Below are 144,179 nucleotides of genomic sequence, written 5' to 3'. Positions count from 1 at the left end.
GGGATGGTTGGAGGGGAAGTGAGGGAAAATGTTATTTCGTGAGTAAGTTTTGTATTCTGTGTTTTGTACAGCAGCTGAGGCTGGCGCTGTCACCTGGTGAGTAATAAAGGAGATGCCAGCTCCCATCTGAGCTCATTTTGTATTCTCACTTTCAGGGAGTTCATTCACCTCAGTAGCTCTTTGCAGCTCTTCCTCATCGCACACGCTGAGCGTGGGCTCTCCGTCCCAGAAAAGGAGACGCCTTTCCAGCAAATGGGGTGGCAAAGCCAAGCCCAGAGGAGAAGCGTTTGGCCACGGTGTTTATTCTGGGACCTGCCCTCTCAAGTGCCCATACAGGTCACTCCCTGCTTGGCAAACCTTCATCCAGGGACAACCTCATGCACAGGAGGCAGTGGGGAAAGATAATCTTTACCCATGCCAACTCTAAGCTCTCGTTTGCCAGAGAAAGCAGCTATTTGCCCTCTCAGGCAATAAACGGCAATTAATTTTTTTGATGCTCATCAGCAGTCAACTACTTTCTCTGTAGGCAAGAGCCAGCCCCAGTTTTTAACGTTTCTCACCGTTGTATACGAATCAGCAATCCCACCCAGCGCTCGTCCAGCTTCAACAAGTGCTGCTTGGATCAGGTGGCGCGGTGAGCTGCAACCAACGCCATTTGGCTCCGCTCGTTTTGGCATGACAGGGTCCTGTGGGCAAGGTCCCCGCCGCTAGTACATATTCTCATTTTAAAAAATTAAAATAAGTGTAACGGCATGCAAACTGCAAAGCTTCCCACGGAGGCACTGCCAGCGCTCCTCAAGGCCAAATTGGGCAGAGGAGCGAGGACCCTCCCTGCAGCAGCAAAAGCACCGAGGCAGCCAGGGGGGATGAGGTGGATTTTCCAGAAAAATAACAGGTGAAAATGGAGACTTGTAAAAAGAAAAAAAAAAAAAAAAAAAGAGAACAGAAGTAAGACCGAGAATAAACTATAGAAGGGAAGCTGTATGGCTGTAAGAAGGCTTAAACTGAAATCTTGTCTCACTAATGCCATTGTCTTGTCACTAATGCCATCCTCTTGCTGACTTCAGGTCTTCAGCTGCATCATCCTCCAACAAACTCTTGCACAGCTAACTGCTGGGAATAATCCCATCCCAGTCAAATGAAGCTATTAATCTTAGTAAGAGCTATCACCTAAATGAGTATTTCAGGATTAGGGCCCTGGCGCATGGAGCTTTCCAGGCAGCAGCTTCCATAAAACCATTCAGCATCCAAAAAGACCTAGGTGAACCATCTAAGCAATGATAAAACCAACAAACAACAACCCACTGGATTTGTGCTTCGTTGCACAACGCCAGAGCTGGAGCCAGCCCTTACCCCTGCTCAGCCTCCAGCCCCACGGCGGACCCTGGCCTCGGGGACCCCCAGCCATACCCAGGGATTAATTTATGGAGCTTTTGAACAGTGCCTTTATCACCGAACACCTCGGCTGGGCTTTTTATTTAAATGTGTTAATTACTTGTGCGTTGAAATTGCAGCACAGCCACAAGCACATCTTGGGTTGATTTCTGCCGCGGTGATGTTCGCAGCCCTCGTTTAGCAGGCTTACCTGTGAGCTGCACTTGTCCTGCAAATTCAGGGAGTAATGTGAACCTCAGCAAAAAGAGGTTGGAAGAGGGTTTCTGGTTATTCAGAAAGTACTTGTAAAGGATTTTAAGAGTATTGTGTATCTGTATTTTGAGGAGAATGATCAAGATCCCAGATAATCAGAATGAAACCGATATTAATAAAAAGAGGTCAAATTACACCAACCAGAACACCGAGCCTGGACTCTTTAAATAAATGCAAAATACAAATACAGAGATCATTCACAGAGAGGGGTAGCAGAGTGAGGAATTGAAGTGTGCCTTGGGTGCTCACATGTGTGTTTGTGCCCAGCAGAAAATGCACTTAATCAAGGATGCTGTCTCACACGATGAGCAACAATCCATGATTTTCATAATGGTAAAAGGATAAAGTCTTCCCTGGATGAAGCTTGAAGCAACTGTGCAGCCTCAGAGACAACAAGCAGGTGAATCGGGGTTTGCCACAGGGCTGAATAATGAAGACGTTTAGCAATTAACTTGGGCAACTGCATCATCCACATTTCTTTTTCATGTGACAAAACTAGACTCAGAAGAGTGAAGAAATGTAAACAGAGTAATTTCTCCTACATCAGCTGTAGTTTTCTGACTTTGTCAGCTGTGATGTAGGTCCCCCAAAACCTCCCTGCAGAGTTCACCTAGCTTGTTCCAGCATCACACCATTACCCCCAACAGCCAGAGGCACGAGTGCGCAGGGGACACCAGCAGCAAGGAAGGGTGAAGGAAGCAGGTGGGGAGCATTACCGCTGGGGGGACCAGCCTTCACCTCCCCATGCTGCTGCCCCAGCTCCAGCCCACGCCACAGCCGCTCTCCTCCTCTCCTCCACACCGTCCCGACCTGCCAGGCTTATGCGTCTCGTCTCCAGCGTTTAAAGGTGGAAAAAGCTCCTTCCTTCACTGCCTGATGAGCTCTGGCCTCCTTCGCTTATGCTCCCACCACGTAAACGCTGGCTGGGTGGCTGCCTGGTAGCCTGGGGAAGCACAGGTTTGCTATTAAAGGCACCGGAGTGGCAGGCTGTATTCTTTTCGTTTCCTTCTCCTTCCTTCCGTCCAGGCTATTTTTAAAGTTTGGGAAAGGATTCAAGTTGAATGAGAAAAAAACCCAACCACTTCTAGGCATATTTATACAGTAAGTAGTCTTTTTTTTTTTTTTTTTTTTTTTTGCCTACTGGTTTATTTTTGCACGTCCTGCATTTTCATCGTGGGATCTTTTTGCTTGTTTTGAGGGTTTGTTTTACTGTGTTTTCTTTCTTTCAAAGGAAACCAATGAAAAAAATCATCATTGTAGTGGCCAGTAGTTGTCAGGTGAGATACGAGATAAAACTAGAAGCAATGATACACCTTTTTGGAACAGGTACAGAAACAGAAACGCTGCTCATTTTAGCTGCTGCACATTTGTGGCGTGCTGTGGTTTCGCAGGCAGCACGCAGACCCAAGAGCCTGTATTTTTGGTAGGTAATTGTAGATCATACTCTAAGGCTCTGCCTTCCCATCCAGAGCTGCTAAATGGAGCTGACAGTGTTTCTGTGCCACAGGCTGGGTTCATTAGTGAATAGGCAAGGTGTGCTTGGGGTAAGGACTAAAATTCCCACTCTGGTTTCTTGTGTCTGTCCCTCCTACAGCGTTCAGTGCACAAACTTGCTGTCCTGGGAGCCTTGCTGATGAGTAAGTGTCCTGCTCTGGCTATAAAGCCCATCCGACAGCGAGCAGCTACACCACTGCAACCCCCGGGAGAGGCCAGAGGATGGCCCGGGCCATCCTGATTCAGATTTATTTCAACAAACCAGTCAGTCATCCCTCTTTCTGAATTCACCACTCCCTGCAGCGGCTGCACGGGACATGGTTAGCCCATCGCTTGGAAGGTGCCCCTGGCCACCGCGGCGTGCCTGGCTCCTGCCCACCCCAGTGCACCCTCAAGGCCTGTCTGTGATGAACGTTACACATATTTGCAGGCAACAAATACCTGCTGTGACAAAAAATACAAAACGAGGGAAATAAAATTGCATAGGTTGTTGTTTCAGCTTGGGATAATGACTCCACCGGCATCAGTGGGCTGACACACTGCTTAGATTAATGTCGCTTTCAAGAACATGGCTTGATTTTTCCTTTAAACATTTGTCTTTACGAACAAGCCCCTCACCTTAGCACCGAATAATTGACTCCGTCTTGAAGATACTAGAGCTTGTCACAACGCTTTAAATATTGGCTGGCTGCAGCTCTCGCGTAGCCAAGGGAAGCAGCTGAGGAGTCGGCAGCGTTTCACCTCCCCGTACCACGGTGGTGTTGGGTATGCTGGACCAGATGGCCTGCCAGCGCGGTAAGCAGCTCTTCACCGTGATCCCAGACCTGGCTGCCCAGGCTTCCCAAAAAATGTTAAAGCTCAAGGGTTTCCTCCAGCTCTGCCTAGGGAGAAGAGAAATGGGGAGCACCATGTGCCATCCACACCTCCTGCCACGCCAAGACATACTGGTCTTCATTGCTTTCTTCCTTTCTAAAACTTTTTAATATTTTAATGAATAATTTAATTAATAATTTAAATGCACCTTAAGTTCACTGGTAAAAGTGGCCAAGCGCAATCACTGTATAACAAAGTCATATGCTCACTTTCAACCACACACCAACCATCCTCCCACACAGGAGAGAACCCGCACCAACAAAATCATCTTGGCTGCAAACTACCTTATCACTTTCTCAAAAGAGATATTTTTCAGCATTATTTAGAGCACAGAAAGGAAAAAAGGGAGGAAACTGTTTAAAGTCAGCGACACAAAGGTAAGATATGTTCAGATAAACATAAACGTGACGGCAGAATTTTCTTTGGTCTTCTTTCTATCAAATCTAAAAAATTATTTTTAATTGATTCTTGAAGCACTTTTTGAAGTTCAATAAATGCTTCAGAAATCAGTTGGGAGTCCACAAATGTTAATAGTATTTAGCTCATTTCAATAAAAATGGCCTCATTAACATGCCAGCTGCTAAAACGTGTGATACCAACTGTGTCCTTCTGCCAGCCTGCAGGGAACCATTCCTACTTACTACTCAGTTTTGCTTTAAAAGAGACCATTTAGAAAACATACCCATTTTACTATATGCATGTATTCAGATAATAATTACTTCACCACTGCCCTACCCCCAAAAATGGCTCTAAAAGTCCCCAGCAGCCTTTCCAACGAGGTGAGCTCAGGCTGGCTTTCCTTGTGGATTTTTTTTTTCCCTGCAGGCAAGTGAAATCTCATTCACTTTCCCATCCATCAGCTCAGAAAGAGCCAGGTGAGCACCGCACCTGTCTGAGGCAAGAAGTTTTTCATTATGGCTCTGCTACCTGGAAATAAATAGTCTTTGCTCAGCTCTGGCGCTGTCAAGCCACGACCAGTGGCCGCAGCTCCCTTGTCTGCGTGCAAGCACCCACACTTCAGCTCCAGAACTTGAGCATCGTGTTGCAGCTAGCATGAAAACGAGTGCCCGCTGCCTTCACCCAGCTACGTGAACTAGGGATGCCCCACATTTTGGCTTGATAAGCAGCTTCTTAATTAGTATTTGTGTGTAGCGGTTAGCTTTCTGAGATCTTTGGAAGAAAGCCATTAGAAGCTTTCAGGACTGGGGTGGTGCCTGGGATTGAATGCGGACAACATCCAACCCAGGCTCGGAGCAGGTATAATTATTTGGAAGCTCATTTTGCAACTTTTAATTTGCCACTTTGAGCTCCTTAAGCCAGTGGCTGCTGCTGCCCTCCTGGACAGACCTTGCACAGAGAGGACTCCAGGCAAAGCCGCAGCACTTTAGGAGCACTGTTAAGAGTAGCAAGAAGAACAAAGTGCCAAATTAAACTGTGTCATTAGGTCACGAGGTAAGTGGTGCTATATAAGTATTTCCAGAGAAAACATGAGACTTTCTTGGATAAAGTACTGATTAAGCCAATGAGATTGGCAACATCCAACTGAGAAGGGTCCCCTACAGGTGGTCACACCAAAGATTTCCACATCTAATGTATATCTCCAGCATAAGGTCTTGTGAGACCCCACCTGAAGTACTGCATCCAGCTCTGGAGTCTCCAGCGTAAGAAGGACATGGACCTATTGGAGTGGGTCCAGAGGAGGGCCACCAAGATGATCAGAGGGCTGGAGCACCTCTCCTATAAGGACAGGCTGAGAGAGTTGGGGTTGTTCAGCCTGGAGAAGAGAAGGCTCCAGAGAGACCTTATTGTAGCCTTCCAGGACCTAAAGGGGGCCTGCAGGAAAGATGGGAAGGGATTTTTTACAAGGGCATGTAGTGTTAGGACAGGGGTGAATGGCTTCAAACTGGAAGAGGGTAGCTTTAGAATTGATATTAGGAAGAAATTTTTTGCTATGAGGGTAGTGAGGCACTGGAACAGGTTGCCCAGAGAAGCTGTGGAAGCTCCATCTCTGGAGGTGTTCAAGGCCAGGCTGGATGGAGCTTTGGGCAACCTGGTCTGGTGGGAGTACCCCTACTCATGGCAGGGGGGTTGGAACTCGATGATCTTCAAGGTCCCTTCCAACCTAAACCATTCTACGATTCTATAAGGTTGTGTTATTAATTCAAGATCCCAATGTATATCTCTGCTCAAGAAAAACAACACACTCCGGCCTTTAAGAGTCAGGTTTTGATACTGGGATTATGCCAATGCCTCTTCCTTGGTGCTTCCATTTGTGACCGTGCATCCAGCTGGCGCCGTACCTGCTGAGCAAGCTGTTCCCGCAGTTAAACGAAGCTGGATGTGCCAAGTAATAATCACTTTACCCAAAGCAGCCTGGATAGCAATACACATGCCAGCCTGTCTGCAAAGCCCTGTCCCCTCTCTGCCGCAGACCAAAGTAGCACGGGACTGGCTATGCCACAAGTGTCACCCAGCACACGCAAGCCCAGAGGAGACACCAGCAGCCACCCTGAGGAACCCCTTGTTTTCGAGCATCCCGATACCTTACAGTGACAAATCTATCCCATAAGAGTCAGCGTAGAGGTTGTGAAGCCCTTCTCGTGCTCAGGTACGCCTTTGGTGGGGCATCACAGAGGGAATTCAGTCCCGTATGGCTGAAGAGCCACTGTGCAGGCCACAACCCTAAGAAGCAGACCAGAGCCTGCAAAAGGCAGCGGAATGATAAGCAAAATTAAGCAGCGACCAGCAGCCACTCCTACACATGGGTGCCCAGAAGCTGGTCCCATGACCCCTCATCATCCTGCAGCTCCCACCCTGGATGCTGGCACAGCAGGATGCAGCTCAGGCACTTCAGCACAAGGATCTGAGCCCGCGTTAAGGATGGAGGTGGATTTAAACTAAGCTGCAAGTCACCAAATGGGCTGATGTGTCTCTACAGTTCGTGCTGCAATAAAAAAAGAGGCAAAACTGAGTGCAGGACTGGGTGAGTGTTTGAACCAGTGCAACCCGTTTGACTGTCTCCTGAGCTCCTTGTGCAGGTGGAGATAGTATTGAATGCCTGCCTTCATCCCCTTTTCCACCTACTCCTTTCCAGGTCTCGGCTAGGACCGTTAAAAAGGTGTTCCCTGACATTGCTTTTCCACTGCTCGCATTAGCGCCCTGCTGGGTTAGAGGCAGGAGAAAAGCCTCCCGCCCCAGCACCCTCAGACCCACCATAGCTCGAGATGCTGGCAAACAGCAGAGAGACATCCCACCCATTATCCCAGATGTGCCCTGGCCTCTGTGAAACCTTGCCAGGAAAAGACAAAGTCGGTGCTTTGGCTCAGTGCATCCCCAAAATTTCAGGCAAAGATACAGCACCGTACGGCACAGCGGGGGGCTGGAAAAGGAAACATACGGGTCCTGCAACTGCAGCAAGTACGAGACCAGCAAATCCCATCTGTGATTCTGCGATTTTGGCCAGAGGTCCCTGACCACTTGGTGCCTTTGAGCACAAAGCTGTGACTGCTGTTTCCTCCCGTGCTGGAGGAAACCTCACGCTTCTGCGGCAGGTGGGGACACGCTGGGTGGCTCATGGCACCCCACTGGCTGCCACTGCTCTGGGCAGCCTGTGCAGTGAAAATGGTGGGTTTGGGGGGAGGTTTCAGCCCCTCCCATGGTGCTCAGTGCTTCCAAAATTACTCCACTGCCTTTCAGTAATCAGAAAGCCTCGGGCAGCTCAAGTTCATGTATAAAGCATAATTAAATAAAAAGTGGACCAGACCACAAGCTGGGAAGGCCAGAGTTTGGCTAAACAGGCTAGAAATACCCAGAATTCACTGTGAGATGCCAAGCCCAAAGCCTGGCCCACAACCCTCCAAGGCCACCCAAGAAATCAGAATAAATCCACGGGGACTAATTGCACAGGGTTATTGCAAAGGTTAAAATACAAATGACTTCAGAAAGCGCTTAAACATGTTCATGAAAGGCCAGCCTGCCTGAAACCATGAGGCGTAATTGCCTCCATGATGTCCTTGAGGAAATCTTTGATGGCCAGACCGCAGCCACACATCCATGTGCCGGCTGGCAAAGACTGGTACCTCTACAGTAACGCTTGCCAGCGGATGCGCATCAAGCCAGGGGAGAGGACACCAGCGAGGTCCATCTGCCCCCAGCTGCCCCGAGCAGAGGGGAGAGGTGCTGGCCAGGAGGCCACAGTGGTATATGCAGTGCATCAGTGCTGTCAACTACACAGCCCAACTGGGAAACTCAGCCCATGAGGACAACTTCCCAGAGCTACAAGCGTTTTACTCAGCAACTAAATATATCCTTGTTAGGTCTTTGCTTACCAGGCTCTGGTCAAAGGTGTCTCAATTTTCAAATTTCTCAGCTAAACTTGTTTTAAAGTACAACTATGTTTTTTTTTCCACCATTAAAGACTGACCCGAAGGTACACGCAGCAGGTTAGTCTTCTCCAGACCTACCCATTCACAGCCTTTTCCCTACGTAGCATCGCTCCCAGGCCTGTCCATGGGGCAGGCACCCAGCCACCAACCAGCTGGCCTTCAGGGGGTGAAGGTGCCCTGGCCCCCTGCTTCCCCTCTCTCCTCCCGCTTTTATTTCGGGTCACCCGTATTTCACTGGAGAGGTCAGAGTGTGGCAGCACAGCCGCGGCTGAGGCCCTTCCCGGAGGGAGGAAAGTAGCATGCAGAGCTTTTGAAGCGACGATAAGAGAGAACGCCGCAATTAGGGATTTGCAGTTTCCCCGGTGAATTTGCATTTTAAATTACTTTTTTGGTGTAATTGTGTTTCATCTTGCTCTTCACTCTGACTTCTTTAACTTTTATTATTATTATTTCCTAAGGACGGCTTGAAACGCTGTGTAAGACTACAATTAAAAAAAAAAAGAAAGAACAATTTCATATCAACATGATTTTTTCTTAAAATATTCCTTTGAGATTAACCATTAGGAAAAAATAAGAAAAGAAGTCGGCTAGGACAAGGGATAGGGGAAGAAGGTGTTGCCAACAGGGATTCTACCCTGAGGAGGGAGCTGTGGTTTCTGGCTCAAGTCCCCAGGTTCTGTGCGGAGGGGCTGTAGCGGGGGCTCATCCCCCACCACATCCTGGCCAAGCAGATACCTTGACCCTTCCACAGCAGGGAAATCCAAATTACCATCCCCTTCGCCCTGGGGTTCACGCCTTGGCCCCGACTGCTAAATCCAATTATCTCCGGGTCCCGTTAAGCAAAGATACCTTGACAGCTCTGCTGTCAGGATAGATTAACCCACGGCCAGATCGACCCCCAGGTCCTCTGCCCCCTCCCCTCCCCTCCCCGCTGCTGCCGGTTGCATCAAAAGTCAAACAGCACTGTTGTGGCAGATCTGTTGCACCTACATTTCTCATCCCCCCCCCCCAAACAGCCTCTCACCACTCACCAAATACTCAACACTGCCCTCGAAACGGGAGCGGGGGGCTCAGTCCCCGATGGGGTGGCGGAGATGCTGAGCGCCCGCAGCTGGCTGCGGCAGACAGCCCGCACCATGGGAAAGATAAGAGCAATAAGAAAATACCCCCAGCTGTCTCCACGCACCCAGAAAAAAAAGCACATCTAGATCTCTCCAGCGTTCTTTGAAGGGGAAAGAAAAGCCAGTCAAAGAAAAATGCATTTCAATGTATAATAAAACAACGCCGCTACCGTTGTCAGGCACCTGACTGGAGACGTGAAGGTTAGATCAGCCTATGTTATTTTTAATGCTGTCAAACACTGTTTGAACACAAAGTACAGCTTGCATTACCGCCACGTTCCCCACCTGCAAGGCTGCCCTGCAGCTTGAAAGGACCCCCAGCACGTAATGGGCTCATTTTTTTTGTAATTGCAGAATTTGAGTCAAGAAAATGATGGGGACTTTGTATTTGAATGTCACCTCTGATATGTCATGTTAATTTTCCTCTTTTAATACCCTCATCTGGATGCTAATGCCAGATGATTATGTTGGTATATGAAATGAATGCAAGCAGGTCCGAGTAAAAGGGCACCAATTCATACCCCAGCAGGACAGTGGTCTGCTGGTTTATTGACATACCGGTCCTGATTTTGATCTGAGTTAAGCCAATATAAATTAAAACTCCCTGGAAAAAAAAAAAAAAAAAAACCAAAAAAAAAAAAACAACAATTGGTGGCTGGAGGCCAGAGGCCCATGGCTGGTATTAACCTGCACATTGCCTCTGAAAGCGGTGCTTCTGCAGAGGTGGACCCTGGCTGGACGTGTCTGTCCCAGCCAGAGCCCACCAAGGCCATATAGGACACCCCGGGGCCTGCTGTCGAGGCAGTGCTGTGTGCTGCTTTCAGCCTAGTTTGCAGGGGGGGGTTGTAAACTAGCTTAGCTGGTTTTTAGACACTCTGTTCCTGGAAGAGGAGAAAGAAAGATGGGATATCTCCCCCCCCCATCCAGCACATGCAGCATTTCCTGTATCTAGATTTTGCTACTACAACAAACCTTCTGGGGTTTGGGTTTTGTCTTATTTTGGTTTGCTGGGTGTTTGTTTTGGGTTTTTTTGGTGCGTGTGACCTGTTTTTTTTTTTTAAGTCGTTTAAGGCAGGAAAAAGAAACAACTCCATAAATCAGTGCTTTGTTTTACTGCACCGGCTTAAGACAATATCCTTAGGATATTATTAATTAATGATCCAACCCTTACAGCTTCTCCACAGTAGGATAGAAGTTGGCAGAAGAGAGAAGCTCCAGATGGAGGAAATCTTCTGCATCAGATGAGGCTTTATGAGTGACAAGCCCCTGCCACTTGCATTTAAGGCCACAGACATAAGCCGCTTGTTATGTTACAAATCAGCTAAAAATACCCTAAATGCAAACCTCTTTCTTTTTAACACCACCTGTTGCATCAGAGGCACTCAGAGTCTTACGCACCGATTTAGGTGTAGAAAGCTTTTTTTTTTTTTTTTTTTTTAATTGAAAGAAACAGTTTACAGTGGTGAAAAATAAGGGAGGAAAGGATGAACTGCAGGCACAGCCCAGCTTCAAACGCATCCTGGTAGAAGTTTGTGGAATAAAAAGTTACACAGTACTAGCAGAGTGGCTGCAAGCTAGTGCTGGGTGAAATTTTAAACCGATTCACTCGCCCCCCTTTTTTTTTTTCCTCTGCAAAAACTGTAATTTATCCTCTATTCTAAACCCATTTGAGAACACAGCTCGTGTGGGTTTGATGCCAAGTGCATAGCAATAATAATACTACTAATCCAGAAGCCATAGGCAAGACTGCAGAGCTTTTTACAAAGGCCCCAACTGATGGGCAGGACACCTCCAAGCCAGGTCAGCAATCCACCATCGTACAAGACGTACCTGCCAAGCCCCCTCCCCACACCACTTTGGCCCAGCTTCAGCACCGCGGGGACACACAGGACTCGCCCCGCTACCTTTGAGTTATTGAAGCACTTCGGACCGTCCCCGTGTAAGAGGGTGCTGAGTGAGCCAGGATCTCAACTTAAGCGTTCGGATCTAGGTTTCGCATGCACTGACCCCTCATTGTTGAGTCAAACCCAAAACCCCCGCTCACATCTCCTGTTCCCAGCTCTCACCATCCCGGTTTAGTTAGGCTACAGTAACCGCTTAAACCCTCTCCTCAAAGTTACATGATCTTCTCTGTTATTGGAGTGGCCTTTTTTTAACTGATGAAGATTAAGCATTTCGTTTTGCCTTTTAAAATCCGTGCTTTGTATAGTCTCATGGTTTTAAAATGCCTGGTAGGATTAAACTGAGAGACTTTTCTCTGTTGGGTCCACTAAATCTTCTGCAATCTGAATCTGTGGTTTTTCGATAAGACAAGAGGATACGACATAAAAATCACTGGAGTTTGTTATTTTTAAACAGCCCCCCCCATCTTCACAAAGAAAAGGATAATTTGAACTTTAGATATTAAACACTGATCTCGCTTGAGTCTCCTTCTGTTCCAGATAGTGACGTTACACTTGCTGTCTAATTAAGGAAGAGATAGATTATGCGATAGATTTATCTTCTACCTTGGAAACTACCATAGGCATTATTATAATAGCATTGTCTATATCCTGCAGGATCCAAAAGTGCTTAACCAGATACAGAAATCCTGTTTCCATTGCACATGTACAACAGCAGTGGCATCTGGAACACCTCCAGGCTAAAAATAAATAAATAAATGAATAAAATCAATAAAATCAATCCAGGATTCAACCTAGTGTGTATCTGTGCTAGATATAAAGTACATGTGAGAGGTCCTTGTTCTTGTGAGCTTTCAGTGTATTTCATAGGTTTAAAGATATACATGTACAGAAGGAACAATAGCAGCCCACCCCCCTGAAGGAAAGAAAAACCAACTTACTTTGCTGGAGAGGGATTTAGATGATGTAGGTGCTTAAGTCCACTGCCAGGTCCTGAAGTTCCTCCTTCAGATGTTGTGGAAGCTCTGTATGCATCTCTTTAAAAAACACATAGTTCCTCAAGAGCCTTCATCTCTTCTTCTGGAGAAACAGGAGTACTTTGGCTGTGGTGTCCTGTTGGTGTCCTACATGCACCAAAACCCAAGTGGGGTAACAAAAATAGTAGCAGCTAAATGCTCATGTGCCCTAAGGTGCTGGATGAGGTTATCTCATGAGTCAAGGAGAAGCCAGTGGTGGCAGCTGCTGTGCCAAGGAGAGGGCTCAGGATGGGTTTCCCACTAACCTCATCCTCTCTCATCCTTCAGGCCATGACACAGCTGCAAAAACACACCACCTTTGCCTGCTGCTTTACAAAGTCTGCGCTCCTGTCCCACTTCCAAAGATCATTTCAGAGACTCCTCAGGGCAACAACTGGAGAACCTGGCACCTCCAGAGCAAGAGACCCCTGTGACACCAGGACAGCCCAGAGAGAGTGAGCCCTCCCTCTCCAGGGCACAGCCAGGCTGCCTTCAGGGGGGGCTGAGAGGGCTCTCCAAGGGAGGAGCAATCCCTAAAAACTGCCGGCTGCACCTGGGAGGTGGGTGCTCAACGGGTGTCTGTCGTAAGGAAGAGGGAGAACCTAAATGTAGCACTTAATCCTCTTAACTCAGGGGAACGTGGCAGAGAAGAAGGTTTTTAGCAGAGCATGTAAATCACGGCGATTTGCAATTGTAGCTCGCTTTATCGAATCGTGTGCTAAAATCAGTAATTCTTCCAGGCCAGGAGGAAGATTATCATCTGGTGTAAATTGTCATACTTACAAAATAGCACATTAATTGCTGTGATAATTTACACCAGCTGAGAATCTCCCCCGGGGACTGTGTTTATTACTCAGCTTTGTGTCTCAAACAATAGAGGTCTCTATCAGGGATGTGGGCCTGTGGTACTTTCATCATACCCATAATAATGGAAAGCAATATAAACCTTCTGTCTTTCCATTTCGGATAACCAATGTATCAACTGAATTGGACTTAATTGCACAACAGTGGAAGTGGAGCCTGGAAACACTGATGGAAATCACCTGCGGGGGTTTTCTTCCTCTCCCTCCCCACCTCCCCCCCCAGTTACCTTTTACCAAATGATCTTCTGTCTATTTATAACACTGTGGAAAACACAGCTTTTTTACTCACATTTCAGTGCACAAATAGCCAAGCTACGTTCTGTCCTTTACAAAACCAATTTTAAAAGGCATTGCAGGGAGCAGATGAGGAGGGTGCTTTGGGGGTTAAACCGCTCAGCGCTTGAATTTACCCAACTAAATAGTGAAAACATTTTTGGCTCACTTCCTCGAAATATGACCTGTCAGTTGTGTTCAACTTGATAAGGTCTTTAAAAGCTAAAAGCAGTTGAGTGGGTAGGGCTGGCAACACCCTGCAAAGTTGCTTTGGTTTTCTTTCAAAAGCTGAGCCCTGCAAAATGTACTTTAGTAATGCTGTAAACATTAAAAGAAAACTGGAACCCACACAACCAACCTACAGCGATACCCCAAGAAAAAGGCTGGAGGGGGGGGAGGGGGTCCTGGGGTGCCTCTCCATGCATCTTCCCACCCTGGGTCCCACATTTGGGCTCGCTGCTGCCCGGGGCAGGGCCAAGGGCCGAGGAGAGATGGTCCCAGGGCTGGCAGTTCCCACAGACCCCTTTTGTCTCCCAGGCACCCACACAGGGGCTGCCCCGTGCTTTTGGTCACCCGTGGTCCAACTGGTGTGGCTGCGGCCAGTCCCTATCCCGACCCCATGAGCAAGGGAATAAGGTGTCATGCCTGCTGCTGGTGAGCTGTGCTGTGTTTCGTCCTGGTTGACTGGGTTGTGTGTAGGCACGCTGTATAGGGACGAACCAAAGCAGCAAAAACCCAGAACAAGCTGGTTATTAACAGCGTGCTCACCCAAGCAGCCCATTTCTCTCCCCAAATGCACAATGACGGTCCCAGCACTTCAGCCTCCCCTCTCTCCAGCCGCCTTTGCCCCTGTGGAGCCCGGGGAGGGAGCGGGAGCAGAGGCCGCAGCGTGGGGACCAGCCCCGGGAGCAGCAGCCTCGCAGCATCCAGCGATGGCAAAACTGCCGGCAGGTGGGACCGGCTTTTCGGTTTTTCACAGGGCAGGAGGGTGCAAAGGGCTGGCACAAGAGCCCATTTGGGGCAGGTCGCCCCACTGGGCAGAGTCCCTACACATAACGTATGGGAAGGGTGGGTAAGAGAGCTGCTCGGTGGTGGCATTAGCTGGCAGTGGGCTCAGGCCTCTCTGATGAGCTGCCCCTTGGAGGAAGCTGGAAGAAGAAACAGCTCATCAGTTCTGACTCCTGAAGGCACCTCATAAACGACCGTAGGCGATTTCTGTAACCAGTCCACCTGCAGCCAATCTGGAGAGCACTGGAAGCTTTGCGGGAGTTCTTTCTTTTGCTGCGTGGCCCCTTTTTCCTTGTCCTAATGCAAACAGGCTCTTAAATGATCTAAACAGCAGCTTGGAAATGTTTAGAGCCCAACGTATTCCCATCAGAGCTGTCACCGCTTGCCAGGCAGCTGTGGGGAGCGGGGAGGGGGGCCAGGTGGGGCCTCCGGAGGGTGGTCAGCGCCTCTGGCTTTTAAAGATCTCCAGCTTTTCTGGAGTGATGGAGATGCCTTCCCTCCAACACGTGCAGGCTGGGCCTAGGCATCTGCAGGCTGGCAACCAGCCTCCTCTGGAGGAGGCTGTTTTGTCTGTCTCGTGCATTCCCATTTGTGCAACGCTCCTGGATATCAGGAGCGAAAGCTCTGCCTAGCCAAGGGGTATTATTCAGCTTGAGCACGATATTTGGACAGAGTCCTAACCCAGCCCAGCACTGTTACCCATCTGAACTCTGATGTCCGTACTTGGAAACAAAACACACCTCTGTTGCATGAAATTTGAAAAAAAAAATGGAGGATGTTTGAGGCATGCTATAAAACACCTTATACCAAGTCAATTTCCTTCCAAATTCAGAAAGATAGTAGCAGCCATAATTTGTCTCACCCTCAGTTCCCTTCACGAACACAGTCAAAAGCCTTCCCCACAGCCTGCAGCTTTTGGGAGACTCACTCATGTGCCATGCCGGGCTGAGGGAGGGGACCTTGTGGGGTGGCATGGGGCATGAGGTGTTCACACACTGATACACCAGTGCCACCGGGGCATTGCCATCCCCTTCCCGCTGGCCCTGTCACAAGTTGCAGGGGCACAAGGTTGACCAGGTTTCCATGGAGGTGTCATTTGTATAGGTGGTGTCTTTTTGTTGAAGGTGGTGGCCAGGGTGGGTCGATACCTGGTGGTAAGATGCTTCTAGCCAAGCCATTTTTTGGAGGGTGTCCATACATCTTGCTTGCAGCCCTTGGCCCTGTGTAAAACTCCCCTACAGACCCAGCCCACAAAATGCTACCTCCAAAACTACCTGCACTCTGCCAGAGCTTGTGCTCGTGGTGGTATATACTTGGGTATGTATATATAGGTTTTAGGGACATGCTTTAGTGGTGGTTTTGGCAGCATAAGGTTGATGGTTGGACTTGATGATCTTAAAGGTCCCTTCCAACCTAGACCCTTCTATGATTCCATGATTCTGTGTTGGCAGGGGAAAGCTATAGGGAGAAGGCATGTGATCACAGCAATAACCTCAGCGTTTACCCCAATCATGCTTCCAAGGACCAAAGTCAGGACCAACACTGCCGAAATAGCCAAGGGCTAATGCAGTCGGTGAGATCCTCCCCTGCTTTTTACTCTATGGACAGCCCAGGCGCTGTTCACCATTCCCATCTCTGTCAAAAAAAAATGTCTCACTTGGAAAACTCACCGCAAGGGAACTTTCAAGGCCAACAAATTAGCCAGGTTCCATAAGTGGGTAGTCTTCTCCAGAGACAACTGCCCCAGAATGGCCGCTGTAAACTCGCTTTTGAAATGGGAGTGATTATTCATGGGAAGCATCACGCCATATTCACCCACTTGCTATAGAGCAAGCCTTTGGGTAAATTCTGATCTCATTCATGTGACGGTGATTTGTCACCTTGCACTGCAGGTGACAAGGACTAAACCAGCCCATACCTTTATTTTCAGTGAGAATTCAGTATTTTTTAAGAGTTTCACTCATTGTTTCCAATGCAGCTCAGCCTGACAAGAAAACTGAAAATACTGGTGACGTTTCAAAGTTTAAAACTTTTAATTTTCAACAGCGTCTGCATCAGCTGGTGCGATCAACAAGCTGCTTGGCAATCGATCCCCCCTGGTAAATGGGCTGGGTTATTCAGAAATAACTCTAGGGAGCGTGAGAGAGGGGAAAACGGTAAGGTGCGAGATAGGCATCGCTCCCGGGAGCCACGCTGTGCGGTAGCGACAGCACTTCATCAAGCGGTGCGCCTGTTTGAGATCCCCTGCCTCCCACGCACCAGCACAGACACTTCTAGTCAATCCTGGTGACAAGAATGTGCGGTTTCATCTCTTTTTCCTCTGGTGCACCGCCACCAGCCCCTGTGGCACTTTGCTGTTAGAAACGGCGGATCCTGCATCCCACCAGAGTGGGTACCACCAAAAGAGAGAGAGCTAAGGCCGATGAGCGATGCAAAGGGCAGTAAAAGCCTTGCCACCTCCCCTGCCCGCTTTCAGCCGAGCGCAGGGCTGTGGGAAAAGCCATTTCCTCAGGTTTGTACATGTCTATTAACTAGTAACCTGTTGCTCTCAGCAAATTGTTGGTCTTGGGCTTTTTTCTCCCGGTTGTTGAAGCGCGAAGGTGATTCCCCGTGAAAACATGTGATTTTTACTCTCAACTTGTTGGTTCAGGTTTGCGGTCCCGGTACCGCCTTAGCAAAAAGCTAGGAGGGGAGGAGAGAGGCAGCTATTATGCTGCTGAGGCCTTTGATCTGCTCTATTATGTTTTACAAGGCTTTGGAGCCGGACAAAAGTTAGGCGCCTGTGCCTCTCCTCCACCGCTGCCTTGGGAGAGAACGAAGCAGCAAACGCAGCTGGATGAGCCCCCCCCCCCCCCCCCCAAGCCTAAGGGCATCCTTTGGCCTCCTCAATTTTTTGGGATGCATCTCGGTCAGCCCAGGGACGCGTGGTGGGAATTAGCTCTGGGAGGGCAGGGCAGATGATAACTCTGCTCCATCCTGACCAGGCGGCATTGTCGGCAGCACACCCTCACCCCCTCTGCAGAGGAGGTTTTCGGGGGCTGCGAGGGAAGGGAGAGCAGGACCAGTCAGCAGGGCTGACAACAAGCCTCCCTCTGACTGGCCATGTCTTTGCTTTTAAAGGGTTTGTGTAGGTGGGCTTTGCCACCGTGTGGGTTGTCTTGAAACTTGGTTAACAGGCAGCGTCTGACCTCTCCCAAACGCAGTCCGTTGCTTGCGTGGTATTGATGACACACTTCGATACAAACTGAAGTTGTTCAGTTGGGTATTTTTGACACCTGGCAAGGTTTCCCTCTGTGCATATTCCTACAATACAGAGCTCTTTAAGAAAACCTATTTTCTATTTAGCAAAAGACTTAAAATACTTTGAAGACACTGTGTGCCAGGAAAAGGAAAAGGAAAAGGAAAAGGAAAAGGAAACAAGGAAACAAGGAAAAGGAAAAAAGGAAAAGGAAAAGGAAAAGGAAAAGGAAAAGGAAAAGGAAAAGGAAAAGGAAAAGGAAAAGGAAAAGGAAACAAGGAAAAGGAAAAAAGGAAAAGGAAAAGGAAAAGGAAAAGGAAAAGGAAAAGGAAAAGGAAAAGGAAAAGGAAAAGGAAAAGGAAAAGGAAAAGGAAAAGGAAACAAGGAAACAAGGAAACAAGGAAAAGGAAAAAAGGAAAAGGAAAAGGAAAAGGAAAAGGAAAAGGAAAAGGAAAAGGAAAAGGAAAAGGAAAAGGAAAAGGAAAAGGGGAGAAGAGAAGAGAAGAGAAGAGAAGAGAAGAGAGAAGAGAAGAGAAGAGAAGAGAAGAGAAGAGAAGAGAAGAGAAGAGAGAAAAGAAAAGAAAAGAAAAGAAAAGAAAAGAAAAGAAAAGAAAAGAAAAGAAAAGAAAAGAAAAGAAAAGAAAAGAAAAGAAAAGAAAAGAAAAGAAAAGAAAAGAAAAGAAAAGAAAAGAAAAGAAAAGAAAAGGAAAGGAAAGGAAAGGAAAGGAAAGGAAAGGAAAGGAAAGGAAAGGAAAGGAAAGGAAAGGAAAGAAAAGAAAAGAAAAGAAAAGAAAAGAAAAGAAAAGAAAAGAAAAGAAAAGAAAAGAAAAGAAAAGAAAAGAAAAGAAAAGAAAAGAAAAGAAAAGAAAAGAGAAGAAAAGAAAAGAGAAGAAAAGAAAAGAAAAGAAAAGAAAAGAAAAGAAAAGAAAAGAAAAGAAAAGAAAAGAAAAGAAAAGAAAAGAAAAGAAAAGAAAAGAAAAGAAAAGAAAAGAAAAGAAAAGAAAAGAAAAGAAAAGAAAAGAAAAGAAAAGAAAAGAAAAGAAAAGAGTCTTCAAAATAGCCCTGGCTACTGGGAGAGCTATTTGTGCACTTATAAAACACAACCTCCTTTGGGCCAGGAGAAACAATATGGTGAGCACGTTTCAGCAAAGAGGTCAGAGTCTGTGACTCTTTTCTTCCCTTTTGTTTAAAACATGTACAAAGCGGCTGCTATTTTTTTTAGGTGTCGGTTGTGGCGTGCTCAGCCCACGGGCTTGTTTCAGAGCTGCAGAGGATCCCACCGGGGCCCGGGGCAGCCGCAGCTCCGCACCTCTGCGAGCTGGAGCCGCAACGACCGTCCCCAAAACACGCAGCACCGCGTGTTGGAGGCTGCTCCTGAAAGCAGGGGGCTAAAGGGATGAGGTTCTCCATTGCAGACAGCAATAAAGTAACTTGCAACAAGCTTGGGATGTGTTACAGTGGCCTCACCCTGAAAAAAACCCCACCCTTATACTCTTTTGTACAGCAAAGACAAGGCAATCCCTCTCTGCTCCAGAGACATTTACACAGAGAAAACTCAATCTCTAGCATAACAGGTTTGCGGAGTTTCAGAGAGTTTCGTAGCATGCATACATACCACAGCTACAGTTATGTTATAAACACCTGGAAAAGCAGATTAGATCAGTCTGATAAAATGCATAAACAATACCCCAGGTTAATTTTAGTGCAGTTAAAATTTCCTGCAGCAGTCCATTAATGGGGATGTTGGTGACATTTTACTGTACAGCGTGTCTTGCAGTAACTCCCAGTGACCCTTGCCGCCCCCTCTCATACCAGTCCTTGTAGTGCCAGCAAGTTTGCATCGAACCATCGAGTCCCATGCATTGAATCCCATAAAATAACAAGGAGAGCATCTGAAAAAGTCCTGAACTCTCTATTATTTGACAGTCTTACATTAACATTAATGAGGATGATTCTCCCTCAGACTGCAAAACAAACCAATAAACTGTGAAGTTCAATTATTAGCAGGGGCAATGCAAGTCCTACAACCAATAAAAATCATGAAAATCATTCAATCAGATTGAATAATTAATAATAATAATAATAAGAAGAAGAAGCCCTTTTTGCCATTATGGGTATGAGTCCTTCCTCATCAGAAAGTCTTACTGATCTTCAGAAATGGAGAACATCCTGTGGCTCTACCTGCTCTGGCAGATTTCTCTGGCAGGGAAGTCCTGGGCACGTCCCTAAGCTGCCCGTCCCTGAAAAGGCAGTGTGGACACCTGCCTGCGGTGAGCCACGCTCCCCATGCACCATGGTGGCTTGACGAGAGGTCCCCACCTCGTCTGCACCTCTGACCCAAGGACACACAGAAGGGATATTTGGTGCCTCCTGAAGACATGGGCAGAGGTGAGGAATAAAGCCGCAAAGCCAGAAATTCAGAAGACCACGTTACATTCATCCCCTCAGGATCACAGATGCAGATTTTGTTGCAGGAGAGAGGCGGGGTGTGTGCAGAGTTTGGCCACCCCTTTCTTTCTCATCCCAGAGAAAAGCAGAGCGGCGCCCAGATCCCATCAGCACCAGCTCATCACCCCTTCCATGCCCAGTGCCTGGCTCAACCCTGCCGGTGTCCCATTGGAAAACTCACTTCTATTCCAGGGTTACCCCTGAGGTGACCTATTTGTCCTCACCTTATTTAATAATATTTAATAGTTTAATAATAACATTTAATAATAAGGTGAAGAGGTGAAGGGTGTATTCTCCAGTTGAAGGGTACTGATGTTGAAAGCCTTGCCATACATCCCAGGAAGGAAAGCTGAACTCTGCCCGTTTTCCATCTGAATTGCGTCCACCAGAGCCAACTCTGCTGCGCCGGAGGCAGGGATGAGAGGTACAGCTTCGTTGCTTCTGCTCAGTGTCAGTGAAAAGAAAAGCCTCACATAAAAAAAGAACATTTCCCCGTGTACAAATAAAGACTTGGCTGAAGTCTCTCGTAAGATACATCTGTGGTAAGTCTCTCCAGTGGATATAGCAATTTGTTAAACATTTCCATCTGCTGAGGAATCTAGCCATCGATTTGTCCTTGTAAATTCCTAAGTGACATTGGTTTTCCAACATTGAAAAAAGGGAAACAGTATTTATGGGAATATCCAAACGCATAAGACAGACATGCACACACGCACACAGACAAAAAGTGTGGCATGTAACGCAAAGGCTTGCTCTTGCCAATTAGTACAAGGATTTTAGGAGCACTCACAAACTCTTCATGAAAATGGCCTTTTAGGCAGGGTGACATCACCCAGATGTTTTTAATTACAATACCTCTGGAACTAATTTCTCTGCTTATCTGTTACTGCCCTCAAGCACTGGTTCCTGTTGATTAAATCTGCCTCAGTAACAGAGTACAACTTTGCTTCTGGATACAAAATGGCTGGAGATCTTCAGTTTCCTGGTGGCTGGGTGTTAAGGCTTCGCTATGTTTTCACATAAGCTAACACAAATAAGGGAGGTCAGATCCATAGCATGCTACCTCCTCTGCCTTGTCATGGGTTCAGAGCGCGTTTCTGTCCCTCTCTCTTCTCAAAAGTAGCCCTATGTAAGTGTCTGCGTGTCCCCGCAGGTCAGAAGCCGGTGGCCATGGTTTCCAGCGGTGACCAGGACCTACAGCTTCGTGTTGAAGAGTGAGATCATCACCTTTGAACACAAAGTCCTGTGTCCTGAGCGGTGGAAATAGTTCATCCCACAAGTGCAAGCCCTTCTCCCTTCAACAGGTGGAAAACTCACAGGCATACATCAGATTTCATAGCTTGAGACCAGGTGTTGTTCCACTCAAGTCGCTGAAGGCTTCACCGTTGAACTTAGCAGGGCTCCTTCCCTTCTGTTTTAGGCTTTGGCGGGAAGGGCTGGGGAACATGCCCTGCCATGCATGATGTTCGATGCATCAAGTAACTGCGACTGTGCTTTCAAAAGGGAGGTTTGCGGCAACCAGCTTGCCGACGTCCATGCTCGTTTGGTGTGGGAGATGTCATGACCTGCAGGGACATCCTCCGGTGCCAACTGTGGGCAGGTCCCTGAGCCCCCGGGGCTTGTCTTCCAGCTGCAGCCAAGGGCTTCGCGCACGTGGCAGACTTTTCCAAGATCGTGCCTGCTAGGAGAGGCCCTTCTCGTGATGGGCAGCAAAACATTTCCACGGTGCGGAAAATGATCGTTTCTCCAGGCGGAGGGTTGCTGTGCTCAGAGGGAGGGGGAGGGAGGGCTTATGGCCCAAGGCCCCGGCTCTGAGCCGGGCGAAAGCGGCCGTATCAACGCAGTCTGATAAGAAAGCAAAAGCACCATGAGCAACTAGCAACCTAGGGATGCAGCAGCAGCCTCTGTGCAGTGGTTTTTCTTCTAAACCATCAGTGATTATCTTAGTTTCAGAGCACTTCAAAAAGCCCGTATGAGCGTGGAGCAGGGTTTGGGCTTATTAAGTGTCATTTATTTTTTTGTAAATCTCTGGGAGGGCATCACATCAAAGCCTGATCTTGAGAGGTATTTACAGTCATTGATTTTCACTGGCTTCAGTGGAGAGGTGCTTATTGCGTACAGCTTGGAAGCAGTTTCTCTGAGCCACCTTAAGGAAGCCATAGAGAAGAAATGTCTCTCCTGTCCACAGGTGCACCCCCCGTTTGACACCCCCTTTCAATACCTAACATGGGGGCTGGGTTAGTCTGCATCTCTGTTTCATCCCAAGAAATCCCTTTCCACGGTAATGTTATTAGCTTTTATGGACTCCTCTTTACATATTTAAAGTGACTGTAGTTCCACTAATGACTATAATTGTTCCAGACACCCATTAATTTTGATTTATTAACTTATTCAATTTCCCGTATTGTAGTCTTGCCCACTCTATAAGTAATTTACTGTTTTAATATTGTGGGTCAATACAAATCTTATAATCTGTAAGTTGTTTAATTAATAACAATTAACACCTCCCATCAAGAGCTCATTTTCCTGCATGAACACTGTTAATGTGATTTTTCAGAATAAATCTACTTGTTCCCTCCCCCGAACTGTCTAGTCAACTTGTTTCACCATCAAAGATAATTTAAGCAGCCACAGTAGCTTGCCGTCTTCCCTGATTTTATAAAGTATCCTGTCATATTTGCTTTTCTTAAACCCTTGGCCCTTCAGCTGAGTAATATCATGGGAGCCTGGCTTTCAATATAGTAAAAAAGTGCTGATACAGCATATGAGTGTAGGAAAAGCCTTTGCAAGCATAAACAGCAGTCTCAAAAAACAGAAGGTAAATAAGAACTAAAAAGAAAAATGTGTATATATATTCCTTTCACGCTTACGATTTTAAGCTGACTTCTGTTTTTACTGCGCCTAACGTTATTTTTTAATATTGGCCATCGGCATTACTGCAGTATTTAACAAGGAATGCACCAATATAACAGTATTTAAGCCCTTCTCATAAAGACCTCTGCAACTCCTCTATGGAGTAGCCACTTAGTCTTTCATGTCAGCACAGCAATAAATAACATCAATTAATATTTAAGTTAGTTAATATCTGCTTGCAAACCAAATCCTCATCTTCTTCTAGCTTTTTTTTTTCCAGAAATAACCTAAATCTCACTTCTGAAGTTAAACCAAAATTAACCCCCACCCAAAAAAACCCGCATAAATATGCAGCGACTTGCCCAGTGACATAGCAAAGGCAACGTGCTGCTACATCAACAGGTGGGGATTGTTCATGCTCATTTTAACATGGGAGCTAAGTGGGAATGGAAAGGAACTATCAGGCAGCGTGTTGAAAATGGGAAAGGTACTCATCTGCACGGTGGCTGGCCAAACCTGGCAGCACATCTCCTGGGTGCCGAAAGCTTACAGAGGTTTGAAAAAGGATTGAACAAACTCTGACAAGAGAAATTCCTCCAGCACCGTTACGTGACAGCTTTAGCCGGGGAAGCTCTTGCTGGGAAACCCCACTATACCTCCGCTTGCCCCTGGGTGCCCACTGAATCATTGCTGATGACTTCAGAAAAGCACATCCGTTGTTATGCCTCCACCCACTGCTGGGTGTAATTCTCACCAGCAGGTCTCCTGTGTGGTTTTTAAACCCAGAAGTGAATCAAGGGTCCTGCTGGAAGGTACGTCCTACCCCAGTGGCTCAAAAAAGCACTGCTAGCACAAAAAAAAAACAAACAAACAAAAAACCAGCAACAATGGAAGCAAAATAAAAGACAAAATATATGTACAGCAAATTTATAACCATGATTGTAACCAAAGCAATTGTTTCGCATCTCACTTCCTACCAGTATTTCACTATGAAGAAGATATCTGCTAGATGTAACTAGCTTAAGCCACTCACAAACCACACATCACTTTTGTTGCCACGTTAGCGTAAACCCGGACTTTCCACGTGGTCAACAGCAACGCATATGGGGCAGCACACGCAGCACCTATTACACTCTCAGTACCTCCCGAACCAGCCCGGGAAATGTGGTTAACCCTACACGTGGTATGGCAACGCTAGCAGTGACATAGCAAATGAAACTACACGAATAAATGAAGACCAATATTCCTATTTTTACACAGATAAGAAACTGATGCAAAGAGAGGTGAAGGAAGAGCTCGAGCCCTACAGAGGAACCCCTTGACAGACCTGAGCCAGCTCCTCCATCCATCCTTCCTCCCCGTGCTCCCCTGCGTGGGACGGTCCCTGCTCTGTGTGGTTTCACCACATCCTTGCCTTTCCTCCCCTGAAACCATCTCTGCTGCCATTCCCAGTTTGCTCTTTCCCAATGGAATGGGAGGCAAGGGAGCAATTAATACAAATACTCAAGGTTTCAGAAAAATACCAGACACAGGATTTAACGTTAACTGCTCTCAGGAAGCTTTAACACTGTCAAAAAGATGTTTACCCCAAGATAGCTGGAAAAGGTGCTACAATGCGATCCTTGGCAGTTGCTTTATCTTAATCTTCCATGTTAAAAATTAAAGACTGTATTAATACAATGTCAGACTTACTTAATAGTACTCTTTTATCAAGTTGATATGATGGTAGCTAATTATTAAATGAGTTAATGTATGTCTTGTTATTTAATCTACCATGACTGATAATGAACTGTGTCAAATACTTATTAGACACTCGTTCCTTCTACACCTAGCTGACACTAACATGGCCCCACAATTAAACATCAGTGCTCCCTCACTGCCAGGCACAATCACACTGTCAAGCATGATCCCAGCAGCTATTCCTTGCTCCTAAGTGGGAGACTGTCATGCTTTAAACCCCACCATGCAGATGCTCGATCACCCACCCTTCCCCCCACAAGGGAGGAGGGGGAGAAAAGGAGGGGAAAGGAAAAAAACCTCATGGGTAGAGATAAAGGCAGTTTAACAGAATAATATCAGAACAGGAAAAATAACACTAATAATAACAATAATAATAATACCACCAGACACTCTGACCGCCCAGTGAATTGGTGCCATCCTGAGCAGTGATCATGGATTTCCGCCCCCCGGCTAACCCCCATTTATATACTAAGCATGACATCTATAGTATGGAATTGGCCGTTCCATAGTTCTGTCTACTCTTGTATGGGAAGCTGAAAAAAAGTCCTTGAATAATGTAAACATCACTTAGCAACAACTAAAACAAATAGTTAATATTGACGTTCCTTTCACAGCAATCACTAGAAAGAGAAATTAAGAGAAATTAACTGTTTCCCAGCTTAAACCAGGACAGAGATGTATCACCCTCCATTTGTTTCGTCCCCGAAACTGTCCAAGAAAGAAGAAAACCTGGAAAAGTCTGATGTGAAGTGGTCAAATTGGGTTAAGTATGCCCAGAGGGAGCCAAAACCACTAGTGAAAGGCCAGTGTCAAAACTGACAATGAGTGAAATTGCCCTCGTTGGGTTGGAGATTTCTGCTATGCCTTGTTCTTGAGGAGACTTTGAGGCCACATCCAGGCTAGTTAAGGGCTGATGGCAAAGGGCACAGGCTCACGGGCACACAAGCTAAGATCTCCTCCCCACCAGGCAGCACAGCCACCTCCTGCCCAGGTGCCATCACGGGGAGCAGAGGTTGCACCAGGGAAACTCATCACAGTTCAACAATGTCTGGGAGCGGTGCCACTTGACTATATGGTGCACATATCCTTGTCACACTGCGGTGACCATCTTTCACAGACCCCCTGCTCTCAGCCAGCATGGAGTGCCCTCAGGAGCAACTGTCTCTGCTCCTGTCCCCACCTCCCAGCAGCTGAGAAACTTCCTCTTGGCTAATCCTTCATTGTCCAACCATGACAATGGCAACAAATGCAGCAATACCGACCTTCCTTCATCCAGTTCAACATCAGCTTTTTCATTAAGGTGGTAGCAGTAACCCAAACACAGCTGAGATACTTAAGAAACTCTAGGGCTTGCCCTAGAAACTTCATTGAAACACCCTTGATGCTCCATTGCAAGAAGCAGAGCTACAACCAATTCAGACATGGCTTTTGGTCACAGCACTACCAAGACTGAGGTTTTCTTCTACCGCAAGAGGTCTTGCATTGCCAAAGGGTGACCACCCCTTGTCAAGGGGTAGACACCACAAGGCCACCCAGAACTGCTCAGAGCAAGCAAATTTCTTGGGCCACACTCTCATTGCCTCTCTGCACCACCATTCAGTCCAGCATCAGCACCCAAAAAAAAAAAAGTTAAACCACCCACCAACCATCATCTTCAACCAGACTGACTGGCCGCCCCTTTGGGGGTTGCCATCAGGGACAAACTGAGCCTGAAGGTAGGAACGGTGAATGCTGTTGTTCTGGACCAAGGTTACTGCTCGTGGGCCAGAAAGAGAGGATAAAAGGAGGAAGAGCAAGTTGAAAAGCTCAGTGTATCTGGTTTGCTTTAGGCCTTCTCAAATAGCTGCTCTCTCACCACTAAAAGGACAATTTCCAGTCAAGCTGACAAGCAGCCTGCTATTGTGCTCACTTTGCACGTCAAAAAAATATATTCTTCCCTAGCAGAAACCTCTGAAATTTCTCACAATCACCTAGAAACACCAATAGGGTGGGGACATTTGGAACGTTTTCTGAACAACTGCGTGGGCCATACTGCTGGCTTACCAACCTGCCCCATGATTTTGACTTTATTTCAGGGGTCTGAAGCTGGGATATCAAACGCTTGACTTCATCACTTAGTTATGGAGCTGGCTTCGGCTCGCGTCCACTTTCAAACATCCTGGCCAGGGGAATGTTCCTGTGAGCGGCCTGAAAGTCCTGGTTGCGTGTTAGCTTGCTAAGCGCATGGGGTGGATGGGGTTTAGTGAGGCATCTGCGTCTCTGTTTACACCTCTGGAAAACGTCCCAGTGGGCTTTCGTAGGAATCTGAAAGCTGGGAAAATGAAGAGTTGGAGTTATTCGCACACTATTCTCACTTCTCTGGAGAAGTTTGCATAGAACCTAGCAGAGTTAGGACAAATCTTGGCCAGCACTGTTGGCCCCTACCTTGTAATAAGGCCTTGAAAGATGCTAGGGAATTCTGAAGTTCTTTTTACTGGGGAAAATCAAGAATGAAGCAACGGGGTATTTTATTTTATTTGCTGGCTTACTTGGGGGAAAGGGCAGAAGTCAGAAAGTATAATATTAAAAACCAATCATAACTTCAGTTCATACAAAGGCTCAAGAACGGGTTTAGTCCTAAAAATGGAAGAAAGTTGTTTGTTTGCTCATCAAGAAGTCAATTGAAAATAAATTAAAATACAGCCTGTATAAGAACAGCTTCCCACCTGCTTGTGAACGCCTAAGGGAAATTACCTGAAAATGCAGAAATTGTTATATAGATCAAACAAAAGCACTTATCTATAATTACTGGACTTATCTGTTTGTCTCAGACTAGCAGCAACAGCTCCCTTTGTTAAGAATAAATTTGGAGCTGTGATTTGTATTGTCTCCTTCTATCTCTTCCACCAAGATCGCTCAGGAAGGATTCAGTTTATAAAAGAAAATGGTTTCCTCAACTTTACTAAATAAAGGCAGATTGAAGAGATTTGGCCAGGTAAATGAGGGAGGGAAGCAGAGCAAGACAAATAGCCAAAAGCTCTTTAGAGAAGATTTTTTTTCCTTTTAATAACTTTACAGCTGGACCCGCTAGTGTCTCGAAGACTTTGGAAGGTCTCCTGGGAAACTCCTCGTGTTTCAGCTATGTCCTGGCTCTCATCCGACCTATTCAATAAATAATTATTAAAGTCTTAAGCATTCGCAGAAGAAACTTCCTGTTGCTAAGACTGCATGGGCTCCTGCCAACTTGACAAGCTAACGCTGCACTGATGATACCAGCATCAAAGCCAAAGGATAATTATCCGGTTTATGCGACGCCGAAGGAAGTGGGTGCCCCTGCTAGTTTGTAATCATTTGCCATTGGCCAGTGGCCATAAGGACTTGTCTTCATCGTACGCCCTCAAGTTCACAGCTTTCTTCTGGGAAAAGCTGTGCCTGTGCAGCTCCCACTCAAGGATGAAAGTGGTTAATCATGCTCTGCTAACTGTATTAGAGTTAAGGAGACAATTTTAAAGTATGCAGAAGAAATCTGTCTGCTACCTCCTAGGTATGCCCAAAAATGCATCTTGAAACAGACCAGGACGGACAGCGTACAACATCAACATCCAGACAACCCGTTTGTGCTGTACACAGTTAGAGACCCTTCTTCCATGAGTGGTTGCACCTCCAACTGCGAGCACACACGACCCTACAGCTGCCGAGAGAAGACAAGTTGCTCCTGCCTGAGTCACTGCAGTGTTGCTGGATCCCCAGCGTCAACACGCATCGAGGTTCCAGGTGAGAACATCTATTAGATGCCTGTGCCCCAACTCCTGCGCCCAGCGGCCACCCCCACCCCATCTGCCTGTACCTCCATCCCTGCCCCGCAGACTTAGCAGCCAGCAGGACATCAGGCACAGCCCTTGTGCCGCGGCCAGGGCAGGAGCCGTTTGCCCTGTCTTTATATTGCATTTACAGATGTTGCAATGAGGTTCTCACGTGCAAACGGGCAGCTCGGAGAATGGAGCATGGGGCTGGAGCATGGGGGACAGCCGGGTCCGAGAGGGATGGGGATGTTGGAGGGATGGGGTGGGACTGGCCCAGGGCGGTAAACCGCACAGGCGTAGGGATCAGAGCTGCTCCCGGTACCTTCTAAGCCATGACACTGTCATTTCAGAGAGGATGGAATTGCTAGAGGAATTACTTAGTTAATCATCAGGGGACAGATCCATTATACAAAAAAAAAGAAAAGCTCTATCCGCGGGGCTCCCAAAAAATCAATTACTGGAAATGGTCTGCTGTGGCTCCCTGAAACCACTGTTGGCTTAACTGATTATTTCTCACTTAATACAAATCACACACTCCCCTCACACTTTCATTCACCCGCTTCCTGGAGGTCGACCTGATGCCTGTGCCTGGGTAACATATTCAATGAATCCCAAATCAGTGTTGCTGCCGTCTTTCAGAGATGAGAATTTAGCTGTTACATATTTCCGAGGACTTGATTATGCCTTTAGGTGCAGCGCTGAGCTTGTCCTCCAGCCCCCTGTGCAAGAGCAGCTCTTGGGAAACGCTCAGACCATTATCCATTTCCAAGGACAGCTCCTCCGTCTTTCTTCCTTTTTCCCCAAAGGTGATAGAAAGTCTGGACTGAGGTGCGTCAGCGGCAAACTGTGGTGCTCTTCCTTGGAGAAAGGTCCAAGCTCTGCTCATCTTCCTCCCACTTGCCCACTTGAAAGCAGATAAACACACGTGTCTTGGCACTGCAAGTCTTCAAACAAGAGTTAGGATGAATTTCTGAATCAAATACAGTTTCAGGATAAAATTAGATTTTCCACTGGGCAATTTTTTTTGCAAACATTTGGCAAGCTTGTTTTTTCATTAAAACATCTAAAATCAGAATCCTTGGATGAGGAGGAGGGAGAAAGTGAGAAATTTTGGCTGTAAAGTTCTATATTTTAAATCTCTCTCGCGGGAACTGAAACTTGTTTCTCCAGTGCCATTGCCTCCCCCATCTCAGGCTCCCTGGGCAAACTTATTTCTCCATTTTCCATGATTGACTGTCCCACACGTCCCACCACTAACTCTGGAGGTGCCCCTGCTTAGCAATGCGACGCCGTATGCCCGATGCACGACAGAGTGTGGAGACCATGGAGGTGAACCTCACAGGTTGGTTTGAGGAGCCCCAGAGTTTTCCAGGACACAGTCGCCGTCTCCCCCCACCACCACCAGCGGCAAACCCTGCCTCGGCTGCTGAGGAGGAGCATTTCATCACACACTATGGCTGGGGAGCCAATAGGGAAAAAGCCATATGGGAAGAAAACCTGGATCCTGATAGCTCTGGAGACTTTCTAAGCAAGTGTTTTTATATTTGCAAGGAAACCAGCTTCTGTCTGCACGCAGCTGTAATGGTTATTCAGGCCAAGTGGTGGCAGATGTAAAAGCCATCAGTTTGCCTCTGCACTCTCCCATCCCACGGGTTTTGGTCGCTCACCCGCCAGCCTTCTCACCTTGCTTTCTCCAGCCTCACTGCAGACCATGAGGACACACAAAACACTGCACACCATGAGGACAATTAGCAAAATTTAGCCCTTTCTGTGTTTTTCTAAGAGACTAAATTCACAGGCCAGGTGTATTTGTACAGCCAGAGTGCAGTAGGCTGGGGGACGTCAGTATTTTCCCCTTTGAAGGCGAGTGATACTGAAACTAGCCTCTTTTTCTTAATTAATCTATTTTTTTTCTAGCTTTGTTTTTTTTAATATGCAGCAGGGAGTATTTTAGGAAATGTTTTCACTGCTTTTTTCTTTCTATAGTAACCCTTTTTAAAATGCTGAGTATATGCTTGCTCAGATAAATGTGTATCTGAACACACAAGCGATTATCCTATTTTCATATAATTAATTTTTTTCGAGTTTCCACCTGCATTTCCTGCTCATTTGACCATGTAATAATTAATTAGCATTAATTATCTTAGATTGCACCTTCTCTGTCTACACACACATTCAATTAGAAAGGCAGGCTTTTTACAGTCCTCTTGTTTTCAGAGGGGACATCCACAAGCAGTGAAAACATATCCGCAGCAAGGACGTGTTTTGCACCTGCTGGAGTATTCTGAGAAACTATTACTATTTTTCAAGAAACGCTAAAGTCAAAATCTAAGCCACAAACAAAGCACATGGTCTCTACCGCATCCACGCTGGGGGCTAGACTTTCCCCCCCTCTCACTCTCCACCTCCATTCCCTCCACCTGCAGGGATATTTCCTTCCTGGAAGAAAGCATATATCCTAGATATTTCCTTCCTCTGGATATATCTCTACCTTCAAATTCCTCTCGCTCTCTGGACCAATCTTGTGGCTCTTTGATGTTCACCTGCCCATCTCCTATCATGTCCAGCTGGTGCTTGCAAACACCCAGTTTAAAGCACTCATGCCCCCCACCCTCGTTATCTCCAGCAGCTCTTTCTAACCACCTCATGGGCCAACCAGTACAGCAGAGGACCAATGTCTAACTAGCTTTATTGCTGGCAGCTGAAAGGGTTCCACCTCAGTGCTCCTAAAAGCTGAGTGCTTTGTCCCTCTGGGTGGGTGTTTTGGTTTCCTTCAAGGGGTATGTGCCTGCTCACTCCAGGGAGAGGCATTTGGGGAGGCTTTTGCTAGCGCGAGACATTTTCAGCCAAACCATCTCACCATCTTCCGCCAAGTCCTGCAGGAGTGAGACTGGAGGATGCTGTGGTAATCACTGCCCTCCTAAAGTATTAGGGATGAGATGGCAAGGAAAACTGTCACTGGTGGATAGCTAATGCTATCCGGATGCCACATTAACCCAACCATAAATAAATAAGAAAGCAAAGACTGCAAAAAGCCGAGACAGTGGTGCTCAGCAGGGAGGGAGGGAAGTGGTGGCACAATTTTCCTAGAAGACCGACCACAGAAGATAGTGCCCCTGGGACTGAAGCTTTTGAAGCACTGGCACCAGGAGATGAATCATCTGGGCACTGAAAAAAAAAATACACAAAAAAACCCATCTAACCTGAGACTGTGCAGATGAGCATTGTACTGATGCTGGAGATGAATCATCTGCCACCTGTGCTGACTCAGAGAAGTGGCAGCCACGTGTCACGGGAAGCAGCTGGTGCCAACAGCAGCGCTGCTGAGCACCTGTGCCCGTGGATGGGAGAAGACCACCCTAAACGCCCCAGGGAAGGAGCTGAGGACAGCAGGGGATGTAGCCCACTTCATCTCTGCATGACCAAATCAGGCCCTGCTCACTGATAAACGTTTTGGGTGCACATGCTGTATACATGCATATATGTGTGTATATATATCTATATGTATATATAGGTTTGTGTGACTGCCTATATAGTCATATGTATACCCACAGAAAGCATGCATGATTTGGCAGCTATTGGCACTGAGTGCCATTTGTGACTTCTGAGAAATTGAACGTCTTTAAGGCACATGTCACAACCCTCTTCTCACCCAGAGGAGGAAGAGGGGGTTCCCCTTGGGGCAGGCAAGTGGCTTTACTCTGCTCTCCAAGCTCGGGTGAAGATCTGGTGGCTATCAGCAGAATTACAGGACTAGTGGTCGTTAACTACCTGTGGTGGCAACGGGATACTCACCCTGGAAATAATTTTCCTTCAGGAAATATTTTTTCTCCAGTAAAATTAACATCTTTACCAAAAAAAAAGGGTACTGCAAAATGACCCAAAGCTATGTGTCATCATCAGTGGGCCCCAAGCGAAGGTCTACCCCCACCCCATGCCCATGCCACCCCCTCTCCATCCCACATCTTCCCTGGAGGGCTTGGTCCAGCTGCCCTCCCCTGCCCCATCTCCATACGGGGGATTCATTTCCTCGGCAACATTTTGTGGTGTTCCGGAGGTCTTGCTTCCTCAGTGGAGAGCCGGCAGTGAGATAAAGCCCCTTCCCTCCAGGAGGCAGGCCCCTTTCTGTGGCAGGAGCCATTTCCTCCTCGAACAGATGCTGTGGGGAACAAACCCGGTCTCAGGTGTGAAGCCCCCACACCTGCCCACACAGCTGGAGGCTCAGCTGTGGTGGAGAGGGCACCGCCACCACCCCTCTTCCCCCAGCAAAAGCAGGACACAATGGGAAAGGAGCTGGGAGAGAGGTGAAGGTGCCGCCATTTCAGTCTGGTCCCTTGCAGGGCATGGGAAGGAAGCCCAGGGGGCAAGGAAAGGGAAACACTGAGGGGGGCTCCAGGTGGCAAACATACATATACACATAAGTGTATGTACATCTATATATATACATCATTCTTGCTTGAGCTGCCATCAGGTTCCCCATTGCCAAGGCCCCGAATGGACAACCCTTTCCTCCTGAATGCTCCATCACCTCCTTCTCCTCCCAAAAGAGCTGCTGCAGGGAGGACAAGCAGTCACCGCTGTCACCGGCGGTGTCCTTGAGGAACGGGGTGCAAAACTGGAGAGGCAGGGGCAAGGAAAAGGAGCCCCTCCCTGGAACACAGCCCCGGGCTTACACCTCTCCTGCTGGCACTGGGACAGAATCACAGAATGGTCAGGGTTGGAAGGGACCTCTGGAGATCACCTAGTCCAACCCCCCTGCCAGAGCAGGGTCACCTACAGCAGGTTGCACAGGACGGTGTCCAGGCGGGTTTTGAATGTCTCCAGAGTGGGAGACTCCACCACCTCTCTGGGCAGCCTGTTCCAGTGCTCTGCCACCCTCAAAGTAAAGAAGTCCCTCCTCATGTTTAGATGGAACTTCCTATGCTCAAGTTTGTGCCCATTACCTCTTGTTCTGTCACTGGGCACCACTGAAAAAAGACTGTTCCCATCTACCTGGCACCCTCCCAGCGTGCCACAGTCCTGACAGCAAAGGGGGGTTTGCTGCCTCTTTCCCAGGTGGTGTTGTTCTTTGCTGTTTTCCTGGCGGAAAGTCATCTAACTTCTGCAGATTTTCCTTTTCCTTTCCAGTTTCCCCTCCTTATGCTGCAAATAACAACCTTCCTAAAAATAGCAGGCATTTCTTCCTCGACGTCACTGATGGCTCAGATTCTTGGTATGAGAGCACATGGGGCAGGGGATGCCCGCGTCTCCTGCCAGCTTCTGCTTTGGGCTAAAGCAACATAGCCCCATCCACGTGAAGATGGGGGGGGTGAGGGGTGTCTCTGCTGCTTCCAGGGAGCACTGGCCTCCCTGTCCCCTGCCACCCTGCCTGATTTTTCTCGAGCTGAAAGATCAAACCTACTTCTCACATTTCTGTGTAACAGGGAGATGAAGAGGCTTACCCCACAGGAGATTTGTGGGTGGACTGAGGAAGAGCATGTTGAGGCTGTATTTTGAAGTCACAGAATCACACAGAATCACAGAATTATCAGAGTTGGAAGGGACCTCTAGAGATCATCTAGTCCAACTCTCCTGCTAAAGCAGGATTGCCTAGAGCACATTTCTCAGGACTGCATCCAGGCGGGTCTTGAAAATCTCCAGGGAAGGGGACTCCACAACCTCCCTGGGCAGCCTGTTCCAGTGCTCTGTCACCCGAACCGTAAAGAACTGTTTCCGTGTATTTGAACGGAACTTCCTGTGTTCTAATTTGTGCCCATTGCCCCTCGTCCTGTCACTTGGAACCAATGAAAAGAGCCTGGCTCCATCCTTCTTCAACCCACCCTTTAGATACTTGTATGCCATAATCAGGTCTCCCCTCAGCCTTCTCTTCTCCAGGCTAAAGAGTCCCAGCTCTCTCAGCCTTTCCTCATAAGGCAGATGCTCCAAGCCCTTAATCATCTTAGTTGCCCTTCGCTGGACTCGCTCCAGCAGTTCCCTGTCCCTCTTGAACTGGGGAGCCCAAAACTGGACACAGTATTCCAGTTGTGGCCTCACCAGTGCCGAGTAGAGGGGGAGAATGACCTCCCTCGACCTACTGGCCACACTCTTCCCTATGCAGCCCAGGATTCCATTGGCCTTTTTGGCGACAAGGGCACATTGCTGGGCCATGGATAATTTACTGTCTACCACAACCCCCAGATCCTTCTCCTCCAAGCTATCTCCCAGCAGGTAAGCCCCTAACCTGTACTGGTGCCTAGCATTCTTCCTCCCCAGGTGCAGGACCTTGCACTTGGTTTTGTTGAACCTCATTAGGTTCTTCTCTGCCCAGCTCTCCAGCCTGTCCAGGTCACGCTGGATGGCAGCACAGCCCTCTGTGTCATCAGCCTGGTGTCCATCAGCCTGGTGTCCATCAGCCCTCTGTGTCATCAGCCTGGTGTCCATCAGCTGGTCCTGATTTTGCTCCTGGAGCATCTCAGAGCATGTACCAAAGCACCCTTCAGTTCTCCTAGGCTTCCTGCACCTGCCTGAGGATTTGCAGTGGGTGTCTCCCTGGGAGTACAGCCATTAGGCAAGCCTGGCCTTCCTTTGTTCTTTCAGCCTCCCTTGAGACCATTTTAGAGCAGATGAGATTAAACCAAATTACCCCCAAATTACCCAGCAGTCCTCCATCGCACCACACACGCGGGACGAGCCCTCAGGCCACATCCATCCCCGGTGCACAGAGCTGAAAGAGCAAGGGAGGATAGTTTTCACGTGTTTGTGGGAAGCTGGCCGAAGGATGTGCCACCACCCAGGGGTGTATCTGCCTCTGGTGGCTTCCCAGGCCCCCCTCCCCCAAAGAAAAGTCTTCCACTGAAGAAACTGCTCGCCAAAGCATCCCTCAAGTCCTAGAGCAGGAGTTAGGCGCATCCAATGGCTCTCCTTGGCTGGGGATGTGTGCGGCCTCTCTCAGGAGGCAGTCAATAGGATTACTGTGGTTCATTACAGACAAAGTAGGGTTGTCAGGTTTCATTTGCTTATATAAATTTTGTTATGTAAAGTAACACCAAGGAGCTAAACTTTGCTGGGCAAATTATTTTCCTTGCACTAGGTTAACAATTTGTATACAGATAGTTATGCCAGGATTTGCACACTGGCAAGATATTTTCAGAGGAGATCGTTACAGTTCACCACCTCACGGAGCCATAATCAAAAATCAGAAAATATTCCCTCAGGACAAGGTTTTCCAAAACCCAGGGGGCCAGAACCCAGGCAGATGGCGTTTGCATGAAGGTGGCTCACGTCTGCAGATCCTTCCTGCAAAGCAGACCTGGGGATACAAAAGCTGGCCTCGGGGCTGGCATCCCAGTCAAATCCTATAGGAAACCTCCTGACATCTTCATAGCTGTGCAAATGAGAGAGAGAGGGAGACTTACACACAAGCATCAGGGGGCGAGTTTATGGCCATGCGCATTTTAAAACCTTTTAAACTGCATTGACTAGTTAAACGGCATAAATGAATTAAGGCTTAATGCTAGCGCGGGGTGCATCGGTAGCTGGCATCCTCGGCGGCGTTTCACACCTGTGGATGCCAAAAAGGCAGGTGCCAAGCAGCGGCAGCGGCAGCCAGCAGCTTCGCATCTCGGGCGGCCGGGGAAGGTTTGCAAAGGGAAATCTTCCATGAGGCTGAACGGCGGCTCCAGGGACCCGCGCTGCCAGGCATCCTCGGCAAACAGCGTTTCGTCTGGGCTGCCCTCACAAGCTCGAAGGGATAAGGAGGAGGGTGGGAGGCTCAGGAGGTGCCCTGTCTCCTCAGTTAGTGACTCACGGCAACACTGGGATGTGTCATCAAGGTCCAGGGTTGCACAAAGGGCTGTAGGAGGGGCTGGCGGGAAGAGGGGGCTCTCCCCGCTCCCCCCTGTTTTGTGTCGAGAGGAAGAGAGAGTTTGAGGAGGAACAACCTCCCTGTTCATGTTAGAACAACACCTTCTCTTCACCTCTCTTTCCCCAGAAAGGTTAAGTTTATCCTTGTGCCTGACCCAAATTCCAGCTCTACGAGAGCGAGCTCCCCCATCATGCTGCCCCCTTGGGCCAGGAAACCCCCCAAAAAAGGCTTGTGCCTCCCTGGGCTGCAGGAATGATGGCATCATCATCTTCATGCCCCAATAAGGGACAGGGACAGAGGATGAGGAGGCAGGTGAGAGCAGTAGGCTAGTGTCCCCCACACAACAAGGCTCACCCTCCTTCCTGGCTGCCCTTGCTGTGGGCTATACCAGCCCAAAATCAGGCTGCTGGTGCTCAGCCCCACGGGACATCAAGCCCTTCCTCAAGCTGCCCTTTGAGAACCATGACGTTCTCGTCAGAGCAGGAGAAAAAGCTGGAAAAAGAAAAAAAAAAAGCTGGAAAAAGAAAAAAAGATCTCCAGCCCAAGTTCTCTCAGACTTTTCTAAATAAGAATTTAAACGGCTGCCAGCCTATCTGCAGATAGCAGAAAGCAGATTGCAAGTGTAACAGGATGCAATCAAGTCAGACGATTCCAGGGAGAACACCAGAAGGCTTAATATTAGGACTACTGGCATTCGCATCCTTTGCTAATGACTTAACGATTGTTTGCGCTGATTTGTGTTGGCTTCGATAAGCAGAGAGCAACACTCTGTCTAGAACTGAGAGACAACATCGGGGTTTTTACTGACTATCTGATGGCTGTTTTCTCATAAATATATATTTCCAACACCTTAATGTTAAATAAACATGTTCAGGATATGACACCACCCCACCCTCCCAAAAAAAAGTCAAGTCGCCAGATTGCACACTCAAAGGATGGGTATTTTATAGGCAATTTCCTACTGAGCAGCATTATCTTGGGAGACAAAACACACCTGCAGGACTCAGTAGGATTTAGTGCCATTGAAATCCAGCAAAAAGCACCGAAAGGAGAGAAGAGGTTTCTGCTGTGCAGGGCTACCTCTCTCTGCGGGGAAATCCCTCTCTAAATTCCTCCTCTTGCAACAGCAAGCTGCGCTGCCCTCTTAAATTAGGCGGGTTAGAGCCCAGGCAGGCTGGGCCATGCTGTCGCTCTCCAAGATTTCTCCTCTGACTTCAAAAAGCCCGTGTATTTAAATTAAAAGCATCCGTGTTTGGGATGTGAGTTTTGCTGCTCGCTGAGCTGCGCCGGTCTGCACCCGTCCTTCCTCAGGACGCCCGCCCTGAAGGATGCTCTGCCCTTACGGCTCATCCTTTACCAGCGCAGAGGCACTGCAGAAAGAGGTCCCCAACACTCACCTCGGGAGAAGCAGCACCAAACAGAGGAGGCACGTTGGGGATGGCCACCCCGTGTGTGTACACTCCCAGCCACACGTATGAGACTAATTAGCGTGCACGAGGTAAGTAGTGACAGCTCAGCGCCTATTGTTTGGCGCCTAACAGCAGGAAGAGTGTCAACACTTTTTTTTCTGGGACTCGGAAATAGATGTTAATTGTTAATTCCCATTTAGCGCTTCCCTTGGGATGAGGCCTGGCATACTGCAAGTATATTTTCAAAATACACTGGCAGAAGGGAAGTCCAAAAGTTAAGTGGGGAAAAGTGGAAAAAAAAATTAAAAAAAAAAAAAAAAAGAAACACCAAACCAGCAACCTGGAAAACAATACAGCAAGCAATAAATCTATTGGGAAGGACATCCCCAGCCCCTCGGGAGCCTGCAGCATCCTGCCCAGGCCACCTGGTTTGCTTCTCCTCCCTTCACTGGGCGGTAGTGCCAACAGCATCCCATTTGCCCGACGCTCAGGCCAGCCAAAATTTGGGACCCCTTAAAATAGGGCTGGGTTTGGAGCATGGGGAAAAGGAGATGGATGCAGGCCCCTCACTTCCCCAACTGCCCTGGGGTGTGTGCCTTAAAAAGCAGCTTTCCACGCAGGGCTGCAACCTGTGGATGCTGCTACGGCCATGGTGATGGGGCTGCCAACCAGCTCCCCCCAAAAAGAAAAGGCTGTTGCTTTTCTGTGGGGCCAGAGGGTAGATGGAAAAGGTAACTGGGAAAGGGAGCAGGGGATGGGAGGCAGGGAGGACTGGAGAAAGACAAGGCCAGGATAAGCCCTTCACCCAGCAGGTTTCATTAAACCTCACCCTTGATACTCAGGTCAGCGTGCCTGGGCCACCCCAGGACCAACCCTGATCCTCCCGTGATCCTCACTGACCCCAAGAGCCAAGGTTTTGGAGTCACCTGGTTTCCCAGCATCTTCTTCTTTGAAGGAGGACCCAGAAAGCTGCAGGTCAAGGTGCTGGTTTTGGAGAAACTTCAAGTGATTGCTACCTGCTCAAAATCACGGATGGTTCAAAGAACGCAAAAGTTATCAAGAAAGCAAAAAATAACTTTTTTTAAAACCAATCTCACAGGCCTTTGCTGACCAGATCATGGGGGTTTTGTATTTTTTTTTAATGCCCAACAGTGCACTTTTGCACATTCACCCATTGCAATGCATCACGCCCAGGAGGAAAAAAGACCCTCTTTGACATACAAAACCCCTCCAGAGCAGACACATCACATCCCAGGTAGCCATCGGGCTCTCTCTGCCGCAGACAGCCCTGCCAGGGACACGCACAACGTCAGCCTTTGGAGCACCTGACTATCCATGGAGAGGATGGGGAAGCCCCTGGAGTGGGAAAACACTTCTTCCAGGCCCACAGGGATGAGGAGACTGCCGATGCTTCCCTTCAATTGTCTGCAGAGATTAAAGAGAAGCAAACCCTGCTTGTGCAGCCTCCCACGGTGGCCCACCCCTCACTCCGGCAGGCAAATGTTTGCCGTTTGGCTTTCTCTCCAGTACCACCTTGTAACCCAAGCCGGCACTGTCAGCTGTAGGGTATCAGCTGGGAGCTGGGGCTGCATCCCCGAGGGCATCACCCTCCCTGCCCACCCCTCGGCACTTCGCCAACAGGCAGCTCACACCGTACCTACGAAATGAAAACATGCCAGGGAAGTGAGACAGGAGGTAATGAGGGAATTGGTTAAAAAACGCAAACTCCTTGCAGCTGTTGGATCAAGAGGACGTGCACAAGAGGTCTCTGCGCTCCTGTGTTGCTCTTCTCCACTCCTCCCCACCCATGGATGCCACTGTGGATATGCAAGAGCCAAAAAGGTTTGGAGACATCATTAAAGCAGGCTGTCCCCTCCAGACACCAGGTGATGCACATCAGGTACAGCGATGGCATGAGCAAGCTTCAGACAGGGAATTTTACCTCTCCATTGCTGTTGATTTGCATGTAGCAAAACCATGGAGTTGGGAGAAAAATATCAACAAATTTAAATAGACTGAAATGCAGCAAACATCAGTTCTAGATGATGTTCAGCTCCAAGATCAGATGCTGCTCTCTTCGCCTCCGCAAAGCTTGTCCTCAGTGAGACTCAAAGACTCTGACCTCTACTGAAGCCCCCATTGACAAGACACAAGTTGTTGCTCAAGAGCTTTGCCAGAGAAGATCAGTATGAAAAAGCCAGGAGGTTATGGAGGATGTGATGAATGGTATCTCCTGGGAAAACACTGCTTTTGAAATGCAAGAGGAACGAAAGAGAAATTAAGATCTTGTTTTACAATGTGGGAAGTGTGGGTCTCACCTAAGTTTGGAGCGAAGGGGTACTACGTTCATCAACTGCAAACTTTTAAGCTAAGCTGACTTTCCTGAGAGCATTTATGCATACATATGTATATGCACATATCCTGTCACTAATCTAATGTAGACACATATGTACATACAAGGTGTCTACCTTTGCTTGAGAGAGGTGTCTTTGCCTTCGGTGCAGCTGACCTGGTGAAATCTCCCAGCAGATGCCCGGGGCTGCTACGAGCACTGGCCTCAGCAAACGTCAGCTCTGTTGCCCGTTCATTCCCTCTAATGCAATTAGAACAGATTAACATGGGTGACTAGATGTGAAAGACAGATGCACCTCACCATCTCAGTCCCACCCGCGTTTATTAATTTGAGTCCTGCCCTTTTCATAAACTTGTTGCTCTCTTGACCTCCCTCAGATGGAGCACTCTTGCTTTTTTTATTGCTTGAAAATTAAGAAGAGCTCTGGCAGGGAGAGACAGCCAGCTGAAACAGTCAAGGCCACAGGAGGCCGGCGGCAAAAGCCCACAAAGTTTCTTTTACCAAGCAAGACATGGGTGGGAGCTTCATGGGCTTGCTAGCGAGCTAGCAGCCGCCTTTCTTGACTCCTTCAGCAATCCCTGCTTTCAAAAGCCCTGGAAGGACTGTGCAATTAATACCATTACAATTCTTTTGCGTGGGGCATCTTGCACTTTGCCTCTTCGTTCTCGAACACCAGACGAACTCCAGAGACCTCCAGCGACAGGGCAGACATCTTCAGGTTAACGGCTCCCGTCATGCTTTAATCACAGTAACAGCACAAATGATATAAAATCGTGATCGATGGACTAGATTGGACCACACGACCATCTCGCCTGACCTCTCATACAGCACAGCCTTCAGGTAACCGGCTAAAGCGCTGCAACGTGTCTTTTAGACAAACCCTTGATGGCTTTGGTTCCCCTGCTAAATTGTTCCACAGTTTAGGAAAAAAATGCCACTTACTCTTAAAAACGAGAACCTTTCAGACTGAATTTGTCTACCTTTAGCCCCTGTCCACTGTGTTTTGTTTTGTCTTTGTCTGCCCGATTAAAGAACTTGCAGCTACCGAGAACGTCTCCCTTTGTAGATCTTTGAGGACAGCGATCCGAACCTTGCCTTTCTTAAAATAAATAGCTTGAACTCTTGTACATCTCTCAGAGGAAGACAAGTTCTTCTGACCTCAGAAAAAAGGTCAGGAGCTGATGGCAAGCTGGCAGGTCCTCTCCAAACCGTTTCCATCCCATCAGCATCATCTGGGTGTGTTCCTCCCGCCCCCAAATGGGTATAGCCTTACAGTAATTACTCTGAATGCCCCTGCTTCCCTATGTATTTCCCATCAGAGTTTTATTTTCTTAATTTGACTTCACATTTACATATTTTTATCATATTTAAGTCATTTAAAATACTTCTGAGGCTGGGCTTTTTTGGACTATAAATCAAAGAACATTTTCCATCCAAGCCACTCCTCAGTTTATAACTAGCCATATTTTTTTAACACATATTTTAATATTCCAGGTTCAGTCAACTCCCTAGCACCCCAGAAAAAAGTAATGTAAATCGTGCCCCCTACTTCAGCTGTGACGATGTGGTCTGTAACTCTATGAGGGCGGGTAGGCCAGCAAATGGCACATCTCCACTACTTACCTTACTCTCAGCACCCAGATTTTATTTTCTGTACGTTCTCCAACTGGCGTGCTGTTGTGAGACTGACAGCTCTTCCTGAGACTCTTAAAAACATTCGTAATTTTCACAGCGTGATGGAAACGTGGGTCTGAGAAGGACCGCAGGTGGTTTCCTGGTCCAGCCTTGGCCTGCGTGGCTCTGCCCTGCTGAGCCTCTGGTGCAGTACCTCCTGTAGGCAACTTATTTCAGTGCAGAACTGTCTTTACAGACATAAATTATTGCCTTGGCATAATAGCAGTGAATGTGCCTTGCTGCCAGTTAACCCAGGCTTTACTCGCTTTATTTCCGGTGGATGCGAAGGGCAGTCAATGCTCAGCGTTTTAGCAGAATCTAACACAGAGCAGATGACTTACCGCGTCCTCATGTCTGACAAAATCCAGATTCAGCAGTCCCAAACCTTTCTGCCTGGGGCAGAGCCTCGCTCTATAAGCTCTCACTCCTGCCCACCATCTCTGAAATGCCTCCTCCAATGTATTACTGAAGGTGCGGCTCTCCAGCAGGCTGCATCTCTCCACCTGACGCTTCACCAACCTGTGAACGACAGAGGACACCTCCCCACGACAAATTTCACCACGGGGCACAGTTTTCCTTCGGGCAGCACCATCCGGCTGCTGGCTGCAGAGCAGCACCCCCCAGTGCCTTTGGAACCTCTTCTGCTGTACGTCCCTGGTGCCCCCAGGCACATCGAGCGTGTGCCCCTCTCAGGGACTGTCCCCCCATGGGCAGGGGGTAGGTGAAGTCCTTCCTTGCCAGTGGGTGACTGCTTAGTGGCTGCTTATGCAGTACCTTCCCAAAAGCTCCTTTCTGATCCAGCAGGCTGTAACAACCCTCTTCTTGACACCCTCCTCTTTTCCCTCTTTATCCATCTCCAAACTCATTTGATAATTCTTCCTCTTGCTTCCTCCCAAACGCCAGATGATGAACAGCCTTTCTCGATATTTGTTGCAAAATTTAACCCCTGTTTCCTCTGCTTAGTTTTCCTAAATCAGCCATGCCTTTCCCTACCTTTCTTTTGAAGCTGTGATCTGTCCCCCAGAGCCTCTGCGGTGCCTATTAAATCCTGGTTTGCTTCTGTGCTGAGCCTCCAAATACTTCCTGTTTATTGTCTGTACTTCTGGCATGATTTCTGAAGGAATTAAAAACAAATCTGTTTATCTTCGCTAAATCCCTCTGCTGATAAGGGTATTAGTGGTCTTATTTACAAACGAAAAAGCAAGGCGAAGTGGGACTGGAAGTAAAAACCTCAAAAGCAGGTCCCTAATTTGAGACGCCCTAAAAGTATCCAGCAGTTGAATTTTCTGAAAATGCCAAAGAACTATGCTCTAAAACTCGTGCCCCTTAAGCTGCTTCAGTTTAGGGACCTCTGGTTGGTGGCACCCCCACTTCCTTGCCACTGCAGAAAACTGAGGATGCTGTCATGCAGGCAGGGACCTCATCCACAGCTTTTCCTGGATGGAAATAAAATAAGTACTTTGTAAGTACATCGCAGACTCTGTGACAATCAGTCTGCAGCCACAGACCATCTCCTTCTCTCACAACAATCACTTTTTAATTCATCTTCTAATTTTTCAGAGACGGAATTAGCAAGGCAGAGATTGTCCCAGCAGCTACAATTAGTTTTTTTTTTTTTACTTTTTGCCATCTTCATAAAAACCATTTTTTTCCTTGCCTCTCAACACCCCATTAAGGGAAGGAGAAGACGGGGCAGGTTGTCACTGCTGAGCAGCACCGCAGCTATTTTTCATTTTGACAGCCAGTGGCGTATTACATTGGAAGCACCGGCTGCGTGGAAAGGTGCACAATGCCAGCTGAAAGCTGACCACTGGCCACGGTTTGGTTGCCAGCCCCCAGCCCTGCCCCGAGGCACCGGCTGATGGCAGTGACCAAAAGCGAGTCCCACCTGCGGCCGCATCGCCCCGCCACCTGCCAAAAAGGGGGCGCAGGATGGTACCTTATGCCCAGGGAGAAAGGCTGGCAAGAGCGAAAGCTGCTCCAATGAGCTGTGAAAGGCAGCCAGCTTTTCCTCACTGTCCAACCCTCCTGAAAGAACACAGAATTTGGGGGTTTTTTTTAAGTTGCTTGGGGTCGCGAGGGCTTCTGCTGGTGCCTCGAAGCTGCAGAGCCCTGCCAGCCTATTCCTCTTGTATTTCAAATCTCCAGACAAAAACGTACCTTTTAATACATATAATGTGGTGAGTGCGTGTCTGATGTATGCCTGCATCTTTCAGTAAAGCTTTTCTACAGCTTTTTGAAGAAGGGAAGAAGGAAGACCGTATGTAACATCTCCACATTCACCTGGAAAAAAAAAAAAAAAAAAAAAAAGGACCAAACGCACAGCTCCTTCCCCAAGCTGCAAAACCCCAGGCTCTTGCCAGGTCATGTCTGATCCCAGACCTTTTACCCCCGAGGAGCTACAGTGCAGACTCCCTGCCTAAAACAGTAGCGGGCATGCAAGAAAAAAATCAAAGCAAGCTGACAGCTCAGCTAGGGCCACAGACTAACTGCTCTGCCAGAGAAGGGAATCAAAAGAGACAAAGACAGCTATAACATTTCTCTTCTTTATACGTTGCTTCTAGATTAGAAAACCTTCGCTAACGAGACCACAGGTACACAAGCATTTGCATCACTTTTGAACACCTTTTAGCTGCTTAAATGCACGCTGCGAAGCAGTTAGCCTTGCACGTAGCTTTTATTTATAGGGCAACATTGATTTAAGCAGAATTTAACTCACTATAATTGTGCCCGCGCTAAGGGTATGATCAAAAGTGATACAGTCACTTCTGCTCTGAGGCTGAGAGCTTCCAAATCACGGGGGCAGCCCCATGATTAGGTTTGGGCTTCTCATCCGGATGTGCAGGGAGAAGGGAAACCAACAAGCCAAGTCCCACCAGGCTTTTTAAAAAGGCAAACGATGATTAAAAATTCAAAGGTAAAGCTTGTTATGAGTCGCCTGACCATGCAACCCCTGCCTTTTCCACCTCCTGCCCGGGCACACAGCTGAGGCTCCTGCCGAGCACCGGCATTTGCCGTACTGCAGCCCAGGTCCCTGTGTGTCCCACAGTTTAGTTGTTTCATCAGCCCCTGATGGTTTTCCCTCAGCACTTTTGCCTTTGCGGGACTTTCTCAGGAGCCAACTTTCATACCTGCCAGGAAATCACAGGCTGCACTGCAAAAAAAGTGGCAAACCTCCTCGGCTTGTCCAAGTCAGCAGCAAGACCTTTTCCTGTCTACTGGTGAGATGAACTGTAGAAAATGACCAGATTCCTGAAATCTAAAGTTGTATGTTTAATCTATATATTGGAAAAATTCTAAGTAAAAGTGACTAGTACTGATTCTCTGAGACTCTCGCGAGCCACACCAGTGGATGTCAAGCTCACCCGAAGCCTGGTGAGCCCTGGTGCCTAACTGCAGACACGGGGAGCCTGTCTTCAGACACCTAATTTGAAAATGTGGTTGCAGGAAGTAAGTGCTTGATCACTCCTTCATCTTCTACCCCAGTTTTTGAGGAAGCTGGAGTTGGTTTGCAAGGAGAAGAGACACCAAGCACCTCCCAGAGACCAGCACCTGTAGGAATTTAGCCCTCCATCATTCTCCTTCAATTCATAGTCGACCAAAAGTCACATCCAGGGATAGAGGACAGAGCAGCTGCTGGAAACAAACCACTGTTCAAACTGAGACATCTTTTGGCAGAGCCGAGGAGAAGGCAGGGCCCGGGAGCAACATTGTGTTGGCTGGAGCCAACGCTACCAATGTCCTTATCGGAAACAGAAGCACCGAAGCCTCCCGCACCCATCTCCACTTCGCACAGGCTCTGCCTGCACAGCTACCGAGGGCTCATTTGCAAGGGATCCTCCTCCATTACTGCCACCAGCAGAGACCAGGGAGAGCACATAGGAGACTCCATGGCCTCGTCTGCCTGCCTGCTCCCATAACACCGCTGTGGAGCCGCAGGGCGAGAGCTGCCGGCAAGCACGGTGATGCCGGGTAGTGCAGCAGACCCTGCGGGCAGTACACGAGGATGCACACCAGGATGCTGACCGCAAAGCTGTGGAGGGCTTTGGGCGTGAGGAGAAAACCAAACATCAGTAGAGAAGGTGGGGAAAAATTTTGGTAAAGGGGTTTGGCAGCTCTAGGCTGCCTCTTCTGCTCAGTCCGCCCAAGCTTTTAGCTATTCACGCGGCAGTAAAATGCTCACAGCTCGGGAGTTATCACAGGATTTTAATTCCTCTAACAATCAGAGAATCGCTGGATACAGCTACCAAATGTTGCTCTAGCCCAGAAAGGCAGTGAGAGACGCATGCCATTACGTACAGAGCCCGACACCGGTGGGCTGGTGGCGCTGGGCAGGAGCACTCCTCATCTCACGTCATTGCTTTAACGACACCATGGAGGATTAACGGTGCAGCTCTGCACTGGCACAGCTTTCCTCCCCAGAGCGGGATTGATGGTGACGGTGGGGTTTTGAGACTCCTGATGGCTGCGTAATGGACTTGACAGAAATGCAGCATAGCTCACCACGCTTTGCTACGGCGGGCATTTGTGTGTGGGAGAGCATTCAGCTGGGGCGAGCAAGACTGATGGAGCAAGGCTGGCCAGCCCCTCTGCTCCTGGAGGCAGATATTTTGGGGAAGGGCTCCCCCACACTCTGCTTTGTCCCCCTGTGTATGCTGGTCTGTGGTACCAGGTTGATTTATTTGCTTTCTCAGCTTTGCTGCCCTCCCAAAAGTCCTGCAGTCTGGGAGCGGAGACCCCCGAGGGATGCTGGAAGGCTGCGGCATGGGATGAGCAGAGCAGGGAGAGTTGAATTTGGTCCCAAATGTCACCAACTTAGTTAGATCCAGGATCTATACCCACTGCTGAGAGCCCTTTCTTTATGGGTCGACTTTTGGACTTTTTTTGGAAGATTATTCCCAGAAGCCAACAAACTTAGGAGAAACCAGAGACCAACTCCATCCCTCATCTCACACCTTCTCCTATGAGTCCATGAGAAGAGTCTCTGCTTCCCTTGCATGATAGATTTGGGATTTTACCACCACAGCCATGGAAAAGCAAGCCCGGGGCCCCAAAAGAGCAAGCTGTACCTTCAGACCCACGGAGGATCCTACCACTTCACCTCTCCTTAAGCCTCTCTTACTCCTGCTCCAGACTAGAGACTTCCTTGCCCCAGGGCAAGTGTCCCGGCCACGGTGCTGGGGCCAGGCGCTGCCCAGCAGGTGCCTGAAGTGCCCAGATTCAGGCTTTCCAGCCACAAATGCCCGAGCCACAAACATCCGAGCAACCACAAGGCTACAGGCACCTTCAGAGCCGTAAACATTGCAGAGAGGAATAAAGACATCTACAACCGTCAGCAAAAAGCCAAGAGCTGAAAAGTTGAACCATCTGCAGCACGGCTCCATCACTGAGCAACGCGTGCCTCCCACCAGCAGAACGACGGTTCTGGGCAGATAATATGTTGCAGCTTCCATGTCATCCCAGCAGGCATCCCAGCCACTGGGCACCTTGCTCCCCAAACTTCACAACAAGCTACCGCAATTCCTCTGCACCATGTCATCTGCGTCGCCCTGGAAAAGCCCCCTCCTGCCCAGGGAAGGAACACCAAGAAATGACAAACAGTGACCTTTGATGATTTGGGGTTAAAAATAAAGCAGCGTCCTGTTGTGTTGGAGTGCTGGGCCACCTCCAAGCCCCACCGGCAGGGCCAACCCCATGCTGCCCACCAGCATGGCTGCAGTCCCTGTATCAGTCTGGTCCCTCAGCTCTGAGGCTGGGCTCTCAGGCAGAAGGACAAACGGCTGTCTCGGGACCTGAAAAAGCCCCGTTGAAAGTATAAACCAAAGCAAAATGATGGCTTGCCGAACTGGTCCCGTTGCCCTTCCCACCATCAGTGTAACATCTTGTCCCTGTAGGGCTTCCGGTGAATGCCGCTGTGATCCAGGCATGGCCCCATGAGAAATCAACGTCCCTTGGTGGAAGACAGAGATAAATGTCTACGTGGAGAAAGGACATAGGAGATTTTCTGTCGGCCTATCGTGTCGCAGTTGCCAGTCCTCCGGACTGCCAGGGTTTGCTCAAGGAGGTGAAACGGGCTATCTCGCAAATTTGTTTTCCCTGACCTCATGTAGCTGTTCACACTTTATCACAGGGGAGGAGAAAACATGAATAAAAGAACACGAAGAGCCGCAGTCTCAGTAGAAACAATTTCATTATGGCTCTGAACCCGGTTTTGCACCAAAATTTTAAGTCAGAGTTGAATTTGGCCCAGCAAGCTATGGGAAGGGGGTAGTTAGTATAAACCCTGTTATTCTTCAATGCAGGGTAAAGGGTGAAAAATGTTTCTTGCAGGGATTTGAGGCGGCCAGGTTCATTATATTCCTTGAGATAGTCAGAGTCAGGTTTGCTCGTCGGAGCTTTAGAATTAGGAGGAGACTTTGGCTGCGGCTCGTCGGCTGCCCCGACGTCGGTCACGGGGGGCGAGCTTTCCCTTTAGCGGAGGGGTGAGGCCCACACTCTTTTAAACCATCGATCTAATTGTGTGCACTTCACACATTGTACACACAAATGCCCTCATCGCCAAGCGACGGGATGCTTTCCACTTGACGCTTAGCCCGTGACATCTTTGCCTCGCTGCAGCGCCAGCTGGGGGGACCAAGAAACACAGCTCCGGCCACCACCTGTGGTGACTCCACCCCTCCTCCCAGCGAGATCCGGGGTCCGGCAGTCGCACCCCGTGACGACGAGGCCTCCGGACGTTGTGGCTATTAACAGTTAGCTTGAAGCAGATTATTCTGTTCCCAGCAGATCTCGGAAAGGAGCAAAAGCTGTTCCTGACAAGGATGGCAGCGGACACACGTAATCTGGAGAGGTTTTTTTTTTTGGTAGGATTCATGATGTGTTTAATCAGATGATAATCACTTGAAATATCCTTTTTTCTCTCTCTTTTTTTTTTTTTTTAAATTTTCATTGCTTACAGATGCAAAGACCAACCGGGAAGGAAACGGTGTGGCTGGGATAGCCCTGGAAACAGCTCCAAAGTACCGCTTGAGCTAAGTGCGTTTCAGCACATTTCCAAGGAAGCTGCGTATCTGTTCTTTACAACACATACCTCCGTTGAAAAACGCTCGCAACTTCAGGCTGGGACCAGTATATTTGAGAGGTAAAAGGCTTTTTTCCCCCCCAACTCTTTAAGGATGGGGCTGTGGAGGGGTTAAGTCACTCATTGCTATGGTCAAGGTCAGGCATTTTTTTCTCCCCGTTTGATAAGCAGAGACACGGCAACGCAGAACGGGTCAACTTTTCTCATTCAACAAATACGTCGAAGCCGACGGAGCTATTCCAGGGGAGAAATCAGATCCACATCCCTCGCGTTAGGCTGCTGCTACCGAGAAACGTTGCATTGTAGCGCACGCGGCATTTGTCGGAGGCACGTGTAATGGAAAGCAGTCCGATTTGGAAGCCAAAAGATCCTGCGGTTTGTCAAAATGTGGCAGGGCTAGGGGAGGGCAGAGGGTCAATTAGGAGGCTTGTAGGTCAAGACAGCTGAGCACAACCCAGGGAGCAGCGGAGGCTCCGGTAAAACGTTCCTTGAGCTGCGGGAGGGAAGACAGCAGTGCTGGTTCAGCGGGACCGCTCCGGGGTTTATCGAGCCTGGTGATTACAACAGGCTGTCATTAGGGCAGCGCAGTCTTTTTATTAAAAAAAAAAAAAAAAAAAAAAAAAAAGAGAGAGAGAGATAAAGAAAAGAATAAAAGGCTAGAGAAACGAACCACACCCATGGCAGGAAGCATGCTTCCTCGCACATTCTCTCTCGCGCACGCTTCTCTCACATTCGTGTGTGCAGGTCAGATACGCATGAGCCGTCTCTTTCTTATCTGCAGCACAGGAGCACAGTCAGAACAGTCAGAAACAAAAAGAATCCCAACTCAGGGTAAAACTCCTGCTTTTGGTTTTGGGGTTGCTTTTCCTCCCCCCCCCCCTTTCTTTTTATCATTTTCCCCACCCAGTTAGGCAGGTTGGCCGCCGCTTGCTTGTGCAAAGGGACGAGAAGTCTGTGCCCCCCCTTAAACTGGGAGCCGTTGTGGCTGCCAAACCCAGCTGCCTGCTTTTTTCCATCCACGAAGGGGGGAACGGGCACGGGAGGGACCTGAGCCATGCAAAGGAGTGTCACCTCGCCCAGCGCAATGCAAATACCGGAGAAAAGCACAGAGAGAGGCCCGGCCTAACCCTGTCGACGCCGGGCCCTGGTTAAGCAGAAGACGACGGATGGTGCAGACGATGGAGGTGTCTCTACAGGTGCCGTAAGAGCCGCTCGGGGAGGAAGCAGGCAGCGCTTTGCACCGGCTACGGGGCAGAGTCTGCTCGGTGCCGGTAACGTCAGCTGGATGTGCCACACCAGGGGGAAAAGCAACCTCAGGCTTCCATAAATACGCAGACTTAAAAAGAGTTTGAAACGCTCATTAAAGCCTGCTGGACACCAAGGAAGCGCTGTGAAAGCCCAACAAATCTGGTAAACTGAGACAGACCTTGACCGTTCTCTGCATCATTTACTCTTCCAAAAAAAAGAGGCAGAGGCTGAGCCTGTTTGCACAGGTTCGGGCTGCACGAGATGCTGATAAAGTCAGTTCTGCGGAAGCAAATACAAAGCCTTTGTCTAGAAAAGCCCTGTATTTTCCTACGGGACAGGGCTAACCGGGCCAGCAGCTTTCCGAGGGCTGGGGAGAGCGAGCTGCCCGGCACGGGTACGGGAGCGACACTCTGCCGGCAGCGCAGAGAGATTTCAGCGAGTTGTAAGGGCAACCTTTCATCTCCAGTCTGCTCCTGAAACGTTTCACAGAAATTAAAGCAAAACCAAAACCCAGAGAACAACCTGCGATGTGAAAAACAAATTACTCAGCGATGACCTGAACTTCCTAGAAATCACCCCGATCTGCATCAAGCGCACCGGATTTGGCATCTTGCTGAAGCCCTTTCTCCCCAGCCCGCTTTCCCCGGGCGGGGAGGGGACCGCTGGGCATTCCGCTGCTTCTCCCGGGCACCGCTGATGAGCAGCGCAGCGCCCGTGGACCCCCTCCGGCCACCCGCGGGGTGAAGGACACATCCACGGGTGGGAGAAGGGTCTGTCCGGGAAGCTAACGCTCTCCTAAAATCCACCCCCCTCCCCCCCCACACCACACACACACGGCCCCGCAACACCTCCCGGGCAGGCCGGAGTAGTTTGGGTAGCGGGGACGGCACCGTGGAGGGGAGGCCACCGGCTCGGTCCGGCGACCGGGACTGCGGGGCGGCGTTTCGGCGGTGCGAAACCCCATCGCCGGTTTCGCGTATACTCTTACTTCTGTTCCCCGCAGCCGCCCGGCTGGAGGGGCTCCGGCTCCCCGGGAGGAGGGCGGCGTGGGGCGGCCAACGGAGGGGACGGCAGCGGCAACTAGTCGTCCGCTGGCCAGGGCTGGCAACGGGGGAGGCACCGAACCCCGCTCCCGGGGCTACGGAGACCGGCAGCCAGACCGACCTCCTCCTGCCGCCCCAAAACTGCTTCTCCCGCGGCGGGCAACAAGACCGGAGCTTTGGGGAGGAGGGTGGGATGGGTGTGTAACGGGCCCCCGCCGGCCAGGGGCGGGCGAGCCGCGGGGCTGCGGGGCGAGCGGGCAGGGGGAGGCGGGCGCTCGCCCGGCGGGGTGTCCAGCTGGCCCGGCGCCGAGCGAGCCCCGCTGCCAGCCGCGGCACAGCACGCGGGCCCGGGGCTTCCTTTTGGGGAAACGTGGGGAGATTTTGGCACTGATTTTTTTTTTTTAATTCTTTTTTTTTTTTTTTTTTTTTGGCTTTTCTTTTTACGTTGCCAAGCGGCTACCGCGCGGCGTTATTGGTCGCCCAAGCCCCCCTAAGCCGCAGCCGGCGGAGCGCAGCCCGGGGAAGAAGTGGCGGCCACTGCGGGGGGGGCGACGGGGGTGCCCCGGGGTGGCGGGGACTGCCGCTGGCGGGGGGGGGGGGGGGCGGGACACGGACGGACGGACGGACACGGGGGGACACCCCGCGGTGCCCCACGGCCCCACCAGCACCCGCGCAGCGCGGGGCGCAAAACGGTGCCGCAACGAGAAAAAGCGGGGGGCGGGTTTGGGGGGGCGGAGAGGAGGAAAAAAAGGGGGGGGGGAACCCCCAAAAGGCCAAAAAGCGGCAGTTGCCGGGAAAAAACAGCCCCAGGCGGGACCGCGGCCTCGCGGTCGGGGACGGGGGCGCCCCCGCACGCGCTGCCCTGGGGGGGGGGGGGGGGGGGGACGCGCGGCGCCGCGCCGCGTGGAGGCGGGGGGGGAGCTGCCGGGTGGTGGGGGTTGTGCCGCGCGCGCGGGGCGGTGCGGCGCGCGGGGCGGGCGCCGACGTCAGGGCGCCGCGTGCATATTGATGCGGGGGCCCGGCCGCTTTCGTCAAGGAGCAGAAGGAAGCAAGATGGCGGCCCTGTAGGAGCGGGGAGCGCGGCGCCCGGCTGTGCGTGCTGGATGTCGGCAAGGCTGAGGGACGCGGCAGAGGTCAGAGCGGGCCCCCCGCGCCGGCCGCCTTCCCCGCTAACCCCCCGGGGGTGTCGGGGGTGTCGCGCCGCGCCCCTGGGTGTCGGCGGGGGGGTGGGCGCCGCCGCGGCTCCCCCAACATGGCTGACTGACAGAGGCGGCGGGGGGCGCCGCGGGCCCCCGCCGCCCCCTCCCCGCGGGGCCGGCCCCCAACTTTGCCTCGCTGCCCCTCCCCGCGCCTTTGTCTGCGCAGCGGCGGGGGGGGGGGACGGGGACGGCGGCTGGAGGCTCCCCGCCGCCTTTGAGCCCCCGCCGGCCGGCCGGTGGCTCCCCGCCGCGGGGCTGCCCCGCTCGCCCTCTCCGCCGCGTCTGCGGGCGGCGCTGCGCCCCTGCGGGGACCGGCACTGCCACCCCCGGGCTTCCCGGGCCGCCGCCGCGGAGCGCGGCCGGGGGGCTGGGGCGGCGGCGGGGCCCCGGCTTTGTGCCGCTCCCCGTCCCCGGCGGACACAAAGGCGGGCGCAGTCCCGGTGAATGGGGGAGAGAGGGGCGGCTTGCGGAGTTTGGGGAGTGCCGGGGGTGTGGGGGGGAAGCGAAACCCGGTCCTGGGGGGCGAGGGAGAAGCGTGTGCGGGTGTGTGTGTGGGGGGTCGTTGCGAGGCCTTCCCTTTTCTGTGCAATCTACACGCGCGTTTTGTCCGCGTTGCTAAATCGTGCCGTCGGGGCCACTTGCACAATGTGGCCACGGAAAGGAGAGAAAGGGGGGGGGGGGGAGGATTACTTTCTCGTGCATGTTCCCCTAAAATAACGCTTTCGGCGAGGTCAGGCTTGTTCCCCGCCAGATGACAGACAAGAGCAACAACCTTACCACATTTGTGAGTCGGACGCGCGGCACTGTGTGCTCGCATCGTGGCATTTATTGGCGTTAAATCACCCCCTTAGACACCAGCAGTCGTTTTCGTGCTCTTAGTTAAAAGGAGGCTTTTCGGCTCGCGGTTTGAATCTTGGAAATTTAGCAGACCCTTTTCTGCTAAGTAATTTTCCTTTTCAGAGGGTGAGGTGAAGGGAGAAGTGATGTGGTCTAGCGTGCTTCCATTGAAATGTTGCAACCAAAGATCTCATCACAAGATTTGTTTTCCATGATGAGTGGCATGCAAATGTGCAGGCTTTGAGCAGTCATCAGCAGCTCTGAATATCAGTTCAGCACAATTTTTATTCTTTTCTTCCTTTTCCTTTCCTTTTTTTTTTTTTTCTTTTGAATGTGAAGTTTAGGAGTTTCAGAGATGAGAAGATACTGTCCCTAGTGAAAGCAGGTCAGTGGGTGTTGTTTGTCAGCTAATGAGGCCATTCTATTTGCATGTTAATGGCAGGTTGACTTACTGCAGCAGGGGGTGAGTGAAGTAACCTGTATATTCACTTGTGTATCTGCATGTGTATTCCACTACGGCACTTTCTCTGGAGGTTGTAAAGTGCAAAACAGGACGTGGTTGCCGAAGATATTCAACAGGGAGATGTTAATGGTGGAGTAATGTATAAACTCGAGTTAGAGGGGGATCTGACTGAAAAAAAGGTGGCAAAAACAACACCGTGGTACATGCAGTGTCCTTTTAAGAGAGACCCTTGGCATGGCAGGATGACTGTAGATTGTAAATCATTCTTTCCCTTATCTTTTGGGAGTTAGACAAATTTGCTTAAGTGGTGTGTGATGAACGTATAGGCTCCTTTGGCCAGTAGCCATGGAAAATGAGCATGTTTCTTTGAGCCCTTAGGGCTGCTTGCCCCTCAGCTAACATTACATTTCCAAAACTTCTTTCATTCTTGGTGAAGTTTTTGTTTGTGTGTTGTTTTTTTTTTTTTCCCTGGTCACCTCACAGTTAATTTCTTGCACCCCTCCAAATAAAGGTAAGCCTCTGCAGTTTCTATATAGATTACCACCTGTGTATCGTTGATAAAGGTCCATGACTAGCAATGGCCAGGTAACAGTTTTTAATAGACTCTTATAAAGAAACACTACTTCTTTCAGCTCTTTCTCTCTCAAACACGTGGCACTTTGGTTTCTGCTGTCCTTTGACACTTTGGTTCTCAGTTGCTAAATATCTGATATTTTTTTCAAAAGACTCAAATAAAACTGAATACAAACACTGATACTATTTTGCTGCATCTGTGTTAAAATAGTTTTGTGTATTTCTTTTCCTGCTCCCAAACTATATTCTTTCTATTATATTTAAGTTCATTGTGTCTTGAAAACATTGGTAAATCTAACAAGTCGAGAACTTTTGGTCTGCCAGATCTGCTGCTGCTAATGCTTTGAAATGATGTACACATCTTGGTTTTTATCCTGCAGGGGAAAAAAAAAACAAAAACAAAACAATTTGGAACCAATGTAAATAAATCAGTGTTGGGCAATATTTTGTCTCTCTTCCTCAGTGTCACAGAAAGTGTAGTGTGAACCCTGCCGGTGAAGTCAGAAAACATTTAAATCTAGCAACCAGGGTGTAGGGAAGAAGGAAAAAAAAGGGAGGGCAAAGACCTGGAAAAATCACAGTGCTTTGGTGGTGGGACTAAACTGCTGTTTACGTGAAATGAAGAACTCTGAAATCATCTTTCAGTGGAAATAGTTCTTTCATTTTGGGAAGCAACATCAAAAAACTTTGTGAATGCATCCAGGGGACCTCAGAAAGTGGTTTTGTATTGCCCATTTCAGAACTAATTATTAACAAATCTTCAAAAGAAGAGAAGGTTGAATGGGAGACACTGAGGCTCCCAAATTTGCCAAACTATCACTGTTCGTAGTAAGACTTTTAATGAGGGTTTTGGCATTGTGCTGAGCCCTGGCTTTTAGCCAGGGAGACTGGTATTGTTTTGATATAGTACGCATGGTCCTAGACTTTGGCATGTCAACATTGTTTAAAGAACAAGAAACGTGTGCCTGCTGAGGAGTTATTATGACGGACAGATTTCCAAGGTCTCTTGTTGGCACCAGTGCTGTATTGGGTAACAAAAATAGGAGGTTGTAAATGTTTTGGTTTCTGTGTGTGGAATTGGAAGACCCTGTAGTTGCTGCTGGAATGGGGACTTCAGCTGCCAGAGTTGGAAGGGACCGTTCCCTCTTGCCCCAAGCACTTCAGATGCTGCTGGGACTCTGTCTCCCATACGGTTCATTTAAATACTAGCAACAGCCAGACAGCCCTAAAGAAAAATAAAACCAAAAAACCTCACCATGTTTTGGAATAAATCTGCTGCTCGGGTGTTGAAAAACATGAAGTTTGGGTTGGACTAGTAGTATTGCTGCCCCTGTTTGAGATTGCAGGGAATGCTTCACTTCCGAGTTACTTGCATGGGCAGTAGAGTGGTTTTCTCAGTGTGTGCCTAAGCAGTGACTTTAAATCCCTGGCTCTGTTTTGTTCCAAGTGGAAGATGTGTCTGTTTCTACAGGAGCCAAATAAGGTCCTTTTTCAAAAATTGTCCCTTTTTCAAGGTGGAATTTCAGATGAGCTGTCAAAGCTGTCTTGTCACAGCAAGCGACCCTTCTACCTCTCTCGCCTGACTGCCACACAGTAGCTCTAACTGTGGTAGCAGCATCTGTAAGCCAGCTTCACAATTGGAGCCTGAAAGTGGTGGAACAAAGTTGCCAAGTTTCAAGTAGAGTTGGTGGTTATCTTGGAAACTGTGCTGGAGAACACAACCACAAATGATTTTGCCAAATAATATACAGTATTTATTTAGTCCAGCTCTCTGATTGCTGTTAAGGCAGTCAGCCAGTAGCAGTAAGTGTTGTGACATCATTTTGAAAGGCAATGTGCTGGTTCTGAAATGGAGTGGGATGTAGTATGAATCATTATTAAAAAAAAAAAAAAAAAAGCCGTAGTCTGAACAGAGATAAAGCATATGACTGCATCATGGCTGAAAGCCAAAAAGGGAATTATATGAATCAATCACACTTGTAGCATTATTCCAATCCCATACTCCATAAATCTGTGAATACCTTCTTACTCATGCAATGAGATTCTGCAGGAAAAATATCCTTTTGAACACTGAACAAGGAACTAGTAACAAGTTGCCATAGTTCCAGTTGTTACACTTTCAGATCGTCTCTGCTCACATGTTCAATTTGCATAGCTCGTCCCCGTATCCTAGATAATGAAATGTTACAAATGGGAAGTACCATGAGTAGTCATCTTCAGTCACCCGGTGAAAAGAAGTCACTTCTGCCTTCCCTTAGGGTAGAGAAGTCTCTCTTTTTAAAAAAAAAAAAAAAAAAAAAAAAAAAATCACCCATTTCCCCAAGGAATTGCTCAGTGGGTGGAGGCAGAGATGGTGGGGTTAAGGAATAAAATTCTGAACCTCCAGCATCAGCTGGACTAATCCCAAGGACAGCTGATGACTGACCCGAAAAGGTTGTTTGGATTAAAATACTAGGAATGTGTCTCATATTACGTAGCAGGGAGTAACGTAAGGAAGGTAGAGAAAAACAAAGTTTGAGAAATAGGAAGAACAGCTAACTAATTTCACTCACGTATCTCGTGCTGTTCTTGAAATGAAGAAAAATAAAAAATGCCCTGCCTTATAAGAGGACCAGAAAGAGTGCTCTACTAGTTTTTCATAGTAAAGGATTTTAAGTTGTTATGCTTTGAAAAACACTTTAACAATCAAAGGCCGTAAAAATTTAGATTCCTGTTTAATCTTTGCAAGCAGGCCTGTTCTTCTCTGTCAAACACCTTCCAGAAAGCTGAATCATCTTAGCAACCTGAACAAAATTCAGGCTGTCCTTCAAAAACAAAGTTTTCTCTGGAGGTGTGGATTCTAAGTTGGAGCATTGTTGCCTTGTAGCATACATATGGCGAGAAACCCCACTAGGATTATTCATACAAATAAATAACGGCTTGCAGTATTGAGGCTTCAGTTTGACCTAATTCTTGGTGCGTGTGGATTTTTCCTCTTATTAAAAAGAAGAAGAAAAAAAGGCAGCATTTCTTTTGCAGTGTACAAAGGAATAGACTTGTTCTATGCTCAAGTTCAGCAAGGAAGGAAAATTCAGCATTTTAATTCTAATCAAATACAGCATGTCTTTTAAGATGGTTTCGAAGAAGAGAGCAGCTGAGTGGTTAGATAACTAAGATAAACAGAAATAGCTAAATAACCAAGTACCCCTTGGAAGTGTCTTCCATGGGTACAGGGCAGTAGCTTCGGCTATTAATTACTATGGTGCAATTTAGACAACATGAAATGTCTTTGTGTGTTCTACAGTATTATTTCGAACCTCAGATATATTCCACGTGGGTTTCCAGCCTATGAATATTGGTTTCAACAGGTGTATGCCTAAGGGAGGAGAAACTTCCAGGCTTAAGTTGAATTTTTTGCAGAGATATCAAGAGGATGATGACTGCATTCTTTACATGAGCTACCCTATCCTTAAACTTACATTTCAATGACTAAAATTTAAACAACTTCTCTGCTTAATCTCCTTTCTAATAATGCATAAACAGTCCAAGCTTTGTCTTCCAGTGTCCTGGCGTGAGCTGCTCTAAGTCACATCGTGTTGGAAAAGGATTTGGCTCCATTGCAGTAATACCCTGGCTTACCAAGTGGGTAGATGTTTAGGTCAGGAGGATGACTCTCCATGCGGTTGCACGCACGTGGTTAAGTGTTTACAAACAGCGTCCCAGCATCCTCGGCAGCTGCCTTGACGCAGCGAGCAAGGACAGAGTTCTAGGAATGTCCCCGGTCCTCACTGGTGGTGGAGCGGGGGGAAAGAAATAAAAAATGCGGAGTTTAAGAAAACATATCGTAGTTTGGGTTTTGGCTGAACTTTCTGCATCTGTGTTGCATTCTAGGTCGTTGGTTCCTTTGTCAGATGCCGCTGTTTTTTTCCCCCTACTCGAGTGCAATCTGGGCTATGTTGATGCATTTGCCTGGAACGGACTGACTCTGAGTACAAGATGAGGGTTAAGGGAATTGTTGCAAAGGTTTCAAATGATTTCCCTGCCCCCTCTCCCCTTTTAAAAATTTTATAAGGAATTCAATCCCCAAAAGCTTTCATGACAAAAACAGCTCTTTGCAATACAAGTATCCCGCTGTAAATGGTTATATGTTTTTTTTCCTTAATTAGGCATGACTCACTGCCTGTTAGCATACTAGAACAATTTCTTTTCTAAAGAACAAAAAAGAAATCGTGAATCCTGCTAACTTTTATAAGTAAAATCAAATAGCTGAAAGTCTTTATTACTTAATGAGACATGTTGACACAAAGAGGCGTTGCTGTTACAAAAGCTAATACACCGCAAGGCAAGTTTTGGATCTCCATTAGACGTAAGAAGCTCGGTGGAGATTTCAGCATTTATTCAACCAAAAGAATAATGCCACCAATCTGTTGTTTTAATAAAAAAAAAAAAAAAGGAGGGGGGAGAAGTGGTGGTAACTATTGGGGTTGTCTTGCCAAGGTGATTTTGTGAATCACAGATGAAAACACATCTTGGCTGGTCAGAAGCACCCAACTGACAATGTGTTTCACGCCCTCCCCTGTGGACCTAAACCAAAGCTGTCAGACAGGTTTTGGTCTCCAGAGACAGCCTATGCTATGCGTGCATTGTGGGACCTTATTAGCAGAGGTTCTGCTCCTCATCCAGAAACATTACTTTCCAGTCCCACATGCATTTTTCAGACTTTCTCATGCAGTTTTGTAGCAAGCACATCACTTGCTTTACAAAATGAATACCAAGAACTGGTTTTTCCATGTAGGGAGGAAGCACTTGGTAAAAGTGTCTTCCGTATTCTGAATTTGTCATGACAAGTCATGGTATTCACTCTCATAAAACAGAGTAGGAAGGCCAGTCTGCAGATCTTGTTAAATACATGACTTTTGCTATTAGTTGTATGTTCACATTGGTTGCTTCCATTTTGTGTTAATGTTGATGACAATCACTGTATCTTTGTTAGAACACTCTGGTGGTTTCTTTCTCTCCTGTCCTCATTTGCTAGATAGAATCATTTCAGTTGCATCCAGAACCTGCTTCTGTTTCATTAAGTTCTTCACCTCCTGTCATTTCTTTTCTGACTTTTTTGGCCCACAGTTCCCATTGCTCTTGCAGCAGCTGGGTAGCAGAGAGCAGCAAGCAAGAGTAAAGAATATATAAGAGAATCTGTGAAAAAGGTATTTCTGAGTTTGCACTGACTGTTTGTTCCTTCTCTTGCCACTTTTAGTGCTGTTAGAGAGATCAAAGGGTGAATGTTAACCCTAGGCCTGATGCTGTTAGGAGAGTTTTGCCCTCAACTTCAGTGTCCTTTAATAACTTTCCATATTCATTCCTTAGCATGAGAAACAACAACTGTTCATGCAGCACTCACCCCCATTTCATGCCCCTGATACTTTTTTTTACATCTTTGTTTAATTTGTTTGTTCTTTCAGTGCCACTTCACTTATGTTTGAAGTCACATACTTTGAAGTTATACAATTTTTATACTTGCCAAAGGACACAAAACTCTTTCAGCTCTTATGTAAGCAAAAAGGAGAAAAGAATGATTGCATATTTCCTCTTGCGTGTAAGTAGCATTACTGTCCTGCTGATGGTAAAATGAGGAAAATGAATTGTTGCAGTAAAGCAGGAGTTGCTTCCCTTCCCCCAAAGTTACTAAAGTTCACAGAAGTGAGGTATTTCCTTGAAGTGCATGTATAGCTTAATAAAAGGAATGCAATTTATCTCTGAAAGAGCACATATGAAAGCTGGAAAACACATTGGACTTGCCTCTCCCTGGGATTTGGAGAAGTGGGGTTACATGTGTGTGTATGTATTACAGACCTTAACATACTTTCTTTTCAAATGATCAACTTTTTGTTCCCACTGCACTCCTTTGCTTGCTTGTCTGATTTCAAGTTTGTCTGCCCAAAAAGGTCTGAAGTATTACTAAAATGACAGTAGTAAAAAATCAAAAACATGAAAGCTGAGCAAAACTGAAAAGCATTAGATTTAACACTAATTTAACTCATATACCAGTAGACATTTTGGGGAAAGAAAACCTATTCTCGTGAGTCTCCATTCCACACGCAGTCAGTTTGCAAGTGTACACATCACATACCCAGGAGCAAATGAAAATATTGACCAAATAGGGAAAAGCCCTCTTGATATTTATAAACATGAAAAATGCATAAACAGGAAAAATACAGCATTTGTTCTCTGTTGTTTCTATGGTGCTCTCCATGCTTTCCACAGAACACTTACTCTCTTTAATAAAGCTTGTACCTGTACTTTTCTGCTTCCCTGTAATCCTTAATGCAGAGTAGGTAATGCTTTTGTAGGTGTGAAAAAGTAGTAGTAAGAACAAGAATTGTGCCTGACAAGTGAGAGACCAGGTAGGAAAACACAGATTTCTATGTATTTTTCCCCTGTGCCTGTGTTGTGCAGTTGACAATACCTTAAGTATAGGTGGCTTCCCCCCCCCGCCCCAGTGCTGTCAGCTGGCTTGTGATCCTGCAAACTGATGGCAGCCCTTGCCATTTTCACAAAGCCTTATTCATTTTCCTTGACCTCACAGAGCTGTAACAGTCTGCCTATCTGAAGATACTTGCAGGAGTGAGGCACCTAGTCAGTCGCGTACTTTGTAGCAACTGAAAAAAAGAACAGTAGTTTTGGGGGTATTGTTTCTTCTTTGAGGGCGGAGGGAGAGGAAACGGAGGGAAAGACTTAGAGGCAGATATAGAAGCTAAAAACTAATTTTTACTTTAAAAAAAAAAACTTTTTGAAGCAGTTGTAAGTTAATGTGTTTTTTTTGCTATAAAATATAAAATTTAGCTGTTGGATTGGAAAGACGTTTTGCCTCTGAAAGACTGAGTCTGTAACTAGCTACTGAATAGCTGTGTTTTCTTGAAGCAACTGCTACTAGCTGGTTGGAGATATTTTGTTGAACAAGCTGGAGCATGAGTCTAATTCAGGATGGCAACTCTGATGCTTCTAAATATAAGGAGAGTGGATAGAGTGAAATTAATTATTCCAAGTTAGGAGGCACCTCATATCCCAGCCACAAAACAGAATCCCACTGTGCTTGGGGCTGTACAAATATTAGCCATTTTGGTTCTGTTTTGCTATTTCATTCAGTAAAGGAGACAGAAAAGGGGTCTGGCAGTGCACTAGGGGCCAGAGTGTTAGTAACTCTTGTTTATAATGCAAAGCAGAGGCAGGCAGCTCCCTTCCAGAAAACTAAATATTTGCAGTAAATAAAGCAAAGCTGCTATTGCTACCTGCTCTGTGTGTGTGTGTGTGTTAAGAGGAGCTCCTAACCAGCATTGCTGCAGTCTTTTCCCTAGGGTGCTAATATTAATGAGCAGGCAAAACACACGAAGATTAAGAGGAAGGGTACAAAACTAATAAGCAACAACTGAGAGCCAAGGCACACACAGATCATGCAACGTGGTACAAACCCTGCCGGAGCCATTCATTTCAGTGCGCTGCTTTTTTTTTTTTTTTTTTTCTTTAAACCCTAAAAGACATACAGGAAAGCTGTGGTATAGCTGGGAACTGAACCCATATCTCCTAAGCACCAGTGCTTTACCCATGATACCCTCCTTCCTGCTCATTCAGAGGTTTACAGATAGTTTTCTCTGCTTACTCAGATAACAGAAGTATCAATTTTAAGAAACAGAAACTAGACTCAGAAACAAGTAGCTTTTCACTTTTTTTCAGGAGTTGGTTTTCAGTAGCGTTTTCTGTTGATTGACAACACGTTCTTTTTTTGCTGCACATGTCTTTGGACCTTTAAACCAGCAGTGCTCATCCAAAACAACACAGCAAATTAAATACTGTTGTTTACCTCCTCAGTGAAGGGGGTGGCTTTTTGCGTGCTTGCTTTGACTGCAGCACTGTTGAAACCCTCCCCTCCAAGTGAGAAAGGGTGTTATCCCAGTTTTACTGGCACTGCAGATGTCTCCTTGCACCTCCAAACAAATAAGCAAAATCTCACAAGGAACTAATAATAATTAAAAATAGTGTGTTGTGTCAGTTAATTGCAGTGTGTGAAACCAAGTTGTGTAATGTCATTTCAATAAATAGGTACTCCAATAACTCCCATTAACCTTTAATACCTGTGATCCTCCTATTCATTGAGGCAAGATTTCCCACAGTCTGCAAACTGTTCCTGTACATCAGCTCCAACCTACTGCACAACTCCCATTTTGATCTATTTTATCAATTAAAGGTTTGTCAGGGTTCACGAACCCTCACACTGAAGTCATACATGATAGCAGAGCTGGAAAGGGAAAAAAAAAAAAAAAAACAAAACCAAAAACCCAAACACGTACCAAAACCAACTTTTACTTGTCTTTAACTCTCTGCTGGAGACAGGATGCACAAACCCATGCAGGTGACACAACCTTAACAGCATTCATAGCTTTCTATGCAACAGTCACCTGTGTCTCCTAGATCTGAATCGGAAACAGTAAATTTTAATGTTGTCTCTCTCTGGTCTTTTGGAGTTCCTTTTGCTATGGGTAGTCACAGCTCAGCCTGCCTGGTTCGGTATGTAGTGCATTTAACTGGGAGCCTACCCTAAGTAACTTCAGCATGTTCACAGACTCGTGATACAATCCATGATGAAATGCATTTGGAAATAAAATCCAATGGGTAATTTAGCTCATGCAGCATCTCTGGATGCTGACAGAGGCAGTTGACCATGAAGGACAGATGGATTTTTCCCTGCCATGTTTAGAGATCCGATAGCACTGCAAACTACTTGGGGGGGGGGGAGGTGGAGGGGGAGCATTCGGAGGTGCCTCCTCGCTTCCCCCAGTTGCTCCGCTCCCCACGGTGGTTTGGAGGTTCAGCCAGCCGAGCCCCCACGTGGCTCGTGTGCACGTGGCCACGCTGTTTACAAACACCCTCCCAGGCATCCCCGAGGCGCCACGTAACTGGCGAGAGGGTGCCACGCTGCAGGGACGAGCTCGCTTCGCAACAGCCCCTGTGGCTGCTCATAGCGATCATGGCCAAAGGCAGGGCTGCGATGGGCTGGTGGAGTCTGCTAGCTTGTTGGGGTTTGATCACTTTACATTTAAGCAATATTCAGGCCAGGGGTTTAGAGCAAGGTCGTCTATGGTGAGTCAAAAATAGAAACTTTATTGCTTGATAGAGTAGTAGCGCTGGAGAGCGCTAGCTACGCATACACACAACAGCGAGGAAGGTACTTTTCTGCTTTCCAGAGATGCTATTAGGGAATTGGGTAACATTTACAGTAGGGCAGGATTTCAGAAAGCCTGTGGAAATGAACAGGGACATTTTTTTATTATTTCCCACTAACAAACTGGGGACTGCTTTTTGTCCAGGTTTAAGAGACGGGTGTCAACGAAATGTCAGTAGTTTGGAGCAGCTAGTGTTCGAAACCACAGTCGCCTTATCACTTGAAGAAGACTGCCTTGGTTTTGTGTTGTTTTAGCAGGCCATTGGCATACAGCAAGAAAGAGATTTGAACAGCTGGTGCTGCTGCATTAAATGGCCTCCCATAGCTGAGGCACAAAAAGACAAAGCATGCTTCTTTCCAGCCGCTCAGCTAAAATTGTATTGACTGACTTTTTGCTGCTCTCCCCACGAGTTCAGAGTTCAAGGACTCATATATCTACTGTACCTTGAGTACAGATAACAAGATATAACTGCACAGAGTTAAGCTCGTGTTCTTCAAAGACGAGCATTTTTCTGTACTTGTTCCCCTGTTTTGTTTCGGGGTGTGCACTATTTATTTTTCTCCTTTTGTTTTTCACGCTCCCTCCCGGCGCCCCCTCCCGCTTACCCTCTGCTGGGCACACACCCTCTTCCAGCCGCCTCTCTGGCTTGCGGGGCCCAGAAGTGCAGACTCAGCAGGGACTGGTAACACTTTAACTCTTTGTCCTATTCTCAGCTCTCCCAGCAAAGGTCAAAGCAAATGAGACTTACAGCTGCACTTGAAACAGGGCCTGTATAGGAGGGACGGCGACCACGGACTGCTTCCCCCCTCCCACTGTAGGCTTTGGGTGGCTGTATCAGCTAATTTTGCATTAAGAGGAAATGAAAGACTTGTGACTTTTGTTTGTACTGGCCATATCTAGCTCCATGCAACCTCTACTGATAAACGTAAATAATTTAGGAGTTACTTCCTCAAATGGCTGAAACGTGGTCTTAATTTCACCAGTGCAAAGCCAGTAAAAAGCTATTACAGACACGAAGTCTCGGTTATCTGTCTTTGAAGTCATTTTGGAAACTTTGGCAACGTGCCCTTATACAATTCTTTTTCCTAATAGCCATAGTTTTGCATTGTGTTGTGGGACCACACTGGCTCCAATTTCAGTGACTTAGAGCAGAAATGAGTTTTATTTTTCTTGAGAACAATTCAGCACTGCCATTTATTTACAGCTGAGAGAAAGAACCTGCCTGGACACCATCAACATCAGCCTACGTCCACGTGTGCCACGGACAGGAAAAAGGTTCCCATTTCCCCTTCAAATAACCCGCCGCAGCATTTCACGGGGCTGTGAGGGGTGTGCGCGCACCAGCAAGAGAGTTGGCGCTAGTTGGCTTAGCGACGTTGACGCTGGCGCCAAGGTTTACCTCTCCACTCGGCGCTCCAGGTCATGCTGGTGTCTCGCCACGTGCTTACGCGCACATGGCAGCAGTGTTTACAAACATGACCCCAGAACTCTTACGGGCAGTTATGAAAGAGCCAGTGAATGCCGCATCCCGCGCGCAAGGATGACCTAGATCACCAGCTCTGGGAGTGAATAGCGAGGCGCTCGTACCGAATGCAGGCTCTGAGAGCACATCAGACGTTCGAGGCAGATGATTTTGCTCCCAAACTGTTTTGAAATATCATTGCCACCATGAGAGAGTTTTCCACCGTAAACTAAAAATAGCTACTATTAACTAGCAGGAGTGGCGGGTAAGTGATTCAGCAACTCGGGGATAGAAGTGACTGTGTTCTTCAGCACCGTAAGTCTGTTTCTGTGTTGAACTGACTCAGAAAGTACATATAATTTTCAAAGCAGGAAGGAACTGCAAAGCTGGCTTACTTTGGCTAAAAGAAAAGAACACTGCGTGATCGTGTGGTTCCCGACTGACGGTTCCTTTTTCATTCTTTTATTAACACTTGCACTTGAGTACTAATGAATACTTTGTAGTCAGGTTGGGACCATCCATTTAGGAAAAAGATGCCTTAGTTGTTTTAAATGACCCACCTCCGTCTACAAAATACGAATACCACTGTACGGCTGACTTGCTTTTTGACACGGGCCTTAAGAAGAAAATGCATAGCTGAAACATCCCTTTAGCAAACCAGGCATTGTATGCTCAACTGTCAGGTGTCCACATTCTATCGTGATATATATTTTTTGAAAATGACTTTTGGATGCAGTAGATGTCTACTTTAAAAAAACAAAAGGGTCCCTTCCTTACCCTTGAAGTTCTTCAAAGAAGTTTGTATCGTACACCAAATTACTCTAAAGCAGTTTCCTTCCTAGAAGTTAGCAGTTTATTGTAAAATGGAAGTACGTGGTCAGGAGATTAGTTTTTGACAGATTCTAGCGTTCTTGAAGTTTTCTCAGAAACACATGGTATGTGGAGGAAGACAGGCTACATAACTGTGACTCGTTGCCAAAGACAAACAGAATTTTATTGAAAAAGCTGCTAAACTAGCAAAAATAACTCAATGTGTATTAATAAATCACTTCCAGTTTTTACTTTTGGAGTCAAAGAATTTAATCCCAGTTTTGCAAAAGATTACTAAATGGTGAAGGATTTTTTTTTTCCCTCCCAAATGGAAAGAGTGACCTTTCAGAAGCAGACGAGATGGTAGAAAGATGGTAGTTCTATTTTATATGAGTCACTATGGTACATCTCAGTGTTTGTAAATATCATAATGACAAAGCCCTTAGGAAAGATACACTACGAGCTTCTCCATGCCTCTTCTCCAAGGCAATTGAATCCCATCACTGAATAAAACTTTTAAGTATAAAACTAGTCCATAGCCTTCACCTTTTCCAACATGGAGCTCTGCATTAGAGTTGTTAAAGCTCCTGCAGAGTTTTTTTTTACTGTGTAAACAAAATAAAACAAGAGAGGCCAACACGTGTCCACTCTGGCCTGGTCACTAACTCATTTCATGTGGTCAGATAGCTCTAACCTGAGCACGTGAAGTGCTTTGTTGGTCAGCCCCTGAGCTATTGCTGGTTTTGTCCAGTCTCCTAGCTGATTTTTAGTGTTACATTTGGAACACGAGCAAATGTGCTTGTGTCAGTTATTGATGTCTTTTCACTGCTAAATTGTCATTACAATGTTCACTACACTGTATGTAATAGACCTAGGAATAAGAATGGAAGTACTGAAAATAGGTCACTGCTGTGTTCCTATATTAAGAGTTCTTTGTGGCAGCTCTCCTGCCTGAGGACAGCAAGTGCACCTTACTGTGAAACTGTACAAGTATGGGTAGACTCAGAGAAAGGAGAACTAGAGCCTTACTATAAAATCTTCTCTAAATGTGTATAGCTTTTTTCCTGGGTTGATCATTGTACATATTCTAGGGTCTTTCTCCAGAAACCCTGAAGCATTTTTTAAAAAAATGTTCTGAATCAGAAGGTACTGAGGTCTACAAGGACTGGTTTATTAGTACTTATGATGTCTGTGGGCTTTACCAGTATATTTAACTTAACCCGTGTAAGATCTATACAAACAAATGATGTCTGGTGCATCTTTGACTCAGAGAATCATCTTACTGTTACCATTTATGATATTTTCTTACATTATACAAAGAGCTTCTTTTAGTTGCCCAATGAAGAGAATATAAAGAAAGAAATGCTGCTTATGACGAAGATTATTCAATGCTTTTAGTTGGGGGCAGGATGGAAGCGAATAGTGTAAGATTACCATTGTGTGCTACAGGGTGAATACCACCATTGTGTCAGTTTAGATGAGTATCTCAAAATAAATACAGACTCTGTCATGGGTTTGTCCTCTAGGTAAAAAAGTAATGGAAATCTTGTTTAACAAGTTCAGCGAAAGGCACACCTAAAGTTTAATTATGTCTTCAGAGGCATGGGTGCAATTCTTACCGAAGAGTTTTACCCAACTACCAGAGAACAGACTTGGGACTTCTGATTTTTCTTATACTTAGAACATATGCTGATCAATAATCATGTCAGTGCATAGTCTGGGGAAAAGAATCCCTTGGCATAATAAACGACTGTCCCCAGTCATAGCTTTCTCCATGTATGTGTGTGTGAGAGCAAGAGGTTATTCACCAATTCATAATTTTCTGTCAATCCCCTTCTGCCTCCTGCCCCCTCCAAAAGCCAATGTACAAAAAATGCAGGGGGAGATGGGCAAGAGATGTAACTGTGCCTGTAGTATTTATCTGAGGGATTTTTCATTGATGTCTCTTGGAGCTGGGAATATTGCATGGGATCTGAATTGCACTACCAAAATTTGCAGCACTGAATGAGGCAGCGGGAATAGTCCCTGGCCCAGGAGGTAGACAGACAGGGACCACATTGTTCCGCTGTCTCTCTTACTCATTGCTTTCTCAGCAGAACACGGTTCCTTAGCAGACCAACTGCTCATTCTTTTTGTTCACAGAGGAGAAAACATACAGGACACCTGCTGGACAATACATTTACATTAACAACTGCCCACAGCACTCAAAGGCAAGGTGGGAACGTGCAACAGGCCTGCAGAATATCTGCTCAGCACAAACCACAGGCAGAAAATGCTTCTCATCACCCTACTTAAAAACAAACCAAGTCCTGTTAATTCGAGAGTCACAAGAACTACAATGTGAGGCAAAAGAGAACAAAAACAATGACAGGAACAAGGAGTATTTTAGATTTTTACAGTACTGGGTAATGTATGGGGAAAAAATGCCCAGAGATGTTCCTAAGGAAAGCAAGAAAATCCCACGTTACAGAGTAAGTTTAAAAAAACAAGTTTGCTGAGCCATGGCAGCAATGGCTCTTCATGTTCACAGCATTAAACCAGTGAGGTGCTGATGTTTCTTCCCACATCTTTCAGTACTACAAGAAATGCTACCGTGCTTTGCCTATCAGCCTGCCTTTGGCCGGGGCCAACCCCCAAAGCTTCAAAATATGATGAAACCCGCAGTTCTAGAAGCCAAATTATACATCAACAAAAGAGAACAGCCTTTATTATGTACCAGACAAACAGCAGAAGCCCTGATTTATGAATTCAATAGAGATACACCAGATGCAGCAAAATTAGGCCTTCTCTTCTACTCATGTTCCACTATCCTGGCAGCTTTTTTTTTTTAAATAATTTTTCCTTGTCATAGGTCCACGAGCATGGATGTCTCAAGCATGGCAAATATCATGAAACTCCATGTAAAAGAATGTTGTGCTCTGGTGTAAAGTTTTGATATGGAAAACCAGGGTTTGTTTAATTTTGGGGGAAGAGTGGTCAGTATCTTCCCTTTGTGAGCCACTTATGGCCTGTGCAAATTTGCTTGCACCCTCATCCAGGAAAATTTTCCCCAGGATATACTAGATGGAGTTTCCCTGTACCAGTGCACAGCAGTGAGAAAGACAAAGTTGTTCCTAGAAGTTGTATGAAATAGCCATGGAGGAGACAATTTAATCCATCTTCTTCTCCTAAGCCAGATAAATCATAACTGTTGCGTTCAAATACTTGGATAATCTGCTCTAGAAGACCTCTGCTAGTGGAGATTCTGCATTCTTCCAAGCCGTCTCATTTTGATCAACTGTTTTATTTTTGGACAGATAGAGCATTCCAGCTGAGGCCTTTCCAAGGCTGAGAAGGAAGGTAACTTATTGCCTGACAAAGCCACACAAACAGGACTATAGCCTGTGCAAAAATTGCCCTTTTTCTCAAAAGAATTGCCATCACCTGTTCAGCTTGATATACACTGTAACTCCAGGAACTGCTGTTCCTCATTCAGTGATTGTGCTTATGACTGTTCCCACCTCGTGAGACATTGTCCTTGGGTTTCCAATACGAGAAACCCCAGAAGAACTTCAGAAAAAAAGCTAGTGTGTGAAAACAGAGGTTGGTGCCATCAAGGAGGAGGAAATGCACACTGGTGGAATCTTAAAATAAGTAATTACGCATTTTTGTGAGGGTCTGGTGATCCACTAGACTGTGAAGGACTGTGTCTGTGTTATCTGGGCACTCTGCTGCTATTCCATGCATAATGCAAAGAGTTCTCCCCTGCAGAAGAAGGTCTGGACAATATCATAAACACCTCAGTGTAGGCACTTGCTCAATGTGGCAGTAAAGAAAAGTGGGAAAAACAGATGCAATACAGTACTTAACCTTAGTAGTATGTACAGTTTTGTTAAGCTGTAGTGGATGGAGATAGAAGCGTGCTTCAAGGAACCCAAAACACTAGAAAAGATACCTCTTGAGCTACAGCACCAGAGATGCGTGGTTTTGCCATGGGAAGATCTAAATTCTCCTCCTCTTGTTCCAGTGAAATTTTCAGATGAAATTTGTAAATTATGAGCATTCCCATATAGGCTGACTCCAAATACAATAGCCTGTGCTGGGTCAGGACCTCAAAACAGGCAGCACAGAAAGAGGGAGCAGGAAGTAGAGCACAGTGAAAATAACGTTGGAGGGTGAGCTAGATACCATATGTTAAAGGCAGAGGAGGGCTCTCAGGAGCTTTACCTTCAGCTCTCCAGCACAGTTTGAAGAGAGTATGTGATGTACTAGCCAACATATTTCAAATTGCTGAAAGGAAACAAATATGACTGGGTGTGCTTAATCTAAGGACCTTGCTGTCACAACCTGTTGCTGATGCAGGTTCTTGTGTAAGTAGCAGGCATTTCTGTGAATTAGGACAATGTCTAGGCTCCTGCTCCTTGGGATACAATCTATACGTGGTTTTAAATTTCACGGTTTTGGCTGTAAACTGGAGGTTGGCTGAATGCATTACTGAGTGTTTATACCTTTCTCTGAGGCATCTGCCCTTTAGCAGACCATGATAAAAACAGGTAGTTGTTTGCTCCAGCGTGGTACTTCTCAGCTGCTGCTGGCTGTTTCCCTGTGTGCTCCCTCCTCTAAAGACTTTGCAATAGTACATCTGAGGGTACTGCTACTGAAACAGGGGTAAGAAAACCTGTTATCAGGAGGAACAGACACAAAGTGACCACCTACCCCAAGAAGCCATTTTCTTCATTTGTTTGGTTTTGCAACACACAGAAAGTTGTAGTTTATGCCACCAGCAGCTAGCATGGTCACTTAAACAGTTCTTTCTAAAGTAGTGGCACGAACTGTTAAGTTATCTAAAAAGAGCAAACCAGTGTTGGGGTTTTTTTTTAAGATTAGATTGAAGGAACAGGAAAAAGCGCTCTCCTGTAGTTCTCTCCTTTTGTTTCTAGTTTTAATATTTAATGAACATGTGATATTGTTTTAAGCAAGTCCTGATGGTCTTGTGAAGTTAATATTTAAAGCAGATGGCTGCAGTGCTTTAATAAGATGGTTACTATAGAAACACAGCACTGTGGAAGCAATATTTTCTGTAATGCACAGTCTCCTCACTAAACATTTTAAAGATTCTTGATCTACATGTAGCAGGCCTGAAGAGGACTGACCAAGAAATGGAGAAGAAAGATAGTATGCCTGTGTGAAGTACTTACTTCAGCTGGGGTCCACTTAAACCTAACTGGATAGCTGACATTTTTGTGGCTTGCTAAAGAGCTGCTTGAAATGACATGAAACATGAGAAGAGAGATAAGCAAAAATACTGATGCAGGAGACAGATCATTTCAGTTATCTTTTTTTTTTGGAAGGTGAGTTGGACTCAAACATTAATACAAACAAATTTAAAAGCACAAAACACCAACAAACAGTTAGCTAATAAACCCAAATATTTACTTTGCAATCTTCAGGCTTTTTGTTTACTTCATCCTTGCATATCTAACGTTGCCTATCAACACACTTGTAGCAGCCTAATGCATGGGGAAGGACACATCGTGTACTCTCAGGGATTTGTTTTTTTTTTATTACTGCTTCTAGTTTTCTTTATTCTGCCAAAACCGTTGTAACCTGAAAGTACCTAAATTCCTCTACGTGTGTCAAATAATTTTACAGGCTATGACACAGACTTTAGAAATCTTTTAAAAATGTTAATTATATATATTAATATGAGTTTGCAATAAATCAGGATATTCAGAGGGGTAAATGGCAGTCTTTTTGGAAGGGTTACTGGTTCTCCTGTGCAGAACCGGGCAGGAAAGTGCTGCCTCATCTGCCTGTGTCTCTCCCTCCAGGGAATTAAGAAGTAGTTTTCAGCAGTCACAGAAGATGTGTACATGGAGATACTGGTTGTAGAACCGTAGAAACTATAAAGCAAAGAAAGTTTCAAAGCAACAGTAACCTGATGTAAAGATAGCATTTATGAGAAATATCCATCCTTTCATAGAATCTTGCAGTATAGCTAGCAACAGTGCTGACCTGGACTAGGTTCAGAGGGAACTGGAGACAACCTGGGCTTTTTCTTTGCTTCGTCCTTTCTCTTGTTTCTTTCTGCTGTCCTAAACTCAGCAGGTGTTTGTGCTTGCATGTTTTTGCTTCCCTTCGCACTTTAAAACACTTAAGCTGGACAGGCCCAGTTGCAGGGTTTGCTTCTTTTATGAAGATGAACACATCGTCATTTAAATAAAAAGAAAGAAGGGAAAAAAGCTGTGAGAAACACTCAACTAATAGGGTTTTCCTCTACCCCTAGACTTTGTTTCATTGTTTCCTGTTTCTGTATGGTCATATCTGATTCCTCTACAGGCTTTTTCTATGACTTAAAACTTTCAGAGGAAGAAAACCACATATGATCCAAAACACCTCCCACCTTTCTGCTTTGTCACTATGGTCCTCACCACTACCATCCTCTACGCACCAAAGTACATCTTGCCTATTTTGCACTGTCCTTTAGTTTCTTTCCTTGGAAACATTCAAATACCACACCTCATCTCACTCGTAAGGCTTAGCCTGCCTCATTCTTGGCTGTATTTTTCTCTCTCTCGCCCCTGTGAAGTACTACCGTGAGCAGCACTGCCCACAGCTTTGCAAGTTCAGCAAGTCTCAAAGTCAGAGGTATTCCCTGCCCTGCTTTACATATTGTCTGCTTTGGTTTAGATGTATATATAGCGCAACAGTAGAGCTATAGACAAATACTCTGAAACCAGTATCAAGCCCCTACTCTTGAAGCTCACTGTTTTACGTAATTTTTCAGTACAGCTTTCATACTCCGTGGATGAGGAAGCTCACCCTCAGACTTACTCCACATGCACTTACACGTACACTGGACACACAGCACACAAAAACAGACATAGTATCTCTGTCTCTATTTTCATAAAAGGAATATTTTTAGGCATGACAGATATTATGAAGGAACTCTGCCCAGCTGCACTCAGGATGGATGGGGCAGGCTATTTTAGGTTATTACATAGCAGTTCTTAAAAAAGAAAGCTTTTGTAGCATGCAGGCGAAAGCTTAGGAGGGAAATCTGTCCCCAGGACACCAGCAAAAGGAGCCGTCGGGGAATGGGTAATCCTGTGGTCTGTATGTGGATTTAGCCCTGGACCCACTTGGTGGCTTCAGGAGGACTTGCTTGATGCGTGAGCACCTGTTTCCAGTCCTAGCCTTTTGGCTGCTGCTCCGTGTGGGATTGTAGTCCCTGCACGGAAAAGCTTTTTTCCCTTTTCCCTTTCATTAGCTATAGACCTGAAGATGAGTGCTTTTCCACAGTGATGATTAGTTAATCTCACAAATAATGTCACTGACTGCAGTGAGATCACATGTGGTTTTAACTGCATCCACGTAAGAAACTCACATTATAGCCTTTTGGGAAGAAACAGATAACAGTGCGGGCAATGAAAAGCGCGTTATATATCCTTGCTGCATCTAACAGGAGGCCCCTAGCTCAGCTGAGGCCTTGAAGACATTGGTGTGGTACATAAATATTTTTTTCTGTATAATATCTTAATTATCTGTAAGTGCAAATACTCGGTAGAGGTGCAAAACTCAGGACCCCACCAAGTGAGACACTGTAAAGTTGAGAAAATCCTTGCAGCCTAGAGCTTAAAATACTGCTTTTAGGGTCGAATACAAGAGTCAGAAGAGGCAGAGAGCTCTCTGTAGGCAGACAACAATGGGAAAAAAAAACAAACCCAGGCTTAGCATGGCTTGCAATAGTAACATTTTGCCACAGTTGTCTGTGGTGTAGTGGCTTATCGTTCACACAAGCAGAAGCAGCAAAAAAGTCTGGTGATCACAACCTCTGGGAGTACTGCTGTTGTGATTATCTCATAGTACTATCTGTGCTAGTCCTAAAGAGCTGGAAATCTTTTACGTTGATGCAGTTGTAATTAAATGTGATCCCACTGCAGTCAGTGGAGCTATTTGTGGAATTAACTAATCACCGGTATGAGTAAGGGGCTCATAAGTCAGCCAGTAGTTACTGTGGGGAAACCTCTGTGGGTTAAAATGAAAGCTGTTGAGAAATGTTGATATTTAAATGGCAGATACGGTAGCTCAAGAATGTGGGGAATAAGAAACTCTTGTTTCTAAAATTTCCTGGCATGTGACAGTTTTGATAAAGGGATTACTCTAAACAAAATTTTCAGTCTCAAGTATGTTCATAGCTTTAATTAGACCAAGCGTAGATGGAACTTTACAGTCTGCTTAACCTTCTATTTAAATCTCTCCGATATGTTCCCTTTGCACACCTGTTTGAAATAAAGTGTGAGTGGAAAGAACAACCTCGTGGTGCTCTTTCAGTCTTTCATTGTACAAGATAGGTGGCTGTGTCTGGGTAAGTTGTCTTAGTTACTTAGTATCTAGACTGATTTTTTTACTAGACAACTGGGGTCTGTGTGTGGAGAATGCTTGTTAGGGGGTGCACCAGGAAACTGCAAGTCAGGGGCTACAGGAGGATCCTGTAACCTAAGTAGCATGAAGACTCTCCACTAGCTGAGTCTCTTAAGTTGCAACAGTAATATGCAACTAATATATAATCCTGTCCCAGTTCTGTCTGTAAATTATATTTTCTTGAATAAAAATATACTGTTCACTCTTCTAAAACCACAAATTTGAATGTTTCAAGTGAAGGAGGTCACTTCTGAGAGGCGGGACCTGCCCTTGTAGGTGAAAGTGTGAATATCAAGTTTTTAAATGCAATTCCACATTAATTTTGCAATACATTGTGTTTGCTGAAGCGGGTCTTACATTTGTTTAATCTTGAAAAAGCTATAAGTATGCGGGCTGAAGATCCTTACTACAAAATAAAAATTCACCATTGTGTGGTAAAATTAAAGGCCTAAAGTGGCAGCTGACAGATTATGGCATAGCAAGGATTACGCAGCTGTACCCACCACACCTACCAGCCTGACCAAGGAGACCACAACCCGCGAGCTAGGTTCTAAATTACAGGCATTGCATGTGTGCTGGCAGTCTTTTTATACATAAATTCTGAAAAGACCTTCTCACAAGAAGGTGTAACCACATGAGAAGACTCTCAATTTATTGGAAAAAAGAAAAAAAGCAAGCTCCTTAAACACCCCTGCTGCACCCCCATAAAAATGATGCTTTTTCGAACTTAATCCTAAACCCACTGAAGTGACTGAAACAAATCCAATTTTGAGTGATCTTGGGATCAAATCATTAAGTTTGATTAAGCAAATGCTGCCCAAGTATAAGAATATGAAGAACTGCATTGACTTTTCATTAGAAAGTTCCCATTAAAATCCCACCTGAATTGTGTCTGTAATGAGAGAGGTAAGCCCACCAACCTTTGGGATCAAAGTTTCTGACCATTTATGTTTTAGCAGCAAGCTTGCATGGATGTTGAGTATTCTCTTCTCTCTGCCTGCTGACTTCCCTTCTCCCTCCCCCTTTATTTACTCTGTTCTTTTCCTATCAGTACGTGCCACTGTACTGTACATTGTGCAGTTACATTACCATTTATCTGATGGAGCTGAAAGCCTAGATCTTTCTCTGTAAGTTTTGTGAGCCAAACTTTAAAAGCTTCTCCCTCTCTTCCCCCTCCCAGATCCCTTCAGGGAAGAAGCAATATGAACAAGAATATGCACAGATCTCTCAAGAATACAAATTATGTTCTGAACAGAAAGTTGGCTCATGCATGTCAATTACTTGTTATAAAGAATAAAACGTTCACCTATAGTTAACCTTTAGAGGGAATGGAAAAAATAAAGTTACTGCTTGCTATATGCTGTTTACTAAAGTAGCAACTGGCAGGATGAACTACAGAGGGAAAAAGAAAAAGTTGCTGTAGAGGATTCTGGGAGAGTAATTTTGAGCTAGCGGAGAGAGAGAAAGTCTCACAGCAAAAGACAAAATTGATTTGTTGCCAGGGTGTGCAACATGGGAAGAAGAGACATGCTCAGCAGTGGTGCTTAATTGTCCTTTTTATACTCTCTGCACTGTCTGTAGTCAGGCAAAACAAAAAAAAAAGTGCCCAGTCCTGAGTAAACTAATGCAAACGCAGAGGAGTTTTGGCCTGCCTGATCCAATGGCCCCGCTTAAAGCTCATTGCATACATGTGTTAATAAAACACTTGTGGTTTCAGTCACTAGGAGATGTGCCACGGATTATGTACTTCTTCGGAGAAAGCTTGTTTCTGGTGGTATCTATTAGTACGTGCCTTTTCAAAATGCTTTTGCTTTTTCATTGAAGAGGATCCCTCCCCTTGTATTAATGCAAGTAGCGATTGAGGCTTGCTTTATTTATTTATGTATTGTGCATTTTTTATCTCTATTGCGGGTTCTCAAAGCACTAATATCTTCAGAAGAAGATTGCATTGGCCTGTAGTGGCACAATTGTAAATCTGCCACTCTCATTAGATAGGATTAGCATACTCCATGACTTGCTAATGTAAACATCGGGAAAAGCAATAATTAGGAGGGCAGGGGGAATAGAAATTGCCTGGCCAGTAGTAGAAGCATCAGAGCTGTTGGACAAGGTGGTGAAACATGCTGCCAAGAGAAATTTGATAAACCTTTTTTGTGAAGATGCATAAATACAATTAGAGTAGCTAAGTTTGAAACTTCTTTGGCCCAATGTTCGTGAGAAAGCAAACCTCACTCAGTTCTCCCCTTGACTTGAACCCATATCACTCCCGCAGTGCCAGGGAGAACAGACTCACACCCTTTGCACTGAAGTGTCGTGCTGTAGACCTCTTCATACATGGCAAGGCCCAAAAAATCCACTACAGTGGATTAGTGGATAAAATAAAATTCTTAGGGCATGCTATATACTACAAGGAATAATGTGGGGATTTTTATTATTTATATATTTAAGAATAGAAATATTGTTTGCTTGGGATCTCTCTGGTGTCTGTGTACATGTATAAAGTCTGGCTTGGTAACAGAAGCTGAAGGCTTCTCTGTTCACATTTCAGACTCAAGTGAGAAGTTGACATGTGAGGTTATTTAGTAGTCTAGATCCTGATCTGCTGATGCGTGCCTCAAAAGGCACGAGGAGTAGTTCGGTTCCACACTTGCTCCAGACACTCACATTCCTAAGAGAGAGAGGCTGATGCATAACTGTAATATTACCCATGGTGACGGTCAGATGATGGGGATGTGGCTGGGATTGCTCAGGTCTTTATATTACTCTTGACTTCTGGTCACCTTCTTGGGGGTGAAAGCAGAGCACTTGGGTCAGTCACCCAGCTAGACCACTGGGATATCAAGGGGTGCAGGAATTGCAATAAGCCGTTCCTGTTTTGTTTGGGGTGGAAGGTGTTAAACAAGGGTATTTCCTTCTTCGGGAAATGGGTACTTGCAATAGAAAGTTATTTTTAGTCACTCTCTGCTCCAGGAGTTGATACATAGAGCCCTGACCTGTCTGCTGATAACACATTACCTCATTTGCAGCTCCACTGTTGACGTGCGCTCCACTATGTCCTTGCTTGAACCTGGCAGGCACCATGTGGTACAGTTGTCATGGCACTGTTTGAAGGATTAAACTGCAACAACGAAGTTGCTACCTGTTCAAACCAACACAGAAACCCCAAACAAACTCTCAGCACCAAAGTATCTTAGCAGTAACGCATGAGGGGACAGGCTTACATCTATGTTATACCAGAGATATCTGAAACGGTACCATTTCACAGCACCGTAGGTAACACAGTCTTATTGTGCTAGTGCCATTGTTCAAACCTTGAGCCAAAACTCAACCAGTTTGGCTCTGCTGAAATCAGTGGAGCTACCCCCGATCTACAGCAGTGCAACACCTGCCCTTGTCTGCTCCGTTTCTTGCAAAATTAACAGATTTTTTTGGCCAAAGCAAACAGGGCATCTTCGGCAAGTGTTCAGTCTCTTTAGAAAGCTGGTCACAAACAGCCAACAACTACCCAAGAGGCTGCCTTCCTCGTCTTGGCCGGGTTTTCACTGCTCCCAGAACAGCACCACATCCATCTGGACATCCAGACGAGTCGCTCCCTTCAGAGGCGGCCCGGTTGCCTTTCCATGAATTGGCGCGGGGATGGCGTGGCGGCGTGCCGATCGGCTGGAAGCCTTCCGCCGGGAGTATGCACGTCACCTCTGTGGCACGCTCGACATCCCTTGGCCTGAGGCCCATGGCCTGCAATCCTGAGTCAATGCTCAAACTACGTTTCTCACCCAGCTGACAGTGTAGTGACCTTACTCCGTGACACAGATTTGGTTCCACGGGTCACAGGAAAGATATCGTATAAGCCATTTAATCGTTTTGAATGGGATGTTCATAGCTGCTATTGCGAACTAGCTAGATGGGTAAATTCATCCTCACATGTATTTTTGCCTGTGTAGCCACGAGAGACCTTTCTCTCATCGTGTCCATCATTATTACCATTTGGCTACACCACGCTAGCTTTAGAAGTAGGCAAGAACAACAACCTTCATTTGCAGAAAGCCAAACTTCACAGTTTTGTTAGTGGTATGGCTTTAAAAGGAAGAAAACAGAAAGTCTTATTTCTTTATCGTCTCCTTTCTTGGCTATATAAACTTTGTTTCACCTCTGGCTTACTCTGTTCGCTTTGTACAAGCTGAAAAGCATCACTGCTTTATTTCAAAACTTGCTTTCGTAAGCTTTTTCTTCCACTGTATCCAGAACCTCTTTTTTCATATCTAGCCTTCCCCATTTCACATTCTCACTCATCTATTCTTGCCCTTCTTTAAGATCCTTCCTTTTATCTCACTGCTTTTTTTCCCATACCCAAAGAAGGCCAGACATCTGATTTCTGTAATCTAACCAAGGTCTGCATCTGTATCTGGATACATACAGCACTCTCCTTGCTTAATTCTTTGCAGTGTGCTTGCTCCCAAAGCACCTATGCATTTTCTGCTCGTGTGACTACCCTGCTTCCTTTCACATCCTCCAGACTTCTCTCTTCAGTTCCCACCACCAAACTTTGCAACTAACTTCAACTGTTTCTGAAACAGTTCCCTTCCTAAATTAAAAATTAGGAAGGGACTTCCTATAATACACTCCCAGTTTCCAGTCCTTTTTGGTTCTGAGGCTCTCCAGCCTTTCACATGTGAAATTATTCTCTGGGAAAACTTGTTGACTGGCGCAAAATTCCTACCCTGCAGTTGCATGACTTAACATGCATTAAAACAAAACAGGATTTTTCTAAACTGCACCACCTCTCTGCCCTGCCCCTTTCTGAAGCATGGCTCTGGGTGCACTGTCAAACACTTCCGATTTGCTTTCTCCAAAACATCAGTTACCAAGTTTCTCTCTATAGAGGACAAGAAAACTATCAATCCAAAGTACCGTCCTCTAGCCAGTCCCAAATTGCAGTAAGTCTATTGCTTGAAACAGGCTTGCTTGGTTTTACCTCTTACCTTCTCACCTCTCTCTGTGAACCCAAACACTGAGTGTCTTCCATGAATCTGTTCCAATTGCCTCCAGAGGAGCTCCTCACGTAATCTCCGCTGACCTTGCAGGGTCAGGAGTCAGCTACTGTCCAGGCTTGTTTAAAAATTACCCTTCTCTCTTGTCTCCTCTCTACTTCCAGTTCTTACAGATAGTGTTCCCTGGTGTCCTCTGACTTGTGGTTAAAGTGGTATGTCTGACAGCTTTCTGCTCTTTGGTTTGAACAGATTTCCCTTACCCATTAATACCAGCAACCATTCTGCTCGTTACCATAAGCTACTGCCGTCATACGTCCCTCTTGTGACTAGAAAACTATATATTATAGTTTCCCAGCAAAATGAATAATATGTGATGATACTGTGCATATGCGCCTGTCCATCCCCCCACAAAGAGAGTCTGAGACAACTGGCTGGTTTCAGCCATGTGTGATAGATTTAGTGCTCCAACTGTTGTGAAGATCAGAAGCTGGGTAAAGGAGAAAAACCCTGTAAACATCCCGAGTGAGGGAACAACAAATGCATAACTTCACATGTTATTAAATGCCAGAGCACCCTCATGAGAGGGAGCCCTTATATGTGTTCCAGCCACGGGAAAAGCATCTGCTGAAACTCACAGTCACCCAAGAAGAGCAAACCCATGGGACTCTCAGGCTTCCTGAGGCTTGCTGCCTCAGAACTACCTGCTTGGAAAGCATGATATGGGTCCCAAATCAGGAATAGTTCCTACTCCAGTCAGAACCATTTAGCATTTGAATTTCAGCTCAGGAGTAACAAATACTAGTTCACAGCATTGTGTTCTTAAACCTCAAAATACAAGTAACAGGACTGAAACCCCTTGTGTAATTGCACAGCCTGGAAATACATTATATGTTAGGTTAGTGTTCGGGTCTAAAAAGCTCTGTACATAATTCGGGATAACAATAGGTATGTACCAATTCTGCAGGAATCATCAGCCTGTTGGGGTCGTTGATCTCTCAACAACTCTCATGTCATAGCACTTCTACTTCTCCATCAATGAGGTTTTGTGTAACCCGCTCACTGCAGAATAACCAACTCCAGTGGGACGGAGGTAGAGCTTTACAAGATCCTAAAAAAGGTATTTATTTAGTAGAAACTGCAAGACAAACTAGGAGGTTTTGAGGAAGTCTCAGACTACATAGTAATCATACAGAAATAACTACCATAAAAGGCAAGAAAAAATTATTTTAGATAATGTTAAAGTGATTTAGAATAACCTATGCAAGGCTGGAGGGGAGAAGGAAAGCACATGGCTGAAAACACTCGGGAATATTCTGGCTTGCACACAGCGTCACGCTCACTAATACAGTTACTCACATTTCTATATATAGCTCTGTGTATCCCAGAGATCGTCAAGGTGTTCTGTATAGTTTATATAAATAAAAACCCAACATGTAGAGATCACTCCTTTCACTCCCTGCCCTCTCCTTACTCTGAACAAAACTGTAGTTAACTATTTCGGAGGAAGACAGATTTTTGCACCTGTAAATCAAGCTACTTTGTCTTTCTGTGTTGAGGGTTTGGTACTAACATAAGGGGAAAGTGGTTTTATATATGGAAATATGAGCCGTACTGCCTGCAGCATTTGGCTTTTCCTTGTAACTGAGTTAATTTACCTGCTTAGCAAGGGGGGTCCAGTGTCACAGCTCAAGGTGGAATTGCTACTGCACTTTTCTTTTTTTGCATAACACTTTGACCTCAGCTTCATAAGGCTGATTCTGGCAACTGTCCGCATATTGACAGGTTCTCGTGGAGGTCAGTGGCAGTTCCACAAATTATGTATGGGACTGCTGATTGAATGCCAGAGACAGACGTTTCAGGGAGCTGGCTACCACAAGACCAGCAGTACACAGCAGAGCTCAGGTACCTTGCAGGAGAGTTGCATTCACGAGCATCTGATCTGAGTGTAGTGTGGTCACCAAACCCGCATACCTGACTTCTGGTAAGACAGGCCCTCAGGACCGTCTCTCCAGAGGCATTTAGATGTCTAGAGACTCAGATAGGTAATTCTGTAATTCCCATGAAGTTTCTAATTATGTTAAGTACAAAAATGATTTTATAAATCCCCAGGAGGTGTCCATGTGCGTGTCTATGTGCTTAAACATCATTGCACGTTTTGGCCCATCTTTTGCTCATTTCCTCAGTCTCGTACTCAAGTTTTCTTAAGGTTTCCCAAGCAATTGCTTGGGAAAAAAGTCCACCAGCCACCTGCAGGGTGGGCCCCGTGCCACACCGTCGTCCCTTCCAAGCCTTGGCAGGAATAAACACGGCTTCCCCTCTGAGCATTGCGGGTGCTCGACCGGCAGCCTGGCTGCACACGGAGAGGAGAGGAGAGCTGCTTCCTCAGCATGTTCCTATCGGGCAGCTGGCTCGCACCCAGCGAGGAGGGCTGCCTCCAAAGCACGTGGATGCACATGCAGCTTTTTCCAGCACAGCAAAGCTGTTCCTCTCCAAGTCTAGAGATCAAGGTCCTCACAAGGAGCCAACTATCTTCTCCCTTGGGGATTTGTCCGCTCTGCCTACAGGAAAACTCTCATGTGCTTCAAAGTTTCACAGCAATTATTCCCAAGCTTAGACAACAATGAACACACATGCAGCAGAGCAACAGTGAAAGCAGTTCCTCAGCATTTCATGTACGCACAGAGCTTGTGTTAGTCACGTACAACAGCTAGATAAAAATCCGGCCTGTTGCTTCACAATCTCCGATCAATGTGGAAATCATTCTGTTGCCCACTTTGCAGCAGTCACCTCACCACTGCATTCTTCTCCTGCATTTGCTGGTTTTCCCCATTACGCAACCCAGTTAGCTATTTTTCCTGAATTAAAGTTACTCCAATTCCTTGCATGTTTCCGTGATTACACCATGATTAGCTATGATGTAATTAAGAGCTCTGCCCATTTGGCATCATGTGTGCTTTCTGGAGTAACAGCATTCTGCACTCCTTGGTGCCTTCTGGTTTCCAAGCAAGGCCGTGGGAGGACAGACGCTCAACTGAGCAGCAGAACCTGAAGGGTTTCCTCACCAAGACCTAACCTTCCTGGCTTCACAGAAAATCTGTTTATTCTCAGATCGAATACCCGAAGTGCTTCGGGGACAACAGAAACAGAACTCTTACGCTTAAGCATATATCCTCCTTTTTCATGATAATTAAAAGTTGCCTGGAACAAGCCCGCCTTTCCCCATACGCCCCCTCTTGCACAACTTCCTCCTGGTTTGCACCTTCCCAACAATGCAGGCAGCCATCAGGGTGTGGGGGAAGAAAGGGAGAACCACTCTGGGTATTTTCTGCAGACAAAACTGTTCCTGAAGTGCTCTTTCCTTAGCGTGTTCGTTATTGTTGTCCATAAAATAATGAAAGGAAAAACGTGCCTATGTTAACTTGTCGAGGGAAGGAAGCAGGGCAAGAAGCTTGTTTTTAATTAGTCATTTTGCGAACATTTGTGCAAGGACGGAGTCTGCTGCCAAACAGCATCTCAATTAGCGTGTCCCTGTGGGCAGACCTTGCTTGGGCTGATCTGTGGCTTACAAAGGTGGCGGAGGGAGAAGATGCGGAAAGGATTTCTTTGCTTTTTTTTATTCCCCCCTTTTTGTGTTGCTAGGAGAGGAGACTGGTACAGTGGGGTGGTGTCTAACTGGGACCAGTGACCCAGTTCAACAAACCTGGCTTGTGGGATTGGAGTGGGGCTGCACAGAAGAGCAGGCTGGAGCAAGAAGCTGTTTCTAGTGCTTTGTTAGGGAAGAGAGGTGAAACGTGAAGCAGTAAGACAAGGACAAGGAAGGATCTGAGAAAGTACAAGGACACTGAGCAAAGACATGCAAACCCAGCCAGCAGTTTGTGTCACTGACCGGTATTTCTTTGCAAATACCACTGTATTTATCGAGTTCTCCAAACTTGGAGGGGATATTGGGGAGGGTGGAGAATTGAAAGAGAGGAATATTTTGTGCTTCAGAAAAAGTTCATGAAGAATATTTTTTCCTGGTGAAAACAAGGTGTGCATCCAGGCTTCAGAAAACACAGGATATTTTACCACACAGGATATTTTAAAGATTTTGGCGTTTTTGTCACACAGCAAAACAGTGTTTTGCATTGCTGAAACTCCCTGAGGAGTGCAGTAGCATTTCTCAGTATGTTAATTGTCAGATAATGCAGCCAGTAGCTTCTGCTCAGGAGAGGGGGGTGGCAGTGAAGAGATTAAAATGATGATTCAATCAGGAGACTCAGAAATCTGCCTAGTGACAACTTTTTTTCTTTTTTTCAAGACTCAGGCTCTGTGGCATAGTTACAAAGGAGGAGTCTTAATTAAAATTAGCAGGCAGATGAAGCACTTGAATGGGCATCTTTCAATTCTTTTCCCATTCAGCTCACAGTAAACCCTCTTCTCCTTTTCTGTCTTTTTTCACAACAGCTTAAGTTTGCTTCAACAGTTTCGCTTGTCCATTTTCTTTCCATCACAAAAAAAATCCAACCTTAAATTATACTCTCTCTAGAATGCGATGCAAATAACTTGCATTTCTATGATTCCTTTCAGCCAGGAGCAATTTAAGAGGCAGTTCTGCTTTTTATCAGCCTGCAAGTTAGTCTGTATATCACTCACTATCCCCCGTTACAGCTTGTGAAACAGGCACAGAAATTAACTTAAGGTCTGCATCATGATTAGCTTTTGCTGGGCATCCATAACAGAAGTTACATGTGGTTTATTTGCAAGTTTATCAGATCAGAACAGAAATGTTGTTCAGCTCTGGCTCCAGCTGCTTCTGTTTCTGACACCTGTTGACAGTTAGGGATAAAATTTCCTGCACTAGGAAAGGCAAGCAAAAACTCAAACTGTGCAGATCATAAAGCTAAAATAAGCCCTTGAGGACTTATATATATATATATATATAAATATGCACGATTCTACTGCTAGTGGCAAAAATAATGTCATACTACATGAGTTCAGATATAGGTGTTATAAATGAGGGTAATCAACAATTTAATTTGCACCCTCTGTTTCATTACCCATTAATCATGCAGGAGAGCAGGCAAAGCGCCATTGCCTGCTTTCAACAGAGAAATGAAATGGGTTTGGGTTTTCTAATTTACGGTGTCACTTCCTTAAACCAAATTGTCCTAACAGAGCAGATACTCAAGAGTACGTGCTGTCTTTGCTAAGTGACAACATTTAAAGGAGACAGTGGTGAGTATCATTTTATGATTATCATCATCACATGGTTAAACAGCACAAAACCAGGTAACTTGGCGTTTAAATTTGTTACATTCATGGATTTTGGAACAGCTTTCAGCTCAGCAACTTGTTATGTGTGTACTTTGCCAGGCAGAGCAAGCCAGCTTGCTTCATTTCTTGCTAGGGTTTGGAATTAAAATGTAGATTCAAAGCAGATGGGGATGTTTCTGCAGCAGCTGAATAGAAATACACAGAAACTGAGAAAACTCCCTCCTGCCCTCCCCCCCCCCCCCAAAAAAAAAGTCAGCTATCATCTCATTCTGACAAAGGCCTATTCTTCTGCAGACCACATAAAATTATCTGTCTGGTGAAGATCTGAATTTATGTTCTATCGGGGCTTTTTGTGAAGTGCTGGTGAGCCCTTCAGCCAGCAGCAGCCGCATTGCTCATAATGCCGCTATTACAGAGGAGCAGGCGACCTCTGTTCAGGAACTCCTTGAACGCTTGTTTTACATACAAAGAGAGGGGAAAACAAAACAACAAGAACCAAAATCAGTGAAACAGAAAATGACTTCCTAGATGGCCACTGCCTCATCGGCATTCAAACTAACCTGTTCTGTATTAGAGCAGCACAACAAAGCTGTCCTCCTGGATTAGAGGTTAGTAAGTACAGACAGCTGGTCTCCCCCTGGATCTCTCCCCCACACTGACCTTGCACAGGGAATCCCTCCCTCCCTCCTTTATCCTTAGATAAACTCCCATCGTCCCTGAAACTGGAATAACTGTGCCATCTCACAGTCACATTGCTTCTGCATCTGTCACGCATCATTGTGAACCACCTTTGTTTTCAGCAGGGAGTTTCAAGTCATTACCTGCCTAAAACAGGATTTATTCAATGCATTAGTGACTCTGAGGGTTTTCTTAGCCCAGGCACAGGAAGATTTCCTGTATTTGCATTTTTCTTTTCTTCTCTATTAAATAAACATTTCATCAGATGGTGATAAAAAAAAAATAAACGCAAACCCAAACCTCATCCCATCCTTTCTTTCTCTAAAAAAACAGGATTTTTAAATCTGAATGCTGGTCTCTGCCATTCCACCTTTGGTGGGTGCATTTTCTTTCTACAAACTTTGGATCCCCCCCATCTCTTTTTCTCACAATCTTTTCAGTGTAATTGATCTCAACTGTGATACTATGTATTTTCTCCTTCCCTGGGCAAAACATCTTCCCCCAAGCAGTTTCTGTCTGTTCTTTAAATACTAACTTACCTTTTAGGAAAACACAACTGCCTCCCCCTGTGGTACTGTCCTTATCTCCTCCATGCACAGCAAGAACAAGAATTTCTACTTGAGAAAACACCCATAAGATCAAGGAGAGAAAAGGTCAACTGTGACAAGGATTATGCATTTCTATAACTCCTTTTTCTCCTAATCTAGAAAGACTCCTATTTTATGTCTGAACTACAGAACTAGAGTTTACCCTTGCAAAAACAGTAATCTTGCTACACTACTTGTATCACCTACTACAAGGTGAAGATACGGCTCTTCATTACGACACAGGTTTGTTTCTCTGGATTGCTAAAATGCCATTTAAAGCTAAGAAATAATCCCTTTCTCTCACCCCTAAAGGTAGTCAAGAAACATCTTAGGTCTGTTTTAAAATTGGAAAGAATAAAAGAAAAAGGAACGTAGAACATTTTCTGTAGGACAAAAAATATAATCATGACATTTGCCTAAATTTTCTTCCTTCCTCAGCTACTCTCTAATACAACTAATGTTGAAATGAAAGCAATAAAACCAACCAACTGTGAGGGCTGTGGAACTGAGGAAAGAAAGAGATTTCTGCCCATCCGTTACTGATTCAGTTTCCCGCTGAATGTCTTACAAGCATTTTGCAATTCTGCTTGTAAGACAGACACTGACCATGGACCTAAGTCATAAGGGATATGAAAGTACATACCTTTCTGGGTATGGGGTTTCTTTTAGGAATATCCTTCTTGCCTAAGACCTTGCAGTGTCATTTTGACTTCCCTGGGCTTTGATTCAAATGCTCAGATGCTAAATTTCCGTGAGCAGAAATGCAGCTACACAGATGAGTGGGGTTTTGGAATACACATTCCAGGAGCAACATTGTACAGGGCAGGAAACTCTAATGCAACTACTTTGTGCATTTTAAAATTACCAAAGATTTTAAGTGAAGAAACAGTTTCTCGTTTCTTATCTGTGGTGACTTTAACTAAGCTTTGTGTCATGACTAAAAGTGAGAGAATTGTGCAAGTCTTCCCAGCAGATGATCTATTTGACAGCATAACTTTGTCAAACGCACTTTCTAACTGTAATAGCGAAAGAGAAAGCTGATGATCTTTGCTCTTTGGAGGTGTCATGTACTTAATATTATCCATCTTCTTTTCTTCATTCAGATATTATAAATCTATTTTTTTTCCCTTTGAGAAGATGACAAATACAGAAACTAGACTTCAAAAATAAAGTGGTTGGGTTTGGTTTTTTTTTTTTTTTAAAAAGGCTCACAGAAGAGTTTCCCTTCGAGCAAAAAAACCAAAGAATGCAAATAAACATTGTCAAGCAATGAAAGACTCAGTATTACAAAAGAAGAGCACTGTGGGAGTTACTGGGGCATGACCAACATAAAAAATACCACCACTGACTACTTTTCCTGTTATTGAAAGTAGCACCTCTAAGTTACTAGAATCTCTAATGTTTCTGTGCAAAATCTAGTCTCTGGTCTGGTCAATGCCAGTCTTCCTGTCTATTGCAATGGATGCAAAAGTTTATGGTCCTCTTTTCCATGTATAGTAAGTGTAAATAAAAGCATAAATAAAGTAACAAATCACTCTGCACTTATTTAAGTAGTTATACCTAAACCTAAATGATGATATGGCCACAAATGAGTGCAAAAGTTAACAACAGATGTTATGGCTGCTCCTCTTTTCAGCCTGCTAAATCTCAAGTCAACAAAGTTCATTTGAAAGTATAGCTATTTCTTTCAAAAAGTCTATGAATAGTTCTTCCCTGAACTTCTGGTCAGAAAAAAACACCCTATATCCTGTACTATGTGCTCTACACTTTGTCATGCCACATGCCAAGCTGTGCATGGCGTGTGCCCTGTGGCCACCATTTTACAGACACGTGAGCTGTGATTTGAGCAGGCAGATCCACAGCCTGCCACTTGTCACGTTAGGTCTTAAGTCTCCTAAGTATTCAAACGAAGAACTGTGTGTAGATACAGACACAGTGCCTACCAGGTGCCAAAAGGCAAGCCAAAGGTGGGAATAGCATTTTGTAAGCTGCATTGCTCATGGATGGAAAAGGTGCTGAAGATTCCCACATCAGTCTGGGTTGCGGTGGCAGTCTGGCCACCCTGAATCCTTCAAGGAGAGTTACTGTTCAGCGTAACATGTGCACCAATTACTGTCTTCATGTCTGTGTGTGTGAAATGCACTGCTCACTGCAGGGAGTAGGAGGGCTCCCCAGAGACAGATAGCCTTAAAGAAGTGGCTTCGTAAATCCTACAGTTGGCATCCCGGGTCAGAGGAGCACGTCTCCTGGTACCAGGCTAGACTGGAGGAGAGGATTTCAGTGGAAGTCGGCAGGATCAGGGAAACACACAGAGTTGCTGAGCACTGGGAGATACAGAGGGTTATGTGGGCAAGTTCTTATAAAGACTGATTTGAATCAAAGATTTTTCAGTTACTTGGAAACTAGTGCCATAGTTGCAAAGCAAGAGCTTAAACTCTCAATTAAGAAGGAAGGCTTTTCTCACCAGCCATATCTGGAGGAATTAGCTTAATTCTCCTGCCTTTTTGGGCTCTTGAATCACTATTACAATTCTGAACAACGGACAGTGAACACAGAAGATAAAATGCTGCAGTCATTTCAGCCAGAATTCCATTACAGTCCTCCTCTGAGTCCTTTGCACACACAGGTATTCTGTATGTATCCTTTTGCTGTTTTTTTTAAACAAGAGCTTTTTATAACCAATAAAAATAGCAATAACTTTTAGTTCCACAGTCAGTGCAAACTATGCAGTAAGTTCCTAGCTGACCTGAGTGAGTGGAAAGCCTTCTGTAATAAACACCCAATGAAGGTCACTGTCTGCCAATCCCTGGGAACAGGCTAACCCCAGTGTGTGCTGCAGGAGCATCCCAGCAAGGGGAGACTCGAAGATGAGGTCAATTGGCAATCCTCAGTAATTTCACCTCCAAAAACTACTGTCAGTGTTTGTACTCATCGAGTCTTTAGCCTTAGTCTCTAGTTGCTGCGCTGCTTTCCTCCTACTTCAACTTCCTGCAGCTCTGTGGAGCACATTCCCCCATCCCCGTCCACTTCCTCTCGTTAACCTTGTCATGGAAAATCTCTCTCAAAACCTCTCTCTCTCTTCCTTGCTGCTATCTGAAGTACCCAATCTTTCCTCCAACACAAATACAATCTGAGACAACAAACAGAGGGAGAGTTATTACTGCTGACTGCATATTTTAATCTTTTGTAGCAATTTCCTTTGTAATCCTGATTGAGCTTTTCAGTATTCGGTAGATGCAGGCTCTCCCCAATGGGGCTCTTGTAAAAGGGACTGCAAGTCCTTGGGCTTTGTATTTCCCTCCTCACAATCTAGAGCAATAGCAATACTTAGTCTAGTTATTTGCATGATGGCCTGTTTGATCAAATCAGGATTTCAAACCTAACATCAAAGCAGCGTCTCATATCATGGAAGTTTTATTCTTTTGCAAAGCTGTGTACATCGTTATAAAGCAGTTCCTCAGCCATCAGCCCACAGTACCAGACTGGTTTTAGCATAATCTCAGGATCTATTCTCAAACTCACTGGCAGCAGCACCACTAGAGTTAAAGCGTTTTGGTTTTCTGTTTTAGCTTTAACATCTTTTTGCTGATTTCTGAGTATCTTGTTTTACAATAGCCTCCTTCAGGCAACAGAGTCCAGAGCAAAATTTAATCTTCAGAGAGCATAACAAAAGAAATCAGCCTTAGTTTCCAAAAGATCATTAAGTAGTAGCAGCTGTTTTTAAGACATTGATTTTTTTCAATGAAGCCAGAAAAACTAAAGCATAAACTAAGACTTTGTACTGCCTGATTATATTGCGGTGTATGAGGAAGTGGGACATGAGGAAAAAGAGCAAACAAATATTTAACATCAGAGTAGCCAGCATGCTGATCATACAAGTCATCTGTCATAAGCTTCTGACAGCTGTGAAGACATCCCTGCCTTCACACGTCTGGGAACAAGGGCTGGGGCAGGGAGCTCGGGCAGGGGGAGGTCGGGAGCTGCTGGGATCCCCATTGGTTTCCAGGACAGGACTGGGGCCCTGCAGGGCAGCGCTGACACACACCCTGTACTGCTTGCGTGCCCCGGGCCCTTGTGCCAGGTGTGAAGAGAGGAGCGTGGTTTTGGTGGGACCAGCCAGTGAAAGGACTGTAACGGTGCCAAAGGGAGAAGGTAGGAAACAGGATGGGCTGGGAGGCGTCAGCACCCTCAACATAGACTCCAAACAGCTTCATGCCATAATTCCTCTGAAGGCCGTGGCATGCTGCGGAGTTCATGCACGGCAGTATAGCGACACATAGCCAGTCTCTAGTGCTCACTGATTTGCTTTAGTCCTCCACATGCTTTTTTAAAGGTTAACTGCAAGTACTCCAGAATATTTTTTCTGCCCATCTCATTTTTAGTTCTAATTTTAGGTGCAAGTAACTCTTCAGAACATTTGCTTAATCATCAATACCTATCATAAACTTTTAAGATCATTTTGGTTTGGGGAGCTGAGGCATGCTTCTGATTTATTACACGTGAATTACACGCAAGCTTTTGTGAGCTAGGTGCGGCTGTTAGGAAGAGTTGTTTGCTGGGGAGTGTAATGAGCAAATAAACTTTGCCATTCATCATTGTCCCCCACCTTTCCCACAGTAAACTTATTAGCTCGTTTTCTCATAATCAACTTGGCTGACCCTCAAATTGTTAACAAACCAAAAATAAAGTGTCCTTATATTCATTGGACAGTGTCATGCATGCTTGAATGACTGCATTAGACATTTAGTATCCTGATCGCTGTCTCCTCTTCTCCCACCCCCCTCCCTTTTTTTAAAGGATAAGCAGCTGTTCATTTCCCACAAAGGCCATATAGAAGTAATACTACCGAGCGCAGACTGCATTGCATTTTCTTCTGAGCAAAACCAGTTGCCTATGTCAGAGCGTAATGCCCATCATCCTTGCTTTGCCCCCAACCCTGTTCTCTCCCTGATGTGTTTTAAGGGAGGGGGATGGAAGAGGGAGCGAAAGTTTGTGTTGGCAAGAAAAGCAGCGACTGTACTGCGCAATCACGCTTTATGTACAAGGACATACATAAGCTTACAGGAGCTCAACCAGCACAATGCAAGGCGTTCATCCCTTCACCTGCATTCCTGAGCTCAAGACCACCGCAGCTGCTAGACTTCTGGCTGAAGGACTAGCCTGGCAAACACTTCGCATAACCTTGCCAGCTAGGAGCAGTTCTGCAGGACTTGTGGGATCAGGTCCTCATTGCTGGAGGTGTGGATTTAAATAACGAAAAGTCACCTGATGTTTTCAAGGAGAGCTCACCTGCCACCCTTCCAAGGAAGGGTAAAGAGAGGCATTTAAAATGCTTCCATTAATTTTCACCGTCTGCAGTGAAGATGTTTACTTAAGCTGAAAAAAGTCTCAGCTATGATTTATGAGTTTGATTCAAAGTACTCCTTTATCTTAGATTTGTCTATAGTTCCCAGCTTTCTAAATCCACTTGAGTGTGTACTTTACAATAGTGAGCTTTTCATCCACACTGCTTCTTTGTGCACTAAGAGCGTGACTCTTACGGACAGACAATAATCAATTAGTGAAATGGTATCTCGTGACTGAGAATATGAAGAGGGTTTTGCCAGAACTGACAACAGCTCTTTTAACTCATCCATTTCTGTATGTCTCTTAAATATCCCAAAATATCAAAGGTCTTTCATTAGACCTTCAAAACTCTCTCAAATCCACGCGGGCCACTGGATACCTCTGAAGACTATGAACTGATGTGAGCCGGCAGCAAATGGCGAGTTGCCAGAACGAAGAACAACCAACTGTTCTAAAAGCTTTGAAAATATTTGAAAAGGAAGGACAGAGAGAGGAGTGTTGCAGTTCCCTTCAGGACTGCTCAAATACCGCTCTTCCAAGAGTCAGCTGCGGGAGTCTGAAAGTCTTAGTGAGAGTTAAAACACAATCTGCCAGTTTCCCCCCTCCTCCTTTTAGTTTGGCAGCAGCAAATTTTCTGTCTCTTCATGTTGCATCTCGCCATAAAGAGGAAAATTTAAACAGGAGAAAGAATGTGCTTTGAATTATTGGAAATTAAAGGAAAGTAGGAATGCCAGCTTGTTCTGGGATCCCAACCCTTTCTCGGCACAGCGATCCCAAGTTTTTATCCAGTCTTGTAATTTGGTTAAAGGGAGAAACCTTCATGTTACAGCTGTGTTTTTAAACAAACATCCCGTTCACAAAATCTAGACTTTTTATTGGTTTCCAGTTTCCCTGAAACACCGAAGGGAGATTCCACAGAAAGGCAAATGCCCGTCTCCCTGTAATAAGCTTTTTTCTGTAGTAGCTCTCTAACTAAATGTTTCTTGCTACAAAATATATAAAAATCCCCATATACTGCCCATTTATGCTTAAGTGTTAAGAAGTTTTCAATGGCTATAGATGAAAAACACATTCTATGTAAGCAAGGATGTAACAAGGTAAAAAGGAACTCAGAAATGGTCTCAGTTGTGTGGAAGCACAAACTCGAGCCCGTTGCTTGATCCTCAGAACAGGATTAATAGTGGCCTAAAGAAAAAGGTAAAAACTCTCTTGCCAAGTAATAAAAAGGTAAAATTAGAAAGGGGGCAAAATGACTGTAGCCAAGATGGTAACTACAGAAAATCTGGTTTTCAAGCCAACCTTAAGAAGCTAGGCTGTAACTCCTTGATTAATGCTGGCGTGGTGTGAAGTGGTTATCTCTTGACTTAAAATTTGTTTGGGCCCTGGGCCATTTTATGTAAAATTAGTCAATGACCAAGTTCTTTCCAAGCTCATACGTTGAGTATTCAAAATGAAAATGTAGTCCCACATCTTCATCTCCAACCTAAAACCGAAGGGGATGGCAACAGTACCTGTGCCAAGTTCTCTTGTGTACTCAGAGCCGTGGCAAGGCAGCACCAGCTCCCACATTTTGTTTCTCTCCCAAAGCTGTGTTTTTATCAATGTTAGATCTCAACTGCTTTTAGGTCGTCAGCTGGTTCTGGTCATCAAAAACACCTTGTCTTTCATCTCTTGTACATCTGGAGAGGCAATTGTAACTATTTTCTCAGATGTAGATTTCAGCACGATAATCCATGCCATTGTTGCATGTAGATTGCAATAACCCACATGAAAACTGCTCCTGAAGACCACACACGAATGCAGAAAGAAGCTGAATGGCAACCGTAGCTCCAGGGAGCATCTTCTAATAGACCTCTAAAAATGCATTAGATTCTTATCTTCTGTGGTGCCTCAGCAACAGTGGAAGTCAGAAGAGATGTTTGTGCCAGAAGCTCACAGACTTAAACATACTGAAGTCAGAGGTTTTAAGGAAACAACCTCCTCTATAAAGCTCTGCTAGAAGTAACATGCCTGTTCTCTTGATTTCAATGCGATTTATACAGTCCCTCATGCTGAGGGAATAAAACTGATTTTAGTTACTGGGGGGAAAGGCAAGTTAATTCATACAGGTATTTGAAATATTATATAGGCACATATTATAGCTGCTTGTATATCAAACATCTGAACTCCGGGAAAATCTAGCAGAATGAGGCGTGTGCATAAGGTCTCCAAAGAACAGACTGTTGCATTTGCTTTGTGACCTCCATGCATCTGGTCAGGGAACAAATGGTATGGGTATAGATCCACTCAGGGAGGAGATCAGATGTCATGAACTGGGTTGTTTATTCTGTCTAAGAGGTGAGCATTAATAACAGTCTTCAATTACACGGGGAGAAAGAAGGCGTAGCACAAAAGAAAAAAGAACTGCTCCACAGGTCTGTGGTAGATGGGAAGAGACTATCTAGGGTTATGTTTTGAATGGTAGAAGCTTTCTAATAAGTAAGGTTAATGAAACACTGCATGTAACTGTGGGTTATTATGCAACCCTTATAATTAAAAACCTTTGAAAACAGGTTGGAGTGGACTGGTACAGTCCTGGCTGGTGCTGCCCTGGAGCCAAGGAACAGGGCACTCATCTCCTCAGGCCCCTGACGAACCTATTTTTCCCATGTGTTTATGAGTGACTGGTTTGGTTTGTAAGTCATGCAAGGCACAAATTGGAAGGAAAGGGGAAAAAAAAAAATCACAAGTGCGCATGAAAACACATTTTTAAATCAAATCACGCAACAATTACTACAGCACAAGACCTTCCCAAAGCAAGTACCCTTGTTTTGGTTAAGCTCCTCCAACCTCACCATCTGGAAGTAAATCCCCAGAAGGACGTAATAAACCATGCAGAAACTGCAGTGGCATGCAGCTTCTTGCATACGGACACATGGGTATCTTGTGGCTCACCACCCCTGGCAGGGATCCCCAGCATCTGCCCCTCACGTACGCCAGCACGCCCAATGCACTCTGCATAGCATGGGAGCTGTCTCTCTGTGCTGCCTCTCATTTCTCAATGGCCAAGAAGAGTAGCCAAAAATTGCGTTCACTACAGCATCCCAGCCTAGGTGCGGTGGAGACATGAGAAAAATGGAGGAGGAATGTGGATAGAGGTGTAAAGGCTACTGTAGCGAGGCCAGTGAAGGGGCTGAAAGCTATGCTTTATCATCTGGACATGTGGGAGCAACAGTCCAATTAATCCTCAGTCACCAACCCCTGCCTCTGCATTCTCCCCACTCTCCTCTTGGCACGATCTTCATCTTCAACTTTTGGAGAAGAAATTTAAGAAAATAGCATTTCGTCCAAAATTCTGTTTTCATCTGAACTGGGAGACGAACAGGATTTCCTATTTGAAGTTCAAAGGATAATGGAAAACAGAGCTGTGTAAATAGGCTTTCTGAGGATGCTGCAGCCCACAATGTTTTACTCTCTTCTATCAGTTCTTCCACCCACATGCCAAACAGGACCATTTTTGTTCCTATTTTCTAATGTTACTATCCCAACATGATGAAACCCTGAAATCTTTAGCTTGCCAGTGTTTTTTCCTTTGGGTCCTCCATTTCTTCTTTATATTATGGGGTGAAGAGAGCCAAGAGAATCTCTTCTACTGCTTCTCGTTCTCAAGGAGGATGTACTACTTAATAGTGAATTAATTAACTCTGCCGACAGCTGTGATGAAATCATCAGGGAATAACCGACCAACTGGTGTCAGGAAGTCATCAACCCAAGAAATCCATGCTATATCCAGGTCTGAAGCCAGATGGACAAAGATCACAGAAACTGGAAGATAATGATGACACTGACCTCTTGGTAACCTTCCCTAAATGGCAGGTTGATAGCATCAAGAGTGTCTTGAAGAACGGTTCAGCCACCAACACTTGCTTATTCTGGCATGCTCACACAGAAGCACACTGCACAACAGAGCTTGGTCAGAATAGCATGAGCAGTTAGCTGCTGCTCTCGGATAGCTAATTTTAATCAGCAGCCAGTATCATCATTTGACATGTGGGGTAGCTGAAGTACTGAGTGGAAAGTCATGCCTCAAATTATGCCATTTCGCCAGAAATCAAAAACAGGTCTGAGCACTAGTTGTGCACCTGATAGCACTGCCCACCCTACCTTGCCAGCCTTTGCTCAGCACACCTAACCTTGCATGACAACTGGTTGAGATGAAGAAAAAAAGAGACTTGGTTCTGTTTTCCTACCCCAACATGTTTTCTGATGTTGAATCCACAGGCACTGGTGAATTACCCAAATGATGACCCATGTGGGTCACAATTTGAAACAATTTTGCTGGTCCAAACTTCACAGGCACATAAGAGAAGTTTCTTATTATACCCCAGCACATAGAAGCATCTCACTCAGTGCACACTTACTTGAGCATCCCCAGCATTTAAGACTGTAACTCCCATCCCCACAGCCTTCCTATTACAATTACCAACTGCAATGACTCTCAGAAACAGCAAAAGGAAAAGGGTGTTTTAGTTCAGCTTCCCCATATTTGTGGAAGATGTATAATAGTCAAGGTGGTGCTCAAGAAATGCGTATGTAGAATATGTTGGCATATCAACACCCAAGGTAATGTCAAACAAGCTGACTTGGGAAGTAATAATAGCTCTGTGCGATGGCCTGTCAGTATAAACCACCTGGATCCACAATACTCCAAATCTAAACCACAGAAATGAGTTTACAACCAGCAAGAACAAGCGTAGGTGCCAACCTCATCTTGAACGTTCTGGTTATTACAGAGGGAAAGTCCTTTTGTCTCTTAAATCCAACCTGGTTCTGAAGTCCGACCTTTTGGGAAACATTTCTAATCACTAGATTAGAAATATACTATGGTGGCATTACAAGCAACTTGAAGAGCTGTCTTCTTCTATTAGAAGTGCTACAGGGAACAATTAGGTGCAAAGTTAGTACAGGACATAAATCACAAAAAAATAGGAACTGAAGAGCTGTATGATGCAACATTATAATTCCTGTTTACTCGCATTTTATATTCCTGAATTCATTTCCTTCACATAATTGTTTTTTTCCACCTGTATTGTAGAGGCATTTAATTTTCGCTCCCCTTGATTTTATGCAATTGTTAAAATAGTGCAATTTTTCATGTCTGGGTAGATATTATGCAGTATTCAGTCATGTTGATGGTTATAAACTGTAGCAAGGGGAAATCACTGCCCAGACCAGTTTAGTTTTACTCTCTTGCCCTCTCTATTAAGGTCAAAAATCAAACTGATTCAAGCTTTAGCAATTAGCTCATTGCATCACTGAAATGCAAGAACTGGTGTCAATAAATTGAGGGGGGGGTAGGACTAGTTTATTTAAAAATGCATGAATTATGAGGCTTCTGGCTTGGATAAGATTTAATGAATTATTAATCCTCATATTTCACAAATCCCACGCTCTTCATTCCCTTATGTCTGCTTATATCTATATTTGCTAGTCACCATTTTCCCTGTAAATTAAGGATAAAGTAGCTATAAATTAGGTAACAAATGTTAGCCATCCCATATTTTCTTTTCTGTTTGACACAAATTATTCATAGATCTAGATGCCAGAGAAGACAATTATATCCATGTAATATGACCTCCTGCAGAATACAGTCAGAGTCTCATCCACGAGTTTCTAGATTAACCTCTTAACTGCTGTTTAAAGCGCCAATGAGAAAGCAATACGTCTATTTTAGAAAGAAATACAGCCTTAACTTTTAAACTTCAAGGGACAGATAAGGCATGGCATCCTTATGTGAGTTTTTTTCCAAAGCATTGCTAATGCACTGAAAAAATACACTATCCGAATGAAGAGACAGCTGAATGCAGTGCAAAAGGACCCCATTGTAAGCCATAAGAGCCCAGCTAACAACAGAGTGTCCTTGTCCTTCTGGGGCCTCCTTTACATCTGCCTTGAAGTTTTGCTGTGTTTTCCTCAGCCACCACACTTGCAGCAGGGCAGCAGCGATGCTGGTAGGGAGCAGAGCAAAAATCCTTAGGGCGTGTTGCGGGGTTCAGAGCCTCAATTCACCTTGGGCATGAATGCAATCTCTCTTTCAAAACTGCTTTGGACAACAGGGTTAAAATTCTCTCTCTTTTCTGAAGCCAAGGATGCCTCGGCTTCAAAAAAGCACATTAAACCCATATTTAAGCAACAGACCCACACAGGGTTTGTTTTCTGATGGTATTGTATTTATTACAAACTACCAGCAAGCCTGACATGGGAAGAAGCTGCTCTGTGAATGGCAAACCACCCAGAGTCTGGGCAGGTGTAGTCCTGGTCTTCCCTCTCCCATTAGTTTCCACACATGGAAACTTGCTTTGTTTCTCAGTGTATAAACACAGTGCACCTTAAGTGCGAAACATATAGGAAGTCCTTAAACTATGCCGTAGTTTTCGTGTGTGCATTTTATCCCAGCCATAATGGAAATATCTCACTAATAAGGAGCTTTAGTGTGTTACATCATCCATTAGCCATCTGAGTTAACTGCACCTTTTCTCCTCTAGTGGCATTTGTAGCTCGCTTACAGGTGTTAACCCAAGGCACAGCTGAAGTAACTGCTACTTAGATAGGTCAGAGAAAAATGTCATCCCACGATAACCACACGGCTATAAATCATGGTGATGAGTATCACGATAATTGCTTACACGTCTTGTTTCGAAGTTAAAAAAGAGAAAACTTTAACACAGAGTTAATCAGAAGCAATTTTGCATGTACACAAGTCCAGAAGATTTCAGGTTTTAGTGCAGAAATTGAGCTTTCTGATAATGCCATGTATGAACGTCCTTACTCATGCCTTTTCTCAAATTTTCATTCATTTTTGAAATAGGAAAAAAAATAATCCCTTCACTTTAGGAGCTTTTTCACTTGTTGGAAGTTCAGGATTTAGACCTCTTTGCCAGTGACATGAGTTTCAAAGGAGAGAAGCAACTGCACAACAGCACATAATAATACATAGCAAATTAAGCTAGATGTGAACCCAGCTACTGTACCCACGTGATAGGAGAAGGAGAATGTAAGCAGAAAGTACAACTTACCAAACGGGAGCTTGGCAAGACATATAGGTAAATTCACCTTCTGTCTAGAAAGTGCTACAGGGGTTTCTTGTCTAGGAGCAATTTAGACCTCTGTGTCATCTGGCGGTGGCAAGGAGTGCCAGCAGGATGGAGGCTATGGCAGCACCCCAGGAACAACCCAGCAAGCCATCGACAAGTTCCCGGGTATCCGACTTCTGCTTTCTTAAGTCTCATCCTGACAATCACTCAAGCCCAAGTCAGCTGAGGTCGTGATCTGAGGAGGTATATTTCTGCCAGGGAGAAAAACCTCTGAGGAGATATATTTCCATGCCAGCTAACCCCAGAAGGGGAAACAACCCATCTGACATCCCATCTTTCGGTCCTTTTAGGGCCGTGAGTACTGTAACACAGCATCCTCCCACCTACTTTTTCTACTGGGAATCCTGCCCAGCTTTGCAGAAGCTTGTACTCCCCCTGCAGTGGGTGTATTTGTCCATTCATTCATCTGAGCTGCTTTACATTCACAAACTCCCCAGATACGGGTGCTATATAAAATAAGGTATGAACCTCTAGAACTGCCTAAAAGTAAAGAAAGATTTTCCATGAAAGAAAGTGACATAACTAAGAGTGCTTTTGTTGCCGCAGAAATGTTTGTCGCACTCATAACAACGCCTTCCACAGTCTTTCAGTATTCCGGTATTGATAGAGGTGGCAGGAATATGCCAAACTTGCCCATAAAAGAAACAAAAAAAAATAAATCTCAAACTCTCTTTTAGTAGCTGGTTTCCAATTTGTGTCCCATATGTGGCAAGAAATAAATGTACATACATTGCTTGCATCTGAAGAAGTCAGATGCTGGTGGACTGAGTTATAACTTGAATGCATATTGGTGGGATGAGATGCTGATCTACTTGCACAGTAATGTGCTATATTTAAGTCACGCATCGTGGCATCTTCAAAGAGGCCAGTCATAATTATGATGGATTAGACTGCAGAGTCAGTCCTAGATGCAGTAATTGTTTCACAGATGCTGCTGATGTGACTTGAATTTCCAATGAATTATAGCTGAAGAAAACTGCGTGGAGCTACTAAATGATCTGGATAAAATACAGTTATGGGAAAGAGAAAAAAGGCTAACTGCTACGCTTAGGGAAAGGTAGATTTACTTTGAGAGGGAGATAGTTCACCCCACGACAATTATAAAGAAGAGCCAGAGACTTTGTAAGGCACAACCAGGTCTGCTTAGTAGTAGCATCAAGAATATCTTCATGGTGTCCCAGTTAAAACCAGTAGTAAAGGTATCCCTGTCATTTCTCTTTTGCCAGTTTTAAATTACAAATAATTGCTGTGATTTGTAGCTGCTTGAGCAAGATTGGTACTCAGGTGTGACTTGAGGATGGTGAATAACTGAGTGTAGACAGAGAGAGAAATAAATATAATGCAAAATCACCACAATCCAGATTTGCATTTCAAAGAATGCAAATCTGACACTTTTAATTGATGAGTTAACTTTTTATTTTAAAGAACCAAATGGTTCCCGTGTCCTTTTCAACATCTAACACCAGTGCCTTTTACGCTGGAGGTGATCAGAATGTGGGGGAACTTGTTGTCTCTTTAAGAATACTGCGAATAATAATCCATGTCACACAATGAAAATAACCTTACATTTTTTTGAGGAGGGCATGGACTTAAGGCTTTTTTCTGAAGCACAGATGTGCTCCCTTCGAGGGGTTTGCAAGCTAAGTTCAGAGAAGTTGGGCAGCCCCCACTTCTAATCAAAAAGGTGATTTTACCTATCAGTAAGGATTTGAGAAGAAGGATTGTCTGGGAACTCTTGGAAGGAATTTAGTTGCAACCCACACGGTACACCAGAACATAAGCAAGCAAGGCAGACTTTGAGGGCCAGAGGAAGTTTCTCATGGCTCAGTCATACAGACTAAAACTTTTTTAAAAGAAATAAATATTTTAGAAGCAGCTTGACAGCACAGAGTTAATTACTGTGGTGCCTTTTATTTCATTTCATACCTGCGAAATACAGCAGCCTACACACTTATGTCTGAGTTGTGGTTCAGCTGCAATTTCTAGGTATGAAAGGTGTGAAGGCAAAGAATGGTTTCCAAATCAGGCTGACATTTTATTTTTGAGATGCTCTGGGAGCATCATTCTGCCGCCCGGCCGAGAATGACACATCAGAGGAATCCTTTTCACGCTGCTTTCTGTTAAGCGTGGAATATCGTCTCCCTGGGAAAGCTGCAAAGGCTCATGTCTTGTGGTACTTTAAAGCTAGGTTGGGAAATATACTGAAACATATCCAGAAGGGAAGAAGCCTACCTTACCTTGTCAAGAAAATAGGTAAGATGGACAAACATTCTTTTCCATCTCCCTATTCTTAGCTCTCCCTTCAAAAACTCTCTTTTTAAGTACTGTTACTTGCAGAGAGAACTTCTCTACTTCTGTCATACAAAACATAAATTGAGTACAGAAAGAAAAGAAGAAAACTTCAGGAGGTCAAAAGTAAATCTAAAATCAAGTTTGGGATAAGGAGGATGTGGATGCAAGTCATCATATAGGTGTTTGCCAGTGAAAATGTATGTTTGAATTGTCCTGATACTGAAATCAGAGCTGCAAGCAGAGAGGATTCTGCTGGATGTGATGAATCTCATGAGTTAGTATTACTTTTAAAAGCACTTTAGGATCATGTTACTCAACTGAGTAAGGCAGTACTGCACTGAAAACTGCATAAATTAGATGTTCCTTAGCATTTAAAAAAAAATAGTGTAGGATAAATATATAAGCAGAGCAACGATGATGGGAGAAATTGTTCGGTATAGTAGTTCTTCCTATGTAATGGCAATACCAGCCACAGGTAGTGCTTCTCCTGACTTTGCAGTCCAACCAAGGATGACCTGGTAATGGCCAACCCGTCAGATTCCGCTTTATGCAAACTAAAAATAAAAGCTTCAGGACAGAGACATGCATGAGTCCAAATTTTGTGTGTGCAATCTCACATCTGTAAGATCCTCTGTCAGCCTGTCTTCTGTCGTTTGTGACTGGTTGAGAACCATAAAGCCAACAAAGAATAAATTACAAGCAGAGTCAAACAATGGCTTTATCTATGTTAACTGGGATTGTGAATCCTGGGAAGATCTATGTGAACAGGATTAGCTTGTCGTTATGTGGTATTTGTTTACTGCACATTGTCAGTACTTTTATCCAATGAAAAACTTCATTTTATAAATAAAATATAGAGAGTATATGAGAAAATGGGATTTCTTCTTCCAAACACAGAAGAAAAAATCCTAGCTCCATAGCTGTGGGGCTCAGTTCAAAATCCAAATGTAGAGTTTAAGCCATGCTTGATGTCTATATGTAAATTTGAAAGGGTATTAATACCTGAAAAAACACCACCTCCATCAAACCTTTCAGGAATCTCTCAATTTGTTTTTGTCAACATTACCAAGATGTTGATGAACTGTAAGACTTGCTATGGACAGCAATCAAGCATGGCTTTGTCTCACATGTATCGTGCCACTTGCGTGGTCTTTAGGAATGCCAGTTTTAAAAGACCTTGTCAGACAGCTGAAGACAGAAGAAAGGGGGTTTCCCCCTCTAATTGGCAAGCTTGATGGCAATAATCCTTCAAGTCACACAAAAGAGGTTTGGCACACTTAATGAAATAACAGGATTAGCACCAAGTCTGGGAAACAGTTTCGGCATGATTTTCTGCCACCTTACCAAAGGGAAAAAGTGACAACAGAGGAATCTGTGCAAGTCATTCAAAAGCAGAGAATATTTTTTGCACCGTTAGGAAATATTTTTTGGTAAAATATTTGCTTGTGTGTTAAACGGGGGTAAGGAGCCACTCTCTCGCTCTTTTTTCATCTTGAAGAGCAAACCTTCAAGAAAAAGGGAGGCACGGGGTTGCAAAACCTGATAGGATAGTAAACACCCCTCAGGTGCACCTGCGAGCACACGTGGTGTGTGGGAGCTGGTCAGGGTGACGGGTGCTTGAATGCTGCAGGAATTGTTGGTAATTAGCTGTTGAGCAATGGAAACAAATTTACTTAGGTTCTCTCCCATTTCTTTTCTCTTTCAGATACGTTCAGAGGGTAGCCTTGTGGATGGCCCCGGAGCAGGCCAGATGGAACAGGACAGAACCAACCATGTTGACGGCAATAGATTGAGTCCATTTCTAATACCGCAATCTTCTCACGTTTGCCAGGCAGAGCCTTCTGCGGTGAAGCTACAGAATGGAAGTCCAGCAACAGAGAGGCCTGAAGTTGAAGTAAATGGAGACCACAAGCGGCTATTCATTAAAAGCAGCTATGGAGTGCCCCACCTGAAGGGAAGTCCAAACAACCGCGTTAGCCCCGACCTTTTACAAGAAAAGAAAGTATATTCCAAATATATGCAAAATGGTGGGATAAAACGCACTTTTAGTGAGCCCTCTCTGTATGGACTTCATGAGAACAAGAAAGTGAAACAAGACAAAGAGGTAAACGGAGAAAAAGCTGAGCCAGAAGATAATAATGAAAAACCAAGCGTCTCCAATTGTTACAGTGAGGAGAAACCTGAGAGTTTTACAAGACAAGAAAATGAAGTTTCAGATTTGATACAGTCTACAAGATACAACAGTGGTGGTTCAGAAAACCCTCATGACCTCCTGATTCAGGATGAGCAGGAGCGGGAAAACGTTCATTGCCACAACAGGGACATTGTCTTACTACTTAAGAACAAGGCAGTGCCAATGCCTAATGGTGCTACAGTTTCTGCCTCTTCCATGGAAAGCATGCATGGTGAACTCCTGGAGAAAACACTGTCTCAATATTATCCAGAACATGTTTCCATAGCAATGCAGAAGAACACATCTCATATCAATGCCATTACCAGTCAGGCTACTAATGAGTTGTCCTATGAGACAACACATTCATCCCATACCTCAGGGCAGATCACTTCCCCACAGACCTCAAACTCTGAGCTGCCTCAAGTGCCAGCTGTAGTGGTTACTGAGGTCTACAACACAGAAGACTCCAGTAAACCACCTGTATTGCCAGGTAGCTGTTCACTTCAGAAACCAGAACTACAGCTACAGCAACAGATTCCGGGCTATGATCCACGCCAGTTACCCGTAGGAAACAGTACTGTTCGTGGAAGCGTAGGGCAGGTTCCCAACCAAGACCTCTCTCTAAGTTCCAGCAGTAACCTGCAAGCTCAGAGCGCCGCTCTGGAAAGGTTTTCTGAGCAAGCAGAAAAAAATGGTGCTTTCTTTAAACAGAACTCAACGTTTCACAAAGATTCCTCCACTCCTCCTGCTCCAGAAATGAACAGTGCACTGTCTGCCATGGTGCAAGAAGGACTTCATTCCTACGACAATAGATGTGAAGAAACTCTTCCTGGGGAGGTAAAGAATGAAGGGCAACAGCAGGGACCAATGTCAGAAAGTCCCAGCCTCAGCCAACAACAACTTCACCCTCAGCAGAGACTTCCGCAGCAGGCACAAATGTCACAAGATGTTAGTCAAAGCAACCCGCAAGCTGCTGTGGCCGCCTCAATTCAGCAGTGCCCAGAAGAAATGACGCCGGCGTCGGAGCCTCCCCTCCAAAACCTGCAAGCGCGCGGAAGTGAGGGTGAGTTGCAGCAACACTATCAGCATTTCCCAGGACAGAGAGAACCTGAGATTCCTCCCGACAAAGTAAAGGACCAAGTGAAAGAGCCTGTGCAACAGGCTCAACATTATTCAAAACCAGCCTGGATAGAACTGGTTTCCACCCAGTTCCGCCAGGGAGAGCCTCCCCAAAAGCCCAGCGAAGCGTTATTGCGATCAATTCTTCAGTTCCAAGCAAACACAGCCGAAACAGCCTATACAAAACAGTATGCTGGAAGTCCTGATGCATTAAAGGGGCCTTCAGGACAGCCCCAGAGCCAGAAGATAATGCAACAGGAACAAATTCCTCCGCTGTACAAAAGCGAGACCGCCCAGCTGCAGCCGCGTCCCACAGCTGACCACCAGCAGCTGCCGTTCCAGAAACACTCGCCGCAGGCACAGCTCACGAAGATGGATTCCCTACTCAAGTCCCAAGTGCAGCAACACCCTCCGCAGCAGCTCCATTTCCAGCAAAGAGCAGAACAACAAGCCAAACAGCCTATAGGGGCCCCGTTGAAACAGCAGCACTTGAATCCCCAGCCCGGGGAGAATGAGCAATTCTTGCATTCACACATTTTGCAACAGATGCTTCAAAAACAGCAGGTGCAACTGCCATGCAGTTCGCAGCTAACCCCGAACCAGCAACAGGCTCTGCAAATGAAAAACAAAGACCTGCTCCAAAACATTTCCCACTCCCCAAGCAACGCTGAACAGCCGCTAGACAGGACATGCTTCAATCAGCTTAAAGCAGATGAATGTTTTCAAACTGGGAATAAGTACGTGAAATCAAGCGCATTCCCACCACTGCGTAACTCTCAGCTAGGCCTAGAGCAGGTACAGAGCGTGAACAACAAAGCTCCCCTTTACACTCAGAAAGCCAGTGCGAGTCTGCAGCATCCCTGCCCAAACAACGCACACTTGATTTCTGAGAAGAAAGAAAACGCCACAAATATCGAACGCTTTGGAGCCAACAAAATGCAGGACTTGCAACACGTGCAGTATTTTTCAAATAACTTGACCGCAAAGCAAGATGTGAATCACTCTTTTCAAGAACAAGAGCAACAGACACAACAAGCTTCAGTTATACAGCTACCACCGCTCCAGCAAGCACAATGCTACGGTGGTAGCCTGAACCAAGAGCTTCTGAGCCAACAAGCTACGCAGATTCCTCAGCGGTACTTACCACACAGCCAGCAGACTGCCCCACACTCCCAAGACCAGAGAGGCTCTCATTTGCAGTCCCAAACCCCTAAGGATTTTCAAAAGCACGCTGCTCTAAGGTGGCATCTCTTGCAAAAACAGGAGCAACAAGCATACCAGCAACCCAAAACCGAGATTGGTCCCAGTGCAGCGCGCAAGCCTATAAAAATTGAGGCTGGCACAAAGTCTAATGTCTGCATGCGTCCATCAGCTGGACAGCTGGAAAACAAAATGTGGAAAAAAACAATTAAACAAGAGAATCAGCACTTTGGCTGCGAGAACGTGCAACAAAAGAGCATCATTGAGACAATGGAACAGCAGCTAAAACAGATACAGGTCAAATCACTGTTTGATCACAAGACTTTCACTGTCAAATCACCTAAACATGTGAAGGTTGAAACAGCAGGCCCTATTACCATCCTATCAAGAAATACCAGTGCTGCAGATTTTGACACTCAGACCCCAATCTTAGATCAGCAAGCAAACTCATCTGCTGAGAAAACCCCGACCAAAAGAACAGCTGGAACTGTTCTCAATAATTTTTTAGACTCACCTTCCAAGTTATTGGATACTCCTGTAAAAAATTTATTGGACACACCTGCCAAAACCCAGTATGATTTCCCATCTTGCAGCTGTGTTGGTAAGTGCTGAGATGTACTGAAAACGTATTTTTCACAGGAAGGAAATGAGCCTTCAAGTTGGACTCGCAGGGTTAGCTGGATGTTTTTGTTGGAGGATTTTTTGGTTGGTTTTTTTTTTTTTAGAACAGTAATTAGTAAAGACTTATAAAATTGCAATTTTATACGCATATGCCTACTCCACTTATTCAACCCTGCACATGGGCCCTCTCTCAATATTTCATACAGCAATTGCCTATTTGCTTTTTCAGTCAGAATGCTTATGGCCAGTAATGTATCCCCTCACATCCATTCTCCTTGAGCAGCAGACGTGTAATGACAACATGCTGATAAAAAGTAGGTTATAACTTTACAATCTAATTTATTTATCAGGGTTAGATACAGCATTTATAAAACACGTCCTGAGTCCAAAACTTGAGATCCTAACGCCATTTTTTGCTCTAACAGTGAAATTACTGAAGTTTCCCTCAGTAAAGCCCAAGCAAAGAAGGGATGGCAGATTATTCTTCATTTGTTGCAAGTTAATCTTAAACTTGTTTGTCCTCCCTTTAACGCGCTTATCTCCTGCAGGGCTAAAGAGAGAGCAGTTTCTGAGAGAAGCTACGCAGGCAGCTCCAAAAAAGCAGCGAGGGGGACCATCAGTGTTTTTTCATGGCACACCCTGTCTCCAAAAGCTGGAAGATTAGAGCAGAGGGAAGCAAAGCAGAGTGACAGGCATGGCTGTGTAGCCCGAGCTTCCATACAGCACTGACACTGCACATAGCCAGGTCTAACAGGCACTTTCAGACACTACTGGATAAACTATTCAGGCTGAGACAAAAGGTTCAGTGCCAAAAATGGGGGGTGGGGGAATAAATCCTTGTTATAGTTTCACCTACTGTGATTTCGTACCAACTGTAAAAGAGGAAAGTTGAACCAGTGCTCCTCCAAAACTGCAAAATGGACCTCTTTGCCTGTTCAAACGCCTGGGTCTACGTCTTAGAGATGATCCATGGGAACAAAAAGAGGACATAATGGATTTCCAAAGCTCACAGGAAGAAAACTGGAAGCCACTTCCTTGTTGTTTTATAAGAAACATCCTACATAATGTAGGTTTTTTGAAAACACTGAAGTTTGGATTTTTTTTCTTGAGATGGTGTCTCCAGTGTAGTTGGCACAAGATTTTCTGGCAATCATTTCATTATTCTCATTATTTTTTTAGCCAGTACTGTAACTGCTAACTAAGCAAAAGAGCTTATTCTCCACTTGCATTTTAATTCTTCAGTCTTAGCAGACCCTCTAGGAAATAAAGGAGCATGAAACTTAGTTCCTGTCCTCTTTGAAGAACTCAGTGCCACAACGTAATCGATAGGGTTTATTGCTCTTTCCTACCAATACTTGTTCTTAGGAAGATTAAATTAAGCCATTCCCCCATTGACACATGCAGGTTTATAGCATGCCTTCATCATTCTTCCGGAGGCTGTGTGTCAAGAGCAGCACCACCTCATCCAGCCTTTGGAGTTAGCAGGGCAGAAAGCATAAAGTCAGCCCTCGGACAAGTTAGCACAGCTGCACCATCTCCTCCTGAACCCAAGCAGAGCCTGGCCATTTCTTTCTCGCTGCTGGAGCCTGCCTCCTGGTATCAAAGCAAACATACAGTGTATATTGTGAATGCTGACCCGGTCCTACCTACACACAGAAAACTGAGGCCACATTCTTAGCATACACGCATTTTGACTAAGCCTTGTGCAGTGTTTCTTTCGGCAAACTTGCTTTTTTTCATTTCACAGAGTCTTTCTGTGGGTGACAGAAATTCTCTATGTAACCTTACTGGCCACTTTCTCAAGCTGTAGGTTCCTACACTGTAACATGTCTGCTGAAAAACAAGTACTGTACAGCTCACTAACATCAATATTTACCGTTGTTATCCCATTTATCCTCCTTTCTAGATACTGGGAGAGGAGGAAGTGGGAGAAGGAGAAACAATTATTCGGTGATAACAGGAAAATGCCTTTTGAATTTCAGTGTAGAGCCCAAGCTGTGAAACAACTGTTTGTGCTAGCAAAAGGCACACAGTCCGTATCACGGCTATTTGCAGGATTAGCCACGTGCTTTGCATGTTTTGTACAAATTGCGTGAGCATACTTTAGACATAAGTGTTTGAAAACTCTGACCCCAGACCCATACAGCAGTATTCTAATGAGCTAGATGTAAGCTTTGCAATGTGACTTTTTACATTAAAGAATTAAGCTTCGAAGTAATAACCTTTATTTTGTTTTAAACAGAGCAAATTATTGAAAAAGATGAAGGTCCTTTCTATACCCATCTAGGAGCCGGTCCTAATGTGGCAGCTATTAGAGAAATCATGGAAGAAAGGTAATTAGTGCAAAGGCACAGGGCAGATTAACGTTTATCCTTTTGTGGATGTCAGAATTTTTCCAGCTTTTGCACATAAAGAAATAAACAATTGCAAATCAAGTAATTACTTGTAGGCTTAGCTACTCCAGTGTTGCCAACATTACGCACTGTGCTATTCACCAGAGAGTCACAATATTTGACAGGGCTAATAGTCTGCTGGCTGGCACAGGCTGCGCACTTTGAGACAGATGCCAGCAAACCCAAGCAGGAACAAGTATTCACCAGCCTGCCAAGCAAGACAGTTGGCAATGGCTGCAAAAGCAGGCATGGACCTGGTGTTCCCTCTGGGTAGGAGAATGCCAAGGTAGAAAGAAGATGAAGAGCAGAATACCAAACTCCAAAATTAGCTTCCCCTCGATTACTAAGTATATAGTAAAGCCCTAAAGGGGTAAATCTTGTATCTTGTGGCATGCGTAGACACCAATGGCCAGATTTTCAGAGGTATCTGAGAATTCAGTTCTTCTCTGAATAAACAAGCAAACAAAAATCTCCCCAGTAAGTCAGAGACAGATGGGAATTTGAATACCTTAAAAATCTGGACTCCAGAACTGCAAAGAAGCTCCAGCTAGTTGCAGAACCAAAAGTAAGCGGCATTATTGCAGTGCTCTCTCTCTGAGCTAAGGAGTGCCGCTTCTTAGCGAGGTCTGTTAGCTTGTGCTCATCGCTGCATGACCATGGGCCACTTAGGGCATATTAAACCTTTGGATTGCCTCTAAGTCCTAAGGTCCTTCCTCTTTCTTAGCACCTCCTTCCCTGTGACTCCTGTGCGGGGCTTGCCCCAGTACTTGTTTTCAGCTTTGTGAGCAGCTCAAATGCATGTAACCTACATAAATCAGCTTCATCCTGCGAAGGGGGAGTGAACACTGACCCTCCCGAGAAGCTTCTTACAATTTGTTATCTCCAGAGCTCTCACTGACTGGTTAATTCTTTAGTATTTACAAATAATAAACAAAAGAGGAAAGTCATTCATGTCATGATGCCAGTTGTTAGAGATTAAACCTTTTTTCATTTCTTTACTTTGGAATGTAATTTTTCATCTTTAATATTGACCTCACCTTTTTTCTTTTTTTTTTTTTTTGTTTTCTTTTTGGTTGTTTGTTGTTTTGGTTTTTTTGCATTTGATTTCATTTCATGTTGGCAGAAGGAAATCCTGAGAGATTGTAGATAACATGCATCTACTCAGCCAGGTTCAGCAGAGTGTAGCAGCAGCCACTTGAACAATGGCTAGTTTTCAGCTGTTCATATGGTATGAACTGTGCGATTCACTGAATGAAGAACTCCAGAACTCTTTCTCAGTAGTTAATTTTGTATCCCTAAGTAAAAAAAGCACATAACTATAAAGATACTCTCAAGCACACGTGTGCAGTTGGTGACACTAATGACAATTGAAGCACTTTTAAACTGGGATCCTGTGAACATGGATTGACTTTTTAAGGTATCAGCACTGCCAAATGAACCAGGATTTGGATTTAGACTTGCAGTAATATTTTAGCTATACCGGAACAAATTTCTTGCAGAATCCATGGAGGATACATACGTATTACCTCTTCCTTCTCCCAATGCCTACTTCATCCTCAGTGAGTTTTGGTCTGGTTTTAAAGCCAATCAGCTCTGGCCTGAAAGCAAGCATGACAAACATCAGGCACAAATTCCTTTGTGACAGTTGAAAAGATTTGAGACAAAGTCTGTTTCATTCCTAGTGTGTAATGTTCAACGTATTTCTTTAGCAGCATCTGCACAGTTGTCCTGCAATCCAGATTAGCAAATTGACAGAAAATGTTAAGATTTTTTTTTTAATGTGGTTAATTAAAGAAACAAATGTATACTAACAACCAAGCCTAAGTAGGAAAAAGTGACTTAACAGTTTCCTGCAGAGCATGTGTAGTACAACTTGATTTTATTTGTATAATTTCCCGTGACACTGAAATTTCACAATGAGATCACATCTAAAAATAAGCATTTTTCATTTCCTTTACAGGACAGAAGTTTAAATACAAATATTTGCTCTTAAATATGTCACCAAGATTTTAGTGCAAAAACAAGAGGGGTGAAAGGTCAAAAGTTCTCGAGGCATCATTAAATGGCTGCATAACAGGAAGGAACTATCTTGATTGCTCTATAGGTAACAGGCAAGGAACAAGGAGATGGTGATTTAGTCCCTACACTTGGGTATTTACAACAACAACAACAACAAAAAAAAAGGTAACGCCAGTGAGAGAGACAGAAATTCGAGAAATGGTGACGGAAGTACAATTTGCCCAGTCCCCAAAATGCAGCTGAATCAACATGGTAGCTGGATCTGTAACGTTGCAGACACTGAGGTTTCTAACTCGCCTGCAACCTGATGTGCTTTAGAGCTCAGCAGGTGGGCACCCCCCAGCTGCAGCAGCCCGGGCAGAGCCCTGGCCAGAGAACATGCCTGGAAACGCGTGACCTTAACAGGTCTGATGCTTTTTATTGATTCAAGATTTGCTTCACTTAGCATTTGCCGCATGTTTCCACCTGGTCCATCAGAGGACGTGGGAAGTGGATCCCATTTGCTCTGTGTAACGGCACTACTTGCGTGTGGGGCTAGATTCTGCCTTGACAGCATAATCACCTTGATTAAATGTTTCAGCAAGAGCTGAGCTTGCCCGCCTCGGTTGCAAAAAGACACACACAAACTGCATCATTTGAGGGCATCTCGTGATCCTAATTCAGTATAGAAGTCAGGCAGAAGTAAATAAGTAACAATTTCTGACTGGATGATAAAGTAAATAGATATGATGCAAATTAATCATGACTTAACCAATTCATACTGTACTTAAGCCAGAAACAAGCACCAAAAATTAATAAAGTGACTACTGCATGCCAGCTGTGCCATGACAACTGATTATATACATTCCAGAGTAATAACTTTAACCCAGTAAGTTTAACCCAGAAATTAAAATGTAAAATTCCTCCCCAAAATAGAGACACTTTGAGTCCACTTTTCCAAATGTCATCTATAACAAATTCTCTACAGAAACAGTTAAAAGGTTTGGGAATATTAATGTGATATGGATAATTTTTACTCATCTGTGATGTATTAAAGACATTTGCCTCTCAACATATCAGTCCACCACTATAATAAAATCGGCAAGATAAACTGCATTGCATTGCACATCCCTCCCTGTAATTCATAGTGTTTATTTTTTAAGATAAGACTGGCAAATGTGCTCCATCTTTTCCGTGTTTGTGCAGAACCAAATGAATCTGCTTATTGTACATATTTCTGTTTGTTTAAGATTTGGACAGAAGGGTAAAGCTATAAGGATTGAGAGGGTTGTCTACACTGGGAAAGAAGGCAAAAGTTCTCAAGGATGTCCAATTGCTAAATGGGTAAGTGATGTACACGAATGTTAAGACTAATCTAGTTCGGTACAATGGCTCATGTAAGCAGACAGCAGTGACATGTTCCTCTGTTAGCTGACACTGTGAAACTTAAAGTAGCTCAACAGCAGCAGTACCGCACGATGCCCGTAGCCTACTCCCACCCCTGTCTCTCACACTCCCATTTACTTGTTGCATGGAGAACAAGAAGAATAAAATTTGGCTTAAAGGTAGGAAAACCTGAGAAGGAAGGCAGTTTCGCTTAGATTTAAGATTCACAACACCAGACATTCTCATTGCTGGTTAATTTTAGCTTACAAATAAGTCCAGTAAGTGCACCACAGTGATGTTTTTAAAATGCACTCCCAGTTCCAGAGAGGCATTAGGACACCCTCTTAGCAAACACTGTCGGACTTTGGCACAAATTACTGAGTGGTTTGGGTAGGCTGGGGAAAGACAGGATGAGGAAAAACTGATACATGATTATAGTCTTTAGGCATGCCAGACTGCACCTTTTTTTTTTTTTTCCAGAAATACCCACAGTAGCACAGGCACTGAGAAGCAGGAACACTCTTTTATTTGAACAGCATCTGCTTTCCTCTCAGCACTGTAATGTTTGTATGTAGTAAGGGCAGGTCACAAAAGTGAGAGGCTGATTACAAGTTTAGCTGCTTAAGTTTGGGAGGGAAAAGGAGAGAGCTCCCATGCCCAGTCATTTAGTCCCCTGCTTAGCTGTCTCCCTTTCTCTGCATGGCTCCTGCCCTGGGCACAACTGTCCACCGTCCAGCTCTGTGCGGGGAGGCATCTCACTGCTCAGTTCCTTTTGCCCACTAATCAAACTGGACCACTTGTACCATAGCGCAGATTCGGGAGAATATTCCTGCTGTATCAGAGCACGGGGAGTACCTTTACAAAGCTGGTTTCCACCACCATGGCTTTCCATGTTATCAGTCAAGCGTAGCCTTTAGAGTTAGCTTCATTGAACAGAACAGGTAGCCCCAGCCCTTATCACTAATGAGAAAAATGGACCGACTTGCCAGAAACAAAGAGGAAGACAGAAGTAGAACTAACCTCCACACACACACAGTAACGCTGAGGTTTCCTATTCTCTTGCTCTTAACATTAAGAAACGCATTGTTTGTGTTGGGGCTGTGGGGGTGTGTGTTGCTGTGCATGCAGGTAGTCCGCAGAAGCAGTCAGGAGGAAAAGCTACTCTGCTTGGTGCGCGAGCGAGCGGGCCACACGTGTGAGACGGCCGTGATTGTGATTCTCATCCTGGTCTGGGAGGGAATCCCAACAAGCCTGGCTGACAAGCTCTACTCCGAACTCACTGACACCCTGAGGAAGTATGGCACGCTCACGAACCGGCGGTGCGCCCTGAACGAAGAGTAAGTTGAACAACGGGTATGCTCACCAAACTTGCAACCCCACCTTCAGCCTCGCACCTCTGCTCGTGCTAATACGCTAAAATACTCGTGACCTTTCCAACTATTTAAGGCAGTTTGAAAGCCCACAAACCTTGTGAGAAGAGCAAAGTAAAACACTGTGATAAATCAGGGAAAACATCTTCTTAGAGTTGTGAAGCATCTCAGTATATTTAAAGGAAGAGATCTCAGCAGGGCCCAGGACAGCAGATACCCCAACACTGAAATAAAAACTAGATGCAGTACATCATACTGTAAGCCTACAGAAGCTAGCCTGAATCTAAAGAAATTGCACTATATCATTTTCCCATGTCTTTCTGAGAGCAAAGAACATTTAGAGCAGAATTAACATAGCTATGACTGTATGTTACTTTGGCTTCATGGGTAGAGTCATATTTCGGGAATTATTGCTTAGCCCCTGTCAGAGGCTCTCACATTCTTGCAGTGCTGTCAGTGTACACCCCTTTCAGGTACCATGAATATCACTACCTAACGAGGCACCACACAAACATACCCTCTTTTGAGCAAAGCCAGGTTTCTCACAGAAGCGCAGAAACCCTGTAATCCTTGCTTTGCAACCATAAAACTATTCACTCTGATAAATTCTTCTGTTACAATGTGTATGCCTCCCTCTTTCATTTCTTCATTATTTACTGATGGAAGCCAATCCAAGACCAGTGATTCCCCAGAACGCTGATGCCCACTGCAGGAGTGCCCTGGGCTGATCCGCCTGCTGCTAACAGCCATATTCTCTTGTTTTTCAGACGGACTTGCGCATGTCAAGGGCTGGACCCTGAAACTTGTGGTGCTTCATTTTCCTTTGGTTGCTCCTGGAGCATGTACTACAATGGTTGTAAGTTTGCCAGAAGCAAGATTCCAAGAAAGTTTAAGCTGATGGGGGATGACCCAAAAGAGGTTGGTGTTCATTTCTAAAATGAGCCTCATTTGCTAGGAAATGTTTTCTGTCACTCTTCAAATAGATATACTGTACAGGAGACCAGGGGCCAGAGCCCCGCCTGGATGGCATACATGTAGGGTAATTAAGTAACTGCCAATCAAAACTGATTGATTCCAGTCGCTGAGCCAGCTGAATTAACTGTCCAAATTCTGACAGCTGGTAAAAGCACTGAGACTTCAAACCACGTTTGCCAGCTTTCACAATTAGAGGAGAGGGCACGGCCTGAATAATTGTGGCTGTATTCGGCCTGCAATCGGGCATTCCCCAGTGGCGGAGCGGAAGGTTTACCAACTGAAGGCACATAACAGTGCAACTGGGAACCAGAACAGACTGCATGGAGACAAACATGATGAAACTCTGAGATGACAATAGGAAGAAGAGGATAGGAAGACTCATTCTACACACAGTCCTGCCCCACTGAATGTTTCCAGACTGGGCTCTGTGTTACAGCAAACTGGCAACTGTTTAAAACGAGTCAGAGTAATAAAAAAAAAAAACATTGACCTTAGCCTGGGCACAAGATACCTTTGAAGTTATGACTGCAATGACTCCTGGACACCTCTGGCTAGTCATGTGTCTGGGAGGCTCCAATGGCCCAGTCTGTTTTTTGGCAAGCACGTGCAAATTTAGTCCCTTGCTTACGTACTGACACGTAGGTCCACAGCTTTCACTGTATTCCAGTGTCTTACTCAAATCCAAGCATTTCTTTCACATGATCAGAGCGCCAGGTACTTCTGCATCCTATGGCCTGTGCTGAGAATAGCATGCTGCTTAGAATATCATTATAATTAACAGATTTTTTCATCCCCACTGTTTCTCTACAGCCCCAAGAATTACAGAATAGCTCTCCTTCAATCATGCTGTGGCACAAAGCCGCCTTTGTGATAGCCTGCAATCCTAAACCCCCTAAATTTTCTAAGCTGGATACCTGGCCAGAGCCCACCAGGGCACTATTCCAACTTGCATTCCTGGATTTACTTCCCATGGAAGCCAGAGCTGGGCAGGGAAGATGGTTTTACCCTCCAGTCTTGTTCCCAAAGTCGGGGGCAGCCAAAGACCAGACCAGGGTCTGCGTCTCAGCATAGACACAATTTATAGACAAAATAAATAGGATCCTCACCAATAAAAACTAGAAGTAACACTTACAAATGGTAACCTATGGGCCATACAAAAGCTTCGAGTTCTGGCAGCAGCCACAAGGTCACAGCAGGATATTTTTGGGTTCTGAAACCCATAGGTTTTTCACAGCTCTTCACACATTCCTAAAATATACAAACTCCTAAAAACAAGTATACCACTCCAGTATGCCACTGTTCTTTATGCACTTGAAATTCAAAATAAGGGCATCATATAAGCAAGGTTTTGAATTTGGGATTCTCATCCTGAGAGGATGGGGAACAACTTTGGAGTATGTTATTAGAGTACTTCATTTTTAAAGAGCCCTTCATTTTGAGAGTGTGTACCTCTCCTCAGAGAAAAAAAAAGAAGTGTGGTCATTCCTACCTCCGTATCACCAACTACTAGACATGTTCACAATTCTTCATTGCTTAAGAATTGGGAACTTTTTGAAGTCTGAAGTATTTAAATATTTTTAAATTGCTGCATGAAAAGATATTTCAGTGTGCTGAAGTGCTGTCATTGTAATGTTCAAAGCCCTCAAATTAGCCAGATTTACTTGATGGACCATTCTGATACTATTTCTCTCAAGCATTCTGAAGAGTATTATTTTCCCAAAACTCCAATAGGAAAAATAATGAGGCTCATCATGCTTGGATCTAAAACATCTCCACGTTGAAGAATGTGATTCTTCTTAATGTAAACCAAAGTAGGCTTATAGTACGTGATGTCCTCTTGCAAGGTTCACACTACTTTACTACTTCATTACTTCAATGAGCGATTGTGAAACAATAAAATTGAAAGGAGATTCACAACAGTTATTGTCTAAACAAGAATGATAATGGTCTAGGCCTATACACAACTATCAGTGTAAACAGAATTGTGTAAAGACCTTATCTTCTTAGATCCCATATGTACAGTATGAAAATGTCATTGAACTCTATTGCATCTCCTAACAGGAAGAAAAACTAGAATCCAATTTGCAGAATCTGTCAACCCTGATGGCACCCACCTATAAGAAGCTTGCACCTGATGCATATAACAACCAGGTATGCTGGGGGAAAAAGGATTTAGAGCAGTCATGCAAATAACCTGATTTCTACCACACTTCCCAATGCTTCAACCTTGTGCCAAACCATTATGTACATTTTATGCCAGCATTCCTTTGACATCGGGATAAAGACAAATGGAAACGAACGATTCCACTTCAAAGGCTTTCAAAAGTAAAACTAGCAGAATTTGGTCCACTAAACAGAACTAATCTTTTCACCTACATCCACACAATAAAATTACTTCACACTTGAGCAGAACTCTTCAGCTTTACAACAAAATTTTCTGGATTTAGCCTGATTCACCAGCCAAACTAGCAAAACAGCCATGAAGATGGTGTGAGACTGGCAACAGTGCCAGAAGGCAGAGTATAATATTGCACTCGAGTCCTGAAGCCACAGTTTCAGTTCTGCTCTCTCAAGTGGCAGATGAATTCAGTTTCCACCAAAATAGCCATTGCAAACATGCTTTTAAAGCGAAGTTTCATATTTGGACACACTCAGCCCTACATATGCACCCAAGTGCCTGCACCAGCCTTCTTGCATGAGGGGATCGTGCACACGTATTTTCTGTGAAGCAGCATTCACAGATACCAGCACATTCAAAGCTTTAATGAGGTTCCCAGTGCAGCGCTCTCTCCCCTGCATTCCTTTACTAAAAGTCTTTCAGATGCATCAAAATTTGACAAAGTACCCCTTGAAAACGCATAACTGTTGGCCTCCATGTTCATTGCTCAGGTTCAGTACCATTACAAACATTCACAGAACTTACAGTCTCCAAACTATCAGCATCACTCCAAACTATGACATCTTTTTTTCCTGTTGACAGCGTTATGCTGTAGCAACCAGCACAAGACAGACTTTCAACTCTAACGGAAACAGTAAACTAACACAAAACCGTCCATTTTTATTTGCCAGAAAACTCACTCCTCCATATTTAGTAGCAACTAGACAGGGTAAGCGGACTTACCCACTTTCACTTACCTGATCAGATAACGTTTGGAGACTCATTATGCAGGAAACTGTGGCCGTGTGCCCACTAGCTGTGGTTGTCTGTCCAAATATCTGAGAGACATTCTGCAAGAAAGGAAAGGAAGAGGAAGAAGAAAAAATGAGTGGGTGGTGAACAATAAAGTGGTTCTTTGCTTGGGCTGCCTTTCTTTTCCCCACAAAAATTTGCTAAAGAACTTTTCTCCGTGTGAGCCGTGGTCCTGCCTGACACTTGTTGAAAAAACGTGCTTTTACAAGTTTCAGTTTTTACCTTGTGTAATAAGGAGTATGTGCAGCTTGGCCTACTTCAGGAGTTTCATGCAGACCTTGTATTTGTGGGGAAACCCTGATCAAGCTACTGTCAGTGGCTTTAAAGAGAGATGACTGAGGCCTAATTTGTATGGTACTGTAAAAGGTTCTAAAACAACAACAAAAAAAAAAAAACTAAAATCAATCCCCGTTTGAATCCCGAAAAGACATTGCAGATTCCCAGATTTATTCTAACCCAAGGCTGGATTGCTACTGGATTAAAATCTAGAATTGGAAAGGGTCTGTTTTTCCAACCCGACCCAACAGAACATCTCAGAGAACAGTTGCACCAGTATACTTTAATCAGACAATTATAGTTTGGCTAACGTTTCAGACCACTCTCGTTTAATTCCAAAGAAGTTGACACATTTCAAGTTTTGTTCTGCTTTTATTTTCAGATTCCAGGGAAGTAAATATTCCAAATTTTAAAAATAAAGGTCTGTGAGCAAACTAGACATCTTTTAGTGATCTTGGATCAAGACTTGGCAGAACTTCTAATTTCACCTTAACTTAAAATGGGATCCATTAAGTTCCACTAAGTGTAGATATTTTTGCATTCACTTGAAAGGTTCAGGAATTTCAGCAAAGCATTTTACAAACATGGTTTCAATTTTTAATTTTCTAAAATATGAAACTGTCATTTGTCTAAGGCTTAATCTTCCATTACAAAATCTTTTCTTTTTGTGTAAGGTTTATTGTTGCATTAACAACTCTTTGTAAAGGTCCTTAGTAATGGGTGCGCGGGTAGAAAGTACTGTCTTGACTGAATTATCTCTCTTCTTGGTCAGGGGTTGGAGTCATACTTAAGCTAATGAAATGTAAGTCTAGCGCGCCAAAATATTACAAATCAAAAAGCAAATTATTATTTTTCATGAAGTCATTCTGAAGTCAGTTTTCTAAAGCCATTTTCCTTTAATAGCTTGGTATATTTCCAGTCTACACAAAGATATCACTCTTACAGTGCCAGACACTGAAACCATAGGCTGCATTTGTCATGTAAAAACACCAGCCACTGGCAGAGAATCAAAAGTAATACACAAGGAAAAGTATTATTGGCCAATTTCACAATCGCGCCAGAGACAGAAGGTAACGGGGCAGAAAACAGCAAGGAATGAAGTATGGATACGAAATTGCTATCAAATTGCCTGATTTTATTTGTCTTCAAGATCTGTATGTTGCCATCTCCAAGATGTTAGGAAACTCGCGTGTTTTCACAGCGGAACATTCGGTGCTTATTCTGTGTACTGGAGCACCCAGCTGGGTTGCAGCGATACCTGTCATCTTTTTCCAGATCGAGTATGAACACAGAGCTCCTGAGTGTCGTCTGGGTTTAAAAGAAGGTCGCCCATTCTCAGGGGTCACTGCCTGCCTGGATTTTTGCGCTCATGCTCACAGAGACTTGCACAATATGCAGAACGGGAGTACACTGGTAAGTCTGTGATGCACATAGCCTCCTTACTCCAGCACTAATTTCATGCGTTTAATTCATTATCTCCAGTCTGTTTAAATTTATACTTGCACAGCGCAGATTGCTAAAAAAAGAAACATTAAGCAGTAACTGAGCTGACTTATTATCCCCTACCCAACTTTTCATTCAAAGGAATGAGACTTAAGGTGTATTAAAGAAAGGTTTAATATAGAACTGGTAAAAGAGAAACCATGGAGACAATGGAAAGAAGGTCCCAGCAGGACTGAAATACTCATTTTAGTGTCCCTGGCACAAAATGGTTTATATTTGTCCTCTTGAAACACTTTTTTTCTAACAACTCTGGATTATATCTTCTCATAAAATAAAAATGGAAGCAAATAACTTCTTTCCAGGAGACTTTTGGACGTTGTAGATTTCATTCCTGCTTGGGATGAGTAGAAAGCCTGCAAGCCTTGCCATCCTTTGTATTGTACACGCACCCTTTCCTCTCTTCAGTTCTTATCTCTAGCATGTACAGCAGCGGTTCTGTAGAAGATACCAGACAAGCCAGCTGGTTTTCAAAGCGTATTGGATTATTTCTGTTCCCCGCCTACTATCTCTGTGACAATACAGTTCGGGTAAATTGTGAGAAGAATAATCTTCAGTTTTGAATAATCATCCTGGTTGTAATTTGAAGCAACTCCCTAGATTCACAGTGCAGCTCTTATTACGACCAAAGGGAATCTCTTTTTTATTACCAACTAAATTTTTCCTGTTGCCAGGGTCCGACTTCATTGACAAGTCACCCGCCACCAATACAATATGTATTTCTAGCCGAGCTTTCTTCCTAAAACTGGCTGATGCAATGATTTTGCTACAGAATATGTCTGTATCAGCATCTTTTTCCCCTGAGATCCTCCCAACACCTGTTTTAGCTGGAGCTAACACAATGAGCATGCTGCATGACACAACAGTGACTTCCTTAAATCTTATTATGAACATTACGGTGACTTGCTCCTTTGCAGAGTCCTGGAAGTTGCCATTGTAAGGGGGTGTGAAATACAATGGCAGTATGTTATGTTACACACTATTTCTGATAGGTAGCTAGCTAATATGTTATAGTGAAAAAATCTTCAGGTGAGTACAAAGTTCCAGGTTCCACTGTTTTAGCTCTCTGGCCACAGTACAATGGATCACACGGTTTATTTCATGTTAGGATGATCCCTAACTATACTGTTCGTTTCAGCACGAGTACGAGAAATAGATATAGATACCTTCTGTTCCTATTAACGCTGTCCAACAGAGCAATGGAAGAAATGAAATTGTGGGCTTGTTGTGATATGCATAAATTGCACAAAACCTGACAGTTTGCAAATAGCTTGCCAGATGCCAACGCCGACAGCGGCAGGGCAAGGTAAAATGCACAGGCTGGTATTTCAGATCTCTGCTTCTCAGACTGGTTTGAGAGAGTTACTCTAACACACCTTTCCGACAGGTTTGCACACTAACTAGAGAAGACAATCGTGAAATTGGCCAAACACCAGAAGACGAGCAGCTCCACGTGCTCCCGTTATACAAAGTCTCCGATGTGGATGAGTTCGGAAGCACTGAAGGCCAGGAGGAGAAGAAGAGGAATGGCAGCATCCAGGTCCTTACCTCCTTTCGCCGAAAAGTAAGGATGTTAGCAGAGCCTGTTAAGACATGTCGGCAAAGGAAGCTAGAAGCAAAGAAGGCAGCTGCTGAAAAGCTTTCCTCCCTGGAGAATGGGTCTAGCAAAGCTGAGAGAGAGAAGTCTGCTGCAGCACGCAACAAGCAAGGCAACTCCGAGGCAGCAGGTCATGCAAAGCAGCTAGCAGGTAAACACGTGAATCTGATCGGGATCTTTATCAACAGTGGGTAAGCTTCCTAGAAATCAGGGCCCTTTATAACGAGCCTCAAGAAAACCATTGTTCTCAGCCCAAGAACATTTTAAAGTAAAAGGGAGAGAGAATTCTTGAAAGTAAATGCCAATAGTGTATATGTATAAATATTGGAGCGGGAAATTGTATAAGAAATCCTTTACTGTTGGATAGTTAGCACCTGTAGAAATCTGGTGCTTTTTGCAAACTCTGCTTGCCATCCAGTGTATTGTAAAGTACCTGTAAAAGACTAATAGAGTGCTAGAAGCCATGAAAAGAAGCTTGTGATGCTGCTGCCAAAGAAAGAATGACCTACACGTCACTCACTGTCTGTCACTGTTACGGAGAACCTCCTAATTTGAGGGGATTCAAGCCTCGCTTCTTCACCACTATGTATACTTTGCTTCAAGACCAAAAGCAGAGCAGGTTTTTCCATAGTGCAGTAAGACTTTAAAACCCCACTTAACAATCCCTGGCAGTTTTCGTCAGTATTTTGAGAGTCTGAGCAAAGGAGTTCATCATGACTATATTACTGTTAGAACAACTTTCTCAGAGAGGAAGAAAGTAGTACATCCAGGGCCACACAGAAGGTCACCGAAATACCTGTGAATAGAAGTGAGCTGTCCCATGACCCAAGCTAGGGTTGTAACCATTAAACGAAGCCATTTCCCTTTAATGAATGATGGTTTTGCTCTTGTTTCTTTGGTTAATCTCACTTGTTACTGAACTGTTCTATCAGTGAATGTCACTGTTGGTTTTTTACATAAAGCTGGGGACCTTTTTCTGAGACAGTTCTATTAATATAAATGAGAAGAATTATTTATTCTTGGGGAAAAGAAGGTCACCTTGTGCATGGCTGTTTGGGAGCACTTTGATGCTCCATTTCATGGGCTGCTTAACTGATGATTCAACTCCTTGGATTTTGTGCATGTGACTCTGAACAGATTGCACTGTCCTCTTTTTCCCCGTTGCCACTAGCATCTGATCTTACTGGATACGTGCCAAAAAGGATGAGTAGCCTTAGTATCTATTCAGCTTCTTAAAGGGTGGTATTTGAGATATGAGAAAGGGAACCTCTGTTAATGTATCATATGATATACTTTTCTTAGAAATTTCATAGATATGTATCATGAAAGTCTAGAAGTGGTGTTTGTTGGATTTTTTTTTTTTAAAAAGCTTGTTTGTTGTGTGTTTGTTTGTTTGTTTTTTTTTTTCTTTTCACATCTACAGATCTTTTACGTCTTTCAGGACCGGCCACACAACAGCAGCAGCAGCAGCAACATCCACAGCGCACTCTCCCTAACAACCCTCAGTCAAATCCTATTAACTCTTACTCGGGTTCAGGTTCTGCAAATCTCTATGTAAGGTTGCCTAATCCAGCCAATGCTTATCCAAGCTCTTCATACACTTCAGATCCCTACGGAGGGTCCAATCCCATGAACCTCTACACAACCTCATCACAGCCTGCAGGGTCTTATTTGAATTCTTCCAGTCCCATGAACCCTTATTCAGGATCCCTAAGTCAAAATAACCAATATCCACCCTACCAATGCAATGGAAACATGCCTATGGACAACTGCCCCTCTTACTTGGGCTCCTACTCTTCCCAGCATCAGCACGTGGACTTGTATAGTTGCCAGAGCCAAGACCATATGTCTAAGCTAAGTCTCCCACCCATTCAAACATTATACCAGCATAGGTTTGGGAATAACCAGAGTTTTGGTCCCAAGTACTTGAATTACGGAAACCAAAATATGCAGGTAGACTCCTTCAGTAATTGCACCATTAGACCAAGTGTACACCACGCGGGGTCTTTTTCCTCTTACTCTACCCACGAGGCTGACGGCCATTTTATGGAGGTTGCTTCAAGGTTAAAATCTAATTTGAGTAATCCGAGCATGGATTATGCCTCCATGAGTAAAACCAGTGAACATCATCACGTGCAACCCCTTCCACATTTAGCACACGACTACCATTCTGCTCCAAGTATGTTTAGTGGTCCTCCTAATTCCCTGCATCTCCAAAATAAGGATAGTGAAATTATTTCACACGCAGTTAATGGTTTGTCGAACATGCTTCCAGGTCAAAACCATGATAGGACTACTCCCCAGGGTGGTTTAGATAAAACCGATGTGCTGAATCCAGAAAAAGCAGAGGATCCCGATGAAGTCTGGTCAGATAGCGAGCAGAGCTTTCTGGATCCAGAAATCGGAGGAGTGGCAGTTGCTCCATCTCATGGGTCAATTCTCATAGAGTGCGCAAAACGTGAGCTCCACGCAACGACTCCCTTAAAAAATCCCAACAGGAACCATCCCACCAGAATATCCCTTGTCTTTTACCAGCACAAGAGTATGAATGAGCCGAAACACGGTCTGGCTCTGTGGGAGGCAAAGATGGCTGAGAAGGCAAGAGAGAAAGAGGAGGAATGTGAAAAGTACGGTCCAGACTACGTGCCTCAGAAATCCTACGGCAAAAAAGCGAAGCGGGAGCCTGCTGAGCCACACGAACCCTCAGAGCCAACGTACATGCGCTTCATCAAGTCTCTTGCACAAAGGACACTGTCGGTCACCACAGACTCCACAGTAACTACATCTCCATATGCCTTTACACGGGTTACAGGGCCTTACAACCGATATATCTAACTTCACACCTTTGTTGGTTACCTCATTTGAAAAAACACCTTGTCGGTAGGGTAGTTCTTCTTTAGGTTTTGGGGAAGGCAAGGGTGAAGAAGAAAACAGTGTTTTCACAAAACTCGTCAGTGGAAAAAGCCTCAGCACACCAGCAAACAGAGGTAATCTCACGAGCGCACTTATTTTCCACTGATTTTTAAGTGGTCACAGATGGCACGTAGGAAACAAGACCAAAGCATCCTATGCAAAAGCAAAAGCAAAACATGAAAGTGTTTCACAATTTACATTTGAAAACACTGGCTCCATTACTGAAAGAGATAATCTGCAAATAGATATTTTTTTTCCTTACAGTTTTGCACATCTGTGGCCACTTTTAACGTCATCGAGTTTGCATAGTCATGCAACAGGAGCAAAAAAAAAAAAAAAAACCCTAAAAAAAACCAATCCTGTAGTATTACAACTGCAGGAATCTTAAAATAACAACATCTGGTGCTGAATCTATGATGTACTGAAATACTGGAATTATGGCTTTTTAACATGCAGTTTTTACTGTAATCTTATTAGTCTCTTGATTTTATTTAACAAAGTAGATAAGTATAAAACATAATGAATAGACAGCAAAACACTGAATTTGTTTGGATATTCTAAAACCATGGTGCTATCTAAGAGAATGGTGTCTTTATTTTAACAGTCAAACAGTTAATGCCTTTATAACAAAATGTCAATGATGTAGTCAAATGTTCTTCAACAACAGGGAGGACCTTTTCATTCATGTATGTACTGAATTTACCTGGTGTTAAAATAAGCTTACTTTTTAACATACAGGAATTACAAAGACCTCTGGATTTTGCTCATCCAGTCGAGTCCTAGAAAAGGACAATAAAATAGAGAGAGAGATATTTTTTTTTTAAATAGTGTTTCAAAAGCACTTTGTCTACCTAAGCTTGGCGACTTGAACAATGCTAAGGTACTAAGACATTAAAAAAAAAAAAGAGAAAAAAAAACGTTTACTTTGATTTTAAAATGCAAAGATAATTTTTTTAAACTAAAAAAGCTTTTAAATACTTTTGTTTTAGCCATGCATCTGCTAGTGGGCTACATATCCATTTTTAATACAGTCAGTTACGGCAAAAATGGGGCTTACTGGATATAAGGGAATACTTTAGTACACAAAACACATGTTTTTCTGGTGCTCATCTCACACAGCTATACTGTAAACTGTTTTCTACAATTATTATGACAAGTTCATTGCTCAAATATGTACAGTTTTAAGGAAAGGATTTTATATTAACCACAGGTAATAATTAGCAGCATGCGACAGACTACAACTAGTTAGCTTGGGCTTCTGCTGTTTTTAAAGATCTGTATGCTCTTCAAATATTGAATGGCAGATTGCTTTTGTGTTGATAATTATGTACATTGTGGTGTAAGTCATTTCGCGGTGCAAGTGTCCTCTTTTCCAGGAAGATCGAGCAGACCGATGCCTACACAAGATGAACGAAACAGGGTTAGTTCTGTGTGATTCCGTTGATGAAATAGAAAAAAAAAAAAAAATAGGCAGCTGGCTTGCTGTGGTGGTTTTAAATCATTAATTTCTATTAAAAAAAAAAAGCAGGAGAGTTGTATAGTAAATTAAATTGTAAACAAAACTTTTTTTAACGCAATGCTTTAGTATTTTAGTACTGTAAAAATATTAAATCTATATATATTTGGGTTTTGAGCTGAATTCACATCATGGTGCTACTCAGCCTGCTACAAATATATCATAATGTGAGCTAAAAAATACATTAAAAGGTTTGAGTGATGTTCCTACTTGTCATATACCTCAACACTAGTTTGGCAATAGGATATGGAACTGAGTGTGAAAGTTTATATATTGTATACCATCTTTTTCCCCCCAATAGCCTTTGAAAAAAAAAAAAAAAAAAACAACAAAAAAAAGCAAAACAAAAAACTCTCTCAATACTTGACATTTTAGCAAGTATAACTTGAACTTCAACTTTTTTTTTTTTTGGTTCTAAAAATTCAGGGATATTTCAGCTCATGTTCTCCTATGCCAACGTGTCACCTGTGTGTATGTAAAGCTGTTGTAGGTTAAATATATTATTCTTGGGTTTTTTTGTTTTGTTTTGTTTTTTTTTTTCAGGGATTTAATGCTTTTCTTTTGAATCCCTTCTCTAATTTTTTTCTTGTACATGTATTGATGTAACTAAAACTAATTTTGTAAATTCGTTAGCTCTTTTTATTGTAATGAAAGTGTTTAAGAGATTTAGAATGTTTTGCCTGTTTCAAACAAATAAATGACAAGAAAGTAGAATGCACTGAGCTGATTAAAGGGAAAAATGTAAGGCAGGGGTTTGGCAAGTGACTGTTTGCTAGAGTTGTTCAAGTCACTCTCTAAACAAGGCTTCTTGAATACTGTAATGAATAAAATAAAATATAAAAAGGTACAGTCTGTACAAGGGCTTCCCTAAACATGCAAACCTCCATGTCCCAGATATATCTTGTGCAATATACTGTAAGATTAAGTTTGGTCAAAAGAAATTTTATCTAACAGAATCACAACCTAACTCGAGTAAATCAAAGGAGGCCTTTGGGTTTAATGGTCAAATATTTATTATGGCAATTTTGTTTTTTAATTCTCAGTCTGTGACTTTACCCACTGCAATGAAACAAAAGTTTCGCCTTTTTTTAAAAAAAAAAAAAAAGATTAATGATGGTTATATGTCAGATTAATTAAATCCTTATAAATCTTCATCTTTCGGTGATATTTTTTTTTTCCTTAAGTCCTATATTATTCATGTAATCCATAGTAGATGTTTGGTTAATATGCCATGCACCGTCATTTGCCAAACTGCTGGCAGCCGGAGCAGGAAGCTTAGTTGGTGAATCAGTTTTGTATTGTAAATACCCGAACTGTAATTTTTGGTGTACAGAACCCTGCCTCAGTTGGAACGAATGACAAAGCAGACCTAAAATTGCTTGTATAGGATTATCAGGTTGACTATAGCCATACTTGAAGATGCTTCTGAGTGGTGTCAACTTTACTTGAATGAATTTTTCATCTTGATTGACGCACAGTGGTATAAAGTTCACTTCTAAAGCTAGTGGTTAACTTGTGTAGGAAACTTTAGCAGTTTGACACTAAGGTAATGAACTTCTGTGTGCATTTTCTATGCTTATGTTCTACTTTTTTTTTTTTTTTTTTTTTACTTTAGTTTCATTCATTTTCATGAAATGTTTGGTATGTCTATAAAAAGAATCCGAGGATGGTTATAAATACTGTAAGTATTGTAATGTAATGCAGGTTATTTGAAAGCTGTTTATTATTATATCATTCCTGATAACGCTGAGATGTGGGTGTTTTTAATAAAATTTATATTTATTTAATGCACTCTAAGTCTGTCTTGCAGAAACTTGTCTTTCCCTGTCATTCTTACCAGCTAACAACAGAGCCAGCGCAGTGAAACGTGGCCCCTAGTACCAGCCCTGGGTCAAGAGCCGCAGGACAGCGGTTGTAGGGCCGGGGGAAGCGCTAGCCTGGGGAACTTACATCTGAAACCGCGTTACGAGAAACGGAGGAAGCTGCACACTTCAGCAGCTTCGAAGCTGAATGCGTCCACTGATGTACCGGGACAACCCAAACTTTTCAATGAAGCAGACCCACACAGCCGTGCAGGTTTAGCCCGCCTCCATCTTCCCCAGCACTCAAACGAAATGCATCACTGGGGTCTGCAGATCAGGAGATCTGCATGTCCCGTTCATTCCTAGTTCTGCTCTGACTCTTGCCTCTAAGGGGCTGGGACGCGAGCTACCCAGCCCAGGCTACTGCTCCGTAAAAATCTGTGTTTACAGTGAAGTAGGGAGGCATTTTTATGGGCAGGAAGAGGGTGTAGAGCATCGCTGCTGGTTTCCTACTGGCGTTTGTGGACACAGATGAATGCGGCGTATTCACTGTTGGAATTTCCTCGCTGCTCGAGTAACAGCCGCAAATACACAGCGGCAGAGGCAGGACAAGGGGGAGTCTGGGGTATTTATCTGTACTGGTTTATGCATTTTTCAGTTGATTTCAAATTACTCTCAAACGGTGGGATGCTCCAACAGATGGTATTATTGTGTCAGGGGAGGTTTAGACTGGATATTAGGGAAACTTTCTTCACCAGAAGTGTTGTCAAGCATTGGAAGGGGCTGCCCAGGGAAGCAGTTGAGTCACCATCCCTGGGGGTGTTTAAAAGAGAGGTAGACGTGGTGCTTAGGGACGGGGCTTAGCAATAGACTCGGCAGTGCTAGGTTGACGGTTGGACCCGGTAATCTTAAAGGTCTTTTCCAACCTAAGTGATTCTACGATTAAGAAAAACCAAAATTATAGAAGCCTAAAACCTTATGTATAATCTAAATCACATGTAATCTGGAGAAAAGGGAAGCAATAAGAAAGCGTGTCTGAATCAATACCAGGACACGCATTCTTGCAGGCACCCGACGAAAGCTTGTTTTCACGTTCCCTTCTTTTAACTTCAAGGAGTATCAGGACTGAATCCTGAAATATTCTCTTCTCTGGGAAGAGACAGAAATTGCTCTTTCCACGGCTGCAAAATGTTTCTGCAACAATTGGTACTTGAAAGCTTTTCAAGCCTGCTTTAAGCCCCCGAGTTTGTTGTCAGCCCTGGTTACCCCATCCACCAACGCCACGCACCTTGGGAAAGCCCCCCTATACTCTGTACATTCATACAGCCGAGAGCCTTGGGAAAGCGGCGATTCAAAACTCAAAAAAAAAAAAAAAAAAAAAAGATCTCTAATGTTCACCGCCAGCACCCAGCGTATTTCCAGCTGGGAATGTCTTGAGGCGGGGTAGCGCGCTGCAGCAGCCAAGTGCTGCTCTTTTCCGTGCGCAGGTGCACTTTAATGCATCAGACAGCTGGAACCGACAGATGCACTCGCTGTAACAGAGGTCTCTCACCCTTTAGCCTTCCCCGGAAAAAAAAAGTCCTGCCATTAATGAACGTTCCCACCAGCCACCTTTTAACATAAGCGGCTCTCTCTTCAGTGCACTTAGATCTCACTTCAGAGGCGCTGCGAACAGCGGCACAATGCGCTCCCAGCCGAGGCCACTGGGAAGTCAAACCGTACCTGCCCACCACACTTCTCCCAAAGCACGGGCTGTCCCCAAGACAAGGGCACTTTGCTCACGTGCCCCAGGTGGCCCTGACCAAGGCACCACTTCCCATCTCCACCCAAAGCACAGGGCGCTAACCCTGATAAACTAGTTACAGCTAGGGATGCCCAGCTGAGCATCCAGCTCCCAGAGGTAGCTTCTGCCTCGCCTTTCCTCTCCTCTTACCCATCTCTTCTGTTGTTTTCTGCCTTTTCACATCTCCCATAGAGGACAAGACAGCTTTTTATGGGAAAAGCCGAAGAGCCCGTGATGCCAAGGCAAGCCAAGGTGAACAAACCCCAGGCAAAATTTAAGAGCAACAGGTGATTGTGCTCAAAGATGCAGAAAAGTATCCAGCAGGGAAGAGTGGGGAAAAGGAAAAACGCGCTTAAACAAAAGGGGATTTTGGAGAAGTAAGGCACCTTACAGGAGGCAGAGGGATTAAGAAGTGGTGGGTAATCGTTGTTTCTCCGTATGCACATTTTCACTGCTACTTTCAAATACAAATTAGGAAATACTTAAAAAACAACCTCAAATCTTTTCACCCAAGTAAAACTCAAAGCAGGAGAACAAGACCTTGGATTTAACGTGAGCCCTGTGGTTTACACCTAGCTGCAAACAGAGCTTATAGAAATGCACTTTCTCTTGCCCATCGGCTGTTCAGAAGAGCACGGCACCGTGCCTGCCCACAGGGCTGCACGGAAGGCTCTCCGTCACTTCCACACTTGTGTGACAGCATCATGCTGAACTCACTGAAGATAGCTGATAGTCCAGCAGCACAGAGATTAGAACTGGTAGATATCACCATCTCCGCAGTAAATTAATACTCTGCTATTGAACTGACACCATAACTTCCCCCCTCCCCCCCCCAAAAAACATGCATCTGCCAAGTTTCAGTTACACTCAACTACATTTATCTAATACAGACACAACTAATAATTTTAAGGCGCTCAGTAAGTGACCGTTTGGTCTCAGAGGACTGACAATTTTACCCCCACCAACCTATGAGCTGCAACAGCAGCTCTCCCTCCATCACTCTGTGCGAGACATTTAATTTTTCAACCGGGTTTATGTATTAAGAGGGTCCCTTTACTTTGTCCTGTAAATGATTTCCTAAGTTAGTTTAATTAGGGCAAATACTGTACTAGGAGAGATTCTTGCAGAATTTACAAGTCAGTCAGTCAGTCAGCTCTGTGTTTTACTTGCCTCCCCTCTAACCAGCAAAGGCAATAAGTGACGTGCGTGAAGTTTGGACAGAAGATGTTTCTGACTGACAGGAAAAAAAGAAAATATCCTTTTATTTAGAGGGAAGAAAAACCTTGCACTGGGTAAGAAAGAGAGAAAGAAGAAGGAAAAGGTCTGTTAAAGATGTACGGCTATCCTTTCTACTCGTTCCAAGGAACGTAGAAAAGCGGGGCTTGAAGCTGTGCACTTGACTTGCACGTTGCTACACGAGGCACTCCATCCCCAGACAAACACCGCGCGCTGGGGCCACCCTGCAGCATGGCGCGGTGCCGGTGGCCCCTGTCCACACAGGGGAACACACGGGAGGGATCGATCCCCAGATGCCAGGCCATGGGGAAAGGAATTACACGCTTCCTACAACGCGATATAAAAACATACCCGAGGCCTTTCGGTTTAGAAATCTCTTTATTCTTGACTTCAAAGGGCCGCCTCACTCCCAGGTTTGGAGCCTGCACCTGTTTGTTTCAGAGGTAGAGAAGAGGCCCCGCTCTTTCTCCCCCCGATCATTTTGCCATTATTTCAGTGGTTTGATTACTTACAACCTTGACATTCAGGTCTTCCTCACCTGAACAGATTCAGAGCACCATCTTACAGGATGTAAAAGGCTTAAAATACTCCAGGGCACACACAGGCGCATCACATCACACCCTCCTTCCCATTGCACATAAAAATAAATACTCCAAATCATTAGATGAAGGAATGAAGGGGAGGGGGGGAGACCCTGCTCTTCCACTTCGTTTTAACATGGAGTTTAATGCTCAGTGTAAAAACAATGCTGCCCTCTTGATTCATAACCCCAGCAGAAACCCGGCACTCGCTGCTGGAGGAGGCCACGAGAGGGTCTGCAGGTCTTTCTTCTTTTACAATCCAGCCAAGCTAATCAAGGTTAACCTGTTTCTCCCACTCAGGATTTGCTTCAACTAGCACATTAAATACTTTGCCTTCGTAGTATTTTACACAAGGAAAGCCATCCCAGGGTAAGCACGTTTCCTTCCAGTGTCATGGCAACACAGCTGTACACTCCTAAATCGCAGCAGAAAAGGCAGCCCAGTGCTTGGCAGGAGCAGCTTGGGATTGTGGTTCGGCTTCCTTTTAGCTTCCACTGCATTAGCAACTGGAACCTCATCGGATTTTCAGGCGTAATCATCTTCCTCTTATTTTTCTGCTCCTGTTGCGATTATTTGTAAAAATGACAGCACCATTATCTTCTTGTATGTAAGCCTTCATACAGACCACTTTGGTAAAGAGATTTAACTGGAGGGGATGGCTCAAAGTGCAGTCTGCTCTGAAAAGGGAGGGGGAAAGTGGCATCCTGGGGCTCCCAGTCTGCATTGCAATTATTGCCGAAGCTAACGCACCCGATTGGGGGGAAGGGGGGCATTTTTCCCCCATCTATCCCTCCCCAAACAGATGCAACAGATCTGCTCTGACTACCCCTTCTCCCCACCTGTGTCGCCCTGGCTCTGTTGACATTTGTACAGGCATAAAGCTGGTCAGATGGCAGGAATCCAGTTCTAATTAATGGGAGCAAATGGTTTGCTATAAACAGAGGAAGGGTTGGCGTGGGGGGAGGTGACAGATGTCAAGCAAGGGGAAAACATCTATTAGCTGTTCCCTCCTCCACCACCACCCCCAGCACATTTGTTCTGCACGACAGCCCTTCGGTTCAGGCCCTGCTTTAAAACATCCAGACGCGGCATATCGGATCTGTATTCGAACCTTCGCAGCACCCGCACAGCCTTTCTAAGGCAGGAGGACAGGACACTGGAAGGGACCGTATAAGGCAGAATTTTAAAGCCTCGGGCTCGCCTGCTCTGCAAGAATTTACAGTGTCCCACAGTCAGTCACCCTGGCAAACCTCCCCTCTGCCTGTCTCTCTGCTGTTAACACTCTCCCTACCGGCAGCGAGCATGCAGTTGGTCGGCGGCTGCAGTCTGCAGGCACGTATCACGGAATTTTCAGAGTTGGAAGAGACCTCTAGAGATCCTCTAGTCCAACTCCCCTGCTAAAGCAGGATTGCCTACAGCACATTACTCAGGACTGCATCCAGGTGGGTCTTGAAAATCTCCAGGGAAGGAGACTCCACAACCTCCCTGGGCAGCCTGTGCCAGTGCTCTGTCACCCGAACCGTAAAGAACTGTTTCCGTGTATTTGAACGGAACTTCCTGTGTTCTAACTTGTGCCCATTGCCCCTCGTCCTGTCACTGGGAACCATTGAAAAGAGCCTGGCTCCATCCTCCTTCAGCCCACCCTTTAGATACTTGTACGCCATAATAAGGTCTCCCCTCAGCCTTCTCTTCTCCAGGCTAAAGAGTCCCAGCTCTCTCAGCCTTTCCTCATAAGGCAGATGCTCCAAGCCCTTAATCATCTTAGTTGCTCTTCACTGGACTCGCTCCAGCAGTTCCCTGTCCCTCTTGAACTGGGGAGCCCAAAATTGGACACAGTATTCCAGTTGTGGCCTCACCAGTGCCAAGTAGAGGGGGAGAATGACCTCCCTCGACCTACTGGCCACAGTATCATCTCGGCTCTTCAGATGAAGACAACTGCGCATCAGCCCCAGAGCACTCCAACGTCCCCAGCACAGGATGCAAACAAGAGGAGCCTATTTCCAGCCGGCCCCGGGCTCCCACGGCACCCTTAGGTGAGCTGCGGAAACCCCTCGGCCAAGCTGCTCCAGGGAAGACGGGGACCAAGGCCACGGCACACCACACACGCCTCACAGAGGACACCCCCGGCTCCCCCTCTCCAAAACCCCAGGCAACAAACACCAGCCGATTTAACCAGCAGCACAGAGGAAACAATCTATATCAAGACAGTGACACTGTGAGGAGGTGCCGGGTGGTACCAGCCCAAACCAAAGCGGTACGAGGAGGAGAAGGGGGTCTGATGGGTCCCACAGCACTCAAGTTGCCGGGTGCAAATCCCAGACGCGTAAGGTGACGAGACAAAGGTGAGCCTCTCCCATAGGACTACCAAGAGGATGTATGAGATGTGCTATCTGGGTAACTTTCCCGGCAGCAACACACTGGCATTTTGCAGGCGGATTTGCGACGCGGGATTCCTAGCCCCCGCGCAGGCAGAGGCACAGTTTCCAGGCTAAATCAAATTGAAAACCAGATGTGCCTTTGTCAAGGAAACCAGGTCAAGTGTAGCCATGAGGTTTCAGAGCTCCTGCAGCTGTCCTTGTTACGTGAAGAAACCAGTGCTGCCGCCGCCTCCTCCTCCTCCACCACGCTCACTACTGCAGCACAGCCGCAGCTGCTTCCTCGGGAAAGGCAGGCAAGAAGCTTACTTACGCATACTTAGACACACACCCCCCCAAAAAAAAAAAACACCCCAAGTTTTAAGTGCAAGAAGACGACTTCACAAAGCCTGAAGAGGACCTCACAAGTTTCTGCGAATCCAACAAGTATTCCTACGTGCTCTCTACGTGCATTTGCTATAGAACTACTCAGAGACACAGGTAAGCGTACGTGTAGTCGGGCATAGCTGGCGTTAGACTAGCCGGGAATGTTAGCAGCCGTTTTCTTCCTCTTCCTAAGAAAGCGGTTTGCTGCCAGTTGACAGTCACCAGTTACACATGGCTGTTAAATTTCTCTGTAGGCAGATCTCCACAGCGTAATTTATGGACTGCTGCTCTAGGAAAGACACTGCCCTCTTTCGGGGGGCGCGTTATGCTTGTGTGATAAAAAACACACCAAAGAGATTTGCTGCATATTTGATCATAGAATTGTCTAGGTCAGAAGGGACCTTGAAGATCGAGTCAAACCATCAACCTCACACCACCAAAACCACCACTAAACCATGTCCCTAAGCACCACATCTACACATCTTTTAAATACCTCCAGGGATGGCGATTCCACCACTTCCCTGGGCAGCCTGTTCCAATGCTTGATAACCCTTTTGGTGAATAAGTTTTTCCTAGTATCCATCCTAAACCTACCCTGGTGCAACTCGAGGCTGTTTCTTCTTGTCCTATCATTTGTGACTGGGGACAAGAGACCAACACCCACCTCTTCACAACCTCCTTTCAGGTAGTTGTAGAGAGCAAGAAGGTCTCCCCTCAGCCTCCTTTTCTCCAGTTCCCTCAGCCGCTCCTCATAAGACTTGTTCTCTAGACCCCTCACCAGCTTCATTGCCCTTCTTTGGACACCCTCCAGCACCTCAATGTCTTTCTTGTAGTGGGGGGCCCAAAACTGAACACAGTATTTGAGGTGTGGCCTCACCAGCGCTGAGTACAAGGGGACAATCACTTCCCTAGTCCTGCTCACCACACTATTCCTGATACAGGCCAGGATGCTGTTGGCCTTCTTGGCCAATTTTCACCCCATCAATAAAGGATGGAGATTACCCTTAGCCCTCCTTTTATTGCTAATATATTTATAGAAACTTTTTTTTTTTTTTAAATTGTCCTTAACATCGGAAGCCAGGTTAAGTTCTAGATGGGCTTTGGCCCTTCTAATTTGCTCTCAACATCTTTATAGTCCTCATGAGTGGCCTGCCCTTTCTTCCAAAGGCCATAAATTCTCCTTTTCTTCCCCCCCAGAGCTGCAACCATAACTCTCTGTTCAGCCAGGCCAATGTTTTTCCCCGACAGCTCATCTTTCAGCACAAGGGGATGGCTTGCTCCTGCACCTTTAAGATTTCCCTCTTGAATAATGTCCAGCCTTCCTGGACTCCTTTGCCCTTCAGGACTGCCTCCCAAGGGACTCTGTCAACCAGGCTCCTGAAAAGACTAAAGTCCACCCTCCAAAAGTCCCAGGTGGCTGTTCTGCTGACCCCCCTCCTTGCTTCTCCAAGAATTGAAAACTCTATCATTTCATGATTTCTATGCCCAAGATGACCTCCAACCAGCACATTCCCCACAAGTCCTTCTCTGTTTACAAACAACAGTTCCAGCAGGGCACCTTCCCTAGTTGGGTCCCTCACCAGCTGTGTCAGGAAGTTATCCACACACTCCAGGAACTTCCTAGACTGTTCCTTCTCTGCTGTATTGTATTCCCAGCAGATACCTGGTAGGCTGAAGTCCCCCCTGAAGACAAGGGCTAGTGATCATGAGACTTCTCCCAGCTGCTTATAGAATATTTCATCTGCCTCTTCATCCTGGTTGGGTGGTCTCCCACAGCGATATCTGCTTTGTTGGCACTCCCCCCTAATTCTTACCCATAAGCACTCAACCCTATTGTCATCATCATTAAGTTCTAGACACTCATAATGCTCCCTAACATACAGGGCCACCCCAATGCCTCTCCTTCCTTGCCTATCCCTTCTGAAGGGTTTATAGTCATCCATCGCAGCACTCCAGTCATGCAAGTCATACCACCACCTTTCCATGATGGCGACTACATCACAGTTTTCTGGCTGCACAATGGCTTCCAGCTCTTCCCTTTTGTTGCCCATGCTGCGTGCGTTAGTGTAGAAGCACTTCAGTTGGGCTATTGGTCCTGCCATTTTTTGCTGGGAGAAGCCCTAATTCCTACCTGACCATTCCCGGATGCAGCCATAGTTCCTAACCCATCAATGACCCTCACATCTCTGCTGCTGCATGGGTGTCCATCCCCTACCTTCACCGAGTCAGCAGACTGAGGGACCTCACTAGCCCCGATATCTGCCTTTAGAGCACAGACTAAGCAGTGAGCAGACACCGTTTGATCCGTGGAGGGCCCTGCTGCTAGTGAGTATTCCCAAACAGCTCCCGGTAAAGAGCAAACAAAGTTCTTGCTTGTTCAGTTAACTCCGATCAATCAATTACAGTTAAGAAGAGAGATTGTATGTTACACGTGACCTCTCACCACAGAGGCTGGAAAGACACCTCTTGCCTTCCGCGCATGCAAGCATTTTTCAAAAATGAGGCTGGGCTCCCGTTAGGAAGCACGGTCAACATTTTTAAACGACCGCCAGAAGAGATTCGAGCCTCCAGTGCAGGGGAAAGAGCAAAAGCATTACTCTAAGACATGGCCCTCCTCAAGGAAGGGGATTCCTCCTGCCACTCAACCCAAATTATTATAATGTATTTGCTGGGCCAGAGGGAGAGAACTATGCCTAAGGGGAAGTGCGACTTTGTAGTAAGGCAGCGGAGAGCTCTGCTGCCTGTTCTCATTTCTGCTTATGACTGTGACGTTAATATTAAACGGCACATTAAAAGACAGTGCTCAGAGACGGCACTTGACCCTTGCCTTCCTCTTCACAGGCAAGCACCTTCCCCAGTAGGCTCTCTCCTTCCCCAGCTATGCTTTAAAAGTGGCCAAAATAGAGGCACGATGCTTGTTGGGAGCTCGGTTCCCCTGAGCAATGAGTCCGCTTTGATCAGAACTTAGACAGAGGAACACTTTGTTTTGGGGTCAGGTCACGCTTCCCTATGAGCTATGCTGTGGGACTCCCATTCTGAGCAGTCCTGTGCAAGTATGAAAGCAAAATCCAGCTGTTCATAGATGTAAGGAAGATGCATCATGGGTAAGTAGTAACTGAACAGGGAATATACGGACCGCAGATACGGATTTCAGCCTCTAAACTCCGCTTAGAACCTGCTTTAGGTACCCGAGCCCCTAAACTGAGTTTCTTGGTCACAGTTCCCTTTGCAAAAGTGTCTGCTCCAAACCACACAGGAATGTTATAATAATAAATACATTAACAATTCAAGTGTTCAGATGCTATGGTAACAGCACCTCAATTACGTATCCTTGAACTGGGAGAGCTCAACTGCTTTTTTTTTTTTTCTGTTTATGTTAACTTTCTTCTTTTCTGCTTTAAACTTCCACCCCTTACGAGATAAGCCCTACTTTGCCTTAAAAATACCTCTCCTTTATAGAAATGTTCCATTGTCAATCTGCAGTTTATAAAAAAAAAAAAAAGGGGTGGGGGGGGCGGTGAGCGAGAAAGAATGAAAGAGAAGGCTTTCTATAAAATCTTCCAGTTCATCTAGCCCATCTCAGAGCAGGTATAGACAAGAATAGCTGCTCAGCGTGCGTGGAAAATTGTTTTACTAAATGTGGAAGGAAAAGCATTGATTCAATCTCATGGACACGAGAAGTCAAAATTGCACATAGTTGCCATTAGTGCTCTTGCTGCTGTGAAATCTGAAAGGAGGGGAACGGCCACTCGTTCGGAGGCCAACATAAAGGCAATGAAGGAAGCCAAAATTACTCTTCTGAATTTCCTCTCACTGCTGCTATAATTGGGCACCCCAAGGTATTCTCTTCTCAGCCACAATGGTGAGCAGTCAAACCCGTCACTGCATACATAGTAGGTAGCACAGAATTGACAGCCAGGGCAACTTTTCCATTGATTTTTCATAATATGATCAATAGAATATTTCATTAGGATCCATAAAATCCTATTTGCATCATCAAGAGATGGGAAAGATGCTGTCATGTCGGGGGGCGGGGGACGACGACGGGACACAAAGCCCCCAGAGATGCTGATCTGCTGACGGCTTTTTTCCAGTAAAAATCCATACAAGATGATTTCTTTTCTGATTCTAATCATAGCACATCAAGTACTGGCTAGCTGCAAGGGAAAAAACCCACTGGTCAGAATCAGCTTTCAGCTAGAGAACTGCCACGCAATTCAGCAACGATGCTTCCAGTTGTCTTGGAGAGCAGGTTCAACGGAAAAGGACCACCTTTCAGCGTTACAGGCACGCTGCACTGCCTTGTTGGGAAACAACTTGTTCGGAAGAACTGCACAAAACGCTAAACAAAACAGCCCATCGCGCAAAACTTTTCCAAGCCGTCTTCAGCAAACCACCCCAAATGTAAAGGTGAGAAGCGCATCTTACCGCTGGTTTATAGCTCTGCAGGCAGAAGGGCCCTATCCCAACTCATCAGCAGCGATCTCTAAATAGCTGCTGGGGATCACAAACGGCCCCGGGGCAAAGGGTATTTTCTACTCAAATGCGCTCTCTAGTCCAATCAGGGGTAAGGTAATCAGAGGCGAAGATACTTACATTTTCTTCCTCTAGCTTAATTTCATACATACAGAAAGCAAAGCCCCCACTTTGCCTCCCCACCCCCACTCTTATCGCTACGGTTTAAGGGAAAGAACGAGGCAACGTCTTGAAGTCTATAGAAAGTGCATGGCCAAATACGCTACAAGCTCTTGGAGCCTTCCAAGGTTTTGAGAGTGCACAGCTTGAAACCTTTTAAAGCCCCCTGATTATTGGAATATAGGCAGGTACTCCAGCTTCTTCTTAACATCTCACATTAACCACCCAACACTCGGCGAGCCACTTTGAAAGGTATTTGAGTGCAGACCAACTGTAGATCAGACTACATAAACATCTATTTCCATACTTAAGACAGCTTTTTTTTTTTCCCCCCTCCTTCCTCCAATTACAGATTTACAAAGGTAGATCTTGTTTATGTGATTTTTTTGATTGCTAACGAAATAGTCTATGGCACACCGCAGAACCTGGGGGGCGGTTTATGAAATGCATGGCTTTCTCGGAGCCTTGCTTACAAGGCTGCGCTCAGACTGCGTGAGCTACTTAAGACAGTGCTGCCCTGACCCTCTCACCCTTTCGAGATGCACGAAACCCTCACAACAGCTTAGTTCTCCAAAGGTCCTTCCCAAAAGGCAATTCATAAAGTCTTAAAGCACTAAGATTACACTGGATATAGGACTTCTGGGAAAGTTCAAGGCAAGACAATGCAGCCATTCTGCAGAGTACTACAGAAAAACTGTGAAGGTGGGAGAAATTACACAAAAGTGAGTGAACTGCGCTCACCCTTGCCCATTTGTCAGCTTTTGCAGAACTCCAGCCAGGCTCAACACAGTTTTTAACTCCAAGATGCACACAAGCTATACCGAGCAAGAAGCACCATCTTGTAACGGCTACCAACCAAAGCAAGACACGGCCTGAGGATTTCTGAGTGTATCATACGTGACAGAGGAAAGACTGGCTTGAGAGAGAGAAAGAGGAGAAATCTCTGTCTCGTTCAATTTCCTCCTTAAAAGAAAGGAAAGAAAAAACAGAAATAGTGAAAATCAGCATAATCCTGGCATAATACAGAAGTGGGGAGGAGAGGAAGGACAGCCTGAGGACAGAGACTGCAACACTTCCTTGCTGTGGATGCGATTTTACAGTTGCCTGTTGCAATGCCGCAGGAAGTGAAGCCGAGACAAGGAGGATCATTTACACAGCGAAGGTAAACTACTGAGTGTCCAGTTTCTCATTTAGAACATAGGCCTCCATCCGATACGTTCCACAAGCTGGGACCCGAATGCAAACCGTGACCAGACAATACTGCCTACAGAGCGCACCCCTGGGAACGGAGCACGAGGAGGTCGGCTGTAAAGCGAATCCACAGGAACAGCGGAGAAATCGATCTGGGCAGCCAGAACACAGTTTTCAGAGCTGCCACCACGTCCGGCGTGGGAGTACCAAGATGTCAATAATGACTGCAAAAAGTCTCAATGCTCTTTGGGGCCACAGGATTTTTGCAGTTTCCAAATTCCTCCAGGAATTATGAAGATTTGCTTCTGTGCATCCATTTTTCAGGTGCTAAAGGGGTCTCTTTCCTCAAAGTTAAAAACAGAATTTAGTCAGCACCATTACCTGGGCTGGCCCAGACTTTCCTGCATCAGTAACAAGATCTCTTCTCTCTACCAAGAAATCGTGCTCTCCTCATCCCTCAAAAGTCTCAGCACTTTAAACCTCACCATACACCCCCTGGAGCCGTAATACCTTTCCAGAGCTCTCCACTCTTCTACGAAGCTCACCACCCTGACTGACCCAACAGCATTAGCTGGCAAAGAAATTGGGGGGGGTGAGAACATTATGAGAATTATCAGGTGACCCCTATGATTATGTTATTTCTGTTCACAGCAGATTATTTTAGTGAATTGTTTTGAAATCTCACTCTGTATGCTTGTCCACTGCCCTCCGTCAGTCCAGAAATAAAAAATCTGCTTATGCTTTCATGACATTTTCCTGCCATGGGGCTTTATTACTATGACCACATATACTAACTCCAGAAAATGAACAGAAAAACTTCTGCCATCGACAGGAGCTCACACATGACTCCGGAAGGGAACGTCCTACCAGGTTCTGCAGCCACTGAAACGCAGCTCTTGGTGCTTGTGACTCAAAGCGTTTCCAGAAGATCAGAAATCATACTTAGAGTCTCTCTTGATTCCCCTACACTCTGTCTTTTATTTTTTCCTTTTAAAATCCTCTCTACCTCCCTTCATAGCAACTCAATAACCAGTTTACCTACCTATAGAAGCCAACATTATTATTAGCTGTAACCAGTAAGGAAATTAATAAAGGCTTTTCTCACAGAGTGGCAAGGAATAGGATCTAAACTGGGATGCTATGTAGAAGTCAAAATCTTTTGATACGCATTTTGACCCATTCATTTTAAGAGAAGCACAAAAATATGAACATTAAAGCCCCTCACTTCGGATACTTTGAAAGGACAGTCAATGAACAACAAATCAATCTAATCACTTCAAGCAGTCTCACATGGGAGCCACACCCGAACTGTGGGGTTTTACATTTGATTTTAAGGCACACTGAAAGTGAGAAATGAAAAATTGAGTTGGGGATGACTAATTCCCTTAGGCTGGAAGATAGCACGACGACTGGATCACTAATGAAAAAAGTTATATTCGGAAAGTCTAGAAAAAAAGCAATACACTTTAACATAACAAGGAAACAGGAGGTAAGGAAACCTCAGGAGTGAATGTCGGCACTTCCACACACATTAGAAGAAAGTCAGTCTCACTCTTTTTCAGTATCCTTCACAAGAAGGACGCACATACACTTCTGTAACCAAAACAGACATCTTGTAAGACACCCCGTCTCATTCTGGATACGGTCAACATGCAAGTTTATTTGTTTGGTTGGTAAACTGTCAGTATGTTGTCTAAACAGGTTAAGATCACCTAGTTCCTCCACCTGCTCTGTGCCAGCCTTGTTTGTCCCCAGTGAAACGTGGACCTATTCAACCATTGCTAATTAGCACTCTCTAGCCTCCACCCAGCACAACTGGGAGCTGTGTCTTAGCTTGAATAGCTGCACTTCTAACACACTGTGCTCCTTATCAGCTGAAGGGAGAGGTTTCACGCTGCAAAGTAAATGCTTGCAAGCTCCACAGGAAGAAAGCGTAAGCTATGATTTCTTGCTGTAATGCACAGAACGCATTAGCAACGTAAGTAAACAGAGGTCAGTAACAGCCAGTTAATAAACCTGTTCACGCTTAGCTGGAACTCAGCCTCTTAAAATTAGTAAAAATCTAGCTGAAGCCTGAAAGGTTTCCAGATGCAGGCGGTTTCTCCTTTGCTTACTATTTCAGATTTCTCATCGGTAACCCAGGATTAAATGGCATCATTCCTCTTGACAAGAGGTTTTACCGGTTTTCTTGGGCCCCAAGACACTAACCTAGTTCAGACTTACAAGCTCTCGTGCTCAACCACATATTTATTTCCAAAATGTGTTAATTATTACACCGTTCTATCAATGCCGTATGAAAAATTCAGACGATCATTAGCTATAAGAGCGTTTAGTCACAGCCTGAAAGTGGTTCAACGCAGGAGCAGACTCTTCCATATGTCGCAAAACTCCTTTTCTGTTTCCACCAATAGCACTCACAAGCCTTTCACTTTCTCACGGCATATCACAAGAGCCTTAACCACAGCCTCACATTCATTCCTCTGCCACATCACACCATAATGCATGACACACCCCACATCATGGCTCGTCTTTGGTGTTGCTTACGGAACACCTCCAGGCACGGAGCCAGGGACAGAGGATTACAGACACCCTGCCCTCTCCCAGGTTATCTTATCACACGTGGATCACAGAAAGAACATGGGTAGTTACACCACAGCACGCAGAAGCACAACCCAAAGTGCTTTTGCCATTTATAACTTGGATTATTTTTTTCATTGAGTGAATTAAGTTTGGTTTTGGTTTTTTTTTTTTTTGGGGGGGGGGGGGGGGTGGGGGTGGGGGTGAAGTTATATAGTGAAGACAGGCAAACAAAAAAAAAAAAAATCCAACTACTCCCTGTCGGTTGCCAGGTACTCTATTACACAAAGTATTTTCATACGTTTCAGTGATTTCTTTCCTGGCAGGGCTGATGGCTAACAGCAAGAAATTTAGGCCAAAGAGGGACTCGAGCAGCTCCACAGGTAGCGTTACAGGCTCTAACTGATCACCAGGCCTCGAGTGGAACTTGGGACTGTGTCAACACAACCGCTGAGCTTACCCAAAGCCCAGGGACAATCAGGTACCTCAAGAGGAGATGCAGGGGCAGACAAGTAGCACAGCCCAGGATCCCTGGCAGAAGCTCCTACAGCCCGTCCGGGGCCTTCGAGGGTTTATTAAGAAGCAGCGTCACTGGTTCACGATGCATATCTTCTGATTAAAAGTAAGCACCTCTAGTCCTGCTCTTGGAGCAGGAATAATTTCTTTCAGACCACAACTAGTTCGGCATTTAGCTGGGATGTGGTAGATTAGGCCTTAAGACACCTCTCTTTCTGGAAGGGATCCAAATTTATAATTTAGTTCCCAAGAACACATCCTAACACTTAAGCTAACAGTATCCCAGAGCCTGAGCTGTCTCCTCTTTTCCAAGGGCTGCTCATGCATTTATTGTCATACGGAGAAGAGCCTGAAACACTAGAGCCTCCCTCTCCACTTCAGATACAGGCACTCAGACCTCAAGATTAACTCAGAAGGATGGATGAAGGCTGCTCCCACTGAACAACAACCCATTCCCACCTCACCAGAGAACGCCATCGCGAGGCACGAGGTGGGGATTCCAAGTCCTAAGCCCAAGGAAGAAATTACACTTGCTGCACCCTCACAATTACCTACTACCATCATCTCCTTTTTCCTTCTATTGAGCTTTGCATCTCAGCCCTACTGGCAAGTGCCGAGGTACAGCTGCCATTTTATGAAGAGAATTGCACTTCCATAGTACCACAGCGATGATATCTGAGATGGCTGCAAAGAACAACACTCCTATTAAATCCTGTCAGTCCAGTCGCACTACAAGGAAAAGCAACGCATACTCTGAGATACGAACACAGTGGGAAGGGTAAGAGGCAACAAAAAGACAGCTGCTAGTGCTCTCCACCACACGCTTAAACTCCTGCAAGTTTGAGCTTCAAGATTTCCCATAGATTAGTTTGGGTTGGAAGGGACCTTTAAAAGCCATCTAGTCCACCCCCCCCGGCAATGAGCGGGGACATCTTCAACTCGATCAGGGTGCTCCGTCCAACCTGACCTGGAATGTTTCCAGGGATGGGGCATCTACCACCTCTCTGGGCCACCTGTGCCAGTGTTTCACCACCCTCACTGTAAAAAATTTCTTCCTTATATCTAATCTGAATCCACCCTCTTTTAATTTAAAGCCATTACCCTTTATCCTATTGCTACAGGCCCTGCTAAAAAGTTTGTCCCCGTCTTTCCTACAGGCCAGTTAAGCTGCTCAGTACTTTCCAGACACACCAGTAGTTTAGCCACGTCCTTTTTAAAGCGAGCCTTAACTTTAACTAAGTTGATTTGACATCACAGGAACAGAGCATCACATTCAAAAAACATTGAAGCTTCATGAAAAACCAAAGGTACTAAACTGAACTCACCTTCGCAACTTGCTTCCCCTGAAGGCTGCTAAGATCTACCTCGAAAAGCCACCGCCACCTTCTCCCTTCCTTTAGCTTTTGTTTTGTAAGCTCCCTGCAGAGGCAGCTGGCCTGTGCAGGTCACCCTGGGAAGGGGATCCCTACCCGCACCTGTGAGAGCAGCCCCCAGCCCACTGCTGAATTAGTCCCCATCACACCCACTCCGCGCAGCTGCAACCGCTCTCAACCAGCCCAAGTCAACAGAGAGCAGGTGAGCACGTTACTAAAAAGCTGTAGTATGGCGTCAAAACCAGAGCGGTTTCATTTGGATGCTTTCCTCCTCAACGCTGCCTGTGATTTCCACCTATGAACTGAAATATTGTGCCCTTAAATGATTCTGTCTCATAGGCGTGACAATTTATCTTAAACAAACAAACAAACAAAAGTGGAAATGACAGAACCTGCTTTTTGCATTCCTCGCAGTTAATTGGATTTAACTGGGTGGGGAGGAAGGGAACTCTCTCTCTCCGCTGGTTTGGTTACTCTCTGCGTAATGCGGTAATTCAGCTTTTCCCTGACACTATGGAACCCGGCCATCCCTTGCTCAACAGCAAACTCCCATTCCCGCAGTCCAGGCAGTTTCTGTGGCTCCACAGCAGACTGTCTGAGACTTCTGTCTAGGGCACAGATGCATAATTATACTAATTATGAGAGAGAAAAGATAATAGATACAGAAGTTCTTTTCCCTAATCAGCTCTAGGTCAAAGCTTTACCTACAGCTAACAAGGAAATAATCTATTAATGAGCCCACATCAGGAACCAGCGCAGTCACGGCAGTGCAAACACAGAAAGCCATAATTTGCAACAAATGGGTTAGAGCTACATTAAAAAGAAAAGGCAGAGTCTTGGGCTTATTTAACTAAAGACATTATTAACTTGAAACTACAATTGCCTCAGTGCTTGGTCTTAGCTTAGAAAGAAAGAAGGCATCCATCCAAAACCATGAACGCAATAGGCTGAAATTTCAGAGTTCAGGGCTACCGGAGTCAATGCTGGAAGTCCAGAACAA

The 144,179-nt window shown here is 45.2% G+C and overlaps 1 protein-coding gene across 1 annotated transcript; it reads left to right on the top strand.

Moving 5' to 3' along the window:
* The first annotated feature begins 52,340 nt into the window (after positions 1 to 52,340).
* Positions 52,341 to 126,535, top strand: TET2 (tet methylcytosine dioxygenase 2). Its single transcript, XM_082483155.1, has 10 exons — positions 52,341 to 52,426; positions 102,223 to 105,610; positions 107,873 to 107,963; positions 111,272 to 111,365; positions 112,536 to 112,744; positions 113,545 to 113,695; positions 115,814 to 115,903; positions 118,494 to 118,631; positions 120,106 to 120,466; positions 121,739 to 126,535. The coding sequence occupies exons 1-10, from the start codon at positions 52,397 to 52,399 to the stop codon at positions 123,148 to 123,150; spliced, it is 5,964 nt and encodes a 1,987-aa protein (XP_082339281.1). The 5' UTR covers positions 52,341 to 52,396; the 3' UTR covers positions 123,151 to 126,535.
* The last annotated feature ends 17,644 nt before the right edge of the window (positions 126,536 to 144,179 follow it).

The sequence above is a fragment of the Vanellus vanellus genome, assembly GCF_965231255.1.
Source record: "Vanellus vanellus genome assembly, chromosome: 4".
Classification (NCBI taxonomy): domain Eukaryota; kingdom Metazoa; phylum Chordata; class Aves; order Charadriiformes; family Charadriidae; genus Vanellus; species Vanellus vanellus.
The sequence above is the reverse complement of the archived record's forward strand: the minus strand, read 5'-3'. Positions and strand labels throughout refer to the sequence as shown.

Excerpts from the sequence above, each read along its gene's own strand:
- TET2 (XM_082483155.1), top strand. The coding sequence starts at position 52,397 with ATGTCGGCAAGGCTGAGGGACGCGGCAGAG. Across the intron at positions 113,696-115,813 it reads TGGGGGATGACCCAAAAGAG|GAAGAAAAACTAGAATCCAA; the intron begins GTTGGTGTTCAT and ends ATCTCCTAACAG. Across the intron at positions 115,904-118,493 it reads CTGATGCATATAACAACCAG|ATCGAGTATGAACACAGAGC; the intron begins GTATGCTGGGGG and ends ATCTTTTTCCAG.